A 144179-nucleotide genomic window follows, 5' to 3' on the forward strand; every position below is an offset into this window, starting at 1 on the left:
AATAGAGCAGTAGCTGGCAGCATAGGTATTTCAGTGTCAGAGATTGGCACCTGTTTGCTGCAAGGGCAAAGACCACAGCACAGAAATTTCTAAATCTCTTGGCTTTGTCTTTCCCCTAGTCCTTGTGGTTTGGACAAAAATGTTCCTACTGGGAAACAGCGTAGACACATTTACCTGCAGAGGGATGGGGTAATTTTCAACCTCTGATTATACCAAGGAACTGCTTATTTACCAGGGTAAAAGCTTTTGAAAATCATTCTTCCCATTTATTCTCCCAACAGTGATAAGCCCATGAATACAGTCGAGATCAGATTTAGATGCTGCTTGCCCTCAATCTTGCTTCTAAGGTGCTTGTCTTCTAGGGATGTGGTATTACACGTGAGTTGCCTATAAATCTGATTGTTATTTTCTGTAGTACTTTCTTTGAAAACAAACGTTATCTACTAGTATGAACTGTCAAAATAATTGTGACCCACTGAGTGAAATGTATGAAATGCAGGGTTACAAATAACACAGATAAAGGCTATAAAAGATTCGAAGGGCAACTTTTATTTTTGAAAGCTTTGTGTATTGTGGGGTCAGTAGTATGGCACTAGTTGATTTTTTTCTTTTTTACAACTTTGTGTTTCAAGTTCTAGAGTCTAAAAACTGCAGGTACCTAAAGAGGAACATGTGATTTCTGGGGTTAATTACTTGTTTTATCTATAAATAGGTCTCATTTTAAAAAACTTTCTAACTTGTTTACCGCAGAGAATTGTAATGTGAGTTTAAAAAATAGATTAGATAAAAATAAAAGTCGCCTTTTAATGATTTTGACAGGAATAGGGGTTCAAATGATTACATGCAATTGGAAAAATCATGATAGGATTAATTTCAATTTTTGGTGGGCAACTGTGTGTACAACATATAAATATGAAAAGATAATGGCAGAACGTTTAGGTACGAGCAAGTCCTTTAATGAGGTATGGGCTTCATTGACTAATTTTATTACGTTATAATTATGATTTTTTTTTTTTTTCCCTTGTTAGATTCCTTTACACATCCAGGGAGGGTGAGAGGGTTGGGTGTGGAATATTTATTTGGAAGAGTAAAATTAATTTTTATTATATTGATAGTATAATATATAATATTATTGTTTAGAATTAAGATAAGAAGGGGTAAAAAAAATTGTTCAATATAATAATGTGATGATAACAATGTATTTTCATACAGTTTTTTCTAATAAAGTTTGAAATATCAATGAAGATTTACAAAAAAAAAAAATAGTTTTAATAACTAATTCATATATTGACTTCAGCGGTGACACTTAGGGCCGGATTCTGTAACCAGCGCCCAAGCCAGTGGCCACCTTAAAAGTGGCCGAAAATCGCCTCTCAATCATTTGAGGGTATCGGTTACAGAATCGTGCCTATTCAGTCAAGATAGGTGGCTGAAATGTAGGCCCAGAAATCCCTGGCCTACATTTCAGCCACTTATCTTTGTCCCTAGACCGCAGCAGGCAATCTCAGCAGGGGAATTCTTCCCCCCCCCCCCCACCCCCGGTACTCCCAAAAGCTGTGATTCTGTAACCGGCACCCAAGTCAGATTGCCTGTCAATCATTCTAGGGTGCTGGTTACAGAATCACGGCTTTGGGAAGTCCCTGCCGTTCAGCTGATGGGGAGGGTGGATTCCCCTGCCATGATTGGTTGAGCAGCTGCTGCAGGGAACCCCCCTGAACCCCACCGCAAGTTGGCCAGCAGGAGGGCCAACAGGAGTCTTAGACCTCATTCCCAGTGCATTCTGGAATGCACTGTGAGTGGCCTAAGACTCCAATTGGCCAGATCTCTAAAGCCATTCTAAACTTCACGTGGGATGGGTTCCCTGCTGTGGCTGCTAAATTGATTGCGGCAGGGAGATTTCCTTGCCACAATCAGCTCAACAGCATCGTCTATTTGAAATGTAGACCAGCATTTTCAGGCGCATATTGTGGCCCTAGGGAGACACCTAGGGCCACCTAAGCTCACCTAAGGCCACTTCCGGGTGAAACCACGTCCACACCTAGCCTTGGGTGAGCTTAAGTGGCCCCACACATCTCCCTAGGCTTGCAAAAATGCCAACGGTGTAGGCAACCTGCCTCAGGGTGTTTGTTTTTAAACATGCATCCCGATTAGCTGGTTAGACAGCGGTAAGATGCCTACTGACACCTACAATCTGGACGCCATTTATAGAATTTGGCCCTGTCACCACTGAAGCCAATAGATGAATTAGCTATTAAAACTGTTTTTGAAACTCACATTACAATTCCCTGTGGTAAACAAGTTGGGAAAGTTTATTGGAATTTCTGCAGGGTAAAAGACATACACCGAAGTGTTTGAATTTATTTACTCAGCTTTCTATATCATTCTCCCCAGGGAGCTCAGAATGATTTACATTAATTTATTCAGGTACTCAAGCATTTTTTAATCTCATTTTTTAAAGACATACTCAGCCCATACCTGAGGCTGACATTTTACTGGATTATGCAGTTGCCATCCCTCTATCCTGTGGTATAAATAGGTCACACATCCAAGTTTTGGTACCTATTCACTCCACAGGCAGGGCCAGCAATAGTGAGGGGGGGGGGGGAACAGGGCAGATGCCCTTGGCCCCAAGGCTCTGGGGGGCCCCCCAAAGGCCAACATGTCCTCCCCCTTCTAAAGAAGCCGGTCCAATGTCACCTTCACGCATTGAACTTCTCTTCCATTTTTGTTGCAGGGAACTAACGGCTGCAGCAGTGACCCTGAAATGCAGCCTGCGGCCTCCCTCCATGCTTTCCTTCTGCCGTGGTCTACCCCCAATGATGCAACTTCCTTTTTCCTCCTGGGCGGACCACGACAAAAGGAAAGAACAGAGGGAGGTTGCAGGCTGCAGCTGCAGTCACCAGTTTCGTGCAACTCACCAGCTTTTCTTGATAAATATCTTATCCCTTATGTTTCCACTCGAGCACTACGATCTAACACTCAGAACTTATTAACTATTCCATCTATTAGGGAGTTATTTTACGATACTATCCTCAATACTATATTCTCAGTCAGAGCTCCCACCCTATGGAATGCTCTCCCATTGGATATCTGGCTGTAAGAATCATTCAGCAAATTTAAGACCAAACTAAAAATTTTCTTATTTAGAGACACATTTCTATCCTAAGAATGGGTGATTCTTCTAACCTACTTTCTCCCCTCACAGTAATGAATATCAACCGCTTTTAAGAAGCGCCATCCCCGTTTCTACGTTTTTTCCATCCCTTCCTACTGATCACGGAAAATGGAACACGCTGGTAAGATGGTAATCTTACCAGCGTGTTCCATTTTCCGTGATCAGTAGGTCCCCGCATGTGCGCTTAGCTGTGGCAGTGGTCGATTGACAGAGGCAGCAAACACGCTGTGACTTCCCTCTCCCTCACCCACCGCCAGAGAAACATCGCTATGGCTTGCCGCATTGGATCGCGAGGAGGTCGTTGGGAGTGCTAGCAGTAGTCGCGTGCACAGAATTGGCACACAGGGGCAAGGAAAATGGGAGACGGGCCTTATTTGCACTCTTATACCTTGTGGCTGCCAGACAAATTGGAAACCGCTGGCCTCCCTGCTCTCCACCTCGCGCAGAGCTCCATCCAGGAAAAACAGCACTAACAGCCAAAGTTTATTTTTAAGATTAAAGGTGCTGCAGCAGATCCTCTCACGAGCTGTACCTGCATCAGAGAAGGCTTCCGACGCAGGTGGCGATCGTGAGAGGAGCGGCCGCGGCACCTTTAAACTTAACAGTTTTGTTGAAGCAGCCAATTTGACATCAGTGTGTCTATTCTGGAGGAGTGAGATCTCCTTGACCACAGTGAGTGCGATGGTAGGCCAGACCGCGGGAAGCGGGGGGTGGGGGGTGGGGGGGTCTGGGGGAAATGCTGCTGCTCACAGGGACCTGGAGGGGAAGGGAAATACTGCTGCTGCTGCTGCTGCTCAGAGAAGTGGAGGGGGAGAAAAATACTGCTGCTATTGCTGAACAGGGAAGTGGGGTGGGGGAAGGAAAATGCTGCTGCTGCACAGAAAAATGGGGTGGGGGAAAATGCTGCTGCATAGGGAAATGGAGGGGGAGGGAAAGCTACATAGGGGGCAGGGAGAGAGACAGATAGAAAGACAGACAGACAATGGGAATGAGTGAGACAGAAGAAAGGAAGAAAGACACAGGGGCAGGAAGAGGGACAGAAAGACAGACAGAGAAAGGGGTCCTGGGAGAAAGAAATACAACAGGAGGTAGAGAGACAGAAAGAAAGACTTAAAGATGGGCTTAAAGACTAGTGGATAAATAAAACATCCAGACAACAAGGTAGAAAAAAGTTTTTATTTTGAATTTACCGTACTAATGGACTATGTTAGATTTGGGATATGAACTAACAAAAACAAAAAAAGGAACAAAAAACAAAATGAAAATGCCTTTAAACCTCGAAGGTGCTCAGAACCAATATATGGTAAGAAAGTAACCAAACTAGGGCAATAACCCCTGTAAGGGCTTTCAAAAAGTCTATCATTGCACCATCCTCAAACGGTAGAAAGGTATTTAAATTTTGGTGAGTATCCTATTATATTATTTTTCTTATTTTTTCTATTAAATGTCCATTTAAAATATCTAATGCTTAAGTGAAAACTATGATCCTCAAGATAAGCAAAACTTAGCTGTGAAAGTTTAGGAAGCCAGGAAATGCAATCGGTTCAGAAGTGAAGATTCAGGAAGTTGTTGAACTTGATATTCCATCCAACATGGGGGTTCTCTGATGCGTTAGGACCCACCTGTACCTGCTTTGGGATATGTACATCACAAATATAATTGTACTTATTCAGTGACATAGCCACATGGCTAATGGAAGGGGGGCGGGCTGGAGTCCAAAATGGGTGCATGGGCAACAAATTTTCTTCCCACTTCAATGCAAAATATAAATACTTGAGCTGGTGGGGATCCTCCAAGCCCTGCCAACTGAAGACCTCCTCCTCTGGTCCAGCAACCAGAAATCTCCAAGCTTTGCAGCTAGTAGACGTATCCTCAAGCTGGCATTACTTTCATGCATGCATGAAAGCCAAGGGGGTGGAGAGGCAGCAGCAGCAGCTCTGAAATACTGTTGCAAGCTGCAAAACTTGTAAAGTTCTGGTCACTAGACCTGAGGAAGGGGAGGAGATAGTCATCAGCTGGTGAGGCTTAGGGATCCTCACCAGCTACAGCAAGGGATATGCTCAAAGTGGGAAGCCCAGCCCCTTCTCACAGTTATGTCACTGATTAGTTTAATGTTTTGGGGTTTGCAGTTCAGTTTTGCTATTCATATTTCTATTTCTAATTTGTGATCCATTGTTCTGTATTTGGTGAAGGTCTGTCTGTGTTTTGTGTGTGAAGAAGTCATTTAAAATTGTTTTATATGTATAAGGTAGTAATGGGGCATGGGAAAATTGGGAGAAGGGCAGGTAGAACAGGGGTCCCCTCCTTAATTTCTACTCTGGGCCCCAGTATGTCTAAAACTGGCCCTGTCCACAGGTCACATATATACTTTTAAGCCCTCTTTTACTAAGGTGTGCTAACAAATTGGCGCACACTAATCGATTTAGCATGCATGCTAGTCTATGGACATGTTAGCGTTTAATTTGCGCTAGTTTGATTAGCGTGCGCTGATTGGTTAGCGTGCCTTAGTAAAAGAGGGGGGGGGGTTAATGTTTTTAGAAAGCCTCTAGTAAAGTTTATCTTTAGAAAGTTCCATGGAGCTATAAAAAATAATGATTTGCAAGTGGATTTTCTAGAGCCAGAATAACACCATTTTATTCCTTAAGAACAACCCCTCCCCCCCCAAAAAAAAATCCTGTTTTCAAGATATCTGCTATGAATATTAAACAAACATCTCTACATATATTTGGCATAACAAAAAACTAATTAATTTGCATAGATTAACCTGAAATCTAGGTCTGTGTGAAGTCTTTAGGGATCTGAATTATATATCATAGTTGATACTAGGAGGATACGTTCAGATATGCTCAGAAAAGTTGTCCAGAGTAGAGGTCTTCACGGGAATGGGGATCGCGGGAATCCCCCCTAACCCACGGGACTCCCACGGGAACCCCCCTCTGGCCCATGGGACTCCCACGGGGATCCTCCTCTAGCCAACGGGACTCCCACGAGGATGGAAGGCTTTGGAAGCAGGGTTCGTCCATATAATATAATGGACACGTCAGCCTTAGTAAAAGAGGGGAGGGGGGGTTTATAAGTTAATTACCTGAACAGAAAACAAAAAAAGGGTTCCACCAAAGAGATTCCACAAGGAAAACAGCAGCGCAAACACAAAAGAAACTGTGGAATTGATGATCCTGTCAGAAGTAATTGCTGCTTTTTATGGGGACGGGCGGGGATGGAGATAATTCCTTGCGGGGATGGGTGGGGACGGAGAGGATCCTGATGGGGATGGGTGGGAACAGAGAGGATCCTGGCGGGGACGGGTGGGGACGGAGAGGATCCTGGCGGGGATGGGTAGGGATGGAGAGGATCCTGACGGGGACGGGTGGGGACTGAGAGGATCCTGGCGGGGACGGGTGGGGACGGAGAGGATCCTGATGGGGATGGGTGGGGACGGAGAGGATCCTGGCGGGGATGGGTAGGGATGGAGAGGATCCTGACGGGGACGGGTGTGGATGGAGAGGATCCTGGCGGGGACGGGTGGGGACGGAGAGGATCCTGATGGGGATGGGTGGGGACGGAGAGGATCCTGGCGGGGACAGGTGGGGATGGAGAGGATACTGACGGGGACGGGTGGGGACGGAGAGGATCTTGGCGGGGATGGGTGGGGACGGAGAGGATCCTGGCGGGGACGGGTGGGGACGGAGAGGATCCTGACGGGGACGGGTGGGGACGGAGAGGATCCTGACGGGGAAAGGTGGGGATGGAGAGGATCCTTGCAGGGATGGGTAGGAACGGAGAGGATCCTGGCAGGGACGGGTGGGGACGGAGAGGATCCTGGCGGGGACGGGTGGGGACGGAGAGGATCCTGACGGGGACGGGTGGGGACGGAGAGGATCCTGGTGGGGACGGGTGGGGATGGGTGGGATTTCTGTCCCCGCGCAACTCTCTAGTTCAGAGTTTTCTGGGCTCTAGAGAGCAGGTTTGCGTTAGCGCAGTCAAACAACTGACATCACCTATATGTGGCTGCCTTATCCTGCTTCTATACAAAGAGCAAAAAAAAAACTTTAGAGAAACTGGAGTATAGCAATGAAAGCAATTTTGTTTCTTGTGTTTCATTTTGCTTTTGCTTACATAAAAGGAAAAAAAGTTTTGATAGTTGTCACTCATATAAAACGCCAGTGTTGGCTCAACACAAGAGGAATGTGATCAAATTTGATCATGTTTTGACGATTATTGCCTCTTGGTGAAAATTTATTGAAACCGTGCAATCTTTTTTTTAAAAGCTTTGCAAAATTCTTATAAACCCAGCAGTCAACAGGCTTCCCTGGCTCAGAAATATAATAAAGTATTCATGAAGGAAGAGTAATTCGGTAAGATAACACAAGTTTGATGAAACTCCTTTCCTCCAAAGTTAAATTGATTTTAATTATCACACGCAATTGAGCTTCCCTAGGACAAGAAACGTTGCTGTCCAGCTAGAGTAGCAGAACCAATAAAATCCGGCAGTGCTTAGAGATTTAAACCTTTCTTTTGCAACAATATTTGACATTTGTAAACATATGGAGCCCCGTTTTAGGTAGAAATCGGAATTGATACGTCCAGGTCAGAATGTGTACAATTCTTGGAGTGTTTCGGAAAAGGGTCTGTTCACGTGAAAGGCAGTTCTATAGCTAGCTACACATGGCTATGTGCAACTGCTGCTACTACTACTACACTTATAGAGCGCTGAAAGGTGCACGCAGCGCTGTAGAAACATAGAAACATAGAAATAGGCGGCAGATAAGGGCCACGGCCCATCTAGTCTGCCCACCTTAATGTCCCTCCCCTACCTTTGCCCTGTGAATAGATCCCATGTGCCGATCCCATTTGGCCTTAAAATCAGGCACGCTGCTGGCCTCAATCACCTGTAGTGGAAGACTATTCCAGTGATCAACCACTCTTTCAGTGAAAAAGAATTTCCTGGTGTCACCTCGTAATTTCCCGCCCCTGATTTTCCACAGATGCCCTCTTGTTGTCGTGGGACCCCTGAAAAAGAAGATATCTTCCTCCGCCTCGATGCGGCCCGTAAGATACTTGAACGTCTCGATCATGTCTCCCCTCTCTCTGTGCTCCTCGAGCGAGTATAGCTGTAATTTGTCAAGCCGTTCTTCGTATGGAAGATCCTTGAGTCCCGAGACCATCCGGGTGGCCATTCTCTGCACCGACTCCAGTCTCAGCACATCCTTGCGATAATGCGGCCTCCAGAATTGCACACAGTATTCCAGGTGGGGCCTCTCCATGGATCTATACAATGGCATAATGACTTCCGCCTTACGACTGACGAAACCCCTTCGTATGCAGCCCATGATTTGTAGATTTTGACATTTATAGACAGTCCCTGCTCAGAAGAGCTTACAACCTAACTTGGACAGACATGACATATAGGGTTGGGGGATGCAGAACCCAAGGTGAAAGGAATTAGGAGTTGAAAGTACTCTCAAAGAGGTGGGCTTTTAACTTTGCCTTAAACACCGCCAGAGACGGAGCACACATAAGCACCCCAACCCTGATTCTATAGATGGTGCCTAAAGCATAGGCGCTGAGGAATATGACGCTTAGCACATGTCGATCCTAACCCCCTGTTTTACTAAGGTGTGATTAGCGTTTTAGAATGCGTTTAGCGTGCACTAAATCTACGCACGCACTAAACGCTAACGCGTCCATAGACTAACATGCATGCATTAATGTTTAGCGTGTGGTTAGCGTGCGCTAATATTTAGCGTGCAATAAAATGCTTAGTTTGCACCTTAGTAAAAGGAGCCCTAAGTTAGGCATGGCTTATAGAAATGTACATAATTGCGCCTACAGTGGACTTAGACACCGGTAATAAAACCCTAATTGTGCCAGGGGGGTTTAGGTCTAAATACCGGGGCCTAAGTTCACTGTAGGCGCCACTATGTACATTTCTATAAACCGTGCCTAACTTAGGGCTCCTTTTACTAAGGTGCACTAAGCATTTTATTATGCGCTAAATATTAGCATGCTCTAAATGCTAATGCATGCATGTTAGTCTATGGATGCGTTAGTGTTTAGCACGCATATAGATTAAGTGCGCGCTAAACGCGTGATAAAACGCTTAGTGTACTTTAGTGAAACAGGGGGTTAAGATCAACATGTGCTAAGCGTCATATTCCTCAGCGCCTATGCTTTAGGTACCATCTATAGAATCAGAGTCAGGGTGCTTATGTGTGCTCCGTCTTTGGCGGTGTTTAAGGCAAAGTTAAAAGCCCACTTCTTTGAGAGTGCTTTCAACTCCTAATTCCTTTCACAGGGGTTCTGCATCCCAAACCCTATATGCCATATCTGTCTGTCCAAGTTAGATTGTAAGCTCTTCTGAGCAGGGACTGTCTAGGTGGCCACTAACAACGGTGCCCTCTTAGAATCTGGCCCTTAGTGTTAAGTGTTTTAGCCTATAACTTTTGATGATCTTTCTAGAATTGTATCATAGGTACACATTTTGACTTATCATTTTTATAGCATGTATATTCTACTGAGGCATACTTTTAGCGTGTTTGGTAAAATATTCAGTGTACCACAGTGTATCCATATTAAGTGATGTTTTAATTTACATGTAAAATATTTAACACTGTCTTGTCCACTTAAAACAGCCAATTAAACACAAATTTTAGTACACAGGCCCCTGAATGGTTGTATAATTTAATTATACTTCATGGTGTGCCTATAGATATTAGAAACAGCAAATACAAATCTCCAAAAATGTTTTATATATGCATGATATGGGTCTGACATGCAATTCCTTTTTGGAAGCATATAAATCTCTAATCATGAAGGAAAGTCAGAATTTGCAATATTGCATTGGAACCAAAGAAGCTTCCGGTTTGACAGCCGACTTGCAAAGCCTATTTCTGCAGTAATTGAGTTTCTGTGCTTTTTTTCTTTTAATTTTGGTACCTGATGATACCTGAGAGCAGTAGACTTTATTTCAGAATCCCATTAGGTGCCATTATGAGATCCTATTTCCTAGGGTTTAAAATCTAATTGTCAGTCAACGTGCTACAGTAAGCCTAGCTTTCTTTTGACTCTCGTGGCTATACACTGTGGGAAAAAAACAAAAGAAGTATGCTCCATCATCCTGTCAAGGAGGTTTCTTAACAAATTACCTTTCCCCTCAAAAGAAAACACAGAGAGACTTTTCTGTAGTTTCAACAATTCTCACAGTTCCTATTTTCTTTTTTCATCTATTTAAAGGGAACCAAAAACACCCCTGTGCCGCACAGAGATACTGACATTGATTTCCATAAGATTTATGAAGAAATTTAAGTATTTAATAACAGCAAGTCATAATTCTTGAAGTTCTCTATTTAAACTCCTCATATAAAAAAATGTAGGTTGCAGGAGATTTATCATTTTAATTATATTCAAAACAGAGATTCCTTTAGTCTGCTTCACAGATTATTTTTAGTAGCAAAATAAAAGGGAGGTGCTATGGTCTAGTGAGATGTTTCTTACCCCCTTGCCAGGCAGGTTTTCAGGATATCCACAATGAATATGCATGAAATAAATTTGCATATAACGGAGGCAGTGCATTCAAATCAAGTTTATGCATATTCATTGTGGATTAGAGAAACTGGGCCTCTTCTCCCTCGAACAGAGGAGACTGAGAGGGGACATGATCGAAACATTCAAGGTACTGCAGAGGATAGACTTAGTAGATAAAGACAGGCAGTGGCATACCTAGCATATGTGACACCCGGGGCCCATCATTTTTTGACACCCCCCATCTATATAAAAAAATATGATTTTTAGTAACAATCCACATATCGCACAACAAGAGTGTACCTAGGAAAAGGCAGCATTTTAAACACTGCAGTGAGCACTAGAACACCAACACATACATTGTAAAACTAAACAAGCCAGATCCCGCAATCAATTGATCCTGCAGTCAATGCCAACTGAAAACTATGTCAATGCCAACTGAAAACTATGTCCTTTTCATACACACAGAACAGAGATACACCCTCGCCCAATATGGAATAATCACAAACTAAAAATAGAAATATGTAGACAAAAGTTAAACTGATCCGCCAAGAAACCAGACTCTGCATACAATGCAACACCACAACACCACAAAAACAGTGACACATGAACCCTAATACTGTGCAAAATATAAAGACAGTAGATGTAAATTTGAAAAAACTGATACATAACAATCACCACTTTACAAATTAACAAATAAAAATAAAACAAATAATGAGAAATAAGAAAATACAATTTTATTGGACTAATCCATTTTTCAATTAGCTTTCAGAGGCCAAATCTTTCTTCAGAACAGTACAGTATACTACTGTTATGTTATTCTGTCCTTAAGAAAGGGGTGTAGTCCAAAAAATTGCCTTATTTCCATTTCCTATTTATAAACTTTTATCAATACAGTTACAATACTACTTGATTCTAAGTAAAGCAACAACAAAAAAATCTTTCTACCTTTTGTCGTTTCTGCTTTAATCATCTTCTCTTTGCTCTCTTCTTTCTATACAGTGCTTGTCCTCTCTCCCTTCCATGCAACATCTGCCCTCTCTTTGCCCCTTCCACCAGCTTCTGCCCTCCCTCTCTACGCCTTCCATCTACTGCCCACCCTCTCTCTCTTCCATATGGCATCTTCCCTCTTTCTATGTCCCTTCAATAAACTGTATATCCAGGGTCCCTTCTCTCCTTTGCACATGATTCATTTTCTCCATGTTTCGGTCTCCACCCCCTCCCCCATGCCATGGCATCTCTTCCTCCCCCTCCATGGTCTGGTATCTCCTTTCCTTTCCATCCCTCCCATGGACTTGGCATCTCTGGTTCCTCTCCCTTGTCTTCCTTCTCCTTTCTTCCCTCTCTCTCTACAATTGGGTGCAGCAGCAGCAGCATTTCTCTCACCCTCTAACCCTGTGCAGCAGTAACATTTCTCCCCCTTCCCTGTGCAGCAGCAGCATTTCTCCCCCCTTCCCTGTGCAGCAGCAGCATTTATCCCCCCTTGCCTGTGCAGCATTTCTTTCCCCCCCCCCCCTTCCCTGTGCAGCAGGAACATCTTTTCCCTGCCCAGCATGTCTGGCCAGTTCCCCTGCTCAAAGCAGCTGGCGTCTACACCTCACACGATCCGCAACTGTGTTGGAAGCCTTTTCTCTGACATCGTGACATCAGAGGGAATGCTTCCGATGCAGCCGCGGATTGCGTGAGGAGCTGACATCCGCGGCTTTGAGCAGGGGAGCCGGCCAGAAGTGAAGCAAACACCGGAGGGAACACAAGCTGGGACAGACACTATTGTTTACAGAAGGGATGCCCACACTTTTTGAGCTTGCAAGCTACTTTTAAAATGACCAAGTCAAAATGATCTACCAACAATAAAATTAAAATAAAATACAAAGCACACTGTACGCAGAGAAAAATGTTAATTATCATTTATATTCGGGGGGGGGGGGGTTCAAAGAGGTCAAGGCAGATGACTCTATGCAATGTCACCTCAGTAACAACTATACAAAAATAGACAAATACCCCTGCCCTTTTTACTAAACCGCGATAGTGGTTTTTAGTGTAGTGAGCTGTGCTGAATGCCCCGCGCTGCTCTCGACGCTCATAGGCTCCCTGTGCTAAAAACCGCTATTTCGGTTTAGTAAAAGGGGGCCATAGTGCAAAATATAGACAGAAGATATAAATTCTCAAAATGGACACATTTTGATCGTTAAATTGAAAATAAAATAATTTTTCCTACCTTTTGTCTGGTGATTTCATGAGTCTCTGGTCCTTCTTTCTTCCCCTGGCCTCCCTCTTTATTTCTGCCTGTCTTTCTCTCTCCCCCTGGACCCCCTCTTTATTTCTCTCTCCCCCTGGCCCTTCTCTTTCTTTCTGCCTTTCTTTCTCTCTCCCCCTGACCCCCTCTTTATTTCTGCCTTTTTTTCTCTCTCCCCCTAGCCCCCACAAAGCCATCATGCCGATTTCTCCACTTCCACGATTCTTTTCCTACCCTCATCCCCAAGCCAGCAGCCGATTTCTCCTTGTTCCTTCCCCGAGCCAGGCCCGGCACATACAAGCGTCGGGCCCACAAAAGTCTTCACTTCCAGCGTTCTAATCTGTTATTCATTTTTATTATGTACGTTTTTTTATTGTAACTTGCACAGAAAGTTGGATATTTGTGAGTAATAAATTTTTATATAAATAAGGTGTCACCAGTTGGTTTTGTTTTGTTTTTAATTTAGGGAAAGATTTGCCGCCAATATTCAAAAAGGTTTAACTGGGCAATGGAAGCTGAGTGACCCAGCACATGACATTCAGTGGCACTAACTAGTTGAATATTGCTGGCAACTGGTCATCTCTTAACTAGTTATGTTATGGGCAGGCAGAGAGCAACGTGTGGATCACTTAGCCAGGTAGCGACGATTTTTCATTCCACTTACTAAGTAACCACATAAAGTTAAGACAACAAAAATGAGGTCCTATCTTTATGTGCTAAAGTTAACTTGGCATCGGCCTGAACATTAGTCAAATCCCGATATTCAATGCCAGGAGCCATGTACACCTTAGCATTGAATGTCCAGGGTTAATTTAGCCTGTGTCTGTGAGTGTCTCGGACACCACTTACTGCCACAGGCTGAATATCGGACAGTAGATCACAAGGTAGATGACAAGGTAAGTTTGGAAGGCCTTAAATCCTATTCTGTTCAGGCCAGGCCATAAATTAATCCACAGAGAAATTAAGTAAAGAAAATTAAAATAAGAAAATTAAATTTTACATTGCATAATATTCCACAAGTTGTGGTGGTGTGGAGGGGCAAAAACCAGAAAGTCAAGAGAAGCTGACAAAGAAATAAGAAAAGAGAGCTAAGTATGAAAGGAGCCTGTACTCTATTTCAATTGTTAGGTCTAACCCCCTCTTTTGCAAAGGTGCGCTAAGCTTTTTAGCGCATGCTAAATATTAGCGCGTGCTAAACATGCGCTAAATGCTAACGTGTGCATGTTATCCTATGGATGCATTAGCGGTTAGCGCACATATTGATTTAGGCTCCTTTTATCAAGGCACGCTATGGGGGTTAGCGCGTAGGACATTTCATCACGCGCTAACCCCCGCGGCAGCCTAAAATCCTAACACTTCGTCAATGGAGGCGTTAGGTACTAGCACGGCAGGTGGTTTAATGTGCAGTATTCCACACGTTAAACCACTACCGCGCCTTTGTAAAAGGACCCCCTAGTGCACGCTAAATCCATGCTAAAACGCTTAGCGCACCTTTGTAAAAGAGGGCCTAAATTTCTTATATGTATATGTTTTATCTTTATGAATTCTGAGATAACAGGGGATAGTGAGATGTTAACTTTAAAATGGAAGACAATGGGATTTGCCTTTCTCTGAGATGGTTGACAGGCCTACGTGGAAGCCTAGTTCTTTGTTTCTTAGAATTGCATTCTACTTTGTCTTGGAACCCTATTCAGTGCATGTTCAAGAAGCATCAAAGCTGGCCAACGTGAACTACATGTTGCAGAGTGACATGACATTGGCCCCGTCCCTTACAACCTGGTATCTTAAGGTTATGAAGCTCATGGTGTCCCAGTTAAGCTAATAAATTCTGGGAAAGGGTTGATGGCCTGTTTGAGCTGGACCAATAAGGTACCCGAAGAATATGGGGATTGCAGGGGTAGATCTAGCCTAAGCCAATGAGAAAGGGCCAGGTGTATGAGTTTCCTCCCCTCAGGAAGACTGCATCATCAGCCGGCCTTAGGACACATAACATGAAATTTGGGAGACTTTTCATTCAAATAACTATCTTAAAAAGACTCTGTTAAGGGATGGGGCGCTTTTTCCTTCCTCTTTGAGCAGGCTTCCGTGAAGCTTGGGTGCCAATCTGAGAGAGACACATGGGTAATACATTTTCTTTTTACTTAATTAACTTTACAGATTAAAGTTAAAGATATTGTAACCGGAGCCAGTGTTATTTCTAAAATACCTGACAAAATAGAATTTTTAAGTTTAGCTAGGAGAAGGTAGCATTGATTTTTGTGTGAGCTGAATCACTTTGTCAGTTTATCAATAATATTTACTATTTGTGATCCAGATATATAGCAATCAGTAGCTTGAATAAATTGCACCATGAATCTATTAATCACTTCGTAATTATTATTTTTAAATAAGCCATTTAAAAATTCCCAGCTAGTGCTTCTGTGTGTTTGTCATTCTCAGACCTCCGAGTTAAGCATAGTTCAGGATAAAAGTTCACTTTTAGCTAAACTGCCCCATACAGTCCTGTTGCAATTGGAATGATCATTATGGAGGAACTCTAAGGGCTCCTTTTACGAAGGTGCGTTAACCTTTTTAGTGCACGCTAAGCCTGCGCTACACACTAACACCTCCATAGAGCTTGTATTAGTATTTTCCGTGTGCTCGGGCCGCTGCTATTCAATATATTCATAAATGATCTAGAAACAGGGACGAAGTGTGAGATAATAAAATTTGCGGACGACACCAAACTATTTAGTGGAGCTCGGACTAAAGAGGACTGCAAAGAATTGCAAAGGGACTTGAACAAACTAGGGGAATGGGCGACGAGATGGCAGATGAAGTTCAACGTTGAGAAATGTAAAGTATTACATGTGGGAAGCAGAAACCCGAGGTACAACTACACGATGGGAGGGATATTATTGAATGAGAGTACCCAAGAAAGGGAATTGGGGGTAATGGTGGACATGACAATGGAGCCGACGGCGCAGTGCGCAGCGGCCTCTAAGTGAGCTAATAGAATGTTAGGTATAATCAAGAAGGGTATTACAACCAAAACAAAAGAAGTTATCCTGCCATTGTATCGGGCGATGGTGCGTCCGCATCTGGAGTACTGCGTCCAATATTGGTCGCCGTACCTTAAGAAGGATATGGCGTTACTTGAGAGGGTTCAGAGGAGAGCGACACGGCTGATAAAAGGGATGGAAAACCTTTCATAAGCTGAGAGATTGGAGAAACTGGGACTCTTTTCCCTGGAGAAGAGGAGACTTAGAGGGGTTATGATAGAGACTTACAAAATCATGAAGGGCATAGAGAGAGTAGAGAAGGAAAGGTTCTTCAAACTATCAAATAATAAAAGAACAAGAGGGCATCCGGAAAAGTTGAAAGGGGACAGATTCAAAACGAATGCTAGGAAGTTCTTTACCCAACGTGTGGTGGACACCTGGAATGCGCTTCCAGAGGACGTAATAGGGCAGAGCACGGTACTGGGGTTCAAGAAAGGATTGGACAATTTCCTGCTGGAAAAGGGGATAGAGGGGTATAGATAGAGGATTACTTCACAGGTCCTGGATCTGTTGGGCCACCGCGTGAGCGGACTGCTGGGCACGATGGACCTCAGGTCTGACCCAGTGGAGGCATTGCTTATGTTCTTATGTTAGTGCACGCTTATCTTCAGCGCACACTAAAAACGCTAGCGCACCTTCGTAAAAGGAGCCCTAAGAAAACACATAAGCTGGCTAGGCTCAAATAAATGATATGGCACATTATTTATTTTAAGTACATATTTGCAATGGAAACTGAGATAGAAAGTCACTCCCAACACAAATGCTTTTTGCTGCATTGTCAAAAAAATTCATATTTTGATCCTTGGTGTGACATGAAAAATCTGAGAATATTTTGAATCTCTCATCCTTAAAAGTGGGATCAGACATTCTCAAGTACACAGTAAAGCTTCTTTGTCTTGTAAGAAAATGAAAGTCATCTGCAATGCAGTCCTATGTGAAACTTCCCTTTGTGAACTCTTCAGTATTGCTGAAACACTTTGTAAATCTTCTGTCTGAGTTGCTTGAACCAAAGATATATCAGATGCAACTTGGATCTAGTAACTGGTAGATAATACATTTTCTGTAAAGGAGGCAATCCTCCCTTAGGACAGTGAAAAAGCTTTTCTCAGAAGCTTATAAAATCTTACACGGAGGGAGAATATGAGTGCATGGAAAATGAAGTCATCTCAAGTTTAAATTTGCTGTAAAATTACCCATTAAAAGACGTCTGTTTTGAGTCATTTGAAACTGGAACACCTTAATCTGGGTGACTAAAGTTTCCAAAACATTCACCCTTGTTCCAATATCTCCCATGGCCCATGTCAGGTCATCTAATAAAGAGACCTCTATTATCCCATTCTGCAAGGCTCTTGGTGTTTTTCTTGCTTCACTATTTAGGGCTCCTTTACTAAGCTGCGATAGCGATTTTAGCGCACGCAGGATTTTAGCGCATGCTAAATCCGCGCTAAGCGGCTAGAACTCCAGCTCAATGCTGGCATGAGGTCTAGCGCACGCAGCAATTCAGCACGCACTAAGCGCACGCTAAAACCACTATCGTAGCTTCGTAAAAGGAGCCCTTAGTGAGCACTTTGCTTCCTTCTTCTTTCTGCCTTTGATGAGACTGAGAAAAAAAGAGAGGTAACTTGCCTTAGTAAGGAAAAGAAAAGGCAATCACAATGTCCAAACCGTCACTAATTTTATTGTGTAAGAATATGTCCCAACAAGGATTCTAGTTTCAGCATATAAGAATACCTTCCTCAGGGGACACTTGAATCAGTACAACTGAATATGTACAAGAACGTCCACAACTATGTAACATGAATGTTTCTCAGATTAAAACTTCAAACTGTCTTTGAGGTCCCTGGCAGAAAGTCACAGAAGCTGCACGTGTGCGTGTTTTAATCTGAAAAACAGTCAATTTACATAGTTGTGGACATTCTTTTGCATATTGAGGTCCACTGATTCAACTGTCCCCCGAGGAAGGCATTCTTATATGCTGAAACTATGATCCTTGTTGGGACTTATTTTTACTTACACAATAAAATTAGTGATACTGGTTTGGATATCATGCTTGCCTTTGTTGAGATTGAGCCATTTACCAATAGTGTCCTTAGAACTTTCCATGGGTGTGGACTGAATGCCTTGTTCTAAGATCATTCCTGTGTTGCCACTGTTGAAGTTAGTGGGATGGTCCCCTCAGGACTCTTTTGCACAGTGTCCTCCATATATCCTGCATACCAGGAAAGGCCATAAGACTCCCCAGACTGCATTTCTTCCCTACCTTGGTCAACGCAGAATCACCCAGTAGACTGAACAAATGCTGAAATTGGAACCTACTCCAACTTTGAGGTCTAGGGCTTCAATCAATGAGAACCTCTAACCTTAATTTTATATTTAGGCATCTCTAAAAAAGGAAACCAGAACAAAAGACAAAAATATAGGGCCTGATTCTGTATAGGACACAGCGATAAACACAGGAGAACCAAATCCACAAACTCAAAGTCGCAAGGCCAAGAGTGGAAAAGTCCTAATAAGACTGGTGAACTCAATTTGTTTCATAAAAGTCCTTATATCCATCAAACAACTTGGTAGTTCAAACTCAATGACTCGACATGTACATGTTTCGGACAAGACTGGCCTGCCTCAAGAGTCTTATAGGGGATAAAAATGCCCACAAACTCCTGAACTTTCTGGTGGAAGATATTTAGCGAAACTTCAGAAATGGATGCACGCTGAAAATGAAACCTCCTTTAGCGTGTAGTGTACATGTCCTATGGACGGCGTTAGCATTTTGGGGTCCTTTTGCTAAGGCATGCTAGTGCGTCTTAGTGCATGCTAACACATTCTAACACGTCCATTATATCCTATGGACGCGTTGCCATGGGTTAGCATTTAGCATGCGCTAATATTTAGCACGCGTTAAGACGGACTAGCGCATCTTAGTAAAAGGACCCCTAAATGCAAGCAAATTATATTTTATGATGGCTGTACCCTAGTGGGATTGGTAGGTTGAGAGGTATGAAAATTTGTTTTGTTCTAATATTTTTACTTGCTGTACACCGCCTAGATGCCTGAATAGGCAGTATATCAAATTTTTAATAAATTTGGAAACTTAGGTATAACAAATTGAATGAGAACAATTAAACTGAAGTTAAATACTTCAAAGACAGAGGTTAGAGCATCAAGATCAGACATGGGTTTTGGGATTTACAATAGACACAGGTTTAATAATCAATTTTCACAATACAGTAGGGCCCCTATATCAGCTGATATTTTATCCATGGTAGGCCCCCCCAAAAAAAAAATAAAATAAAAAAATTGCTCAGTGAGGTGCCCAAAGCAATAGCATCCAGCATCATTGTGCCGAGTGTTCCCACTTCACTCTTCCCCGCTGCACCTGTGTCCCCCCCCCAAACATACACACAGACACTCTACCCTGCCGTGCCTGTGCCATAGATAAGGAGGCACTACTGTATAGCTTTTGCATAATCTTTTATCTTCCAGTTCTACATTGAAATCTTTATTTATATTGAAAAAAAAAAAAAGGCTTGACCTTATTTATTCATAATTTATTAATCAGTAGATTAGACTACTTAAACTCCCTTTTGGAGGAACTTACAAACAAGTCAAGCACCTTTGCAGAAAGAATCAGATTCTGCATCTCGACTGGTATCAAGTCTCCGTCTTTGGAATTTTGTCCCTTCCACTTTGAAATCTCTGTGTCGAATGCTAGTAGCCTTCTGAGGTAAATGTAAAATCTTATCAATGGTCTTCAGACTGCTGAACAATAAAGGCCCTTTATATTCAAAGGAGTGATAGGAATCACATTCCTGGTGATGTGCCTACACTCCTTAGGGATACAATATCTTTTGATCTCCTTTCTGAGAGATATTAAATTGGTAGGAATGAGACATAGGTCTCTTTTTTTGCATTTCCCTGAATCTATGTCCTTTTTTCTATTCAATCCTGTTTGAACGGCAGTAGATTATGTTTCTTTTAGAAAAGTGACCATGAGTTCTCTTTTTAACATTGCTTTCTGTTTAAGGATTGCCTGGCACTCAATGATAATACCATATTTTTTTTATTTTATTAGGAATCTAATTAATGCTTTCTGGAGAATGAGGACTAAGGGCTCCTTTTAAGAAGGTGCGCTACGGGTTTTACCGCACGTACCGGATTAGCGCGCGCTAGCCAAAAATCTACCACCTGCTCAAAAGGAGGCGGTAGTGGCTAGCGCACATGGCATTTTAGCGCACTCTATTCCACGCGTTAAGGCCCTAGTGCGCCTTTGTAAAAAGAGCCCTAAGTTTAGTCACATAGAGAGGTGTCCTGCTATATAGAAGTTGTCTGGATTGTTTTGTTATATGGAGGCAGATTTTAGATAAAACCCCCCTGGCAGCATAATCCATTCCAAATGCACCACCATGGCACACACACCCAGCAAAAATAATCAACCCTCAAGGCTTCCCCTTATAGCACCCCCCCCCCCCTCTCAAGCCCCTCCAGGAGTTCATCTGCATCTGCTCTGCTCGGGAGGCCACTTCACATAAAAATCCAAGCCCAACATGTAGAAACCTCTCCTCAGCTAACCCCCTTTTAGATGCCCAAATCCATCAAAAATCATGTTCAGCCCAGGGAGTTCCCCAACCCCCAACCCCCCAATACTCCCTAGGTTTGCTGGGGTTCTCTAGTCTCTAGTGAGGCAAGGGCAAAGCCTACTCATTCATACCTCATGTCTCAGCCTAGTATAAAATGGCTGCTAATGACTACCAATAATATCAAGGTGTCAGAGCCAAACATCAGGCTTCTCTACTGGTAATAACTGCAACATTACTACTGGAGGTATGAGTGGATATTTTACATTGGGCCCATGATACAAGGTGGGATTAAGTGGACATCACCCTTATCCCTTAGAGAGCAGGACCCCCTGTTAGGCTCAGGGAGTGCTTTGGAGGTAAGTATGGGAGGCTGTGGGCCAAGGATTATTTTTTAGGAACCTGGGCTCTGAGATGTTAGTGCAAGTGAACCTGCCACATGTCAGGTTCAGGCCCACATGTGGGAAGCCTTTCTAGAGCTGTCTCACTTTCCCTTCTTTTTGTTACTTAGTAACAACTCTGCAGTTATTATAGCTGGCCTTTGTAGTCTTCCCTTTTGTTTCTCAACTTTTGTGGTTAGGACATGAGGTTAGGACATGTCTGCTTGTATAATTGTAATGTTTCATTCTGTGCACTTATTGTTAGCTGTCTTGATGTGTAGGTTATAAACCTTGAAAATAAATAAATATCTAGATGGCAAGGGGTCATTGGGAGACTGAGATGAAGTAGTGGTCTTGACCAGTGGTTCCCAACCCTTTTCCTGGAGGACCTCCAGGCCCATCGGGTTTTCAGGACAACCCTAATGGAGCAGATTTGCATGCCTGGCACCTCCATTATATGCAGATCTCTCTCATGCATATTCAATAGGGCTATCCTGAAAACCTGACTATCCTGGGGGTCCTCCAGGACAGGGATGGGAACCACTGGTCTAGACTACAAAACAAGTATGCATTCCCTATTCCACATAGAGAATCCACATCTGCTTTGGAAAATCTAGACATTGGAATTTACATCTGCTTTTTGGTGTTGTAAATCCTGATGTCTGGGGTGCTATCCATGCCAATACCTCCTCGTCTCAATGCCAGATCCCATCAAATGCTTTTGATATCATAGACCCCTGATCAGATTACCCTCCCTGTAACCCTTGTGGCAGCATAACCCATCCTACCAGGAGAAACCTCTCAGGCAGCATAATCCACTCATGAGACCCCCCCTTCCTCAAAGAACATCCTCCAGCAGTGCAAACTACTACCATGCCCCCCCCCACTCCCCTGTATTTGATGATAGAAGATATGATGGGAGTTTGTTCCACAGGGATAGAGCCAAATAGCCAAAAGCTGTTGAACGTGAATATTCCAAACAGAATTGTTTTAAAAAGGGCATGACCAAACTGTGTGAGTTGGAAGAACATAAGGACCTAAGGGACATAAGGGACCTAAGGGATGATAGATAAGATGTACCGTATTTTCACATAGAAAACGCGCACCCGTGTAAAATGCGCACACGGGTATAGCGCGCGAAAACCACAACTTTATGTACAGAAATATTTAAATACCGTGCACACACATATAACGCGCATGCCGCCCCGACTCCCCCGTCACCGCCCGATTCATCACCTGGAAGGAGCGCTCGCACTCCCACCCTGAAGGACCGCTCGCACCCCCACAGCCTCCCCCCCCTCCCCCATGGAGAAGCTGTCTACCTTGTTTCCGGATGCCAGCGAGCCCAGCTGTTTCCTCTGCCGGCGGTCCCGCCCCTTCTCTGAGCCCTGCTGTGCTGCTTCCTCATCCGGCGGTCCCGCCCTTTCTCTGATGTCAGAGAAAGGGCGGGACCGCCTGAAGAGGAAGCAGCGCAGCACAGGGCTCTGAGAAGGGACAGGTCCGCCGGCAGAGGAAGCAGCTGGGCTGGCATCCAGAAACAAGGTAGACAGCTTCTCCATGGGGGGGGGGAGGCTGTGGGGGTGCGAGCGGTCCTTCGGGGTGGGAGTGCGAAAGCTCCTTCCGGGTGATGAATCGGGCGTCGGGGGGGGAAACTATGTAAAAAAAATTTTGTACAACGCGCAAGGGTATGCGCGGTACGTAAAAACCACGTATAACGCGCGCGTTATATGCGAAAAAATACAGTAATCCCTAAGTAGTAATGCTTTGTGGGTAGGAATCAGCATCTTGAATATTGGCATGGTAGGAAAGAGGGGACCAATATTGCTAGACTAGAAAGGGAAATAACCTGGTCAAACTTGCATGCATTGCAAATGACCTTGACCACAGTATTCTGGAAAGCTGAAGATGCCATATGGAATATTGAGAAACCCCAGCCAGGAGTGAATTACAGTAGTCTAAATTACTTGACACTAAAGAATGAACTAAGGTTTTCAGCACAGAATGATCTAGAAAAGGGTGAAAAAAGTGTATTTGTCACAAGGCTAGAAAAGACCTTTGAACCACATGAGATATGTGAGAGGCAAAGGAAAAGGAAGCACTGAAGCAGAGCCTAAAAGAAAGAATGGTATTCTTTACTGGAATCTGCATAGTTACCAGTGGTTGAAAAACCAGTGGAATATGAGCTACATGACCTCAAGTGTCAGTGGATATATATTTGATTTATGATTGGTAAGCCAGGAACAAATTTTAGTAAGATCAGTACTGAGCACAGAGACTCCCAGACCTTGTAACTAATCAGGAGATGAATGTCATTGGCGTAGATGCAATTCTTACGACTACTATTTATTATTTCTAAAGCGCTGAAAGGTGTACGCAGCGCTGTACACTTTAACATATAATACACGGTCCCTGCTGAGAAGAGCTTACAATCTAATTTAGACAGGTCATTTTGGTGTTGGGGAGATTATGGTAGAGGAAATGATACAATGGGTATAGGCATCTGACAGCAGTGAATAGGAGTTAGGAGTTGAAAACAGATTCAAAAAAGTAGGCTTTTAGCTTGGATTTGAATGCTGCTAGGGAGGGAACATGGCGTATTGATTCAGGCAGCCTGTTCCAGGCATACGGCACCGCAAGAAAGAAGGGACAGAGTCTGGAGTTGGCAGTGGAAGAGAAGGGTACAGATAAGAGGGGCTTGCCCAATGATTAGAGATCACGGGGAGGAGCATAGGGGAGTGATAAGTGAAGAAAGATATTGGGAGGCTTCAGAGCGAATGCACTTGTAAGTCAGCAAGAGACGTTTAAATTGTATTTGGAGATGGGCAGGGAGCCAATGAAGTGAGTTGAGGAGAGGGGCAATGTGAGAATAGCGGCTCTCACGGAATATGAATCGTGCAGCAGAATTTTGAATGGATTGAAGAGGCGAGAGGTGGGCACACAGGAGGCCTGACAGAAGTATGTTGCAGTAGTCTAAGCACGAGGTGATGAGAGCGTGGACATGGGTTTTGCTCGTGCGTTCAGAAAGAAAAGAATGGATTTTGGTGATATTATAGAGGAGGAAAGCGACAGGATTTGGTGGTTTGTTGGATCTGAGAAGAGAAGGAAAGAGAGGAGTCAAAGATCACCCCAAGGTTGCGAGCTGACGAGACAGGGAGGAGGATAGTGCTATCCACCGAAATAGAGAACGGTGGGAGGGGGGAGGCGAGTTTAGGCAGAAAGATAAGGAGTTCAGTTTTAGCAATGTCAGACAGGCAGGCTGAAATTTGGGCCTGAACTCCCATAGAGCTATCCGGCATGGAGAGGTAGATCTGGGACTCATTAGCACAGAGGTGATATTGAAAACCATGAGAGGAGATCTGCAAGCCAAGAGAGCGGGTATATATGAAAAAGAGGAGAGGGCCCAGGACAAGAGCCTTGGGGTACGCCGATAGACAGCGGGATGGCATCGGAGGAGGATCCACCGTAACATATGCTACAGGTACAATAAGAGAGATAGGAAGAAAACCAGAAGAGAGCAGAGCCCTGGAATCCCAGCAAGGACAACACGTCAAGGAGGAGGCGGTGATGAACAGTGTCGAAGGCAGCAAACAGATCGAGAAGAATGAGAATAGAATATAGTTCATTGGATTTGGCCAGGAGCAGGTTGTTAGAGACTTTAGCAAGGGCAGTTTCAGTAGAGTGAAGAGGGTGAAAGTCCAATTGAAGCAGGTCAAGAATATTATGAGAGGAAAGGAAGTCCAGGCAAGGGCGGTGAACAGCGTGTTCGAATAGTTTGAACTTAGAGGTGAATATATGGGATAACTTGTAAGTTTCACGGCTCCATGCCATTCCCTTCTTGGTTGGGCTGAGAACTTTACATCACCCTCTTGTATTAGATAGCAATCTTTCTTTTGAGAAACAGATGATGTCACTTATTAAGAAAGTTTTTCTATATTTACGATGGATATGGATTCAGCATTGTTTTGAGGATGTTCAAATTATGTTGATAGTGCAAACCTTAATATTAAGTCAATTGGATTATTGTAACCTGCTCAATGTTGGATGTACATATATAATATTGGAAAAAATTCAGACCCTCCAGAACATGGCAGTCAAAGAGGGGGATCGAGTTCCTATGAGCGTCAGGAGCAGCACAGAGCATTCAGCGTGCTTGCCTGTGCTAAAAACCGCTATCAAAGTTTTGTAAAAGGGGGGGGTTAGTAAATGATGGCAAATAAAGACCTGCATGGTCCATCCATTCTGCCTAACAGTCACATTCATTATCAAGGCAATGTTCAATCCGCAACTTGCTAAGTTCCACTATACTGTAAGTCTTAAGATGTCTTACCCTCCCTCCTGAGAGAGGCAAGACCTGCACTCGGATGATATGAGTGTGCTATAAAATACCCATACCAGCTCCTTATCCATCTTAGAATGTACAGGAACAGACTGTAGAAGTCCACCCATTATCGGCTACACTGCTGGAGTTATCATCGAAGCTAACTCCAGTCAATCCTGATCTGTCTTACCATATATTAGATAAAGACCATAGAGCAGGTATGCATGGGCGTTGCATCGGTCCCATTTCCTCTACTACCGTACTAACATAGGACTCCACATTAGGCTTTCTTTTCCTGCATTAGGCTAACATGAGCGTACCTAAGTTTATTACAAGTTACATATAGAAAAGGAAACCGTAAGCAGATGGGTGACCTAGTGGTAGGGAAGCAGCCTGAGCATCCTGAGGTTGCAGGATCAAACCCCAGCGTTGCTCCTTATGACCCCTAGGCAAGTCACCAACACTCCATTGCCCCAGGTACATTAGTCTGATTGTGAGCCCACCAGGAAAGATAGAGAGAAATGAGAACCAGAACAATAATAATAATAACAGCTTATATACCGCAGGACCGTGAAGTTCTATGCGGTTTACAAAGATTAAAGATGGTACAAACTGAATGAATTTAACAGAGGTGACAGATAGAGGTTAACAATTCAATATTAGGCTATAAGTTGTCTTTAAATATTAAAATAAACAATGGGGCTCATTTTTAGAGCACATAGGCCCTCTTTTAATAAGGTGCCCTAATCGCTAACGTGTACATGTTAGTCTATGGACACATTAGCGTTTAGTGTGTGCTAATTCAATTAGCACACACTAATCGATTAGGGGTTAGATTTACAAAATTCCACAGGTTACTATGTAGATTTGTAAGCCTACAGTAAGTGCTTTGAAAATACGTATAAAACTAAAGAAAGTTTATATTAAAGTCCTCTTCCTTTCTTACCATCCATCCCTTAGGCTGTTTGGAAAATGTTAATAGATCAACATTATATTATTTTCTATTTTCTTTTTTATTTGTGAGGGGCAGTGTTCATTTTGTTTTATTTAAGAATTTACTCTCTGGATTTTATTTTTTTTTTCACTTTTTTCATATGATCAAAAACTAGACATAAATATATCATGTACTGCAAAAATGACATAAACCTGGCAGGCTTCCCTTCAAATGTTTTGCAAACAAAGGCATTTTCCTTTTTGTTTCTGAATCAATCTAATACTTTCTTGACTAGATAAGTCTATTTATAAAACACTTGAGCATTTGTACTGCTGAAAGCTGAACCTAATGTGACCTTCGTAGTTATTTAGGACTTTGTTCAGCTGATACTGCTGAATCAAATCAGATTCAGAAAAACTGAATGACAGTATAGTGGTATAGAATAAAATTTTATACACGTGGAGGGCCATAACCAAAAGAAATGTCTAAGTCCAATTTGGATGTAGGTTGCTAGTCGCCCAAAGTTGGCACCGGTAAAATGTCCATGTTCGAAAAGTACGACTAAACTATTCTGTTTTTTGAAAATTATCTATCAGTACATCCAGGTGTTTGATCATCCAGACCACCACTATGTCTATCTTTATACCACATTTTTGACCAAAACTTTCTCCAAGTCCCAAATACCCAGAACAAGACCTTTTGAACGTGGGAGGGGCCAGTATTGTCATGGACTGACCACCCAGACATGGCAAAGAGCAGTGGGGCCCCTTACAGGGGAATGCCTCTCCAAATTGGTGGCCCTTCCCCTCCCCAGTGTATCCTGGTTGCATCCAGGGAGGGGCCTAAGGCTCTGATTGGTCCAGATGCATAATGCCACACCCATAGGAGGGGCTTTAAACAACCTGGACCAATCATAGCCTCAAGCCCCTCCATGGTGCATCCCAGGATGCACTGGGGAGGGGAAGGCCCACCATTTTGGAGAGGCAGGCCTGCTGGCTGCAGGGAATAGGTATTCCTCTGGCCAGTCATCTAAAAATAAGGTAAGGGGGAGAGTGGGGGATCATTGGAGGCACTGGGGGGGGGGTACGTGGCATCAGGAGAGCATGGGCAACTCTCCCACTGCCAAGGGGAATTTGGGGCAGTGTTGGTTGGCAGTGGGAGACATAGGGTATCTCTCCCACTGCCTGGGGGTGTGTCAAGCAGCAGGCTGGAGAAGCTGCTCTTGCTTGGCAAAGATTTAAAGAGGTACAGGAATGGGAAGGGAGGGCACAAGTGTGGCATGGGAGCGCAGAAGGGGTGGTGGAGAGGCACCACTGCTCCAGGTGCCTCCTACCCTTGTTACGCCACTGCACTTAGGTCCCATTTATCAATCCGCGTTAGGGGTTTTTATCACCGGCCACTGTGGTAAAAGCTCCAATACTCATAGAATCCCTATGAGTGTTGGAGTTTTTACCGTTGCGATCAGCGATTAATAAAACCATAATGTGGCTTGATAAAAGGAGGGGGGTGTTAAATAGAGGGTTAAATATATGCTTATAAAATTGTGCAGAGTATACAGTACATTACATAAAACGAGGTATTCAGATAACTCAGCTGTTAACTTCGACTCAGTGACGAACTGGGCATCTTCAGTGGCATTTACAGTGAAAATGCTAGCACCAAAGTGTGGTGGCTGCCACTGAACTATTTTGGTGGGCCATTCAAGGAAGGCCTGAGCCAAGAATGAGTGGACTTTTGACCACCTAGCTACGCCACATTTAGAGGAGGAATGGACATTTATGCAATTGCTAATGTTCCTTTTGTTTCCAAGATTGCGGAGCGCTTGCTCTTTGAGAACCGGATGATTACTTGACCAAAATCGATAAACTGCACCCAAACCAGAATGGTTTCAGACAATCTCACAACAATAAACAGCTTTCATTGGCCTTACCTTCACCAGTACAACTTTGATCAGAATATTACAGTAGTCCTTATATCCTTGGATCTCTCGGCCACATTTGAGCTTGTAGGACACACACTCCTTCTCCATAGGCTGCACAACATTGGTCTTACCTATAATGTCCTCAACTGGTTAAATTTCTATCCACTAAGCTATATAAACAGTCAGAACCCTGTGTTCTGTCTAAGATATGATGTTCTTCAGAGCTGTATATCATTCTTCATTCTTTTTAACATCTTTGACCCCCCCCTTACTAGATGTAAACCCAAAAGGAGAAAGGAATGAGGTGTGAATGAGGCCAAGCAAGCCAGATGTATCAAAAGGACTCTTTATTGAAGCAACTCGACATGGCCATGTTTCAGCATTGACATCTACATCAGGAGTCAACGTGCCTGAGTCTGACCTCGATATGGATGGTAAAATGTAAACAGGTTAGAGTCCATTATGATTAAGACTATCTGCAAAAGAGGTGCTCCTTAGACCCAGGCACATTGAGCCCTGAAGCAGGTATAAACACCGAAACATGGTCGTGTTGAATCATTTTGAGTATTTTTTATACATCTGGCTTGCTTGGCCTCATTCACTCCTTTTCTGTTTTTTATTGTACTACCCGTGAGGTTTGACTGCTTCTTTTATTCTCACCCCTTACTAGCTGTAGCACAGAAAGGCATAAGAACATAAGAATAGCGTTACTAGGTCAGACCAGTGGTCCATCAAGCCCAGTAGCCAGTTCTCACAGTGGCCAATCCAGGTCCCTAGTACTTGGCCAAAAACTCAAGGAGTAGCAACATTCCATGCTGCCGATCCAGGGCAAGCAGTGGCTTCCCCCATGTCTTTCTCAATAACAGACTATGGACTTTTCCTCCAGGAAAATAGCCAAACCTTTCTTAAAACCAGCTACTCTATCCTCTCTTACCACAACCTCTGGCAATGCCTTACAGAGCTTAACTATTCTCTGAGTGGAAAAAAAAAAAATCCTTCTATGAGACCTATGAGGAGGAGGTTGCATTAGTCGAATGAAAGGAGATAAGAAAATAGAGAAAACCCTTGGTACTGTGCACAGAAAAAAAAGGGGGGATAGCATTTAAAGAAATGGGATTGGCAAAACATATTAGTTGAGTATTAGGCTTGATAAGTCGAGGTCAGGTAAAAGTTATTTCTTTTAATTTGGGATTTATATTATACTTTTAAAATGAACAGGACAAAACATTTTTTGCACTCGGTGAATAACTAAGCACTTAAATTCATTACCAGAGGATGCAGCAACAGCAATTAGAGCACCTGGGTTTAAAGAAAGGTTTGGACAAATTCCTGGAGGAAAAGTTCATAGCCTGCTATTGAGACAGTAATGTGGAAAGCCACTGCTGTGCCTGGGATTGGTAGCATGGGATGTTGTTACTATTTGGGATTCTGTCAGGTACTTATGACCTGGATTGGCCACTTTTGGAAACTGGATACTGGGCTAGATGGACCATTGATCTGCCCCAGTATGGCTATTCTTATATTATGTTCTTTTTCCAGAGACCAAGAACAAGTTCAATATAAATTACAATGCACCAATTACACAGTATACTAACACAAACAAATAGCAATGCATACAGTATAAAACTAAATAATAAAATCGTCATTCTAATAAAGCATACTGGTTTATGAGTTAAAAAAATAAAAATTGAGGATTCCATGTAGTCTATCTTAATAGACAAGGCATAATTATATCGTAAAATGTGGAGGGTTTGTTATTTTTTTATATACTAGTCTTTAAGCATTAATGGGTGCTAGAATAGATGTGTCTGTCTGTCTTTCTTTCTTTCTGTCTCTTTCTCTCCTTGGCTGCTTTCTGTCTGTCTGTCTTTCTTTCTGTCTCTCTCTCTCCTTGACCGCTGTCTGTCTGTCTTTTTTTCTTTGTCTCTTTCTCTCCTTGTCCGCTGTCTATTTTTTTTTTTTTTCTTTCTATCTCTCTCCCTGGTCCCCTGTCCTTCTGTGTGTGTCTTTCACTCCCACCTACCTGTCTTTCAGTGTGTGTGTCTCTGTTTCTGTCTGTCTGTTAATGTCCCTGCCCACTGCCTGTCTGTTTATCGTGCCCCTTCTCCCACCTACCTTTTTTTTTTAAAAAAAATTACGCGTTGTGCTGTATACAGTGGAAAGGGCAACCGGCACACAGTAACCGCTGTTGGTTATAGTAAACCATCATGTGCGCACGTGCCGAACACGCATGCGCCGCACACTTTATCATTTCTCTGCCGCAGGCCACTGAGCTATGGATCACGGAGGCAGGGATCACACAGGTAGGAGTGCGCATGCGCGCTTAGGATTTTATTATTAGTGATAGTAAAACAAAAATGCATTTATATCTTTTTTTCCTAGCTTAAAAATATCAAAAGATAGGCTACATTTTTACTAATTACAAGTGCCTTCTGAAAAGCATAGCATTATAATTGGTTTAAAATGCAAATTGACATTATGTTCCAATTTTATGGATTTCTTTCTTCAGCAGGTGTTCATCATGTATTTCCTGTTATGTAAATTCAATTTTTCTTTACCTTTGCTGGTCTTCATGCCTCTCCAGAGAACTGAAAGGATGTAGTTAGCGCTGAGAAGAAATAGTGTAATGAACCTCAAGGTTCTTAAATATTTACAGATTTCATGAATGTATAATTTTGTAGCTCTGCTTTTATATTGCTTTCCATATTGTCTGACACTCCTTCATGCACAGCTGTATGTTTATTAGACATTTACACAAAATTCTCTTTAGCATCATCAATATAACAATAATATGTTCCTCTTATGTGAGGGTAGCGGCACAGTAGAATAGGAATGAGGTCGTTTTTCCATTAGAAAACCAGATTTCCAGAGATTAGTATTCCAGCTGTGTTAAATCACATTATACTAGAACTTGGCATAATGTCTACCCAGGTGACTCCGAACTCGTTGAAACAAGCAAAAGTATTTCTTTTGTGTGAAAGTTTAGGGATATATGGAAAGCACAGTTGCTCTCAAACCAGTCCAAGGGGATCACCCAGTCAGTTGGGTTCCCACAATGTCCACAAGGAATATGTACGAGATAGATTTGCATGCACTTCAGGGGAAATTCTAAAACTGGTGCCTACGTTAATTGAAGAATGTCGTTAGAAATGGAAAAAAAAATGGCGGGGTTGAAGTGCCTACTGGTGCCTAAATAAAAGGCACTGGGATCACGCCTACATAGACACTTTAGGCCACTGAACGCCAAAGTAAGCGTAGCCAAATCCAAAAGTGGCATTAGGCAGCCTAAAGCGCCTACGTAGGCATGATTCACGCAAAGAAAGGCACCGGGAATGTAGGCCTAGAAAACCCTGGCCTACATTTCTGGCCTCTGACTTTCCCATAGGCATGATTCTGATACCAGCACCGATGCATGATTGACACTGATCGGAGGCCATTTTTAAGGTGGCTGCCAATATTAGTGCTGGTTACAGAATCCAGCCCTTCCTCTTTTGTTTGAAAATCTATCTCATGCATATTCATTGCAGATATCCTGGAAACCTGACTAGCTGGATGTATCCTGAGAAATGGGTCAAGAGCTATTGACCTAAAGCTGGGTTCCTAACCCAGTCCTCGGGACACACCAATTCAATCTGAATTCCAAGATATCCACAATGAATGTGCATGGAATAGATTTGCATAAAAAAGAGGTAGTGCATGCAAATGAAACTCATGCCTATTCATTGTGGGTATCCTGAAAATCTGACTGGCTAAGGCCCTCTTTTACAAAGGCGCGCTAAGCGTTTTAGCGTGGATTTAGTACACGTTAAATCAATGAATGTGCTAACTGCTAATGCGTCCATAGGATAACATGCACACATTAGCGTTTAGCGTGTGTTTAGCTCGCATTAAAAAAACTTAGCTCACCTTTGTAAAAGAGGGGGTAAGTGTGTTACAAGGATTGAGTTGAAAACCCCTGACCTAAAGCAATGTAGGAACACAATTGATTCAAATCACCCTGTAGAAAACAAATAGCGGGCATATAAATAAAATAAATACAACATAACATTTGTGTTTATTTATTATTTAGTTAATTTGTTTTCTATTCTGCTTTTTCCGAAGAGCTCAGAACGGGTTACAGGTTAAACATGCATAATATGCAGTTAACAGGTTACAATTTGCCAAAGTTACAGTGCAAGGTTTATCAATATAAGTTTTCATCCTAACGCGACACATACTGGGATCTAGTACCAATATAAATTTCATTATAATCCATCGGTCATGGGCATGGAAGTTAGCTGAAGAGGTATGTTTTTTTATTGCTTTCCTAAAGTTGAGGAGTCCTTTAAAGGATCTGATCTGCGGGGGCAGTCAATTTTAGTAGTTCGGTATGAAGTGGGAGTAGGAATGTCATTTGAAGGTTTGCAGTTGAAAGGCACAACCAGGGGACATTTTGAGGCCCCCCTGGTTGTGGAGGGGACCTTTTCGGCACATACAGAGGGAACTTAGTCATCATGTTGCCCGGAGCCATGTCGTGCAAGGATTTGAACACTCGCATCAAGCTCTTAAAGGCACAATGTTTGGCTACGGGGACAGTGAGCCAACAATAGAGTCTGGGAGACAGGGTCATGCCCATGGAAATGTTTTAGGAGTCTGATTGCTGTGTTTTGTACACACAGGAGATGTTGTACATTCTTCGTCGTGAGACCATTGAATAGTACATTGCAGTAATCCATGTGGGAGAGTACTAAGGCATTGAGTAATTGGGTAAAGTCAGACAGAAAAGTAGTTTCTTATTTTTTAAGAGTTGTCACAGGTAGTAAAATGAGGAAGATATGGAAAGCAATAAGTTGGAGTCAAGGAGTATTCCTAGGTTGCATGCTTGGTCTTTTGCAGCTATGGTAGTCGAGTCCCAGCACAGTGAGAGATTGATGTAGTTGCAGTGTTCTTTGTGGATCCAAATGAGTTCTATTTTGGAGGTGTTTAGCTGTAATTTGTTGACAGACAGCTAGGTTTTGATTTCCGAGAGACAGTTTAGGAGTTTTGCGATCTGGGCATCATAGATTCTCCTAGTGGTAGGTATAGTTGGATGTCATCTGTGAAGGAGTGAATCTGTATTTGGTATTTATGGGCTATGTCTAGGAGAGTTCTAATATAGAGATTGAATAATAGAGGGGATAGCTGAGTCCCCTGCGGAACACCGTATTTGATTGGTTTCGGTTTTGATTGTGTATCGTTGAGCAGTACGCTTTGTGAATTATTATTCAGGAAGGAGGCAAACCATTGTAACAGTGTCTTGGATTCCCCGCAATACCTTTCAGATTTATGCGGTTTAACAAATAAAAGAAACTGAAACATTTAAAGTGAAATACAAAGTTAATTTAAAAAAAAATTTTTCAAATAAAGTTTTTAACAAATTCCTGAAATTCAAATATGAGGTAGAGGTAAAATGTAGCTTATGAAATTCAGTATCCCAAGTGGCTGCCTGAAATGACGTTAGTTGATTATGATATCTTTTGTGAAGGCAGCCCATGACTGATGGAAAGTCAAAAAGTGCTAGTATTCGTGAAGAACGCCTGTTATTAGGAAATTTAAAATGATCAATTAAATAACCCGGAGCCAGGCCAAATAAAACCTTTTAACATATACAACCAAACTTAGAAAAACAATTGTAAAACTTTCCAAACTGTGGGTCAGGACCCCAAATGGGGTCGCATATGGGGGTCAACAACCTGGGTGGGTTCTTCCTAGGGTCATTATTATTCTGCATTTCTGGTGGAGGGGGGGTCACACCATTTTATTTGATCACTGTCCTTGTAGTTACAACCACAAAATGATTAATAAGTACTACACTATTGATGCTAGGATTTTGGAGAGTTTTATTAATAATAATAATAATAATAACTATTTTTATACCGCAGCACCTCTCAGTTCTATGAGGTTTACAATAAAAAAAACTATACAAAATAGGTATAATACATCAAGAATATTAAGATCATATTAATCAATAAAACATTAGACAAATTTACCAAGATGTTTATAAATTTTTCCTAAAATCTTGGTAGGAGTGAGAAACCACAATTAAACCACTTAAGTTCTTACTCCATTTACCTGCTTGATAGGACAAAGTTCTTTTGAAAAATCTCTTATACAAACATCCCTTTAAAGATGGAAATGAAAATAAAGAGCTACTATGAGTGCGACGATCAGCTTCAGAGAGTCTAAAATGCTTCAGTAGGTAACATGGAACATAACCAAATAGTGTTTTATAACAAAAACATGCAAACTTGAAGAGCATTCTTGCTTCTATTGGAAGCCAATACAATTTTTGTAATACGTTGTTACGTGTTCTGACTTTTTCAAGTTAAAGATTAATCGCACTGCAGTGTTTTGGATAACTCTTATCCTCCTAATAGTTTTCTTATAGGAACCAAGTGGGAGATAAAATTACAGTAGTCCAATATATTTAGAACCAAAGACTGCACCAGCAATCTGAACGACATAAAATCAAAATATGATTTTATAGAATAAAGTTTCCATAGAACAAAAAACTTTTTTTTAACCAAAGCATCTGAGTTTCAAAAGTTAGTGCTCGTTGAGCACTAACTTTTGAAACTCAGACCGCTTGATCTAAGAAAACTCCTGATATTTTTATAGTAGGATTAATATTCCATTTAAATTAAAAGAAGTATGTTTAATTTTATCTGTTGGACTTCCCAATAAAATTTTTGTTTTTTTAGCATTTAATTTTAGTCTAAATTCTCTAGTCTACTATTCTACCATTTCTAATATGGATGAGATAAAGCATTGAGTTTCTGATCATAGAGAAAAAATAGGAACTACTATAGTTATATCATCAGTATAACTACTTAATCGCAAATCTAACTTAGACAATATAGCATCAAGAGAAGCCATGTAGATGTTAAAAAGAATGGGAGAAAGTGGAGAACCCCATCGATCTTAATAACATAGAGGATGTTGTTTCCATCAACCACAAACTAGAAAAAATCAAATTGTGGTTAGATTCAAATAGATTGTCCCTCAACATCAATAAATCAAAACTAATGTTCTTTCCCTTTTTAAGATGGAATAACTCTTCAGGCTCCCTTAAAATTTGAATCTCTCCCAATTAAAGTCGTACCCACTTTAAAGCTGCTAGGAGTCACTCTTGACTGTAAATTTTCTTATCACAATCATATTAGTACGGTGGTACAGAAATGCTTCCACTGCCTTAGAATGAAACGTTCCCTTTCCAAACTACTAGATCCAGCTTCTTTGAATATACTGATCCATTCTTGGTAATTTCTTGTATAGATTATTGTAATGCCCTTTATAAGGGCATTACAAAAAAGGAAATTAGACGCCTTCAGATAGTGCAGAATACTGCTATTAAGATCATTTATGGCGCAAAGAAATATGATCATGTTTCTCCTCTCCTGTTCAACGCACATTGGCTATCCATTGAACATAGAATTAGCTACAAAATCTTATTATTAACTTTTACAACTTGCTCAATCAACCAAAGTTTATTGATAAACTCCTAATTCCCTATAATCCCACTAAATCTCTTCAATCTATGTCAAAGAATCTCCTTGTCGTTCCATCATTAAAATTAATTAGCACGTTGAGATCTAACAATTTCGCTGTCACTGCACCTTCTCTCTGGAATTCATTGCCTAATCATTTACGGATCAAATCCATGCTAAAGCAATTTAAAGCAAAACTAAAAACATTCTTATTCCAAGATGCTTTTGGATTACAACTGTCCTTTTAAGGACTAAAACAAAGTATAGCTTTTACCCCCACCTATTGTTTTCTCTCCTAAGTGTGCTTTTTTCTCAAAGATTGTAGTTCTATCCTTCTTTCCTAACTGTGTGTAGTTAATATATATGTATTTGTATGTGTCTTCTAACCCAACCTGGTTCTGTTTAGTATTTTAATTCTAACTTGTTTTGTTTCTTCTTTAAGACTTGTTTTATTTCTGTACCTCGCCTAGAAATTTGATTAAGCGGTATAAAATTTTTTTAATAATCTTGAAACTTGATTATTGCACTCCTGAGAGTAAACGCCTTTACTGTAGACCTGATATGTTTGTTTTTAAAAAAACGTAAAAACATAAGAATTGCCGCTGCTGGGTCAGACCAGTGGTCCATCCTGCCCAGCAGTCTGCTCACGCGGCAGCCCCTAGGTCAAGACCAGTGCTCCAAATGAGTCCAGTCTCACCAGTTTAGCATGAACTTGTCCAACTTTGTCTTGAAACCCTGGAGGGTGTTTTCCCCTACAACAGACTCTGGAAGAGCGTTCCAATTTTCTACCACTCTCTGGGTGAAGAAGAACTTCCTTATGTTTGTACGGAATCTATCCCCTTTCAACTTTAGAGAGTGCCCTCTCGTTCTCCCTACCTTGGAGAAGGTGAACAGTTTGCCTTTCTCTACTAAGTCTATTCCCTTCAGTATTTTGAATGTTTCAATCATTTCCTCTTGCAGTTTCCTCTTTTCAAAGGAGAAGAGGTCCAGATTCTCCAATCTCTCACTGTACGTCAACTCTTCCATCCCCTTAACCATTTTGGTCACTCTTCTCTGGACCCTTTCGAGTAGTACCGTGTCCTTCTTCATGTACGGCGACCAGTGCTGGATGCAGTACTCCAGTTGAGGGCACACCATGGCCCAGTACAGCGGCATGATAATCTTCTCTGATCTGTTTGTGATCCCCTTCAAATCACTTTAATACATGACCTGAACTAACTATAGCATCAAGATATTTGAGCATAATAACATGATTTACTAAATTGAATGCACTACTTCGGTCAAATTGTAAAATTAGAGTACTTTTTCTTAGACTAACCCCCTCTTTTACTAACGCACCTTAGTAAAAGAGGGCCTAAATAAATGTTTCTGTGCTGTGATACGGATGAAAGCTGGATTGGGATTCATGTAAAATAGAGAACTTATACAAATATTTCATTAATTAGACATTTACCAAACCTTCCATCAGTTTCACAAAGAATGGTATATTTGCAATAGGTCTAAAGTTGGTAACAAGAGTCAAAGATTCTTTCTGATCTTTTGTTATAGGATTAATAAGGATTTGACCTATGTTTTTTAGAAATTCACCATTCTGTAGTAGGTTAGAGATTCATTCAAAAATCTGTACTTTAAACGTGATAGAGGCTGATTTCATAAGGACAGGGAGACAATTGTTCAGGCGACGATAGGACTTTGCATGTTTTCTAAACAGTTTAAGGAACAAATGCCAATCTGGTGTTTCAGAATATTTTGCTGTCAATATTCAAAGAGTCTCTGCTGTCTGCTTAAATTTCCTGTTGCTGACTAATCCCTGATATTCAGTGGCACTTAAAAAGGCAGTGCCACTGAATATTACCTCTGACGATCACAAAAAAAGGGCAAGTCAGGAATATTACAGGGTGAGACATTAGGGAGGATCCTGGGGTTATGCAGGTGTTGGTGATATTCAGTGCTGGCACCTGCAGAAATAAATGGCCAAATTTAGGATAACTCAAATGCTGTCCTAAATTAGGAGACATAGCTATGTTTTAGAATGCTGTGTGCAATTCTGGTTGCCACATCTTAATCAACATTTGGAGGCTCAGTTTCAAAGCACTGAAACATACAAACCTATGGTACTTTGTGTGTCTAAGTGCTTTGAAAATGAGCCCCATAACAGAATTAGAAGAGGTACAGAGATGGGCAATGAAAATGATAAAAGAAATGGGACAACTTCCCTATGAGGAAAGGCTAGGGCTCCTCAGCCTAGAGATGAGATGGCTCAGGGGAGATAGATGCTGCTACTACTATTTCTCATTTCTATAGCGGTAAAAGGTGTACCCAGTGCTGTACATTTAACAAGATAGAGGTCTATAAAATATTGAGTAGAGCGGAGTGGATAGATGTCAGCCGCTTGTTTACTCTTTCCAAAAATACAAGGACTAGGGTCATTTGATGAAACTACTAAAGAGTAGATTTAAAACAAACAATAGAAAATATTTCTTCATTTAAACTCTGGAATTCATTGCCAGAAAATGTAATGAAAGCATTTAGTATAGCAGGGTTTAAAAAGGTTTGGGATAATTTCCTAAAATAGAAGTCCATAAACCATTATTAAGATGGACTTGAAGAAATGCACTGCTTATTCTAGGATAAGCAGGATAAAATCTGTTTTTCTCCTTGGGATCTTGCCAGGATCTTGTGTCCTGGGCTGGCCACTGATGGAAACAGGATACTGGACTTTATGGGCCTCTGGTCTGTCTCAGTATAGTAATTCTTATGTTCTTATAAAGAGGGATTATGTGATTTTTCTGAAATATGAAAGATGTTTTAGTTACATTTTTATTTTAAATCTAGGATATGGGTGGTCTTATTCAAGGACTATCCATTTGGTTGAAATAGCTCTAAATTCAGAATTTGCATGAATGGAGCTCTTGGATTATATTTTGAGCTTTTCATAAAACAAGAAAAATGTAAATATTTAAATACACAATTTCACATTACTAATACCACTGATGTTAAACACGTGTCCCTGTTTTACACAATATATTCTTCTGCACTGCCCTATTGCTCCAGTTGTCTAAGAGCACATATGGTTACCTTCTCGTATTGTTTTTATAAACAAATCAGCAAAATATTAGGATACCTATAGCATTGACCCTATAACTAAAGCCACAAATCTCAACCTAACCAATGAAGAAAATTTCAGGCCAGTAGCAGGGATTCCATGGCCTGCCAAACTACTAGAATTCTGTGTAAGTACGCAACTAGCTAAATTCATAGACCAAACAGATGGATTCCACAGATCACAACATGGCTTCAGACCAAGGCATAGCACCGAATCCCTATTACTTGAACTAACATCTAAAATATCAACTCAGCAAAGGCAAACAATCTATACTGCTACAATTTGACATCTCTGCAGCGTTTGATGCAGTGGAGTGGACCACTCGCTCTTACTTCTCAAATTAAATGAACTTGAAATACAGGGTGTGGTACTACAATGGTTTTCACAGTTCTTAAAAAATAGAACATACGTAGTTTGGAAGCATGACAAGAGATCCCAGCAATGGAAGGCCAACTGCGAGGTTCCACAAGGCTCAATACTTTCACCTGTGCTATTTAGCATCTATTTAAGAGCACTGTGAAATAATCTGCCCTTGACCCAGGATCAAGTTTCAAGTTTTATTAAAATTTGATATTCCACATCAAGCTTCTAAGCGGTACACATTAAAAATATAAAATTGGGTGTACATAAACTATGACACATTGATATACTAGTACGAAAGGGAAAAGGGGGAAGAACTACATTTCAAAAAAGGACAGGCAGCCAATAAAGGATAGTACAATAGAAATAACCCATCTGTAAGAGAGATTCAGAGGATGATTTGATTAGAGATTGAAGGCATCTCTAATTAGGAATGTTTTTAATTTGTTTTAAATTGATTTAATATTGCTTCTTCACACATTTCTATGAGCATTGAATTCCAGAGCATGAGGACGGTGACTGAGAATATAGTTGAGCGGGTCATACTAATGAGGCACATTGATGGGATAGATAGAAGATGTTGGATATTTGATTTCATTGTTCTTGAAGGAACCTGTAGGATTAGGAGTCTATCTAGAAATTCTGGAGAGTTTGTGGTGCAGGAATTTATATGTGATTCTATAGGATACTGGGAGCCAATGGGCCTTGAAATTTTCTTGCATTTTCATTCAGCTTTATTGCTGTGGTTTGGAGATAATGAGAGGATGAACCAGGATGTTTAATGAGTTGGATTCGAGAATGTTTGAAAGGGAATGTATCATTCATAGTCTATAGAAGCTCTTTTGTATGATGGCGCTAATTTGTTGCTACTATGTTAACTTGCTGTCCAATATGATGCCCAAGTGTCTCATGTTATGATTTGAAACGAGGAAGAGTTGAAAATGGAATTTTTTTAATGGATTCCGTCTTTACTCTGAAATAGCATTGTTGTGGATTTTGTGATATTCATTGCCAATGTGTTGTTGATTAGCCATTTGACTATTTTTCTACTTTTTGATTGATGCTGTTAATCTTGTTTGGGTTGTTGGGGGTTTAATGGGTGAAGCAGCTAGATGTCATCGGCATACATGTGTAGTGTAAAGTCAAAGTGTTAGAAGTCGGGCCAGGAAGATGTTGAATAAAAGTGGGGATAAGATGGATCCTTGTGGTATTCTAAATTTATTGGTGTACCTTCATTTTCTGTATAGCCAAAGAATCATTCAATAGTACCCTAAAACACCTGAAAAATACTAATGACGACCTAAGTGCATGGATGATGAGAAACTTCCTCAAACTAAAACAAATCAAAACCAAAGAACTAGAACTGTGCACAGCTAAGAGAATAAAAATAGAAAACTCCTCCAAAGTATTAGGAGTTACGCTAGACTCAAACTTAACCTTCAACAGACAAATCACTTCTCTAGTGAAAAAAAATATTCTTTAAGATGAGACAACTGAGGACAATTAGACCAGTCCTAAACTGAGACTAGTTTCAAGACAGTAGCACAATCTGTCCTAATACTGCATATGGACTATTACAACTCATTATATTGTGTCATTACAGAAAAAGAACACAAGAGACTACAAATACTACAAAACACGACCACAAGAATAATTCTCAAAAGGAATCAATACAAGAGGGCAAGTCCACTATCAGAACAACTACAGTGCCTGCCAATGAAAAAATGAATCAAGTTCAAGATAGTATGCATGGTTCACAATGATCTATGGAGAAAACTCAGATGGACTAACTTCAGATATTAAAGTCCCAGACTCCTTCTTCAATTCACATCTATTGCAACACTTCAAACCACCCTTCCCACCTCAACAAGTATGGTGGAAGAAGATGTTTGAGGTGGCCTTTGAATACCAAGGGCCTCTCGTTTGGAAGAAACTGCCAACATACCTAAAACAACTCACCACCTACCTTGAATTCTAGAAGAATATCTCTTCTCTCTATAGCCACTCTCATATCCTTCACCTCCCCCTTCTAACAATCGCCTCTTCCTTCAAACAATGCAACTTTAAGAACTTGATCTAAATCTTATTGCAAACTGCATAGATTCCTTGAAAAGAGGAGACTGAGAGGGGACATGATCGAAACATTCAAAATACTGAAGGGAATAGATTTAGTAGATAAAGACAGATTGTTCACCCTCTCCAAGGTAGGGAGAACGAGAGGGCACTCTCTAAAGTTAAAAGGGGATAGATTCCATACAAACGTAAGGAAGTCCTTCTTCACCCAGAGAGTGGTAGAAAACTGGAACGCTCTTTCGGAGTCTGTTATAAGGAAAAACACCCTCCAGTGATTCAAGACAAAGTTGGACAAGTTCCTGCTAAACTGGAATATACGCAGGTGAGGCTGGACTCATTTAGAGCACTGGTCTTTGACCTGGGGGCCATCGCGTGAACGGACTGCTAGGCACAATGGACCACTGGTCTGACCCAGCAGTGGCAATTCTTATGTTCTAAAATTGTGGTATATGAGACACTGTATTGTATTGTATTATATTGTATAGAGAAGAAACAGTTAAAAGCTAACTGATGCTTAAAATTGCAGAATTTGGGGACAACTATGATCTCTTCTTTAGGTTTTATATATATATATATATATATTGGCAAGTGAACATAAAACAGATGATTGTAAGTAAAGTCTTGTAATCCTCTTTTTGAAGAAGTGAAAAAATAGACAGTGCCGAGAACTACAGATTTGCCATCCATACTGCATTCACAGAGATAAGCCCGTCAAGAATTGGATTTTCATTTGACTCTTATCCAGTTCAGTGAATGGATTTAGTTAGGATATAGGGAAACTCAGATGTGATTTAAGGTGTTTCACAACTTATTTGCTCATCCTAAACATAGTTATTATTTAAAAAAAAAAAAAAAAACCTTATACACAGAATAGAAAACCTAGGGCTTTATTCACTAATCTGCCCTGCAATGGCAAAAAAAAAGTGCTTCAATAAAGCTAGACCCTTGCTTCTTTTTATCATTGCAGAGCACTAATATGGATTAACTAGTTAATATTCATTAATGCACACTAATTCATATTAATTCAAGTACACATAGCCTCATTTTATACACGTTGTAGAAACAGGAATTGAGACATGCAGATCAGTGTGTCTTAAGTTTCACAAATGTTTTAGAACAAAATCTGCCAATGTAGAACCTACATACAGCATAAACACCTGCTCAAACTCAGAGGAGGGAAATTTAATGGTGACACCAGGAAGTATTTCTTCACAGAAAGAGTAGTAGATCACTGGAACAAGCTTCCAGTACAGGTGATCAAGGCCACCAGCGTGCTTGACTTTAAGAATAAATGGGACATCCACGTGGGATCCTTACGAGGGTCGAGATAAGGAACTAGGACATTAGCACCCAGACTTAATGGGGGGGGGTCAGTAGAGTGGGCAGATTTGATGGGCTATAGCCCTTTTCTGCCATCATCTTTCTAGGTTTCTAACATCCATTTTAGAAAAATAAACATATAAAAACTTGACATGGTCAAAGCTTGCTGTTGGCTGGTTAGATAGAAACATAGAAACATGATAGCAAATAAAAGCCAAATGGCCCATCCAATCTGCCCATTCACAGTAACCATCATCTCTTTCTCTCTCTGAGAGATCCCACATGCCTATCCCAGGCTTTCTTGAATTCAGACACAGTCTCTGTCTCCACCACCTCTTCCAGTAGACTGTTCCACGCATCTACCATCCTTTCTGCAAAAAGAGTATTTCCTTAGATTTTTCCAGAGCCTATTACCTCTTAACTTCATCCTATGCCCTCTCATTGCAGAGCTTCCTTTCAAATGAAAGAGACTCGACTCATGCACATTTACGCCACATAGATATTTAAACATCTCTATCAAATCTCCCCTCTCCCGCCTTTCCTCCAAAGTATACAGATTGAGTTCTTTAAGTCTGTCCCCATACACCTTATGACAAAGACCATGCACCATTTTAGTAGCCTTAGCATTGCTAATTGTCTTTTGAGGGACATGCACTGCTTTGTACAAAACTTTTTTGCTCACATCAAAATTATCATCAGTATTTTCAGCTTCCACATCGATAACACTGGCCTATGTTTTTATATTACTGACAATCTTTGGTGAATTTTTTTCATTCAAATCAGTGGAATTCAGCACGTGAGATTTTTTTTTTAGCAGTTTCTTGATGGTTTAATGTGGTATGGATGGGCTACTCGCAAATGCTTTCATAATTTATTGGCCCAGAAGCCAGAATTAGAGGTCCATTTTTGAGCAATTATCAAATTCCCTTTCACTTCTATGTCCAAGCCTGTAGATTTAATATGCTCATTAGTGTAAACTCGGCATAACACATGTGTACATTCTATGCCCAGTATGACAGATGGCATGTAATATCAATGGCATATCCATCTTCTGAGCTGATTGATGCCTTTATATTTGATATGCATCACTTCTTTCTATACTTTTTGATAGCTTCACTGAAATTGTTATCTGTATCACTGACTAACATTTGTAAGTACTGTATGATCACATTTCAGCAGTTACTATCAATTGGCTCTAAGTCTCATAATACTGTTTTACCTAATCAAGTTTTTCTTAATGGGTGACATATTGTAACTGCTTCTATGCCACTGTGCCCTCTTGTCTGCTAACATTTATATGGCTCTTTTTGCACATTCATAAGTTAGTTAAATGGCCTCAATAAATGAAAGGACTTTTTTTCCATAACTATATGGATAATAGCTGAATATTGTCACTATCCATATATTCATAGTGTGTGGGTCACACATTTGATATTATGCCTTTCTGTGTTACAACCAAAGTGATTTACATATTATATTCAGGTACTTTCTCTATCCCTAATGGACTCACAGTCTAAGGGGCCCATGCACTAAGGCCATGGGTAAATGTCACTTTTTTTTTTTTATTTTTTTTTTAATAGCCCTATGTGAATTTTCCTCTTTACACTTGTCCAAGCCCCTACCAGCACCTATTTTGTAGAAGATAAGGGCTAATGCACTAATCACATGCTGAGTGCTCTTGATATGTGCTCCAGAGTGAGAGATTGGGTCAGGAACTGGCTGAGTGGAAGGCAACAGATGGAAGTGGTCAATGGAGAATGCTCTGATGAAAAGGATGTTACCAGTGGTGTGCCACAAGGTTCAGTTCTTGGACCTGCTCTTTTTAACATTTTTTAAAAGTGATATTGCTGAAGGGTTGTCTGGTAAGATTTGCCTCCTTGCGAATGATAACAAAAACTGCAATAGAGTAGACACCCCTGATGGTATGGATAACATGAGAAAGGACCTAGCGAAGTTTGAGGAATGATCTGGAATTTGTCAGCTAAGATTTAATGCTAAGAAATGCAAGGTCATGCATTTGGGCTGCAAAGACCCGAGACAATGGTACAGTTTAGGAAGTAAAGAACTTAGGTGCACAACAGAAGTGCGGGACTTGGGTGCTATTAGAGTGTAATTTTATAAATCATTTTAGTGCATAAAACGCTGCCACTATCTCAAGGCCTAGTGCATTAACTAACAGTGGGAGTGTGCAGTGTACAGCCTTGGCATTCTGCGGTTTTGGGTTCAAATCCCGCACTACTCCTTGTGATCCTGGGCAAGTCACTTAATCCTCATTGCCCCAGGTACATTAGATAGAGTGGGAGCTAGGGAATAATGCTTGAGTACCTGAATAGTTTGTAATCCATATAGAATTGTAGGTTATGCAGAATATAAATGATTAAAAAAAACAAAAAACATAGCCTGCCAAGAGGTGAGTGAGTGAAGCACTGGCTCAGAGCACCTGCCTCATTGGATCTGCCCTTTGCAGTAGTGGGATCTAGTGCTTTTGTCCCTGTTACACTTCTCTTTTTCACTCACCTGTCACTACTGCAGAAAAACTTAAAACACAAAGAACTGGCACTTCCTGTTTCTCCTCACGACTTTTACAAAAGATGGTACTCTGAATGTTTTTTTTTTTTTTTTTCAACTATGTTCTGTCCATTCGTGCAACAAATTGGCATGTCCATTTTGATTAAGCAGGGGAAAGTACTTCAGAATTTTCCTGATGATTATTTCATGAGCATAGAAACTTGTTTTTTGGTGTAGGTTTTTTTTTTTTCACTGTAGATTCTTCAGTGCCTCAGAAATCTATTAGGTTGGTTTTTCCCCCTTTGAAACCCTGCTTGATTGAGGTCACAAAGAAGGTTATTGAAAGAACCAATATAGACACATTCATGACTTTCCAGTTCAAATAACTTTTCAACTTCTAAAATTATTAACACCATGTAAGTATGCCTTGCTCTTCCATACTTAGTTAACCTCCTTTTCACGGGAAAAAGCACTGGTAGTAGCCTTATAGTGATTCCAATTGACAAAGCAGGAACAAATTGCCCTTGACTGTCATATCCCTGCATGCCTAGGTCCTTTTTTCCTGTTAAGCATACAATAGATCAGTTCACTCTGCTGAAATCAATATTTCACTTAAAAACATAAATCTATACCTAGAAAATTAAGCTTCATTAATTCAGGCAACAGCATGATTCTAAGTTGTTTCTGCTGCCTCCTTTTTTTAATCAGGTTAGCAAAGTAAAACTCAATCCAACAACAGCATTATTCTAAACAAGCGCTAGTCATGAATAAGCCACTGTTTTGTAATAGTTCAGCCAGAAATATGCTGCAACTATGGGAATCTTAGCTCATAAGTGCAATAGCTTTCCAAACCTGCATGGAAACCATTATATGAAAGGTATTGGAATCTATAAACAGCTGCATCTGGTTTTTTTTTTTGTTTTTTTTTTTTCATTCTATGCTACAAACACGACAAGGAGATTATGCAGGTCTGGAGGATCAAGATTAGACACACGAACAATATGGATCAAGCACACCTGTGGAATAATTAAACCTCCCTTTTATGAAACCGCATTAGGCTTTTTTATTGCTGGCCATGGCGACATTAGCCCTGATGCTCAAAGAATTCCTATGAGCGTCTGAGGTAATACCGCTGCAGCTAGCAATAATTTTTTTTAAAAAGCCTAACATGGCTTTGTAAAAAGAAGGTGGGGGGGGGGTGTAAGAAAGGAACATGTTTTATTTTTTTTTAATGGAAAAAAAAATTAGCTCCCCTTTTATGAACCCACATTAACATTTTTTTTAATCACCGGCTGTGGCGGTAAATGCTCTGACATTCATAGAATTCCTATGAGCACTGGAACATTTACCACCATGGCCGACGATGAAAAATGCTAATGTTACTTCATAAAATGGGCGGGGGGGGGAGGGCGGTTAATGTGAACAATTTAATATTGTTAGTAATTTTTTAGCATATGTATTTATTGCAGTGTTAAGATCGAAATGCACATTCTTATCTGGCAGAAGTGGCTTTATTAAGGGCCTTTTTTATCAAGCTGTAGTAGTGAGTGCTATGTGGCAAATGCACCATAGTTCAGTCAGTTCCTATAGGCTATGGAGCTTTTATTGCATCAGCCTACAGTATTCATCTTGATAAAAGAGGCCCCAAGATAAGTAATTGCAGTTTCACGCTAAGAAAAGCTTGCGACACGAAAGGGACAACTGTGCCTGAAAATGCATTGCTGCTTATATTATAGAATTTCAATTCTGATGCCTTTATTTGCTTTTGTTTCCCTCAGTAGTGAGTACTATGACTATCTGTCAAATTAGTTGTTCAATTAACCCCCTCCCCCCTTGTACAAAGCCTCGTTAGGCTTTGTTATTGCTGGACATGGCGTCAAAGCTAATACCACCATGGCCAGCGATAAAAAAGCTTAGTAAAAGGAGCCCTAAATGAACAAAACGTGCTTTCAGTGTGCACTCCCACAAATATAGCAAAATACATTGGGATGATTCAAGCAGCTCCATCTTGAAGTAGTCATAACCTCTACGGTGTTCCATCTACAAAAATGAAATGATAATGAGTGGGAATATACACACACCTCCTATATGATCATAACTATTATACCTTTTACAATCCAATGATTTGGATGTAAAATTACAGTTGGAAATATGTAAACACCCTCGCTATATCTGCTAACTTCTATGCAAAAAACACAAACTAGGTAATGTAGTGTGATATTATCTGCAAAATACTACTTTGAGCACACTCCGCATACAAAATGGTTTCTCTTTATACTATACACCACACTCCGTACACAAAATGGTCTCTGTTTATACTATATGGCACACTCCATACACAAATTGGTCTCTCTTTTCCCTTCCCCCCTTTTTCTTCCTTTCTTTCAAGATTTGATAAGTATTTTGTATATAGTTTATTATAGTAATTGCATCTGTAGTAGAATGTGTGCTTTTATTCCCAATTATTATATTTAGTTGTTGGATGTATATTATTCAAGTTTGTTTGAAATGACTTAAAGTAAAGTTTTGAGCCCTGCCCCCAGCCATCTTATCCAGGTGCTGTGCTAAAGGCACCTATTACAAAAGAATGACTGGGTGTACCAGTAAAAGGACTGAGCCATTTTAAAGGACAAAGAAATGGCCACACTCAGCAGCTCCAGCTAATGTACAAAATCATGGATGTACCAGTACCCCTGCTCCCTCCAGTCTGCAAGAAAATCTAATCAGATGACATCAATGACAAGACTGCCGTGCTCTGTGTTGCACTGCTCTATGACTGAATGTAATGCTAGAGAATGCCCCTGAGTTTTGATGCATATTGGGGAACACCCCTCCCCCACACACACACACACATCTATAAAGCCTGGACACGCTGGGCCTTCTGTCTGTTTCTTCTTCCATCGGATCCCAACCTGGCTGGATCACCATGCAGCATCACTCTCCCACTGCAAACATGTGCCCGGGCCTACAGGGCAGCCTTATAAGGACTTTTTAACCAGCATTTATAACTTTTTGAATCCATATAAATTGATCCTTCTGCTTTAACAACAATTGTCTTATGTAATACTATTAATTCTTTGCTTAATGATCCTACTGCTTCTGCCGGCTTGGTTTAAATAAATTTTCAGTTTGCTTATAAATGTTCTGAGTCTTAGGGCTCCTTTTACTAAGCTGCGATAGTGGTTTTAGCGCATGCTAGATGCTAACACCAGCATTGAGCTGGCATTAGTTCTAGCCACATAGCATGGGTTTAGCACACACTAAAATTATGCGTGTGCTAAAAACGCTATCGTAGCTTAGTAAAAGGAGCCCTTAGTTCTTGAATAAATATTCACATATATTATATATTTAATTATGGTTACAGAGCTAAGTTTTAATCAAATGAGCTAACTTTCCCCAAATTAATAGTTCTTTATAAGTTATATTCCTCTCTTTAAGAGGGATATATATATTATTGGTGGAGTTCCGTCTATTTAATAATAATTTTATAACAGTAACAGAAGACAAAATTGAATCTAAATCTAGGTTGAGAAACCTTTGAAATTCAAATTTATGTAGTCTAAAGAAACCATGTTTACCATCTAAATTTTTTGCACAAAATTATGTAATATAACAGAACAAAGATGATCTTATCATGTGAGATTTACATTTTTATGCCAATGTGCATTATAGGAAAGGAAGTAGATGAATAGTTGTGAAACAAAGATCATTATATACTCCCCATGGGAGTGGTCTAAGGGATCTCACCAATCAGAATCTTAGGCCATTCCCAGTGTATCCCAGAATGCACTATGAGAGGGGCCTAATATTCCAGTTGGCCAAGGTGCCTAAGGCCATTCCTACAGGAGGGGCCTTAAGTTCTTGGGCCAATAAGGGCCTAAGGCCCCTCCCCAGTGCATCCAATGAAAGGGGCAGGCCTGCCATTTGAGTGAAGGTGGGCCAGCTGGCTGGAATCAAGAAGGATGCCTTCAGCTGGCCCTCAGCATAAAATAGGGAGGTTCCAAGTAGGCTGGGGGGCCTGGGGTGGGCTGGAGGGTCAAGGTAGTGGGTGAGGAGAGGGACTGGCAGGGGTGGAGAAGGAGGGTACAGGGGGGCTACTTTATGGGGTGGGGAGGAGTCCAGCAAGAGGGACTGGGCATCCCTCCTGCCAGTGATGTTTGTGGGGGAGATAGAGGAGTTCCAGCAGGAGGGATTGGGCATCCCTCAGGCCAGAGATCTTTGCAGTGATGTTCAGGGGGTTCCTGCAGGAGGGATTGGGTATACCTCCTGCCAGCAATCTTTGCAGCAATGTTTGGGGGGGTTCTGGGAGGAGGGATGGGCATCCATCCTGCTGGCTTTCTTTGAAGTGATGTTCGGGGGGATGTCTGTGGTTCTGGGAGGAGGGACTGGGCATACCTCCTGCCAATGATGTTTGGGGGGTCTGGCAGGAAGGATTGAGCATCCCTCCTGTTGGTACTCTTCATGGGGGGATGCCACGGCCGCTAAACTTATTGTGGCAGGGAGATCCCTTGCTGCGATAAGCTCAGCAGCCTTGTCTGCTTGAAATATAGGCCAGCATTTTGTTGGCCTACATCTCAGGTGCCTATCAAGGGCCTAGGGAGGTGTGTTAGGTCACCTAGGCCTGCCTAAGGTCACTTAAGGACACTTTTGGGCAAAGCCATGTCCACATCTAGCCTTAAGCGAGCTTAGACGGGCCTATGCACCTCCCTAGGCTCCCGGTGGTGCCTACAATGTAGGCGGCCTGCCTCTGTTGGTTTTTTTTGTTTAAATGTGCATCCCAATTGGCTGGTTAGGCAGCAGTAAGCCGCCTACAATCGGGATGCCGTTTATAGAATTTGCCCCTAAATGTACTAGTCCACTCCCTTATCAGCCGCCTAGACTACTTTAACTCCCTCTATAAAAGCATTTGGGTAAAGGATCATAAATATCTCCGACTCATCCAAAATATGGCTATTAAGCTCATTACCAGTCACCGTGTATTTGACCATGTTACTCCTCTACTACAATCCGCACACTGTCTCCACAACTCACATCGCATCACCTACCAAATATTACTCCTCATTTTCAAGATCCGTCCTACCGAAACAAGCACCTTACTGTCCCCCCTGAACTCTCAGATCTGACAATCAGAACCACTTGATAGTCCCCTTGTTCCATGAAATTATTTCAGACACCACCCACCGCACAGTCTTTTCTGTTCAGGCCCCTGAGCTCTGGAATCTTCTTCCATCTCACCTCAGGTTACAGACATCTTAGACAAATTCAAAACAGACCTGAAATCATTCCATTTCTCTGACGTATACGCCTAATTTATCTTCCTCTTGTGCCTTCTTTGGCAATTTCCCCTCCCCTCTCCTTTTTTACAGCTCTGAGCAAGATTGTTTGGAGACTGAGCTCATCCCTTTCGTTTTACCCCACCCTACAATCCTCTCAAACATTGTAGTTCCTCCCCCCATGTCATGCCTGACATATTCCTTTTCCCCCAGACCTAAATTTTAAGCCGCTTAGACATTTTAATTAATGAAAATGAGCAGGAACCCCTCCCCCCACACTTTTTTGTGTTGGTTTTTTGTTTTGTTTTTTTCATTTGTCAATAATAATACACACTCGTTCAAAAAAGTGCATTCTATTTTGAAAGTAGGCATGCTCTTTTCCTGACTGCATCCATTCAGACTCGCTGTGCGCACACGAACCATCATGCATGTACGACCACTGCATGCACTACTAGGAAGAGTGCACACTTTTTTCAAAAGAGCACATATTTATCAACTGTGCTCCTATTTTGATAAAATAGCCAAAAGAAAACCAAACAAAATGATCATCGCCGGAAACAACAAGGGAGAGAAAAGAAAACATAAATTTTCTGGCTGCCCAAACTACTATCCAGTTATTTCCACCGAGTGGTCCACCGGCCGGAATTTATCTGGTTAGCAGCACCTGCAAACCTTAGCAGGGCCTTTGAATATTGGCCAGGTTGTGTGTGTGTATATTTCATAAATCAAGTAACATTAATTATTGAAAAAAGCAAGTAAGCTTATATTGAATTATTATACCTTACTATATTTCCTATCAAAATCTGTCAGGATTAAAAAATATACTTCAAAATAAGTATCCAATGTACCTGTTTATTTTATTGGAAATTAATTAATGTACTAGATACTTTTTTATTATTATTTTTTTATGGGTGACAATATGCACTTTAAAAACATTTTAGATCAGGCTCTTAAATCTTAACTCTACTGAGCCTGTGGGAAAATGTGGCTGCTTTGAAGATATCAGTAACTTAAACAATAAACAGAGAAAATGTTGATATGAGGTATAAATCTTTAGTGTGCATATAATGTGAGAAAATATACTTGACCCAGCCTCAGACATAAGGGTTGGAAATTCAGCACTGGATTATCAAATTCTCCTGTTGCTAGGGGTCTTTAGCAAACTCACTGTCTTTTTGTCCGTATGCATTCACCTCGAAGGCTGAAACCCACTGGAATAATACCAAGTAGGGTACTAGTCATCCTATTGTCAGTTTTAACTGACATATTAATCCAGTTCTCCCTTGGCTGTGCTAAGGGTAAATCATCTGCTTTGGATTAATCAGATGGGCTGTGGTGTATGGAATTGGATATTACTTTCTCGGAGCAAATGAGTGTGGGAAAATGTGTGCTTTTTGTTTTTACTTAAAGTCAAACTTGTCTAATGAGTGTTCTGTTTTCAAGCTGCAGTTGACAGTGTCTGTGAATAATGTTGGGAGCTTCAACACAGATTTATATTGTTTTCACAATATACATAGAACATTGGAAGACAAATATTTACAGAGTAGTAGTTATTCAAAAGACTTATTACGCGGCTTGTGATGAAGAGAGATGAGAATGGGAAGAGAGAAATACAGGGACCAATCGGTAATATTTCTTCTTTTTTTTTTTCCTACTTGCTATTGCTATTGAAATTTTGGTCCAGGAGTTTCCTCCCACTCCTTTGGGTTTCAGCTTAAATCAGATCTGGGACTGAGATTGACAACAAGAAACTTAGGGCTCCTTTAACAAAGGCGCGCTAAGCGTTTTAGCGCACATGCTAAACGCCAATGCTTCCATAGAGCTTGCATTAGTATTTTTTGTTTAGCGTGTGGTTTGCGCATGCTAAAAACGCTAGTGCACCTTAGTGAAAGGAGCCCTTAATTCATTACTATCAGAGGTATTCTCCTAACTTTATTATTCCATATCCCCCCATCAAATCCTTGCCAACCTAACTCCTTGCTCCTCCCATGCTTTGTTATCATCTTACCACTTGCCCTTCTCTGACCATTCATACTGAAAGGGGCTCATTTTCAAAGAAAAAAGACATTCAAAAAGTGATATAAAGGGGCAGACATACGTTTTTCTTGCCATAAACTTCCAATTTGCTGTTTTTGAAAGCCATGCGCAGTTCGTCTAAATCTCAAGGGTGCGTGTTACTTATGACCTGAATGTTTTTCTTGAACTCCAATATATAAGGGGTTATAAACCTTATATATATAAGCCTAATTCATTCAAAACTTTCTAAGGTCATACGATCCTCAGCGAGGCCACCTCCCCACTCAATATATGTTTTTCTGCCATAAACGAAAGAGCAGTGGCGGCAGTCGTACAAACTTTGCAGAGTGTGGGCTGGACTGTAAACTTTCGAAAGAGCCAGTTAGTCCCCACTCAGTCTTTGGAATAACTGGAAGTTCCTTTCAATATGGTGGAAGGCCGAGTTTTTCTACCAGAGGCACGCAGACAGAAGCTTTGGGGGGTCAATTATGAACATCCCTGTTGCAGCCAGCGCCTACAGAGTGGCATTGCCTACAGATTCTGTGTTTGATGGCGGCTACCATAGAAATAGTGCCGGCCACGGCGATATTAGCGCTGACGCTCATAGGAATTCTACGAGCGTCTGAGGTAATACCTCTTTGGCAGGCAATAAAAAAGCCTAACGTTGCCTCGTAAAAGGGAGGGAGGGTTAAAATATAAAGCCAGAGATTCAGGAGAGGGGAAAATTTCTTGAGAACTTTGTTTATAGCAAGTAACATCAGTTAGTTTAGTAACAATTTTAAACAGTTCCTTTGCGTCTGTAATTTTTTTACCAATTAAATCTGATTAATATATCCTATGTTTTTATTATATTTTATTCTTATATTCTCATACCCTCTCTCTCCAAAGTTCCTCCACATCCCTACAATTATTTTTACGCCATGCTTTTTCCAATTCTCTTACGGATCGTTTTCATTCAAGAAGTTCAGCATCAGACCACTTGTCTGATATCCACACATGCTTTACACATGGGCATCAAGGGGCTAATTTGTCGAGAATGTTTTTACCTATATCAGGGGTGTCCATATCATGCGGCCCCGTGAAGTATTTTGTGCGGCCCCAGTCGAGGGCGATGCTGTGTTTCCTCTGCTGCCCCCGGTTTACCTGCTGTCCTCTGTTTACCGTCTTGCCAGCTCCCTCCCCTGTCTTGCTGCAGCGTTTGCACAGCCCCAGAAACATTATTTTTCAGCCAATGCGGTCCAGGGAAGCCGAAAGGTTGGACACCCCTGACCTATATCCTCTTAATATGATTTTAAATCAACTTCTGTTGATAAAGCACAGTTAGTCATACCATGCCCCCAAAAAACAGTCCCATCTATAGCACCCCTCTTAAATAACTGAACTGCTGGCAAAGATTTCACAGTGAGGTGAACAAAACTTCTTTGACTTCTGATTGAATTCAGTTCTAGATGTTCAAACTCAGATGGCCTCCTGTGCTTCAGTCTTTAAAGTCCCCCCCCCCCCCCCCGTCACACACACACACTGTTCCGTCTTAGGATACTGGCTGCCAGAGTTATGTTTAGCAGCTAGCCTGATTTATGTGCGTTCAATAAGGACCGAATCACTGCTAAGTAAGGGCATGCAGTAATTACCCAAGAGCACAATACAAACCAGGTAATTCATTGCGTAAAAGAAACCTCTAGTTTAAGTATAATTTATACTAGCACACTAAGGACATTTTATGGTGTTTTTGTGGTATAAGCTACCTCAGCACAGCAATTAAATCACCTACCCTGTAAAATATGAAAAAAATGTTTGCAAAAAAAAAAAATTGTAGCTCAAACTAAATGGTAGTTCCCATTATATTATTAAAATCAAACCATATCCTGGCTAATTTTCTAGCCCTTCTGCATATTATGTGGGCATCTAGTTAAATCTAGGCTACTTTATTATTCCATTAATTATTTACAGACGAATATTGTAATGGTAACCTTCCTGCGACATGTAACTAAAATTTCTATAAAAAGATGGATTTTTGCAAGTAAATTGACAAAGAGATGCTAACCTTATAGCTGAATCAGCTATGTGTTGCCAGGAAAGAAAATGAGCAGGTACAGTATATGGCCCCCGAAATATTTTCTCTTTTCGTTCTGTCAGCTCCTGTGAATGCTTCTGTCCTCAGTGTTTCTGTAACACGATATCATTTTCAACTGATTAGCAGACACTTTTGACTTGATGTTGTCAAATTAAACCACTGCAGCCGTTAAACCATTCGGAGGCCTGTTATTCACACTACACAATTTTATGGCACTTTACATCCATACAAAGTTTTAATATGGAAATACTTGAACTTAAAAAAAAAAAAAAAAGTACCCCTTTGATAAAAAAAATAAAATAAATAAAAGCATCTCTCCTGCTGCATTCAGATAGACATAGGCTTAGGCCTAGAATATGCAGGTAGCAAGACCTAGAGCAGAACTGGAACAGAGACTGGGTAAACAGAGGCACAGACCTGGAGCTTGCAGATAGTAGCAGTGGAAGCAGAACTGGAATCAGCCCTTGCAGTAAAGCTCATTATAAAACCGAAGCAGTCTATAAACAAATAACCCAATACTATATTTTTATATAAATCAATTTTTAGTAGATCCTCAGCTCTCGTAATCAGATCTATTTTTAATGTAAACAGTGCTTAATGTGCATTCCTTACAGTAATAATTTAATTTTAATAGATAATTCTGATAAGTGCAAAAATTAATACTCTGGGAGCGGATCCACCATGTCCATGTTTCATATCTCTTCCTCAGGGTCGAGGCTCCCACTATAAATATCTTATTCAGATTCTTAGATATTATAGTGCTCCACAGTACTACGTATTGCCATCACTTAGGGCCTGTTTTACAAAGCCGCACGGCAACAGCCCCAAAGCCCTTTAAATCTCTATGGGCTTCGGGGCTGTTACCGCAGCGGCCCGCGCTAAACGACTTCGTAAAAAGAGGCTCTTAATGAAGTACTGTAGAGCTCAACTACAATATCTAAGAATCTGAATAAGATATTTATAGTCGGAACCTCAACCTTGAGGAAGAAATATGAAACATGGACATATTGGTAGAGGCCCTCCTAGAGTATTAATTCTTTTTTTTTTTTTTTTTGGCCACAGCTTTATTAACTATTCACATCATTCATATATTCTTCTTTTTTTTTTTTTTAGTTCAATAAGTTTTATTTTGAAAATATGAATAACAAACAGATCATAGCAGATTACCTTATATGGAACCAACATTGTCCCATACAATAATAATTACATTAAATAGAGAAATAAAACCATTAATACAGATAATCAACACACAGATTAAGGTAGTATAACTACCAATAATTAATAACAATAATCAATGCAAAACTAACAGCATTAATTCTAACAAAATAAGTGCAAAAATGATCTATTAAAATTAAATTATTACTATAAGGAATGCACATTAACCACTGTTTACATTAAAAATGGATCTGATGACGAGAGTGGCTCATGTGATGTTCGCATGAACAATGTATAAGGAAGAAAGAGCCTGTTGAGGATCTACAAAAAATTGATTTTTATAAAAATATAGCTCTGGGTTATTTGTTTATAGACTGCTTTATGTTAATTACCCAGTTGAACCTAACCATTATAAAACTGAAGCAGGACCTGGAAATGAACAGGACAGGAAGCCGGGACTAGAATCAACAAAGCAGGACACAAAGCCGGAGCAATGAGCAGAAGTACACAGCGACTGGAGACTTAGCAGCAAGTGCTTGGCATAATAGCAAATGGGCTCATTAACTTTCAGGTAACTGTAAACAATTGCCTTTTGGGGTAAGAACATAAGAATTGCTGCTGCTGGGTCAGACCAGTGGTCCATCGTGCCCAGCAGTCCACTCAAGAGGCAGCCCTTAGGTCAAAGACCAGTGCTCTATTTGATTCTAGCCTTACCTGCGTATGTTCTGGTCCAGCAGGAACTTATCTAACATTTTCTTGAATCCCTGAAGGGAGTTTTCCCCTATAACAGCCTCCAGAAGAGCATTCCAGTTTTCTGCCACTCTCTGGGTGAAGAAGAACTTACTTACGTTTGTACGGAATCTATCCCCTTTTAACTTTAGAGAGTGCCCTCTCGTTCTCTCTACCTTGGAGAGTGTGAACAACCTGTCTTTATCTACTAAGTCTATTCCCTTCATTATCTTGAATGTTTCAATCATGTCCCCTCTCAGTCTCCTCTTTTCAAGGGAGAAGGGGCCCAGTCCGGGGCGTTGCCCCCCCCCCCCCTTCCCTTCCTCTTTAATTTTCCAGGTGATAGCAACAGCACAAACACGCTGCCTGTGCCGTGTCGGCTATTCCTATGACATCACTTCCTAGATGCAGGGCCTGGAAGTAACGTCAGAGAGAGGCAAGCTGTAGTAAAAATTGACCTTTGCATACTCAAAGGTGAGGAGTGGCCTAGTGGTAGAGCTGCTGTTTCAGCACCCTGAGGTTGTGGGATCAAATCCCTGCATTGCTCCTTGTGACCCTGGGCAAGTCACTTAAAGGCAAATTCTATAAGACGCTCCCAAAAGTTAGGCATTAGGCACTGTTCAGCACGATTCAAGTAAAATTGGGTGCTGTTTAATGAATCACGCTGAGCAGAACCTGTTTTGGAGGCGCCCAAGAAATAGGCCAGCTCTAGGCACAACTAAAAGTTAGGCGCCTAGCTGAGCGCTTAAGTACAATTAAGAGCAATGACTCTGCAACAAGGCGCCTAACATGCAAAGCGCCTATTTGTTTTTTAAGACCGCCTAAATTTTTAGAGACGCCTTGTTACAGAATCACGCTTTCTTGATAGGTGCCTATGTTTCAATCAGTGCTGATTAAAAAGCTTAATTGAATTTGTTATTCAAATTAGATAGGCACCTATCTAGTTGGGCGTCTCCGAAATAGGGGCCTAATTTTAAGCGCTGGTTACAGAATTTGGGCCTTAATCCTCCATGACCCTAGGTACAGCATAAGTACCTATAAACTCTTTTAAATGTGTAACCACAAAAAAGCAGTACACAAGTCCCTTTCTCATAGGCAGGTCATTACTGTGCACTAAGGGCTCCTTTTACGAAGGTGCGCTAGCGTTTTCAGCGCACGCACAAGATTAGCACGCGCTAGCTGAAAAACTACCGCCTGCTTAAAAGGAGGCAGTAGCGGATAGCACGCGCGCGCTAAAACCACTAGCGCACCTTTGTATAAGGAGCCCTAAATCCATTTTTTAGTGCAGCTGGAAAATAACAATATACCATGCACTAATGTTGCCACTGGCATGTGGCCTTTAAAAGAAAAAGATTAGCACTTGAACCTTTACTTTGTAGGTGGTAAGGGCTCATTCACTAATCACATGCTAGTTTGTTAGCATGCAGGAATGCAGACATGCTAACTGATTAGAATAGAAACACACACTCTCTGCCCCCCTCCCCACCCCCCCCCCCCTCCCGACATGCCTTCTCAATAATAAAAGTATTTTAGCAAGCAGTTTGCGTGTACACATTGCAAAATTACTGTGGGATACCTCAGCACATCCTGCAATATTCTCCAGTAAGTACACACTGGTGCTTAATGAAGTTTTCTAAAATGAGTCTATATGAAAACAGTTGTAAATCCTGCTGTCAATTTATTTGGACAAAATTATGTATTCTTCTCCTGAAACAGAGAATACACATATATCATCTGTGCCTTTGTTCCACCCAAAACCAGTGGCATGATTACAGGTAGATCTGGGTGGTCCCAGTCTCACTAATACGTATACTCTCAGGAAAAGGGTCAGTTAAACTCCAATTATATTACCTCTAAATCAGAACCCCATATGGACAACAAACCTCCCCTCTGCAACACTAACAGGCTTTTAGTGTTGCAGAGGGGAGGTTTGTTGTCCATATGGGGTTCTGATTTAGAAGTAATATAATTGGTCCCAGTCTCACCCATTCTTGACTCAGGCCCACCCAAGACAATTCTGCAGTGGCTACCTTTCTTCTCTCTCTTCCATGCTTGGATCTGGCATTTGCCCCATTCACCAGCCCACAGCCTAGTAACTCCCCCCCCCCTTCTAAATTTCTCACTTCTTAAATCTAATCAATTTTGCAGGCAGGAGCAGTGATGTGTATTTGCTTCTATCGCTAACCCTCTGTCATCCCTCTGCCATACCCCACCCTTGCTGATGTCACTTCCTGTTTTCTCTTTGGTGGGAAAAGGCAGAGGTAAGTCTGTGGAGCTGGCACAAGTATTGGATGCACATTGCAGCTGCCGTCCAGGAACTGAGGTAAATCAGTAGGGAGTTGCTAAGCCACGAGTGGAGAAGGGTGGTGGCAAATGCCAGATCCAAGGGCAGAAGGGGGAGGGGGAAATTATGTAGTTGCAGGGGAAGGCCCACCCAACATAACTGTGGGTCCACCCAAAATAACAGATCTGGTTACGCTACTGCCCAAAACATACTCAGTTCACACCCTTTGCAGATGCATATTTTCAAGTTTTACCTATGCATGCTCTGGCTTTCTAAAATCAGGATTTAGGAACATATGGCAGTTTATGCATCTCCAAAACACAAATAATGCTTCTAGCTTAAGTGCCTTGATGCATATTATTGGGCAAAATATTAGCAACTATTCCTCTAAATAACTCAAAATATAAGTTCAACATTTATTTTCAGTGCAACCATCAAAAGCTTGAAACATTATTATGGTTTCAAACATTATATAATTCGACTGCTACAAACAGTTGGAGAGGTGGGTAGTTTGGGCATATAAATTCAAATGAGCAGTAAATATTTAACAAACTCCTTTGTATTCAATTGAATTAAAAATTAAATGGAGCATTGCCTGAGAAGGTTTCGTTTGAATCACAGCCATTAATACAACATTCACTGTTGTTTGTGCAGAGTATAATTCATTTTGACTTTCCCTTCCATTTGCCTTGAGGACAAGCAAGTTTAAAACTGTCCGGCACACTACACCATGCAGAAAGGGTAATCTGTCTAATTAAGGCCAGAGAGGATGTTCAAAGTAAAATATTGAAGAGCTTCCATAACCTCTCGTTCACCCTCCCTATGTACAACAGCTTCTGAGACTCTGAGATACCCCAGCCATTAACTCAAGGATTTACACTCTAAGATCAGATTCTACTTTATTAGAATAGTTCAATTCACATTTTATGTCTTTCTCTCTCTCTCTTTTACAGGCAGAAAGTTATTTATCAATTTTTTATTATATGTTTTCAGCTTGTTCAGATATTGGATGATACAACGTATGCTCGCAGGTTCAAAATGTGAAAGCATACAGGGATTTTGTCACGGGAGCAAATAAGATTTATATTGACATTTTACTTATTTATTTATTTTGCACATGTTCCCTTCAGAAAACTTCAATTAATTATTAATTATCACCAACAATAAAATACCATTTTGCTCCGATGCACACCAAGAATAAAGATGCGGTAGAGAAATGTAACTGACAGCTCAAAGCAAGGATTATCAAGGCCCACACTTACATTTCCCAATGGCATGGCTTCCCTGCTCTTCCTATCTTCCCTACGGCCTGCTCTTGCTATCAAAAGCTAAGCAAGATTTGACCTGGCTAGTACCTGGATGGGAGATCACCTGGGAATGCCAGGTGCTGTAGGCTGAGGGGCCCTCTGTTGGGTAGCAGCAACATAGTAGAGCCATACATTACACAGGAGAAGGAAATGGCAAATAATTTGTACTCTGCCATGAAACATTCCAGGGTGGATTCCTCCCTGTGTATGTTGCCATGGCTCAGTGGCATAATCCATCTCTTTGATGACATGTGCCTGTTTATCCCATGAAACAGTCTAACTTCGTTGCAACCAATGGGCAATCAAGATTATACATACAGTTGCTCTAAGTCAGAAGTTCTCAATCCAAGTAATTTTTTTTTAATTAGTTTAGGGTCCGTTGGCATCCTATGTTACTTTGTTATAACAGGTCTTGTATGAATCAATTTTTGTTTATTTTCATATACATCCAGGGAAGTGTGAGAGGGAGGGGGGATTTCTCTGTCCTTACACTCGGGGTGATTAGGAGGATGGGAGGATTTATTAAATTGTTTAGGGTAAGATTATTGGGGAACTCTATGTTGTAATGTTTTATGGTATAATTATTGAATGGGTAGTGGGGGGTTGGGTAGGAGAAAATGAATCCCTCAGGACACACATTACCCCTCTCCTCACTTCATTGGCTCCCTTTCTGTTTCCGCATTCAGTTCAAACTCCTCTTACTGACCTACAAGTATCTCTCCTCTCTCCCCACACTCCCTCCTGGATACTCCGCTTATTGGATAAGTCTCTCTTATCTATACCCTTCTCCTCTGCAGCTAACTCCAGACTCTGTCCCTTCTACCTTTCTGCACCATATGCCTGGAACAAACTGCCTGAGTCGATACGTCAGGCTCTGGCTCTAACAGTATTCAAATCCAGACTCAAAGCTCACTTCTTTGAAGATGGGTTCAATTCCAAACTCTAACCCACCTTCTAAGCACCAATATCTGTCTTGTCATTCCCTCTATAATTCCCCTACCTGAGCATAGTGCATTGATGAACCTTCTTGTCCAGTGTAAGCTCTTTTGAGCAGGGACTATCTCTTCTGTGTTTTGGTGTACAGAGCTCCATATGTCTAGTAGTGCTATAGAAATGATTAATAGTAGTAGTTGTATTAGCTCAAGCCATTTTAATAATGGCTTACAGACGTCTCTTTTAGGAAATTATCCAAACCCTTTTTAAACCCTAAGCTAACTGCTTTCATCACATTCTCCAGCAACAAATTCCAGAATTTAATTACACGTTGAGTGAAAAAAATATGTTCTCTGGTCTGTTTTAAATCTATTACTTAGCTTCATCACATGGCTCCTAGTCCTAGTAGTTTTTAGACAGAGTAAACAAGTGGTTCCCATCTAGCCATTTCAAACCACTCCACTCAGTATTTTATAGACCTCTGTCATCTCTTCTTCAGGCTGAAGAGCCCTAGCTGCTTTAGCCTTTCCTCATAGGGAAATCATCCCAGCCCTTTTACCATTTTCAGCATCCCTACCTGAAAAATACAACCACTGAACTGTACAAGTAGGCTGCTACGCAAAGCTTGTCTTGATAATGAGAAGGGCCCTCCCCAGATCTCTGGGATCCTGGGCCTGGGCTCAGAAGGCCTGTTTGGGGCTCTGTACCCTGCACCCAGCAAGTCAAGTTTACATGAAACCCACTACGAATAAGCATTCATTAGATCTGCATGCAAATTTATCTCATACATATTCATTGTGGATATCTTAAAAAAACAGACTGATTTGGTGTGTGTCCAGAGGACTGCATTGAGAACCCTTGCTCTAAGCCAGGGGTGTCCAACCTGCGGCCCCGTGAAGTATTTTGTGTGACGCCGGTCAAGGGCGATGCAGTGTTTTCCTCTGCCTCCCCCGGGTGTTTACCGTCTTGCCAGCTCCCTCCTCTGTCTTGCTGCAGCTTTTGTGCATTTGTGCAGCCCCAGAAACATTTTTTTTTCGGCCAATGCGGCCCAGGGAAGCCAAAAGGCTGGACACCCCTGCTTAAGCAAATTTCTTTATAGATCTGGATAACAGTACTCAATTTTTGCTACTACTTTCTATTTTCATGGATGGACATTGAAGATAGACAAGAGTGACAGGATACCACATAAAAGGGTCCTTTTACCAAACTGCAGTAAGCGCTAGTGAGTGCTTACTATAAACAGGCGTAACATAGAGCACACTCAGACATCCTGTGATAAGTTCTGGGTTAGCACACACAAACACACCATATGCTAAAAATGTATTTTTATTTTTACAGTGGAGGGGCATGTCTGGGGGCAGAGAGTGGGTGTTTCTGCAATAATTGGTTAGCACAGCTACATTGCTGCATGCTAACTGATTAGCACGCGATCCCCTACCACTTATAGATAGGTAACGGTATGGGCTCTGAGGAGGGGGTGAGGAAAGTCCTGTAAGCTCAGGTGAAGACCCCCGAGAATCTCCCTGTCACAGCAGTAGCAGGCCAAAGTAAGGCCAGTACAGCTAAGACTTAAAATGGCTGCTGAAAAAGCAAATGGACTTTCTGACTCTCTGACTAGAAATTGTCAACTCTGAAAGGGGCTGTGAACTCTGAAAGACACTTCTGCTTTTTCCTAGAAACAAAGAGTGTGGTTATAGAGAAAACCAGTTCTGATGACAAATATAAGCAGGATGATAACTTTATGAAAGTTTTACCAGAAGAAAGATGAACCACGGACAGAAGTGTACAAAAAGGCCAACCACAGAGCCTAAAAACCGTTAGGCTCAAAAGAGGAACTTAGTATATTAATGGACCTTTATGGGGAAATGAGGGAGAAGCTTATGAGGAAAGGCGTGGCACAGAATCACTCAATTTATGTTAACCAATCCATAGCTTAATATATGAGATAATGAATATGATTGACCAATGAAAGTGCAAAATGTAACATGCACCAATGTGGGTCAGAGCTGTCAGAATCATATAAAAGAAAGCTCCCTGAACCATGGTTTCAGAACTCATCGGAGGTTCTCCATCAGCCTGGCCAGCCTGATGTATGCTCTATCACTCTGTATGTTGTGTGATTTGTTCATGTCAGCTATTACTATTTGATTATTAAACTCATATTATTTGTATCAACATAAAGAGAGTTGAGTGGTCTATCTGTGAAGGCCTAGGGTCTTCAGCTCACATGCTGATGGCAACATTAATGTGTGATTTTTTTTTTGCCAGTGACGTGAACAGGAGCAAGTAAGTTATTCACAATTAAAACCCAAATTGGGTAAAAAGCTCCATTTTTGTACCCCGCAAGCAATATATAGCTACAGATTCAGTGAGGAAGTATTTTTAAAGTAAGGTAAATAAAAAATGAAGAAGTAGATAAAGAATTTAAGGGCCATAGAACATTGTGATTTAATAGCAGTGGGGGATATAGATTTGTATTGTGTTGATGGAACATTAATGTCTGGCCGTTAACAAACAAAAATAAAAAATCAGCCATTTTCTTGCCATGCTAAAAGTAGCCTTGCTGTGCAAGAAAGACCCATGTAAGGATGTGCTAAGACCACCTTTTAGCACTGCATTGTAAAAGGGCGCCAAAGAAGGAGTCAAAATCAAACTGACATCAAAACAGTACATTTAGTACCTAATGAATTAAGGATGTTGCATAATCAAAGAGAATTTAGGAGAGGCTTAAAAACGTTTTTGTATAGACAGGCGTATGAAGCTATATGATTTTAAAAGTTCAAGGGTATTGTAAGCATTGAATTATTGAGGGCCCTTAGATTCTATAAACGGCACTGGAATTGGCAGCCTCCCACAAAAGTGGTGCCGATCGCATGTCAAGTCACACAATGGTGCTGATTATAGAATCACTGCCATGTCACAGATAGGCACTGGAAATGTAGGCCAGGATTTTCAAGGCCTACATTTTCTGGTTCCTATCTGTAATGTGAATCATGACTATCAAAGTACCTACCGACACCTAAGGGTACTTCCGGCATTAATAATGCCTATTTTACCCTTAGACACCGGTAGGCGCCTCTGTAGTCATAGTGAAGACCACCTGTTATTAGGCCTTCACCCATGACCTCACGACAACTCAATGTGCTGGTATAAGTAATATATATTTTATTAATAATCAATAACAGCTTATAGAACATATCACTGTATTGCTGGAAAATTGAATAACCAATTGAACTCACAAACTACAACACTCAATAATATCGAAACCCCCAAAAGAACAGCCTGAACCACCCAAAAAATGTGGAGAAAAAGACCTCACCCAAAAAGGCTCAAATCTCTTGTCCACTTAAATGAAGACCAAAAAGGACAGATATACTAAGGACCAAAATGTCTACATAGGTCATTTTCAAAAATTAAAGATAAAAGTCTGACTGTTTTGAAAAAGGACATTTTCTCTATTGGATTTATGGATGTTTTTTTCTAAAACTTCCAAATTAGACTTAGACGTCCTATTGAAAATGCCCCTCCACATCTTCAACCTTTATACACATACACTTGAGTAAACTATATTCACCCTATATATACCTCATCTTACACATTTAAACTATAATACACTCATCCTGAGAGAGGTTAAAGAAATTCAGAGAAAGTTAATGCTACCGTCATTCAGAATAAAACTATACTTCATAAGATTGAGCAGATAGTGAATCAGTATGAACATTAAATCTGAGCTTTCTAGATTTCCCTAATCCCTCATGAGCTACTCCTAGAGATACCCTTAAACAGTAGTTTTGTGATATACTTGGTATAAAGCCAGAAGTTGTGCCACCAGTTAAAAAGATTTATTACTTACTAGAAGCAAGACCTGTGAACGCAAAAACAGCCCAAGGGGAGAATATGACTAATTTTCCCAATGCATTGAATTTGACAGCTTATTTGGAGAATACTGGACACGAAGAACCTGCAAACTCTACCTTGTTGATCTTTCTTGTCTTTGAGCAGGACCTGAATCATGTTGTGCATCTATAATTTTTTAGAATCTCAAGAACAGTTTATGAGTAGAGGACTTAGATTTTTTTTTTTCAGATTTTTTACTATGTGTCAGAGAGCACCTGATTTGGGTACTTCCTTTATGCTTCGTTATCCTTATAAATGCTTGAAAAGATTTAAAGGTATTAGATGTCCTTCACCCAGAACAGATTTTTTTTTTTTTTACTAATTCTAGGAATATTACCTCTATTAATATTTGCTCTGGAGAAGTATGTGTTCAGTGAATTAGGCATAGGTGTTTTGCCAGTACCGTATTTTCATGCATATAACGCGCGCGTTATACGTGTTTTTACAAACCGTGCATAACGCGTGAGCACGTTGTACAAAATTTTTTTTACATATTCCCCCCCCCCGACGTCCGAATCACCTTCCCCCCGCAGGACCCGCTCGCACCCCCACTCCAAAGGACCGCTCGCACGCACCCACCCCCCCACCCCGAAGGACCGCTCGCACGCGCTCCCACCCGCACCCACATCCCCACCCTGAAGGACCGCTCGCATGCACTCCCACCCGCACCCGTACCCCCACTCTGAAGGACCGCTCGCACGCACTCCCACCCTCTTGCCCCAGCCAACCGCGGCACCCCCGACACGATTGGGGCAAGAGGGAGCTCAAGCCCTCTTGCCCAGCCAACCGCGGCACCCCCAACACGATCGGGGCAAGAAGGAGCTCAAGCCCTCTTGCCCTCCCCCGACACGATCGGGGCAAAAGGGAGCCCAAGCCCTCTTGCCCCGCCGACTCCCCAACTCCCCGACAATATCGGGCCAGGAGGGAGCCCAAACCCTCCTAGCCACAGCAACCCCTACCCCCACCCCACACTACATTACGGGCAGGAGGGATCCCAGGCCCTCCTGCCCTCGACGCAAACCCCCTCTCCCCCAATGACCGCCCCCCCAAGAACCTCCGACCGCCCCCCCCAGCCGACCCGCGACCCCCCCTGACCGACCCCCACGACACCCCACCCCCCTTCCCCTTACATTTGGCCGGACAGACGGGAGCCAAACCCGCCTGTCCGGCAGGCAGCCAACAACGGAATGAGGCCGGATTGGCCCATCCGTCCCAAAGCTCCGCCTACTGGTGGGGCCTAAGGCACCTGGGCCAATCAGAATAGGCCCGGGAGCCTTAGGTCCCTCCTGGGGGCGGGACCTTGGGCACATGGTCGGGTTGGGCATGCTAAATGCTAAGGTGCCCACGGAATATAATGAATGCCTTAGCATTTAGTGCTTGCTAATCTTTGGCGTGCACTAAATTGGTTAGTGCGCCTTAACAAAAGGACCCCAATGGTATTTGCATTTCCTGGATTATTGTGTCTTTTATATCTCCTTAGTATAGTTCTCCATACCTTTGATCTAATGTAAATTGAAATCAGAAGAAAACTTAGGACCCCTTTTTTTAAGTTGCGCTAGTGGTTTTTAGCTTAAGCTCGTGTGGTAAATGCTCCAATACTCAAAGAATTCCTCTAAGCGTCATCGAAGCACTTACCTTGCTGGCCTGCGCTTAAAACCTCTAGCACAGCCTGATAAAAGTATGTGTGTGTGGGGGAGGGGGGACTATTTCCCTGCTAATATGATTAGGTTTTTAATGTTATACATTTTAGCGGGCTTTACAAAGGCGCTCATAGAATTCTTATGAGTGTCAGCGGCCAATGATTTTAAAAAAAAAAACCCTAACGTGGCTTTATAAATGGGGAGCCTAACCCCCTCTTTTACTAAGGTGCGCTAACCGATTAGTGAGCGCTAATTGAATTAGCGCATGCTAAACACCAACATGTCCATAGACTAACACGCATGCGTTATCGTTTAGCGCACACTAATTCGATTAGCGCGCACTAATCAGTTAGCACATCTTAGAGCAGTGGTTCCCAACCCTGTCCAGGCCAATTGGGTTTTCAGGCTAGCCCTAATGAATATGCATGAAGCAAATTTGCATGCCTATCACTTCCATCATATGCAAATCTCTCTCATGCATATTCATTAGGGCTAGCCTGAAAACCCGATTGGCCTGGTGTTCCTCCAGGACAGGGTTGGGAATCACTGCCTTAGAGGGCCTAAGTGTCAATCAACCTATTGGTATAGTTTGAGCAGTCTGACATTTAGCGTGAGCTGCTCAGCAGCACACCTTTATAAAAGGGCCCATTTATGTTTTATGAGTTTTAATTTTTATTTTATATGTTTTATTCTTGTTCCCTGGCTGGGATGATTGGATGGTGTGGCTAAATAAATATTTAAATAAAACGATTAAAAATATGTGAGGTCTGAGCTACAGTTTTTATGTTTCTGTTATTAATTGCCCTTTGTTGGCAATGCTGATGAACTGTTCACGATCATCCTTATCATGGTTTTAGTTTTTAATAATGTTTTAACATGATTTTGTTAGGATCTTTTGTATGTCATGGTGATTCTGTTTTTAAATTATGTATGTAACTTTGTGAACCGTTTAGTTCTAAACACTATAGAAATTTTTTAAATAAATAAATAAATAAAATAAAATAATTTCTTGTGGTGTACAATTTATCCCTCCCCCCACATACCCCTTTTACAAAACTGTGCAAGAGGCTTTTAGCGCCGCCTGGCACGCTGAATGCTCTGCGCTGCCCTGACGCTCATAGGAACTCGGTGACTGTTGGAGCATCGCAGAAAATTCAACGCGCCGGCCGGAGCTAAAAACCTCTTCTGCAGTTTTATATAAGGGGCAGTTAAAGATGCATAAAGTGGAAAATGCCTGGGTTTTTTTGTAACTAGGTGGACTATTTAAAATGACCACCCTGAGACCATGAGAGAAAGGTTTGAAGAAGTAGTCTAATGGTTAGTGTAGTGTAGAGAATGACACGGTGACAAAATTCATCACCGTTCCCGTCCCCGCGGATAACTGCGGGAAATAATCCCATGTCATTTTCTAGTGTCCATTTCAACCTCAGTCCTTCTACACCAGCATTTTTCAAAGCAAAGCTTGCGGGTCAGTGGTTGAGGCCATTCATACTCTGATTCTTATGTGAGCCAAGGATAATGAAGCCATTGTGACATCACTGATGTGATTGGCTCTTAGGCACTGGTGGAATGAGACATTATGACATCACAATATCTGCTCTGGATACCAGAAACTGTCATTCTTTAGTGTCTGTTTCAACCTCAGTCCTTCTACACCAGCATTCTTCAAAGCAAAGCTTGCGGGTCAGTGGTTGTGGCCTTTCATACTTTGATTCTTCCCTCTCTCCTTAAAGAATGACATGAAGATGGTTTCCCGCGGTTATCCGCGGGGACAGGAACGCTGATGAATTTTGTCACCGTGTCATTCTCTAGTGTAGTGGACTTTGAGTCTAACCTAGAGCAGTGTTTTTCAGCTTGGTCCTGGAGCACCCCCTTGCCAGCCAGGGTTTCAGGTTTTCCACAATGAGTATGCATAAACTTGATTTGCTTACACTGCCTCCATTATATGCACATTTCTTTCATGCATATTCACGTCAACTCAACTTGTGCTTCACTAATATTTTGTAAACCGCATAGAACTTAACGGTACTGCGGTATATAAACTGTTATTATTATTATTATGGAAATCCTGAAAACCTGACATGGCAAGGGGATGCTCCAGGACTGAGTTGAGAAACACTGACATAGAGGATTCAAGTCCCATTACAGCAGGGGTCTCAAAGTCCCTCCTTGAGGGCCACAATCCAGTCAGGTTTTCAGGATTTCCCCAATGAATATGCATGAGATCTATGTGCATGCACTGCTTTCAATGCCTATTCATTGGGGAAATCCTGAAAACCCGACTGGATTGCGGCTCTCAAGGAGGGACTTTGAGATCCCTGCACTACAGCAACTTGTAACCTTGGGTAAGTCACTTAAATCTCCATTGCCCCAGGATTTTAACAAAGGTTATGTTTTAATTGATTTATATATTCTCATATATTTGTTCTTACATATGTCCTTTAATACATCAATGTATTGTTTTTTATATATAGGTTATGTTTTAATTGATTTACTTGTTATGAAATGGATTTATTTGTTATGAAATTGATTTACTTGTTATGAAATTATTCATGTGTATGTTTGTATTGGTTAATGTGGAGGGTTTTTTTAATGTAATTGTATATTCCTTACATGTTTCATTCTAGACTCCTGAGGCAGGCCTTCTCAGGTCGAAACATGATTGTATCGAGTCTGTTATAAAATAAATAAAGATTGAGCACCATCTGGTCTCCGTCATTGTTGTTTTTACATTGTTTATAGAATAGCATTTAGTGCTGATATCCATGCCCAGCTTTGCACGTGAGAATTTATACTGACTCTGGTGTAAATCCTTGTGCATATGTTAAGTGAGGATCTCCCAGATTCCATAACACTACAGGGATCTATAGTGAATGCCCCTGACCCACCCATACCCCTCTCATGGCTAATCCCCCTTTTCAATTGCATGTTAAAAGATTTATGGGCACATCTTAATTGAATAGAGCTTAACGAGATGGTTGCGTAAATCCAAATTGGAGGTAATTAATTGCAATAATTGGTTGTAAGCATCCAATTAGTGTTAGATATTGGCTTATATTTCTCAATTAAATTGCATGCAAAATTGGGTTGGCACATTTGGATTGGCAAATTTGTGCACACAATTTTTGGGTATGTTTATGTTTGTTCCCCAGTCATGGTACATGGGCTTGTCATGCCATTACGGCATGCACGCATCTGTGAAGCTGAAAGCTATGCTGTCGGTAGTTTCACTATCAGCAGGGCCTCCCAAGGTGGACAGGTTTCAGCAGAGATGTCAGACTAATGATGTAGCACCCATCTGGGCACCAGCAGAGGCGGAGGATCACGTTTGATGCAACAAGGGCACAAACATTTAATTTATACTGCGCAGAAGAAAGGCCCGGCAATCTACCATGAAAACATGATGATTTGCATCAAGTCACTAGGACTCTAACATGAGTTGATGGCACCTAACATACATTATGTTTGTTAAGTTTTTTACAGACTGCCCTTTGAGCATACATCAAAGCAGTTTACAATATTCACAGCAGGAAAGGAATTACCAGGACAGAACCTAACCACACCAAATTCCAGAAGAAACTGAAAACTCATCTATTTGGCACCTAATTACTTGTATCCTCTTCTCCTCCTGTATCTCCCTGCCCTTCTTTGTCCTCCCTACCCTCTTCTAACCCTTCCTCTGTAATGTTGACAAGAGCTTGTATAGGTATGTGCGACATACAAATGAAATAAATAAATAAATTACATCAATGATAGAAAAACATTGAAGGGAGAGAGAAAAAATATAGACCAATCCAACACCAGGTCACACGGCAGCAAACTCAACCACCAAACTCAACCACCCTTAATGGCGAGATCCTAACAAGAACTGAAGCAGAACGAGACTTAGGGGTGATCGTCAGTGAGAACATGAAGACTGCCAATCAAGTGGAGCAAGCTTCATCCAAGGCAAGGCAAATCATAGGTTGCATACGTAGGAGTTTCGTCAGCCATAAGCCTGAAGTCATTGTGCCATTGTATAGATCCATGGTGAGGCCCCACCTGGAATACTGTGTGCAATTCTGGAGGCTGCATTACCGTAAGGATGTGCTGAGACTGGAGTCGGTCCAGAGAATGGCCACCCGGATGGTCTCGGGACTCATGGATCTCCCATACGAGGAACGGCTGGATAAGTTGCAGCTGTACTCACTCGAGGAACGCAAAGAGAGGGGTGACATGATCGAGACATTCAAGTATCTCACGGGCCGCATCGAGGTGGAAGAAGATATCTTATTTTTCAAGGGTCCCGCGGCAACAAGAGGGCATCCGTGGAAAATCAGGGGCGGGAAACTGCACGGGGACACCAGGAAATTCTTTTTCACTGAAAGGTGATTGATCGCTGGAATAGTCTTCCACTTCAAGTTATTGAGGCCAGCAGCGTGCCTGATTTTAAGGCCAAATGGGATAGACACATGGGATCTATTCACAGAGAAAGGTAGGGGATGGTCATTGGGGTGGGCAGACTAGATGGGCCGTGGCCCTTATTTCTATGTTTCTATAGCCTGTATAAAAAGTTGAGTCTTAAAGAGTGCACAAAATTTCATGTAGGATAGCTCAGAATGACGATCCAACAGGAAGGAATTCCACAGTGACGGTACCAGTACGAAGAAGGCAGGATGACAAGTAGAAGTAAACCTGATCATATGCACACATGGTGTAGTCAGTTGATACACTTTTGTAGAGTGGAGAGAGTATATAGTTTGTGGGGAATGGAAAAGAAGCTAGATAGAAAAGAGGTCCTGAGTGTAATGTCTTAAAAGCTAAGGTCAGTAAATTGTGTTCAATACGATATTTAATCGGGAGTCAATGCAGTTGCTTCAGAAGGGCCATTATATGGTCAAAATGATGGGCATGCATCATTATCCTAATGGAATTGTGCTACATTGATTGAAGTTTCTTGATGGACACCGATGGGAGCCCTGCGTATTTAGAATCCAGGGGAAAGAGTATTTGCCTGTGAACACTGTTGTGAAAGAGTGCACAATCCTTGCAAAATGTTTATACTCTTTTGCGGGCTTCTTCTCCCTTGAAAGGAAGAGACTGAGAGGGGACATGATGAAAACATTCAAAATAATGAAGGGAATAGACTTAGTAGATAAAGACAGGTTGTTCACCCTCTCCAAGGCAGAGATAACGAGAGGGCACTCTCTAAAGTTAAAAGGGGATAGATTCCGTACAAACGTAAGGAAGTTCTTCTTCACCTAGAGAGTGGTAGAAAATTGGAACGCTCTTCCGGAGGCTGTTATAGGGGAAAACACCCTCCAGGGATTCAAGACAAAGTTAGACAAGTTCCTGCTGAACCAGAACGTATGCAGGTAAGGCTAGACTCAGGGCACTGGTCTTTGACCTAAGGGCCGCCGCGTGAGCGGACTGCTGGGTACGATGGACCACTGATCTGACCCAGCAGTGGCAATTCTTATGTGAGAGAATATTCTGTTTCTAAATTGCGCTCTTGTAAAAAAGCAATGCTAAGGTGCACACCCCTCAATAAAATGAACATTTTTATAAATGCCACAGGAAACATCATATTCACATACACAATAGTTCTAATGCATTGTGCTGAAACCTTCTCAATTGATAGAGCCCAATGTATACCACTATCCATATAGTGGCTATAAATATAAGAGATTTTTGTATGAACCTTCAGAATGTAACCAGGCATTTTATACTCCAGGCTACTAAGGTCTCCATCAGTCCAATATTTTATTGAAACTTAACTATTTTGATTTTTATTCATACTTATAACTTTTCTAAATTTTTCTTGAAACTTTTTTTGTGTGAATGAAATTGCTACTTAGCTCATAGAAGATTCTCAGTTATCATCTACATCACCACCTCTCCCGACATGCATGTTTCAAATGAAACTTTCTTCTGGGTCGAGGGGAACTAAAAAAATCAATAATAATAAAATGCTAGAGACGCATGCGCTCTTGAAAATTTGTGAGCGCTGGCGCCCTGAGGTGTGCTTCTGTGGCAACATTCTAAACCTCAGGGCGCATGCAGGGGCTTGAGGCGCGCGACTGTGGAGCTTTCTCAGCGGTCATCTTTGGCGCATTTGGCGGTTTGCAATCTATCGCTGATTCGGAGGGGGAGGGGGGGCACAGGCGCACCTGCCAGGATCTTCTCACCCTCCTACCCACCCACCGCGGCTCCTCTCTCGAACCGCACCAGGCGGGAATCGAGAGAGGAGCTGCGGCGCGGGCGGCCAGCCCGCAGACAGGAGGCTGCCGAAGCCGGAAATGAAGCTTCCCGGGGGGGGGAGGGGACGGATGGACGGCGAGGAAGGAGTGGGAGCAGGCTGCAGAGGCTGTCGCGGCGGCTTTAGGCAGATGTCGGTGGAGGTAAGGGTTGCTGCTGGACATGGGAAGAGGTGCTGATGGATGGGGGGGAAAAGGAAGGGAGGCCTACTGCTGGACAGGGGGAACAGAAAAGAGGTACTGCTGGACAGGGGAAGAGGTGCTGATGGATGGGGGGAAAGGAAGGGAGGCCTACTGCTGGACAGGGGGAACAGAAAAGAGGTACTGCTGGACAAGGGAAGAGGTGCTGATGGACGGGGGGAAAGGAAGGGAGGCCTACTGCTGGACAGGGGGAACAGAAAAGAGGTACTGCTGGACAGGGGAAGAGGTGCTGATGGACGGGGGGGGAAGGAAGGGAGGCCTACTACTGGACAGGGGGAACAGAAAAGAGGTACTGCTGGATAGGGGAAGAGGTGCTGATGGACGGGGGGAAAGGAAGGGAGGCATACTGCTGGACAGGGGGAACAGAAAAGAGGTACTGCTGGACAGGGGAAGAGGTGCTGATGGACGGGGGGGGGGAAAAGGAAGGGAGGCGTACTGCTGGACAGGGGGAGCAAGAAAGAGGTGCTGCTGGACAGGGGGGGAGTTAAAACAAAGGGAGAAGGGTTGCTGCTGGATAAGGGGACCAGTGAAGGGGTGGTGGTGGACACAGGGGAAGAAAATGGAAGGGAGAATATATAGGGGGAGCAGGCAAGGGGTGGTGGTGGACCGCCGAGGAAAAAGAAAGACAGAAAGAAAGAAATACAGAAACAGGCTAAGGAGAGAGAGAGAGAAAGAAAGAAATACACACACACATACATATTTTAGCACCCGTTAATGTAACGGGCTTAAAGACTAGTAATAAATAAAATATCAGTCTTTCCATATCTCTTATTTTCCAGGAGTTTCTAAACTTCATACAAAAATCAAAATAGGACTCAGAGGTAGAGAGAATCGTTAAAATGTTCCTAAACCCATTGTCACGGGCTTTGTGTGTAAAGAAAAATCAATTATAAAGCATGGAGAATATATTAGATGTGAAACCATACTCGATATAGCAAAAACGGTAAAGAAAAATAGACGCTTACCAAATCAGAGAGCTGAAATCCGTGGAAACATCATGGCATGAAATTGTTCAAGTTGCACACCCCTTGTAAATAGTGTTGAAACTATTCCTTTACATGTTTTGTCTATGACATTCTTTTAACAGCGAACCATTCTTTAAGTATTTCCAGGATGGTACATTGAAGCTGATAACTTCCATAAGCTCATAACTCCCATTTCCATAGAGTATTAAGGAGAGAGGCAATTATGAAAGGAATTTTGGCAGAGCCTTTGAAACTTTTTTTTTTTTTTTAATCTATGCAGGAAAAAAATGTGAAAAGTGATGACAAGGTTAGAGTAGGCCTCATACAGCAGGGAATTTCATTTTGAAAATTCCTTGCATTCTTTACCCTGCCTACATTGCAATGACACTGTAGGCATTTTTTTACAAATGGGAAGCTTCTCTTTGAAAACTAGATTGCAGATTTGTGGGTTTAAAGTTTCAAAATTGCCCTTGTGGTATATCTCAGACGTATCTGCTTTCAAAATAATTTTACGATAGGCACAAATTAGAAGAAACTGTTAGCATGGGATAATTCCTGGGTTATAAAATGTCATGTTATAGCAAGGAATAGGTGTGGATGGGTGATGACCGTCTTACGGTTAAGACAGTCAAGACAAGTAGGGACAAATAAGATGCTTCTACCTGGGATCTTTATTCAAACGTGATATAATTATACTGACTCAAGACTGGCATTGCTCCAGTGCCAAAGGGTACCTTCTTCAGGATTCAAGACCGACTTATAGACCCCCAAAAATCTTCAAACTGGTCATCTGTTTTCTAAAAAAACTATATAAACTGTATCACAGTAGTACCTCTCTCTATATGCACCTTCTCTTATGTAGGCACGATTCTGGTGTGGTTGTTTTAGGTGCTTTAAAAAGCACTTAGGCACTGGTAGGGCTTCATAAAAGAAGCCCTTAGTGCATCGGGTCCTGAATGAAGTTGATGTAAAATGTTATAAATATTTTCCCACTGCACCACAACACTACCCTGTGAAAATGAATTGTGAACTGAGTATATCTTGCAGAAAAATGTAAAGTCAACAAGTAATGTTTCAGTTAAGCAGATATTCAAAGCACACTCCCTTTGCATGAAGACACACCCTCCGCCTTGGCTGCTACCAAGTTCTTTATCAGAATTTAATCTTCTGCAGTGAAAACCATTTTGATCCAGAGTCTGTTTACAAACTATCATGTGCTTCTGTGCATATCCCAGAGCAACAATTCATTTGCTCAAGGTAGTGTTGTGGTGTGGTGGGAAATATTTACATTTTACATCATCTTCATTTAGGACACAACACACTAACCCCCTCTTTTACAAAGGTGCGCTAAGCTTTTTGGCGCATGCTAAATGCTAATGTACGCATGTTATCCTATGGACACGTTAGCGGTTAGATGTACATGTTGATTTAGTGCACGCTAAAATTCTTAGTGCGCCTTTGTAAAAGAGGACATAAATTTTATAAAAATTAGCTGAGTTCTGTTGAAAATATGCCCCAAAAACTTTTTTGGGGGTGTTCCACAATGTAGACATAGCAGCCCTTTCAAAAATTCTTTGAATATCCCCACACTTAACAAAAAGAATTTGCCTAGGTATATCAGTTCATTCTCAAATTGTTAAAAAAAAAAAATTATAAACATAGGCCTGGATTCTCTAACTGGCGCCATTGTCAGTGGCCTCCTTAAAAGTAGCCTCCAATTATGCGTCAATCTCGTGATGGCGCCAGTTAGAGAATCGCACCTCCATAGGCACTATATGACACCTAATGCCACTTCCGGCAGTATATAACTTCCACAAGTGATAAAGAACCAGTGTTATAGTGAGCTTAACTATGCATATGCCAATGCTCAGGTATCCAGGGATTTTCAGACAGCCACCCGAGTAACATAACTCATGGTGGTAAAATCCTCATTAATCCCAACCTAGCATTTAGGACGTTTTGACGAATTTTTTCTTTTTTACTTATTTCATCTGTGAGCTTGGGCACCTACTAGCACCTAAAAAAAACAGAACGATTTAGAGAATCTGGGTCATATAGTATTAAACAATTTTTAGTGGCAAGAGTCAATTGTTATGATTGACAAGAAATGTGCAAGCTTAATGCTCATAAAAAAAAATGAGCACTAATGGATTTTGACAAACTGATCGTACTTTTACTAGTATCAAGCATGTCAAATTCTTTTTCACAGTGCTTAGGCTCTGGGGAATCACCAACCTACGATCTAAGCAGAAAACTTCTGACCCTCTCACACTCAAATGTATGTCAACTGATGACTGGTAAGTCCAATGTGTATGCTTCCCAATCTACTGCTCTTTATTCAGAAAAAAAATTATTGATTTCCAGGCGAACTACTAGAGGATACTGATTTCCAGTTTTAAAGTTTCCTGTTTAATCTCATCAGCAGCTCTGTTTTTTGGTTGTTGTTTTTTTTTTCTGTTAGAACTATAAAGGCTTGTCTAAAATACAATCTGCTGCCTGCACAGACAACGTTTCTCTTTTTATTCATAACCCTGAAGTTTCATAACAAAGCCAATTCACAACAATCTCTACTTTTTAGATTTTGATCATTGAAGCAGAAAAAAAGCAGTGGATCTCCTATAAGTGTGTATTTTCATTTACTTCTGTGTACTGAATAAGTCATTATATTTATTTCAATCCGCTTCTTGACAATGTTATTGTAATTTACTGTTTTACAGTAGAAATACAGTGCCTTTTATTTTATCACTATGACAGGATATGAGATATTATCAGAAAGTGAAATTTCTTACAGGCTTTTTCACTGAGCTTACCACAGCAACAAATGGTATACTGCGGGGAGTGCTGAAACAAGCCATAGTACCGTATTTTCACGCATATAACACGCGCGTTATAAACCGAGTATAACCATGCGCGTTATATTTGTGAGCGCGTTGTACACATTTTTTATTACATAGTTCCCCCCCTGACATCCGATTCACCCCGCAGGACTGCTCGCACCCCCACCACGAAGGATCACTCGCACTCGCACCCGCACCCCCACCCCTAAGGACCGCTCGCACCCCCACACCCCCCATCATGGAGAAGCTGCCTACCGTTGTCCTGCTGCTTTCTCTGCCGGCGGTCCTGCCCCTTCTCTGACGTCATGGGCCATGTCTGGGGCAGAGAGTGTTCTGTGTTCTGTGTTCTGTGCTAATTGTTTGGTTTAGTTACATTGCCACACAGGAGAGTGTGCTGCAGTGGTTAAAACTACAGCCTTGGCACCCTGAGATTGTGGGTTCAAACCCACGCTGCTCCTTGTGACCATGCGTAAGTCACTTAGGCCCAAATTCTGTAACCAGTGCCAAAAGTTAGGCACCTATTTCGGAGGTGCCCAACTAGCCAGGCACCTGTCTAAATTGAAAACCAAGCTTTTTAATCGGCACTGATTGAAACATAGGCGCCTATCAAGAAAGTGCAATTCTGTAACAAGGCGCCTCTAAAAATTTAGGCGGCCTTCAGAAACATAGGCACCACGTACATTAGGTGTGGACGTGGCTACATGTTAGGCACCTTGTTGCAGAATCACTGCTCTTAAACGTGCTTAAGTGCTAAGCTAGGCGCCTTTTAGTTGTGCCTAGAGCTGGCCTATTTATTGGGCGTCTCCAAAATAGGTGCCCAACTAGGTGCCGCTCAATGCGATTCACTAAACAGCACCCAATTTTACTTGAATCGTGCTGAACAATGCCTAATTAGGTACCTAACTTATGGGCGCTTCTTATAGAATTTACCCTTTAATCCCCAAACTATCCAAACCAAAAAGACTTCAACAACTTGATCAGCGATTTTGGTCTTACCAAGTTTAATGTCAAGCAGTGGAATTTGTTGGATGAAAGTGTGCAAGTTAGAGATCAGAGGAAATATCACCAAGCTTTGTCCACCTTCACCCATCAAGAAGGGCTCTGCTTCTGCCACTAGCCTCATAAGGCTAAAAACCCTCCCCTCCCTTAATGTGTTTACCTTGAATGTTTCTTTGCTTTTAAAAATTGTAGTTCTTCCTCTTTTTTTCCTTATATTTCTTGTAAGTCAGTATTTTAACATTATTATTGTCTATATGTCTTCTTTGCAGATGTTATTTTTAATGTAAATCACTTAGAAATTATATAAGCGTTTAATCAAATTTTTAATAAAACTTGGAAACTTGGATGTATCCAGTCTCTTTGAGGCAATTGAAATGCCTGTAACTCCATAAAGTGGTGTTTCTTCATTGACAGCTCATCCAGGAACATCAAAGGTGTATTGCTCCATAATGGGAACAAGTACTTTCTCTTCCACTGGCTAACTCAGTGAACTTCAAAGAGGATTACAACGACATCAAGACCTTACTAGAAGTATGATGAGTGCAGCTGGGAGGTCATCGGAGACTTCAAAATGGTGGCATTCCTAATGGTCATCCAAGACATTTCCAATCATGGAAGCCACGCAGTGCCAAAACGCGCTCCTGCTCGGTACCACTCAGCGGCTGAAGCCAGAACTCATGGCAGCAAGCAAACAACTGGGTTAGCAGCGGGCCAGGAGCGTGGAAAGCTGGCTCCTGTCCGTTACACCTCTGGACCACCAGGGATTCCAGCGGCAGAGGAGATATGATGGACAGGGCAGGGAGGGAGGACAGGGTGCAGAGCCTGGTGGCTCGTCAGAGGTCTGCAATAAGTCTGGGTGGGGATTGGGTGGGCGCTGGCCCGAATATAAACTGGGACCCCCCATTTTTGGACCAATTTTTTTGCCCAAAAATCCCGGTTTATATTTGCGTATATATGGTCGGTAAATTGCAAAATTTGACTATCCTAGTCACAAAAGCAAAGTTTAATGGAAACAGTAGACATTTTTTATACTTTTTAAGCATGAGCAATTAGGAAATTATACTTACTGCCCAGAAACAAAAATTGTGTTAAGTAGTGTTGTTTTTTTAATTGCAATTTTCAATTAACGACACCGGTTAAGGCTTATTAAATAATTAAGGGCTCCTTTTGCTAAACTGCGTAAGAGCTTCTTACTATGGGCTGGCAAGGCAAATGTTGTACTGCTCATTCAGTTCCTATGAGTGTCGTAGCATTTACCTCACCGCCCCCCAGTAAGAAGCTCTTCCACGGTTTAGTAAAACCCAGCATAAGTTAGGCGCTGATCTAGGCACCTAACTTTAGGCACCTTTCATTGGATTGCGTTAAAGGCTTCTTTAAAAGGGCCCCTTAAATAGCTATCTTCTTCTAAAGCTTCTTAGAAACATTCATTTGCAACATCACTACTGAGCTGTCAGTGACATATAACACTTCACCATTTTTCTTTTCTTGTCTCAGGAGAGTCCACGCTCAAGAGAAATGACCTTCTAATGTGACAAATTGAGATCCAGCAACTAATTGCTAATTATTATTGCGAATCCTGACCTGCAGTGTAGTGCTGGAAATCAAATCTCAGTCTCTTAAGTGCAACGGGATACAACTGGATGTCACAGGCAGTTCCTGCCTCTGTGCAGAGAAACTTATTCTCAACTGAGAAGCTTTAAATGTGGTCAGAACAAATGATGTCCGCTCCGATTGATTGACTTTATTTCACGTTTAATATGTCATCTTATTAAAAGGTTTGGGGTATAACCAGTTTAGTGAAACTTTTTGAACGCTTTATGTTTTAAACGGTTAACAGTGAAAATGTCTTTAAACGTGAAGAAATTGACATTATTCATTAAAATATATGTTCTTGTTAGGTTGTTGGTTGGTTTGTTTTTTTTGCTCGTGGTCTCCATACTACCCCCAACCTATCTCCATACACAATAAACATAATAAAACCTTTTTCTAAATCAATATAAAAAAATAAAATAAGGTTTAAAGATAAAACAGTTCAGCAAAACTTGCTTGCTAGTGCGAAACAGATTATTAAACAGTAAAAGGTCATCTGCACAATGAATTGTGTCTATGGTAAACAGTGTTTACCATGCTGTCAAATGAGTTAGCCAGGGCTAGATGGACCACTGGTCTGACCCAGTAAGGCTATTCATATGTTATGCACTGATATCCCCTTGAATTATGGTATATCAAGTAAATTTACCCCCCCCCCCACACACACACACACGCACACACTTTTACAAAGTTGTGGTAGCGGCTGCAGCATGGCAAACACTCTGATGCCCATTAGATCCCTATGGGTGTCGGAACGATTGCTGCAACAGCAGTCACTACCGCGGTTCTGTAAAAGGAACCCAAAACTTGGAAACTTGAACTTAGTGGTTGGTGGCATGGTGGGGGGAAAGTTAATCAGAATGGAGGTACAAGGTAGCATTGTTTGGCCTTCACCTTCACCTCTCCCCCTGGACCCAGTTTATCAGGCACGAGCAAGGTTTAAAAATCCCTGCCGCTGGATTGGAACCAATTGAGGCTTCTACCTAGCAAAAGCTTTCCCTTTCCCACTCAAACTTGGCAAAACAAATGTGGCAATTTTTTGGGATGAAAGAATCAGCTAGTTCCTTTATACGAATTAGTTAGGTAAGAGTTTATTGAAAGGATATGTACATTTTCAGTTCATTTTACATTTTTTTCTGAATATCTTGGCATTTTTATTTTTTGTTTTATGCATTCATTTTAATTAAAAACAAGTTAATTCACATTTAGCGATGTGTGCTAATTTGTAGGTTAGCATGCTTTAACACCCATTAAGGCCCCCTTTTATCAAGCAGCGCCAGGGTTTTTTATCGCCAGCCACTGTGGTAAAAGCTCTAACACTCATAGGAATTCTATGAGGGTCGAAGCTTTTACCACAGCGGCTGGCAATAAAAAACCCTAGCGCGGCTTGATAAAAGGGAGCCTACATTTTTTAAGGCACACTAACATAAGAACATAAGCAGTGCCTCCGCCGGGTCAGACCATAGGTCCATCCCGCCCAGCAGTCCGCTCCCGCGGCGGCCCAAACAGGTCACGACCTGTCTGAATCACCAGAAGGGGCCCCCTTGCCACCTTGGTTTCCCATTGAGTCCTATCTTCCCATCTAAGTCCTAACCCTCCGGTCTTGCACATGCACGACCTGGTTGGGTTTCTATACTTATTACCTGGTTAGCTTTCTATACCTGTGTTACATCCCAGCACCTCTCTCAGTATCCCACGATCCCTTTATCCCTCAGGAATCCGTCCAATCCCTGTTTGAATCCCTGTACCGTACTCTGCCTGATCACTTCCTCCGGTAGCGCATTCCAGGTGTCCACGACCCTTAGGGTGAAAAAAAACTTCCTTGCATTTGTTTTGAACCTATCTCCCTTCAGTTTCTCCGAATGCCCCCTCGTACCTGTTGTCCCCTTCAGCCTGAAGAATCTGTCCCTATCCACCCTCTCTATGCCCCTCATGATCCTGAAGGTCTCTATCATATAACTAATAATAACTATAACTTTTATTCTTATATACCGCCAACAATCTTGCGACTTCTAGGCGGTTCACAACAAAGAGAAACTGTACAGACAGTGACTTACAGAGTATAGCTGAGAACATCAGATAGTAACAACAGTGATAATAATAGCAACAGTATCTCCCCTGAGCCTCCTTTTTTCCAGAGAGAAGAGCCCCAGCCTATCCAACCTCTCGGCGAATGGGCAGTGTTCCAGCCCTCTTACCAGTTTCGTTGCTCTCCTTTGGACTCTCTCAAGTACTGCCATGTCCTTCTTGAGGTACGGCGACCAATATTGAACGCAGTATTCCAGATGTGGACGCACCATCGCTCGATACAATGGCATGATGACTTCCCGCGTCCTGGTTGTTATGCCCCTCTTTATGATGCCCAGCATCCTGTTGGCTTTTTTCGAGGCTGCTGCGCACTGCGCAGATGGCTTCAGTGATGCATCCACCAGCACACCCAAGTCTCTCTCTAGACTGCTGTCTCCCAGCAATGCCCCCCCCCCCAATTTGTAGTTGAACAACGGGTTCTTTTCCCCTATATGCATGACCTTGCATTTTTCCACGTTAAAGCGCATTTGCCATTTGTTTGCCCAGTCTTCCAGCTTGTCCAGGTCCCTTTGCAGGTCCTCACACTCCTCCCTGGATCTAACTCTGCCGCACAGTTTGGTATCGTCTGCAAATTTTATAACCTCGCACTTTGCCTCCTTTTCCAGGTCATTGATAAATATGTTGAAGAGTAACGGCCCCAGCAGCGATCCCTGTGGCACACCGCTCGTAACTCCCCACCAGTCAGAATATTGTCCCTTTACTCCGACCCTCTGCAGTCTACCCGACAACCAGTGCTTGATCCATCTGTGCACATCCCCTCCCACCCCGTGGTTCCACAGCTTCCTAAGCAGCCTTTCATGTGGCACCTTGTCGAAAGCCTTTTGAAAATCGAGGTAAATGATGTCTATGGGTTCCCCATTGTCCACCCGACTGCTTATTCCCTCAAAGAAGTACAAAAGGTTCGTTAAGCATGACCTTCCCTTACAGAATCCGTGCTGGCTTCTTCTCAGTAGGCCATTTCTCTCGATGTGCTCGCAAATACCATCCTTGATCATAGCTTCCACCATCTTCCCTATAATTGAAGTCAGGCTCACCGGCCTGTAGTTCCCGGGGTCACCCCTCGATCCCTTCTTGAAGATAGGTGTGACATTCGCCAGTTTCCAGTCCTCTGGTACCTCTCCAGTTTTCAAGGATAGGTTGCAAACATGCTGGATTGTGCCCGCTATTTCTTGTCTTAGTTCCTTCAGAACCCTTGGGTGGATCCCTTCTGGGCCCGGCGATTTGCCGCATTTTAACCTGTCTATCTGTTTGAGGACATCCTCCTTACTTACCTCTATGTGTTCCAATTTTTCAGCCTGTTCCCCACTTATGAGCTCCTCTGAATCTGGTATGTTAGATGTGTCTTCTCTCGTGAAAACCGACGAGAAGAACGTGTTCAACCTCTCAGCTACCTCTTTATCCTCCTTAATCACTCCCTTCCTATCCCCATCGTCCAACGGCCCCACCTCCTCTCTCGCTGGTCGCTTCCCCTTTACGTAACTGAAGAATGCCTTGAAGTTCTTCGCCTCCCTGGCCAGCCCCTCTTCGTAGTTCCCTTTTGCTTTTCTAACCTCCCGGTGGCATTCCTTTTGGGATTTCCTGTGCGCCTGGTGATTTTCCTCCGTTGGGTCCTTTTTCCATCTCCGGAAGGATACTTTTTTGTCATTTATTGCCCTCTTTGCTTCTGTTGAGATCCAAACCGGGTCCTTTGATCGCTTGTTCTTGCCGCCTTTCCTGAAACTGGGGATGTACATTCTTTGTGCTTCCTGCAGGGTGTCCCTGAATAGGGTCCAGGCGCTTCCTACAGTCTCCATCCTAAGGATGTTTCTGAGCTTCCTCCCCACCATTTCCCTCATAGCAGCATAGTTCCCTTTCCTGAAGTTGAGCGCAGTTGTTGCGGTCCTCCTTACTGTCCTTTCTAATGTGAATCTCATCGCATTGTGGTCACTGTTGCCTAGTGGTCCTCCCACTTCTACCCCTCTTGCAGGCCCCCCTAATCCGTTTAGGATGAGGTCAAGAGTAGCACTCCCTCGCGTCGGTTCCCTGACTAGTTGCTCCATGAAGCAGTCCCTCACAGCTTCTACAAATCCTGTTTCCCTAGCGCAGTTGGAGTGACCCGTACTCCAGTCAATCCCCGGGTAGTTGAAGTCCCCCATCACTGTTACACTTCCAGTCCTGCATTCTTGTCTCAGTTCAGCTTCCAAGTCGTGTCCGACTCCTTCCGGCGTACCAGGTGGGCGATAGTACAGCCCCAGTTTTATGCCTGCACCCTTGTTTCCCGGCAATTTGACCCATAGTGATTCCAGCCCCTCTGCCTTCGTTGCCATATCCATCCCGACTGAGTAGATAGAGTCCTTTATATATAGTGCTATGCCTCCCCCCTTCTTGTGGGTCCTGTCCCTCCTGTAGAGCTTGTACCCCGGCAGCACCACATCCCATTGATTCTCCTCTGTCCACCATGTTTCTGTAATTCCAATTATATCCAGGTCCTCCCCCTTGGCCACGACCTCTAGTTCACCCATCTTGGCCATGAGGCTTCTTGCATTTGCGTATAAGCACCGCAGGTCCCGTCGTTTTTCCTCCACCTCTGTATTTACCTGGGCCGCCTCCCCTTGAATTTCGGGCAGTTCTCCTGTTCCCTGTGCTTCTGCTTTGCCCTCAGCCTTTACCCTCGTAGCTTTCCCCAGGTTTCCCCACATTCCCGCCACCCCACTTCCCCGCTTTTCCTCTGGGTTTTCTAGGCCTACCGGCCCCCTCCTGGGCTATCATCCCTTGAGCCTCCATTTGATCCCCCTCGCCTTGTGGCACCTCTATATTGCCCTCAGCTTTTGCCCTGGAATGCTTACTGGTAAATACGCATCTCTCTTATGTTGTAAGTAAAAGCAGAAGCAACTGCAGCTGACAAGAGTGCTTTATAATTTGACCTTGAAATTGTGGGCTTAAACAAACATTAAACACCGTAAAACGGTGTGGAGCAAAATTCAATTGTGCTCTGCAGTGTGTCAGCGCAATGTAACGTGATGAAAGGTCATTCTGTAAATGACTGTTGAGGGAAGGGAAATATCTCATGCCCAAAGTAGTTCAGTTTCTCCATTTAAGAAAACTTTATTTTTAAATAATTCCTTCCTTAAATGTCCAAGTGCTAACTTTGAAAACTGAGCTCAAATTCCAATATTTCTTTTCTTTCAAAAGTGAAGTTATACCGTAGAGACTGTAGGCTCAGGGCTCCTTTTATTAAGCCGCGCTAGCGGGGTTAACGAATGTGACTTTTCATAACGCGCTAATCCCCGCGCTGGCCTAAAAACTACCCCCTTCTCAAGAGGAGGCAGTAGCAGTTAGCACGGCTGGCAGTTTAGCGTGCAGTATTACGCGCATTAAACCGCTAGCACGCCTTTGTAAAAGGAGCCCTTAGTTTTTCCAAATGTTGCAGAATATTTAGAGATATTTTCACTGTTGCATTTTTATTTTTTTAAAAATAATCACATGATTTGAGTCAGTTTAGAGGATATTTGGCCCTACTTGGTCAGACAAAAGGTGTATCTAGTCCAGTACCCTGTTTTCATCAGTGGTCAGTGCAGATCAAAGGTATCTGTCAGAGTCCCAAAAACGCAGCAACATTCAAGGATAAGCAATGGTTTTCCCCAGTTTAAGGACTCTTCCTCCAAAAGTGTGTCCAAACTATTTTTTTTTTTAACCCAGCTGCATTGATGCTCATTCAGCTACTTGCTCCAGAACTTCCCTCACTCATCCTAAAACTTTTCTTATACATATTAGAGAATGACTCGGTGATTGTTACCCGCAGCTAGCCGCGAGTAGCCGCGGGTAACCCGCCGAAACGGGAATAGAAAATTAGTGGTCGCTGCGAGGACAGAGACAAGGCCATTCACCGCCCCGTGGAGCGGTGAATGGTCTCGTCTCTGCAGTGAAGCCAGCACGGATCGCGCGGTCCAACATCCCCACCCAATCGCCGCATCCCACGTCCTGCCATCTCCCTCCCTTCACCTTACCTTAGGTGCTTGCCGAATCTGAGTTTAATTCTTCTCCCAGCCAGCACGCTTTCAATAAGTCGCGCGTGCACAGCTGCTTGAATTGTTGAATCTCCTCTGACGCAACCGGAAACAGGAAGTAGTCTCAAAAAACCGGAAACAGGAAGTTGGCTCAAGCAGCCGTGCGCGTGGCTTATCGAAAGCGTGTGGCTGAGAGAAGAATTAAAGTCAGACTCGACAGACACCTAAAGTGAGGTGGAGGGAGGGAGATGCCAGGACGTGGCGATCAGGCGGGAGGGTTCTTCTGGACCACGCGATCCGTGATCGTGCATGTTTCTTCACATTAGGAAGGAGGGAGTGGACAGTAGTCGTGGGGACGGGGCGGGCACAGTTATCGCGGGGACGGGGCGGGGACAGTGGTTGCGGTGACGGTGATGGTGCGGTGAGTGGTCGCGGGGATGGGGCGGTGACAGGGATGGTGGTTGCAGGGACGGGGACAAATTTTTTCCCCGTGTCATTCTCTAATATCCTTTCAGGATCATCTTCTCCTTCATAATGCCCCCGTGAACTCTGTTCATCAGCTAAGTCCCTCCTATCGGAACCCTTCTCCTCCTCCACCAGTGCCAGACTCTGTCCCTTGTTTCTTGCTGTTCTTGAACAGGCTGCCAGAGTCAATACGTCATGCTCCATCTCCGGCAGTATTCAAATCCAAGTAAAAGCTCACTTTTTTGAAGTTGCTTTCGACTCTTAACTCGCTGTCAACGATACCATTGTATCGTTTCTTCTTCCAGAAACTCCACAACCCGAGATGACCTGTCTGTCTATCCAAATTAGATTGTAAGCTCTTCTGAGCAGCAACTGTCTACTGAATGTTAAAATATACAGTGCTACATACACCTTTCAGCGTAATAGAAATGATGAATAGTAGTAGTAGCAGTTAACACCTATGGGCTCCTTTTACTAAGGTACGCTAGCGGTTTTAGTGTGCGCTACAATGCCGCACGCGCTAGACGCTAATGCCTCCATAGAGCTTGTGTTAGTATTTTTTGTTTAGCGCGGGGTTTGCGCATGCTGAAAAAGCTATTGCACCTTAGTAAAAGGAGCGCTATGTCTTCATCTATGTAGAAAGTACCCAATTTCATTTCTGATAATTTTACCAATTGCCAGGGCCAGCTCAAGGGACTGTGACTCCCTGAGACAACTTTTCCAATGGTGCTTCCCCCCCCCCCCCCCCCCAACTGTGATCCGGTATCTCCCCGTCAAGTCTTTCCCTCCTGCTGGACCAGGCGAGGCACTGACTCAAAACACTGTTGATAAAGAGTGCCAAAATTTTAGTCCAGCATCTATCCTTCTAGAAGTTTGGTGGACTGGGATTTTGGTGTCTTTATCACCGGAACCCTGGGCCAGGACCTCACCAGGTTCATAGATTGAGCCAGTCGTGCCAATTGCAGTCCATTTCTCCACTCTAGTCATTTCCTACATTTCAGTGATACTTTTCCTCACTACAGCTTCATCCCCTTTACTTGTCTTTCTTTCTTCTTCCAATTATCTTTCCATTCCTTGATGGACAAATTAAACTTATAGTGCCCTCCCCCACTCCATTTCAGTCATACGGCAGCCTTTTAAAACATCCCTCCTATTATATTGTTTTATTTTTCATAAGAAAATGGGTTGTGAATGTCGATCTGTTCATTTGGGGACAAAATCTAATGAAATGATATGAAAACTTGGGGAAAACAGGTAAAAAGACACATGCAGTTAAAAAAAGAGAGGCCAGATCGGATCCACGGTCGAAGGGAAATAATGTTCTCTCATCAAAAATTGTCACAAACTTGGGGGTCCTTTTACCAACCATCATTAAAAATTGGCCAGCGTTATAGCCAGTGTGCTGAGGCCAATTTTACTGTGGCAGTGAAATAGCTCAATTTTCCCTACTAATGACCATATGCTAATTTCTCATTAGCACATGGTCATTAGTGTGTGAGATCTTACTGACACCTATTTTCTAGGTGGTAAGGACTCATGTTAATCATTTGGTGTGTAGCAATGGAGCTGTGCTAACCAATTAACACAGACTGTGCCCATTGTCTGCCCCACGTCCAAAGTTGAGAGGGATCCAAAGCACAAAGCAAACCAGAAGCACAAAAAAACGCATAAAGAGCCTTCAAGTTCCAGGTAATTCAGTTTATTGATGGGCCTGACAAGGGCCATGTTTCAACATACCTACCTGCCTGACACAGGATCTTGAAATGAGAAAAACTAATATGCTATGAAGTGAAGATTAAAATTGTAAGTCAAAATATAGGGTGCAGTCACGTCTCACAAAGAAACACTGTTGGTGATTCCAAAACGGAAATACATTAATGCACAGCACTTCCATTTCAGTTGCGCCCAGAACAATGTTTCTTTGTCAGACCCAACTGCACCCTGAATTTGGACTTACAATTTTGATATACATATTATTTTTCTAATTCCAAGACCCCCTGACGCAGGCGGGTGTGCCAAAACATAGGGCTCCTTTTACGAAGCCGCGTTAGTGGCTTTAGCGCATGCACCTTTTTAGCACACGCTAACCCCTGCGCTAGCTGAAAAATTACCGCCTGCTCAAGACGAGGCGGTAGTGGCAAGCGCGGCCGGCAAATTAGTGCGTGCTATTACGTGCGTTAAATCGCTAACGCGGCTTCGTATAAGGATCCCATAGTCTGTGTCGAGTTGATAAATAAACTGAAGTCCATTTACCTGGAACTTGAAGGCCCTTTGTGCTTTTTTTGTGCTTCTCATTCTCTGCCCCAGACACACTCCAGAGCTAAAAAATAAATTTTATTTTTTAGCATGTAGGTAACATGCACCAATACCCAAACTATGATGGGATGCCTCACGGTAATACTTTTTTAACTTGCGGTAAGCACACCTTAATGCATACTATAGGTTAGTGAAAGGACCCCTATGTTAAGCAAGTATTTCCAGAATAACACTTCAGAAAAATATTAGCATATAAATTCCATTGTTTTTTTTATATTTGGATGTATAATTGACATATAAATGTTAGCAGCTATGTTACAGAATTAACCCCTATGCATGCACATATGTATTTTATCGGTACGCCTAGCCAATCTTGGCGCCTAACTTAAGCATTTTAAAAGATTAATCAGGGACAATAATGCCATAATTGGCAAAAATTAAAATGAATTGGGTGGTTTTATGTCTTTCTGGCCCTCCTAGGCTATGCATTACCCCTCTATGATCGTGGTATACTTACTTCTCATCATTCCCATCATTTTATTATTACAGGAATTGTTTTTTTTTTTTTTATTATTTGACTATACTGTTCACTCCCCCTACACCATATCCCTCGAATTGCTGTATTGCATTTTTTTCTCTCTCCTTATATGAGCATTTCTTCCTCTTTATTATGTGATTTGATATACCAGACGAGTGTTGTTTTTCTCTCAGTGTATTTTATGCTTCTCGAAGCGTTTTCACACTGTATTATTTTGATATTTGTATTATGATATCATTATAAAATTCAATAAAGTTTTGAACTGAAAAAAAAAATGAATTGGGTGGTAGGAACCTAACTCAGTAGGTGCCTATGAATTTCAGATAGGCACCAAATCCAAGGCGATTACCAGAAGGGAGGCATGGTTAGGAGAAGATTTGGGGTGTGCTTTGTGTGTAGATGCCTAAATGGACTTAGATGCTGGTATTTAGGCCAAGAAAACCCTGGCATAACCAGGGGGAGCCTAATGGCTCCTTATATAAAGATGCGCTAGCGGTTTTAGCGCGCGCTAGCCGCTACTGCCTCCTTTTAAGCAGGTGGTAATTTTCGGTTAACGCGCGCTACAGCGTGCGCTAATCTTGTGCGTGTGCTAAAAACGCTAGCGCACCTTTGTAAAAGGAGCCCTAAGAGTTTGATGCCTACTGGTGCCTAAGTCCAATGTAGATGTTGATAGGTGAGATTCTATAAACAGCGCCTGTCGCATGATTGACATGTGCTATGCACCGTGTTTCTCAGCGCCTATGTTTTAGGTGCCGTTTATAGAATCAGGGTGGCAATATAAACCTCCCTTGGATACCTTCTATTAACTTGTTTTTCTTTTTCCTTTACAGCCCTCAGAGATGCAACCAAGGGTTCAATAAATGATCATGACCCTTGGCTTTATGCACCCAGTCGTCACCGGGTCGCTTCAATATTCAACATAATGAGTTCTTTGAAATATATAACTTAGATCTAATATAATAAATATTAGGTTCAACACTTAGCTTTGATTGAGGTGGTAATTAACAAGGGATGAATACGCCAACATGTTTCACCCTTAAGTGGAGTTTCCTCAGGGCTACTAACCCTTGGCTTAAATATTTCCTCACGACGCGACCACCCGATATAAGTTCTCAAGAGCGTCGTGAGGAAATATTTAAGCCAAGGGATAGTAGCCCTGAGGAAACTCCACTTAAGGGTGAAACATGTTGGCGTATTCATCCCTTGTTAATTACCACCTCAATCAAAGCTAAGTGTTGAACCTAATATTTATTATATTAGATCTAAGTTATATATTTCAAAGAACTCATTATGTTGAATATTGAAGTGACCCGGTGACGATAGGGTGCATAAAGCCAAGGGTCATGATCATTTATTGAACCCTTGGTTGCATCTCTGAGGGCTGTAAAGGAAAAAGAAAAACAAGTTAATAGAAAGTATCCAAGGGAGGTTTATATTGCCACCCTTACGTATAGTGTATTACATTATCCTTCTATTATTAGTCATCAAGTCTATTGCATAATTTATTGTTTATAGGATCAGGGCCATAGTGTAACTCTCCACTGGGCCACTCAAGCTATCACATAAAAATAGATGCCATCTTCGGTGTGCCTGCCTTTTTATGCATGTAATGGCCTTTTCCTATACATAAAAGACACTTTAGATCAGGGGTCTCAAAGTCCCTTCTTGAAGGCCGCAATCCAGTCGGGGTTTCAGGATTTCCCCAGTGAATATGCATGAGATCTATGTGCATGCGCTGCTTTCAATGCATATTCATTGGGGAAATCCTGAAAACCCAACTGGATTGTGGCTCTCAAGGAGGGACTTTGAGATCCCTGTTTTAGATGTAGAACATACATTATTAGATTGTTCTCAGAAGCAGCTGATGGGTAACCTGGGTCAGCAGTAGCTCAGTGGTTACTTCACTGTACCTCATTGATTGATTTAAAAGATGAAAGGATAGTACAGATGGATAACCTGGGTCTGAGCTTCGGAAGTTAGAAAAATGAGTTAGGATGTGAAGCAGAGCGATTCAAAAATATCATCTGTTTAAGGGAATAAAGATTTTGCTTGCTTTTTTTATATTAATGCTGGAATAGTTCAAAATAACTACTTGCGCCGGATGAAAAATGGAAAAGAAGTTGAGCCATGCTTCAGATTACACTATTACAGAACAGAGTGCTTTTTGAGCAGAAGGATAAGTGCATTCTCCTCTAGGTCTCAATAAAAACTCCAAAACAAAACAAAATAATATTTAAAAAAAATCAAGGACTTCTGCAAGTGGTTCAATTATGTAGTCACCGTCTGGTGACCTTCTGATATGACTAGCATATTGGTCTTCATTCTGGTGGAGCTCTTATCTATCATCATTTTTTAATCCTAAAGTTACTCATAAGAGCTTTCAAACCCCAGATACAGCAAAAGTTCCATAACATTTTAATGTGTCTTCAGTGTTTGTTGTCACTACTTTCCTTCTGCAATAGAAATGCAATATAAAAAATTTAACCTTTAAAGTAAATGTTTTCCATTGCAGCATTCTCGTATAAGACAGCTTTTCTGTTTCAATTGGAGTTTTACTGTGCCAGGAGCTATCAGACAATAACAAAGCAAGCATTATAAATAATCCTGTTTTGTAGATTTGTAGGGATAGATTTGAACTAATCAGCTATTATTTTTTTCTGTCTCACATAAAATGAAAAAAAATATGTATATACCTCTTCACCTAATCACTTGCCTACTAGGGCAAACTATTTGCAATGTAAACATGGCAAATTGTAATTCGCTGACTGTATATTATATGTTAACCATGACAAATAGTAAACCATTTGACTGCATATTATGTATGTTAACCTGTAACCCGTTCTGAGCTTGTTGGGGAGAATGGGCTAGAAAACTAATTAAATAAATAATTACATTTGTTCTTTGCTGAGAAGAAATTGAAGTACGTCACATAGGGGTCCATTTTACTAAAATGTGTTAAGCGCTTACTAGTGAATTCTGAAAATGGCACTTAAAGTTAAGCGCTAATTTTGCACCCAACTTAGAGCACGGAAACATATTCTAATGAATGCACAGCATCGAAATGAGGCTAAAACAGCAGATCGTCACAGAAATACAAGTACTCACCCAGTTATAGGATAGCGTTAAAGTTTATCCGTGCCCAAGGAGGGTTGCCATAGGAGGGGCATGGGCGGGGCAGGCCAATTGCACACAGTTTTATAGAATACTGTGGATGTGTGCTCAACTTGAGTGCCTGGATTTTATACCTGGCTTCGGTTGGTGTACGTCCTCGCTCCCAAAGTTGGGTGTGGAATTTGGCACCCAGCGCTATTCTTTAAAGAGTGCTCATCCAGGAGTGCCCTTTATAGATCAGTGCTAGGTGCTGATTTATTTGATGACCATATTCATTTATTTATGTATTTATTTTGATTTCTATCCCGTTGTCTCCAAAGAACTCAGAACGAGTTACAGGTTAAACATGCATAGTATATAAATTTGCAAAGAGACCAACAACGAAGCAACAAAATAGTCAAAGGTTCCGAGAGCGGTTGAAAGGAACGGAAGTCACCACAAACAATAACAAATATAATGATAATTAGACATATGAAAGAGTGAATAGGTACTCTCAGTGAATAGGTACCCTCAATGTGAGGGGTCAGCAACGGGAGCAATGCTCCAATGCTTCACACAACAAGGTAGAGACCAACAGGCCATCATCGGGTACCCAGGGTGTGCTTCAAATCAAAATAAATACTATCACCATAAAAACAGTGCACAATGAACACAGGAGAATTCAGTCGCAACAACCACTCAGGGAACCCCCCAGCCAACTCCCCCCAAAAATCAAAAGAAAAGTAACTTAGCTTCAATAAAACTTCATCCAGCATCCGGGGGAGGCGAGGACAGGGCAGATGGAATGCCACAGAACCAGGTTCAACTACTCTCGGAACCTTTGACCATTTTGTTGCCTCATTGTTGGTCTCTTTTGCAAGTTTCTGTGGCAATTATTTTTTGGAGTCTGTTGCGTAGTATATAGATTTGCCATAATTTCAGTACAAGTTTCAGATACAAGTTTTTTCCTAGCTAGACACATATTAAGAGTCTAATACTAATATATATATAATATACAGTTTACCGGTTACAATTTAAGCTGGTTATTCTTGAAGTGCAAGTTTTCCAGTACAGTACAAGTTTTATACTAATTGACACACAGACAGTTAAAGGTTGGATTTGCCATGATTATAATATAAAATTTTAACTTATAAGCTTTCCTTACGTGACACAAACCGGGTTCTGGTACCAATGTACATTTCTTTGTAGCACCATTTACTGAATCTAATGCACAGTTTACCACACACTAACTGGTAGTGCACAACCATGGGAAGGGCTTTTGCAGTATTCTAGCAGTTGCAGCATGGTGAGCCGCACAGTAAGGGCCAGATTCTATAAACGTCGCCTATGCATGCCTAGCAATGCTTAAGTCAACCACATCTATTCTCTGTACCTAACCATGCCTAAATTTCAAGTAGGCATTGGAAGGTGTCTCCATTAAGATGCCTATGTTGTGTACAACTGTTATATTTTGTTCTACCATATCTTTGAAAACTAATAAAAAAATTTCAACAACAACAAAAAAGATGTCACTAGGCATTCTAAGAGTTTGGTGCTCAACTCTTAATTGTAGTCTCCATTTCAGCCATTATCACAAATCCTTAAATTCAGTATTCAAAAACAGGGAAATGCAACTCATTCATCAATCATTCCCTATTACAGCATATAGCATATAGCCTATACCAAAGCTTCAACCTTCAAGTGGTTCGCATCCTCATTGATCCCGTTAAAGCTAGCGTAATAATTTTTTGTATATTTTGTGTTTTTTCATTAATAGCCTTTTTTACATTCTATTATCATAAGATATAACAATACTTAGCTTAGGTAAGTCTCAATCCCCATTGCCAATGTGTTTCGTTGAACTTTTTCAAGGCAGGACGATACTGTGAAAATGAAAATCTTAGATTAGAACCTACCCAGCAAAAACTATAACCCAGCAAATTACTCAATAATTTATAATTTAATTCCCTCAATAGTTAAAAGTTCTTACCATAACAAAGTTACTTACATAATATAGTAAAGCTATCGCAGCTAAGCCAAGATGGCCGTCTTTCCTGCAGTTTTTCAACTTTCTTTCCTAGAAAGTCTAGATCAGGGCTGCCCAAGTCCGGTCCTCGAGATCTACTCGTAGGCCATTTTTTCAGGATATCCACAATGAACATGCATGAGAGAGATTTGCATACCAAGAAGAAAATGCAGGAAAATCTCTCTCATACATATTCATTCTGGATATCCTGAAAACCTGGCCTGACAGTAGATCTCAAGGACTGGACTTGGGCAGCCCTGATCTAGATATTCATCAACATCCGGCCTTATCATATCCTTCTGCCCATTATATCCCTCAATCAAATACTTTACTGTCTCAAATAATTATTTCAGTCTATTAACCCCTTTCCGTATCTTCTCACTATAATATCTATCTCTCTCAAATTTACAATGTGTTCAATATTCCATATTCTTAACTGATGGCAAATTAATGCACAGTAATGGGAACATTAATGCAGGATCTAAATAGGAACATAAGAACATAAGAATTGCGACTGCTGGGTCAGACCAGTGTTCCATCGTGCCCATCATTCCACTCACGCGGCGGCCCCCAGGTCAAAGACCAGTGCTCTAAATGAGTCCAGCCTCACCTGCGTATATTCCAGCTTAGCAGGAACTTTTCCAACTTTGTCTGGAAAATCTGGAGGGTGTTTTCCCCTATTACAGACTCTGGAAGAGCATTCCAGTTTTCTACCACTCTCTGGGGTGCTCAAGTGGTGGGAAAGAGTGGGGGGTGCACAGCGCAGTGCTGCATGGTGCCACTGCCCCGGGCGCCGACCTCCCTCACTATGCCACTGCATAGGATGAACTAAAGAGGTGACAGGTTGAGGAGTAATCTAAGGAAATACTTTTTTTTTACGGAAAGGGTGGTGGATGTGTGAGAGGTGGTGGAGACAAAGACAGTGTCTGAATTCAAGAAAGTGTGCTAACCCATACAATGATGTGAAGACCCCATGTAACATTGTAACCCCTATGCTTGCACTGAATATAATAATGAACTCCTGTATATGGCCAGTCTCTTCTTTCTGTAAATTGCATAGAATTCCTAATGGGGAATATTAGCGATCTAGAAATACTAATGCAATTTAAATAGGTACTTATTTTGAACCTGGGGCAATGAAGTGTTAAGAGACCTCCAATGCAATGTGGGATCTCTTAGGAAGAAGAGGAGATAGTGTATGCTGCAGAAGGACACACTGGATGGACCATTCAGCCTTTATCTGTTATTACGTTTCTCCGTTTCGAAACTCAAAGCCTACTATTTTGGGGGCATTCTGGGGTGGAATCAACACTTGGCCAGTTAAGTGCCCATATTTAGCACCTAACCAATCAAAGTCACTGCATAAATAGGACCACATAAAAGTCAAGTCCTGTCTTTCTGCGGTGTCCCATAAGCCAGTGCTGAATTTCACACTTAACCAATTATGCTTTAGCCAGCTCTGCGACCTGGAAATTCAATGCCAAATCACTGACATAGTCTGGCGTTGAATTTCCAGGTATAACGCTGGCAGTCAACAAAACACTGAACACTACCAGATGAATATCAATCCCTATATGAACAAAATGTATCCATTAATTGCTGGGAAATCTTAAAAAAACAAAGCACTTATGTGGCCAACATCTAATGAGAACTACAAAAATGCTTTTGAATATTGACTAAAGAGTTTTGGGTACAAACCTATAAGTGTGTAGGTGTTTTATCCTTTTTCTGTTGAAATGTTAACTGCTTGGGAGAATATCAAGAACCCTTGGTAAAAATCCAAGTAGGATGAAGAGAGTCTGGCAGTGGAAAAGTGTTTTCGTTAGTATTTATTATACCTACTGTGACAGAATCTTGAATGACAGGTACATCAGCTGGAGGGTACAGGAAAACCTTTTCCCTGAAGCAGAACAAAATAAGGAGCTAGCAATTAAGAGAAGTAATATAGCCCTAGGGAAGGACAATTAACTAACAGACTGAGTGCTCTGAAAACCTGTGGTATTCTAAAGTGCTCCCTAGGGGGGCATTCTAGGTAGAGGGTAAGGCAGAATTCCACACCACCCAAATTCAGGTGGTTTCAATTATTGAAGTTCCTATTAAACAAAACAAACAAAAAAAAACAAACCCCAACAATTCAAGGTAAAACAAGCACTCTTTCTTTCTTTCTATTTCCCTCTTTCTGCATTTGAGATCAGCCAATTCTAAGGACGATTCTGGACAGACTTGTATGGTCTGTGTCCCACAATTAGCAAAAGACAGGCAACTCCAATGTTGTAGATCACTTTTAAAAAAATGATTTATTCATTTTGAAATCCAATAAGAAGTGCAACAGATTAACAAGCAAATAATATAACAGACAGCACTCCATACAATCAAAGGATATATAAGTACTTAACACCCCCCTACCCCTCCCACCCACCCAACCTGGATGTGGACAGCCCTCTTCTCATGAATCAAAGGGGAATAATAATAATACTTAATATGAATCAATGACACCATATAATAATAAAGTCTAATAATTAATTCTTACAAAAATTTGTTAATGGACCCCAAATCTCCTTAAATTTACTATGATGTCCCAATTGTAACAAATTCATATGCTCAAATTTATATATTTAGCACAAAGAAGAAAGACTTCTCAGAGTGAAGGTCACAATTGAGGGTTTGAATGAAGTTCAAATACTATAAAGTACACTTTAGCATACACTCAGATATGTGTAATCCGACCAAGAGCCATAGCTCCTATAGCCGAACCCACCGTCCCATCACTGTGTATGACTGTTAAGTGAAGAAATAAGGTAATCTTTTGAACTATATAACTGAATTTTTCGATGGCAATAGAGGATAAAAAAATCCTACTTAGCTTAAACGTGTGTTAATAGGTCCCAACATGGGCCATGTTTCGTGGTCTTTTTCAAGGAACCCACAAAAGAGAGGTGGTAAATTCAAATGCCAAAGAAAAGCAGGGTGATGTAGACAAAAGGATAATCCATAAATTGAAGAAACAACTTCGTGGCGTGATGCCGGAATTTCTATTACAATCTTGCTCATCACGCCTCAATTTATTAACTTTCATTTTCTTAATGTCTTGTTGAAAATCAGCCAATTTCAGCATTAGGGGCGATGCCCCCCATACTCTAAAAAAATTATACCCTCCCCCTCCCTGTCCCTGTTACTACATTGCCGTGCCTACCCTCTGCCGCTTGAGCTGCTGCGTCGCATCTGCTGCATCAGCTATTTGAACCTGGTCCCTGGGGTGATAAGAGCTGCGCTGCCGCGTCGGCTACAATGCATCCATGCCTGCCCTCTGCAGGTACCGTGAGCTTCCCTGTAATGCGACGATTCATTGTGGCTGTTTCATCGCAGCCGTGCTGAAACGCCCCACAGTGAAACAGCTACGATGGATCGTCCCATTCTACCCTGTACATACTCTCTAACTATTAGCTAACTATGCATATGAAGGAGGGCATTGGGATTTCAGCTCAGCCTGGTTCCCTCTTTTCAAAGCTCCTTCAAGCATCTGGGCAACCAGGGCCAAAGAAAACCGTGCAGAAATGAAAACACTTCCAGTTGCTTCTAAATTATGGTGCCACTCGTTGTAGATGCACAGAGAACATGATTTCTTCTGTCTGACTTCTGGCAGTGCACATACAAATGGATACTCAGAACGTGACCTGAAAATGTCTCACTTACGCATTTATTTTCAGACACATTACATCCAGTTACATTGGGTCACATCAGGGTACATGCTGTCAAGTTAAAGGTCACAGCGATATAACAGGAAGGAGGACTGCATTAAGAACTCTGAGTACAGTTGTCACTATAATCCAAGAAAGAAGCTTCTAGTATATGTGTTCAAATGCATTCTAGTTCATTGACGGGGTTATTAATAAAAAAAAGTTTGTTGGAAAAGCTAGCTGCACTTTTAACATAATTTATGGATTGAACTTTAGCACGTTTGCGCTGTATTTAAAGCCTGCCCTGTCCTTGGTTAAATGGCAATTGGATTGCTTTCTGTCACCATTTAGTATTTTATGATCCAGCCACTAGATGTAGGGCAGAGGTGTGGCAGCATGAAAAAAGGCCGAGAGACAGAAAAGTTGAGTAGCTACGTGGAGATTGGAGAAGTTTATGGCACAATGCTCCAGAGAAGGATGTTTGAGCCTTAAGATGACATCACGCTATCTATAAGTTGAGAATACTACAGTAGGTTAAATAAAACTAACCAAATAACAAAAAAAGAAAAAGAGAAACATTATCCAGGGTCCCCATGTACAAATTATGATGGGTTTTGTTTTTTTAAATAGAGTTTAGTGCATTGTGCACTAAGGGATAGATTCACTTTTACGAAGCCTCTTTAGCGGTTTTAGCGCACGCAGCTTTTTAGCGCACACTAAACCTGCGCTATGCGGCTAGAACTAACACCAGCTCAATGCTGGTGTTAGCGTCTAGCGCAGCTGGCATTTTAGCGTGCGCTATTACGCGCGTTAAACCGCTAACTCGGCTTCGTATAAGGAACCCTAAGCCCACCAATTAACTTCCGACCACTTAGCGACCCCCCTTTGCGACCCGATTCACTAACCTCTGTCCCGATCATCCTCCGATCCATTCATGCAAATGAGGGGGAACGGCATTCAAATGTAGGCAGGCAGCGATTCACTAAAAAAAACCAAAAAAAAACCCGAGAGACACTGACTGGACTGAACGATCAAAAATAAGTGACTGCTGAGGAGCAGTCGCTCAGGTCCTTTACGACTGTCCTGCCTTCTGCCACCCTGCTCTCTGCCCTGATCCTGCTCCTCTACAAGCCCCGATCCTGCTTCTCTGCAAGCCCTGAATCTCTCCTGCCCTTCCCCGCATTGCAAACCGTGGGTTTAAAACGGGTTAAAACCACGGGCTTTCTTTTTTTTTTTTTTTTTTTTTTGAATTCTTTATTTATAATTTTAATAATTGACAATAATTACAAGTCAATAAAAGAAAACATGCGGTGTAAATTGAAATTAAATCAAAATTCCAAACAGCTAAGGAATATCAAAATATACATTGCATTATTAGTTCACAATTTTGGAGACGAGGCTAATGAAAAAGACTGAAATAAGTCATCAAGGCAATTAGTATAAGGCAAAAAGATAGGCGTTTTGAGTGCTCTTGAACCAATATGTTGAGCTTAACAACAGAACAAGGCAGCTCATGAAGACTCTCTATCAAAAAAAAAAACCACGGGCTTTCAAAGAAAAAAAAAAAAAGCAGTGATCTGCCGGGCACGGAGAATAAAAACAAAAAGGTCGCTCTTTAAGCATGCGCAGACCATCTACAGATGGTCTGCGCATGCGTCGGAATCCCTATGGAGCGATCCGGGCGCTCAGTTGGGGGCGTGATTCTGATTGCCCTCATTTGCATGAGGGCAATTCGTAAATAAGCCCCCCCCCGGACATGGATCGGATCGGATCCCTCACGGATCAGATCCGATCCATGCCCTTAGTGAATCTAGCCCTAAGTGTAGCTAAAAGATTATAGAAAACATGGCTATGTTGAAAGGGCACTTGCAGCTGAGTGATGTTGTATCTGAGCTTCCTTGATCAACGTTTCTGCCTTTTTGCTGTGGCTTTCTTCAGGGTAATGATATAATAGCCCCTGGACTGGACCTGTGCTCTGAAAGAAGATACAGCAAGACGGCTGAAATGTGGGTCAAGCAAGCTCAGACATGACGTCACCTGGACAGTTGCAAGAAGTGTGACATAAGAACATAAGAAACGCCTTCGCCGGATCAGACCTAGGTCCATCTAGTCCGGCGATCCGCACATGCGGAGGCCCAGTTAAGTGCTCCTTATTGGAGACCCGGATTTCCCGTATCCCTCGCTGTGATTTGCAAGAAGGTGTGAATCCAACTTGCGCTTGAAACCCAGAACAGTAGTCTCTGCCACAACCTCCTCTGGGAGAGCATTCCAAGCACCCACCACTCGTTGTGTGAAACAGAACTTCCCGACATTTGTCCTGAACCTGCTGCCGCTCAGTTTCAGGCTATGACCTCTTGTCCGTGTCATATCTGAAAATGTCAGTAATGCTGTTTCCTGGTCAATTTTATCAAATCCTTTTAATATTTTAAAAGTCTCTAACAAATCTCCTCGCAGTCTTCTCTTTTCGAGGGTGAACAGTCCCAGTTTTCTGAGACGTTCTTTGTAGCTCAAATTCTCCATACCTCTGACATGTTTCGTGGCTCGCCTCTGCACATTCCCCAGCAGAGTTATATCCTTCTTATGGTATGGAGACCAGTGTTGGACACAGTATTCTAAGTGTGGTCTGACCATTGCTCTGTAAAGTGGCATTATGATTAGAGAATGACACGGTGGCGGTTTACCCGCGGCCACCGCATTTTAGCCGCGGGTCACCCGCCGAAAACGGGGAAGAAAACTAGCAGTCGCTGCGGCGACGGGGACAAGGCCATTCACCGCCCGCGGGGCAGTGAATGGGTCTTGTCCCCGCAGTGAGGCATGAAGGATCGCACGGTCCCCGCAGCTCACACCCGCCTGCCCAATCGATTCTAGTGTTTAGCCAGCTCTCTCCCTTCTCCTCACCTTAGTTTGTAGATTTTCTTTTTCGGCGACCCGCACACTATCAAAGAGCCGCTGCTGCTCAGTTTCGATCTTCTGCTCTGACGCAACCGGAAACAGGAAGTTGCAGCAGAGCAGAAGATTGAACACTGAGCAGCCGCGCATGTGCGGCTCTTTGTGAAAGCGTGCAGGTCGCTGAAAAAGAAAGCCTGCAAATTAAGGTGAGGAGAAGGGAGAGAGCTGGCTAAACACTAGGATCGATTGGGCAGGCGGGTGGGGGCTGCGAGGACCGTGCGATCACCCGTGTTCCCGGCTCAGACTGTAAGGAGGGAGTGAAAGGGAAAAGGATGCAGTGGGGACGGTGACGGGGCGGTGAATGGGATGGCAGTGGCGGTGACGGGGCGGTGAAAGGGATGGCGGTGACGGTGACAGGGCGGTGAAGGGAACGGCGGTGACGGGGCGGTGCAGAGGATGGTGGGCCGGTGACGGGGCGGTGACGGGGACAGATTTTTTTCCCCGTGTCATTCTCTAATTATGACGTCTTCCGATCTACTCGTGATCCCCTTCTTAATCATGCCCAACATCCTGTTTGATTTCCTCGCCGCCGCCGCCGCCACCGCTGCCGCGTGACATCTGCTGTGCATGCACAAAGGGCCACAGAAAGACAGGAGCAAGGCTCTAAGCGCGTTGTGCAAGTAAGTGCATGCTCAATCATTTTTGGCTGCATTTTGAATATTCCCTCCCTTGTCTGAATGAGAGAATGAGCAGCTAATGTGGGGTTTATAGTGTGGTAGACAGTAATACAACTTTGCAGTATTGCCTCCTGTGCTAAAAGACAGCCTTTGTAGTGGGGGGCGTGTGTGGCGCAGTGGTTAGAGCTACTGCCTCAGTTGTGGGTTGAGATCCCATGCTGCTCTTTGTAACACTGGGCAAGTCACTTAATCCCCCATCGCCCCAGGTACATTAGGTAGAGTGTGAGCCCTCCAGGATAGATAGGGAAAATGGTTGAGTATCTGAATATAAACCATTTAGGCTATAAGGGGACACTCAATGAAACTGCAGGGAAATTCTTTTAAAACTAATAGGAGGAAATATTTTTTCATTCAGAGAATAGTTAAGCTCTAGAACACGTTGCCAGAGGTTGTTGTAAAAGCGGATAACGTAGCTGGTTTTAAGAAACGTTTGGAACAAATTCCTGGAGGAAAAGTCCATAGGCTGTTATCAAGACATGGGGGAAGCCTCTGCGTGCCTTGGATCGGTAGAATGGAATGTTGCTACTTTTTGGGATTCTGTATGGAATGTTGCTACTCTTTGGGATTCTGGAATCTTGCTACTTTTTGGCGATTCTGCATAGAATGTTGTTACTATTTGGGGTTCCGGAATCTTGTTTACTCTGAGATAATGAAATGTTGCTACTCTTTGGGTTTTGGCTAGGTACTAGTGACCTGGATTGGCCACCGTGAGAATGGGCTACTGGGCTTGATGGACCATTGGTCTGACCCAGTAAGGCTATTCCTATGTTCTTAAATAATAAAATAAATAAACAACTTAGCTGAGAAGGGGAGGCAGAGGTATGGCCTCCCTGGTATACACATCAGTACCGTGGGCCAATAGCACAGCTAAGCTTACTGCCATTTCAAGAGAAGTTCAGCTACACTACTCGGCTGTCGGGTAACACAGCATGCTGATCCAGATAATTTATTTAGATTTATATCCGAATGGGTTACATTCACAGTGCTAAATCTACTTGACATGTATGGTGGCTACCCTCACTATTCCAAGCAGGCTCACAATCTAACTAAAATGCTTGCTTGCTGCTCTGCTAGGGCTACCATGACATCGGAAGCTGTCATAGAGGCAGGCATGTACTGTTTCATTCTCTAAGCTAAACTACAACTTAGATTTGTAGACCGGGTCATCACCAATAGGAGCTCGACTCGGTTGACAATACGAAAAATAATACAAAAGAAAAAAAAAAAAATAAACAAGCTAAATAAAAGAAAAAAAGGTTGACGACTAATTTCCAAAATGTTTGGCAAACAGGATTGTCTTTAAAGTTTTCCGAAATAATAGAAAGGGACATAAGGGCTCCTTTTACGGAGGTGCGCTAGCGTTTTTAGCGCACGCACAAGATTAGCGCACGCTGTAGCATGCGCTAGCCAAAAAAACCACCGCCTGCTTAAAAGGAGGCGGTAGCGGCTAGCGTGCGCGGTATTTTAGCACGCGCTAAAACTGCTAGCACACCTTTGTAAAAGGAGCCCTAAGCTTCTTAGCGAGAGCGGCAAGTTATTCCAAATCTCCGTCAATTTGAAAGAGAAAGAATGACTAAATTTTCTGAAAGATTTAAATTTACCCTTAAAAAGGAGGAAAAGAAAGTTTCAGTTTGTGAGAGCTTCTTGCAAGACGAGATCTGTCTACATTCCTATCTAAGGGAGCAAGAGTAGTGAGGGGTGGGAAGGGGTCAGTGACCCCTGGGAGAGTATGTGCGTGTGTGTTGGGGGGGGGGGGGGTCATGTTTATATCCCTCCAATGGTCTTCTGGTCAGTTTGGGTACCTTTTTTGGCACTTGTTATTAAAACAGATCTAGTCCCAGATGTCTAACTTGTGTTCTTAAATGTTTGATTATGACAGAAAAATGTCCAAGTCGTAAGCTCGCTCTAGTCCTGCACATGCCACACCTTAACATGCCCCTCCCCCCCCTGGAGATTTAAATGAACTACTGATCAAAAGCACAGATGTCTATCTAGAAAATAGGTTTTGAAACTAGCGAATTAGAAGGGTTTGGTAAGAAAAAGGTCCATCTGCCTCTTTATGCTACTTTTTGAACCTTTTTCTCTTCTGAAAATGAGCCTTATAGGCTCTGTCAAACAAGAAATTCAAAATAATTTGTGCTGTGATCTAAGCCACAGGGTAATCATCACCTCTATGATTAGACAGATGAAAAATACATATTCTAGTTTTATATGCCAAGTTCTGAAATATTTAGTTATTAAAGATTTTTAAAACAGATATATGAGCACATCTGAAATTCAACCTTCATAGAGACAATAGTATTATATAAACCAGTTGTAGAATTTATTTCAGCTAAATAAGTGAAAGGAATCAAGACATATTTCAAGAGGATTAAGGGGATTTCATTACTTTTTTTTTTCAGTTGGTTTAGAAAGTTATAGACACTGAAATGAAATATACTCTTAACAGGAGCTTTATGATGGATTTGTTTAGGAGTGATGGATTTGTAATTGTGTTTTACTGTATTGATTTTCTGTTGCGCACAGTAGTGGGTAGGTTTTGTATTTGGTAAGTTGGTATATAAATAATAAATGAAATGAAATCAGATATATTATGGTCTTGACGTTCAAAGGCACCTCTCCTATTCTGTGTCTATGGGGGAAAGACGTGGTAAGTCAAGCAGAACACTTTTATTTTAAGAAATGGTTATGGGTTTTACTGTTTTGAATTGATAATTTTATAAATCTAATGATCTTGTTAATGGATAGACTTTAATTATTTTGAGAGAAACCAATTTAAGAGAGTGCACAAGGTCAGTGGTAGGCAGTTCCGGTCCTCGAGAGCCGGAGTCAGGTCAAGTTTTCAGGATATCTACAATGAATATGTATGAGATGGATTTGCATGCCTGCCTCCTTGAGATGCAAATCTATCTCATGCATATTTATTGTGGATATCCTGAAAATCTGACCTGGCTACGGCTCTGGAGGACTGGAATTGCCTACCCCTGCATTAGGTATATGAGATTGAGAATTGAATAATAGTATTTATGTTTTGATCCAATATTCTGTGAAATTTTTGGGACCTTTTTTCTGTAAAAAAAAATGTTTCATAGGAGACATCTTTTAGCATTCCAAATAAAAAGATTAAAATAATAAATAGCATTTAAAAAGACAGTGTTACCATATTGTTAGGTAGTTAACAGTCACCAAAATAAATCAAAAATATCATCAGGGGTTTTCTGAACTATAAATATGACTCAGCAAAGGCTTGCTAATTATCTCCTCCTTTTACAAAGCTGCACTAGTGACTGCCACTGCAGTAACTATCCAAAAGCCCATAGAGATTTAAAGGACTTTGGGCTTTTGCCACGCGGCAGATGAAAGCATGGATTTATAAAAGGGGTGGTATGTACTGTTGGTGTTGTTTTCTAACCTTGGGATAATGGGGGATTTTAATGTTCATTTTGGGGATATTACCTATTTTATTGAATATTTCTAATGAGTCGGGATGAGTAACAAGTTCTACTCAATTGATGAATGGATCTAGCCTTCTGGTTGGAAATATATTGCATATGTTTTTGTCTTTTTTTGCAAGCATTCTTGATTTCATTGAAACTATTTTTGATTTAAGTTATATTTAGTCTAGTATTGGTTGAGGTGGCCCGTGTACAAATCACTCAGACATGCATGTTTAGAACAGTTGGTGAGGCTACAGATGATATGATGCAAATGGCTCTCCACAAGATCAATCATCGGGTAATGGGATTCGGGAACTAGTGTTAGCCTGGAAGTCTTAAATGTCTTCTGGTCTTGATCAGTTTGCTCCTTTGATATCAGTTGTGATATCTGCTAGGAAACATTATCAGAGGATTTCTATAACTCTCCCCTTTTACAAAACTGCAAAAGCAGTTTTTTAGCACAGGCCAGCTCGCTGAATGCTCTGCGCTGCTCCCAACGCTTATAGAATTCCTATGAGCATCGGGAGCAGAGCAGAGCATTTAGCGTGCCAGCCTGCGCTAAAAACCAATTCTGCAGTTTTGAAAAAGGGGGGGGGGGTAAATGGTACTTAAAATTGCACACAGAAATTTGGGCATGCAATTTGAGTAGCTGACAATTAATTATTGGCCCTAATTGGCACCAATTTTAATTTAATTTTATTTATTTTTTGGGTTTTATTAATCATCTTTATGAAGAGATTTACCTAAGGTGGTGTACAACAAGAATAATTCAACATAAAAATTACAATTTTGTTATCAGCATAACAGTAGTAAAAAGGCCAATATAAACATAAATTAGTGAATGAGGTAAAGTTAAAATCAGTAAATTGAAGCTTAATAACAGGAGTACCATGAAAGTTAAAAAAAAATAAAATAAAATATATATATATATATATATAATTTTATCTATCTATATAGATATATAAAATTATTTTTTTGTTTGTTTCATGTGCTTTGATTGAGAAACACAGAGGCCAAAGGAGAATTTTTGTAAAACAGCAGAGGACAAGTGTCGAAGGTACATGTTTGATATAGGGAGAGTGTGGCACAGTGGTTAAAACTACAGACTCAGCACCCTGAGGTTATGGGTTCAAACTCTTCATTGCCCCAGGTATACTAGATAAAAGTTTGAGCCCACCAGAAGGAAATATGATAAAGTAACCAAATGTAAATACCACTTAGGATAAAGTGGTATATAAACAAATTTTAATGTAAACAAATTTTAATGTAAAAAAACAGTATAAAATTGCCATTCTAATGATGTCATAATACTATAACACAATAACATTATAGACATTGTCAGGACATCTATGCGACACCTAAAAAGCGAGTCTACAGTCTAAAGGACACCTAACTATATAGACATGCTTAAATTCACTGGACGCCTCTGAGCGCAATTCTCTATTGTGTGTCTATGCAAAATAGAATTGCGCTGAGCGTTGTGCTCCCAGATGTCTTAACGACACCTAACTTTTAGGTGTCCTTTTTAGAATTTGCCCCTTTGTGTCCCATGTATGGTAATTCGGTGTAGGATGGGCTGGGAAGGGCATCAGTGGGAACTCCACTAACTTGGAACATGAGAATATTACTAGTCAGACTTTACAGGAGATATCCTGCAAACAACGGGATGGTTGGATAGGTTGCAGTGAGCTTAGATGACAATTAGAGAATGACACGGTGACAAAATTCATCACCGTTCCCGTCCCTGCGGATAACCGCGGGAAACCATCTTCATGTCATTCTTTAAGGAGAGAGGGAAGAATCAGAGTATGAATGGCCACAACCACTGACCCGCAAGCTTTGCTTTGAAGAATGCTGGTGTAGAAGGACCGAGGTTGAAACAGACACTACAGAATGACAGTCTCTGGTATCCAGAGCAGATATTATGATGTCATAATGCCTCATTCCACCAGTGTCTAAGAACCAATCACAATGGCTTCATTATCCTTGGCTCACATAAGAATCAGAGTATGAATGGCCACAACCACTGACCCACAAGCTTTGCTTTGAAGAATGCTGGTGTAGAAGGACCGAGGTTCAAATAGACACTAGAAAATGACATGGGATTATTTCCCGCGGTTATCAGCGGGGACGGGAACGGTGATGAATTTTGTCACCGTGTCATTCTCTAATGACAACTTCTGCAGTTGGAACCTAGGGACTTTAGTCTATGGCTCAGAAATATCAAAGAAGAAAGTTAATTTAATCATGTATTTTTAATGAGAATAACTAGTGGTCAGACTGGATGGACTGTTCAGGTCTTTATCTGTCGTCATTTACTATGGGCTCCTTTTACTAAGGGGTGCTAGTGTTTTTAGTGCGCACTGAAGATTAACGCGCGCTAATTACACGCTTAAATGAAAAAAAACTAACGCCAGCTCTATGGAGATGTTAGCATTTAGCATGTGTGGCATTGTAGCATGCGCTAAATGCGCGCTAAAACCGCTAGCATACCTTAGTAAAAGGAGCCCTATGTTACAATATCAGCCATGAAATAATGTTTGTCGAGAAAAAAAAAGTGTTAGGGGTTCTAATCCAGTTCTTAATTATGATCAAGCCACAGTTCAGAATGTTTTCAAATTATCATGCAGTTTAACGCAGAAACATCCCTTAAGGAAGTTATAAATGTTTCCTGCAAACAAAATGAAGAGAAGCATTAGTCAGTTTCAAGCCTCATTTATTCAATGATGGGAGGTAACAATACCATAAATCACTAGCTACCTTTTAAAGTATTTTAAGTCATGTGATCCTTTGTGCCACAGGCTTTTCAAATAATCTTTGCAATTTGCTAGCATGGGAACATTTGATAAATAAATATTTAGCAATTTAGAAGTATTTCTTAATGTATAACCTGTCTTGGTAAACAACATTGTAAATGATCTCAGTTCATTAGAGGCACTCAAAGACAAGATTTAATAGGAAAAATAAGACCATCTTTTATTCAAACTTGATATGAAGGATGTCTATTTAATAACTGCATGAAATGCTCAGTGTAATGACCTAAGGTAAAAATAAATATTTTCAAAATAAAGTATATTTGCTTGCTTGTTAAATAATGTGCATTTGTTGTATGAGTATTTAGGATCAGTAAGATGTCTATTAATAAAAGGAGTTTGAGAGCAAACTTTTATGTATGCTTAAGTCCTACATAAACATATTTAAGCTTCTAGGACATCAGAAGTCTTTAAACATAATGCACTATAAAACTAAAACAGATATTTTTGATGAATTAGGTATGCAGTTAAGAAGCAATAATTTGATTTTAACATTTTCTGTTTCCATTATTTCTTGTAGCTTAATAAAATTTAATATAATATTGTCATTTATAATCTGCTTAACCAATGTACTTCAAGGCTGGGAACCCAGATATAGCATACATCATATACAAATTATACATAAATAATATAACCACCCAATAAATAATTCCCAACATCTGTTACATCCTTCACTTATTTTTATTACTACCATTACTTTACAACATAATTGGTAATTTATAATACAGTACGGGGCTCATTTTCAAAAGAAAAATCATCCAAGAAGTGGCATAAAGGGGCAGACGGATGTATTTCTTGCGAAACCCTTCCAATTCACCATTTTTGAAATCTATTTTCTAGACAGTTATCTATTTTATCAATCTAAATCTCAGGGGGGCGTGTTAGAGATATGGTGTGGATGAGACTAGGGTGGACTTATGACTTTAATGTTTTTCTGGGAACAGAGAAAGGAGTGGGGAAGGGACATAGGCAATGTTCCCTCTAATTTTTCATAGGCTGTGTGCGCAAAAAATTTCATCTGTGCGCATTTTAAAGAAAAACTAAATTTGTGTGCGCTATAAAAATAATTGCCAGAGGGCCTGAAGTTCAGTTATGGGCATTTATGGGCAGGTCTTTGAGTTTAGTCTGAATTAACGAAAACACAATGTAATTTTAGTTACACTTTATGTTAGTTACACTTTATTTAACATAAAGTCTCATTTCAATAAACATAAATTATGTTTCTTTGAAATGTTTCATCTATAAATAAATGTATAAATAAATAAATAAATAAATGTTTCATCTATAAATAAAGTATCATTGTACTTTATACTTAAAATTTAGAAAATAACAGAAATTTAGTTTTCAAAGTTTTTCCCTGCAATCTTTCATATTTATCCAGTCCGAATAAATTCTGTCAAGATTTGTTGAGCCTCCATCTCGAAGGTGACTCTTAATACGCATCAGCATTTCTCACTTATTGTTTTACCACTTATTTTGTTTTATTTTATCATTCAAATTTAATTTAAATTTCCCCAGAATTCTATTGCTTCAACGGTTCTCCCTCTGCATCTATTCTTATCTCCCCTCTTTTTAACCTTTCAAATTCCTTTAGATCATTGTAATCTTATTAGTATGTTTATTTTCTTATTTTTCTCCTCTATCTCTACTTTTTTTCTTTATTACTCTTCTAATTGTCATTTTTCCTGGTACTTTAGTTAGATTGTAAGCCTTCGGGACAGTAAGGGAATTTCTAAGTACCTATCTTACTTATAATTTTAATGCACCAATATATTCATTGTAACCCGTTCTGGGCTCTTTTGGGAGGATGGGCTAAAAAAAATCAAATAAATAAATAAATGTAAACGATTCCTTTGTTTAGTCTTCAGATTGTTCATTAGACTAAAACCACGCTCACAATCCGAACTAGATGCTAAGAATGTGGCACCAATGTCCATCAATTTTGCTAAATCTGCAAATTGATCATTCTGAAATGCAAATTTCGTCATATCTGGAAAGCTGTTTATCAGATTGCTTTTGATTTTTTCTGCAACAAGGAATTTAAAGTCATTGTATTGCTGAATAATAACACTTTCCTCTGGAAGAAATTGTTTATACTTTAAACAAAGAGATCTGATATGTCCATTTCTGAAGTCAAAGTCTCATTGTGATATTTCTGTACAGTCAAAAGCAGACCATTCCTCAACTTCATTTTCAAGAAATCTTTCACACAGATGGAAACATAGGATGTTGATGAAGGTTAATATGGAATTAGTATCCACTGAAACTTTTTCTCCAGACCTCATCCTGTTGTCTAGAAGACTGTAGACTCCACTTAACCTTGTCTCCTAAGTATTGCATTTGAAGTTTGTTCAATTTACCCTGTGCAATCCAATTTACCCTAAGCTTCCAATGGTGTCAAACCACGTTTTTGAAATGCCATGGTTAAGGAAGCCAGTTCTGATAAGACATCATTCAAAACTTCAAGTGTAATATGAAATTGTTTACTGTTCAGCTTCTTATACCAGTACTTTGCAATAGGATCATTATCTTTGTCTTCTTCAAAATATTTTAACAGGGGATCATAATTTTGAATAATTGCTTTAAGTGCAAAGTGTCTTGATAACCAGCACACTTCATTCAGAGGTATGAAAGCAATTGATTCACATTCAGATGCATCTGTTATTTCTTGAAATTTGCATCGTTTAGTAGAAGACCGACAGAACACCATGTACACAGTTCTCATTACAGTTTATACTTCTTTCATCAATTTTACTTCTTTCCATGAATCAGAAAGTCCCAAATCTTCCCGATGTGCAACACAATGTTGCTGCACTAAATGTGGAATGTCTTTTCTCAGCTGTGCTGCAACACCATCTATTTTGCCCAACATAACAGAGGCACCATCAGAGGTGAACATAACCATTTTATTCAGGTCAAGTTCATGTTTCCTATAGAATTCCCTAATTGCTGTTACTATTGATGTAGCATCACATGCTTCCAACTGTAGCATCCCACCAAATGATGTCCTATACTCATTTGAATTGACTGGCCGATACTTAAAGTAGAGTATTAAGTACTTGTTCACAGAAAGGTCTGTGCTTTCATCAACAGTTGACATATGATACGTTGCTAATTTAATGTCTGCTATACGATAATCTTGCACGATGCCATTGATAATTCCAAGAAATTCAAATGCGTGGAGGGGCATAATCAAAAAAACCGTCTAAGTCCCCTTTTGGCCTAAGTCCTTAAACGTTCAAAGCAGAAGCAGGGAAAATGTCCATAATCAAAACAAACGTCCAAAAGGAGTTTTGTTTTGATTATGGCCTGCCTCTACTAAATGTCCAGATCACCACTACATCTAGAAGTACACCCCCACGATGTCTACACTTTTTGCCCATAATGAACCAAAAAAACGCCTAAGCCCCAAACGTCCAACACAAGGGCTTTTAGGTGAAGGAGGAGCCAGTCCTTCGCCTAAAAGCTGGATTCTGTAACCAGTGTCTGTCAAAAACAACATCGGTTACAGAATCCCTCACCACAATGATCCACGTTGAACCGCGAACCCCCCCCTCCCCCGACAACATCGTGGCAGGAGGGAGCCCAAGCCCTCTTGCCCCGTCAAACCATGACCCCCCCCCGATGACATCGGGACAAGAGGGAGCTCAAACCCTCTTGCCCCGGTGACCCCCCTCCGACACGAACGGGTCAGGAGAGAGCCCAAGCCCTCCTGGCCTCGGCGACCCCCCCTCCGACATGAACAGGTCAGGAGAGAGCTCAAGCCCTCTTGCCCCGGCGACCCCCCTCCGACATGAACAGGCCAGGAGAGAGCCCAAGCCCTCCTGGCCTTGGCGACCCCCCCCCCCTCCGACATGAACGAGCAAGGAGAGAGCGGGTCAAGAGGGCTTGGGTTCCCTCTTGCCCCAATGTTGTGTGTGTGTGTGTGTGTGTGTGGGGGTGATGTATCGCGGCAGGAGAGATGCCTCATCTCCCCTACCGCAATGCCATCACTCCTCTACCCGAACTACCGCGACCCACAGCAGGAGAGATAGGACATCTCTCCTGCCATGGGTCGTGGCAGTTCGGGTAGAGGAGTGACGGCATCGCGGTAGGGGAGATGATGCATCTCTCCTGCTGCGATGCTTGCGGTGGAGGGGTAGGCAGGTTGCTGGGGCCACTAAGCTGATTGCAGCAGCCACAATCTACTCAGCGGCCCCTTTTTCGGAACTTAGACCTGGTTTGACTTCGTCTAAGTCAAAAAGGTATAAGTGCCGACTAGGCAACCTGCCTACGGTTTTGGTTATACCTGTTGTACACCTAGGTGTAGGTCGGCCCACCTCCTGCCCACTGCCCGCCCTTTCCCCTCCTCTAAACACACCTCTTTTCTCTCTGTGCGTTTAGAGGCAGGGGGAAGGCCTAAGCTGTTTTTAGATACGTCTAAAAACTAGCTTTGGTTATGAGTACTTGGACGATCAGGCTTTTTGATCGTCCAAGTAGCCATTTAGGACACTTTTTAGATGTTTTTTTTATTTTTTATTATGAACCCCATAGTTTTTGCTTCTCCAGCTATCAGGTATACTAACATACTTCACCATGTGCTCATTGATATCTTGAACAGAGAGCACTGAAATATTCATCTTAATGACCTCGACACAACCCCCCTCCCCCAATGACCACCCCCCCCAGAACCCCCGATCGGACCCCCCCCCGCTGACTCATGACCTTTCCGGCCGACCCCATGACAACCCCACCCCCACCCCCACCCCTTCCCCATACCTGTAAGTTGGATAGACGGATGGGTGCCAAGCCCGCCCTTCTGTCAGGTCAGCCGGATCCAGAATGGGGCCGGATTGGCCCAGGCGGCAGAAACCCCGCCCACAGGTGGGGCCTGAGGTGCCTGGGCCAATCAGAATAGACTCAGGAGCCTTAGGCCCCTCCTGTGGGCCCATGTGCCTAAGGCCCCACCCACAGGAGGAGCCTAAGGCTCCAGGGCATATTATGATTGGCCCAGGCACCTCAGGCCCCACCTGTGGGCGGGGTTTCTGCCACCTGGGCCAATACGGCCCCATTATGGACCCAGCTGGACTGCCGGATGGGCGGGCTTGGCACCCATCTGTCTGGCCAACTTACAAGTACGGGGAAGGGTGGGGGTGGGGGTGGGGATGGGGGGATCGTGGGGTCGGCCTGGGGGGGTCACGGGTCAGTGGGGGGTCCAATAGAGGGTTCTGGGAGGGCAGTTGTTGGGGGGGTTGTGTCGAGGGCAGGAGGGCCTGGGATCCCTCCTGCCCATATTGTAGTGGGGGGTGGGGGGTAGGGGGTCACCGGGACCAGGGGGCTTGGGCTCCCTCCTGGCCCTTTGTATTGGAGAGGGGGTCGCTGGGGCCAGGAGAACTTGGGCTCTCTCCTGGCCCGTTGTGTTAGTCGGGGGGGGGGGGTCACCGTGGCCAGGAGGGTTTGGGCTCCCTCCTGGCCATATTGAGTCGGGGGGGGGCACGATCACCGGGGCAAGAGGGCTTGGGCTCCCTCTTGCCCCGATATCGTTGGGGGGGGGTGATGTATCGCGGCAGGAGAGATTGGCCATCTCCCCTGCCGTGATGCGATCACTCCTGTACTTGAACTGCCACAACCCGCAGCAGGAGAGATTGGACATTTCTCCTGCTGTCGGTCGCGGCAGTTCAGGTAGAGGGGTGATCGCATCGCGGTAGGGGAGATGAGGCATCTCTCCTGCCGCGATGGTTGCGGTGGGTAGTTTGCCAAGCCGCTGAACTGATCGCGCCAGCGGCCATCAGCTCAGCGGCTCTTTTTTCGGCACTTTTACCTGGTTTGACTTCGTCTAAGTCAAAAAGTCTAAGTGCCAACTAGGCAACCTGTCAAATGTTTTGGTTATACCTGTTGTACGCCTAGGTGTAGGTTGGCCCACCTCCCGCCCACCGCCCGCCCTTTCCCCTCCTCTAAACACACCTCTTTTCTCTCTGTGCGTTTAGAGGCAGGGGAAAGGCCTAAGCTGTTTTTAGATACGTCTAAAAACCAGCTTTAGTTATGGGTACTTGGACGATCAGGCTTTTTGATCATCCAAGTAGTCATTTAGGACACTTTTTAGACGTTTTTTTTATTTTTTATTATGAACCCCCTACTATACGCAAATATAACATGCTTTGAGCTACTACTGAAAAAAAAGGAACAAGTTAAATCTAAATGTTCATCCATTTACTAAATTTTAAAGGTCTCAAATGGGGTGTGAGGGGTCAGCTTTGCTTAAATCGCTAACTCTACTATTTTTCTGCTTATATTAAATATTAATTGTCTCTGATTTTCCCGTAGACCGTATAGCTTCTTGGATGTAAATCGCCTTCAACCCTGTTTGTATAGTGTAATTCATAAGTTGTATATTAAATTAGATTAGATATCCTCCTTGCTTTCATGCCATTTAATATTATGTTTTGTTTTTTTTCCAATGGTAAATTTATTGCTGGATCTGTTTAATATGTTTTCTCGATAAACCACAAGCCAGAATATCACACCATTAGTATCTTAATATAATTTAAGCAATGAAGTGATCTTGAAGATGAATACAGCAATGACTTTATTTCTTTGCTCACTATTAATTCATCACACTTTTCGCAGCAGGGTCTCAATTGAGACGACACTGTTTTGACCTTTAAATCCTGGCTAGGCTACATTTGATCCTGACTCCCACAGGTATAACTTCATCGAATGCAATCCATCTCATTGCCCTTTTTCCATAATTTGACTTTGATTTATCTTTTACCCGTCCGAAGTCAACATTAACACACACTGCCAAAGAACATTATCAATCGTGTAATCATATCTGTCTATTCAATGCTGCTCTATTAACTGTGAGGCAAAAATACAATCTGATTTTATTGATTTAACAACAGAGAAAATTTGGGCACTTAGTTATCTCCTGGTACTATTTCTCTCTCCTTTCCCCAAAGGATTTCTCTACTAAGGCATGTTTAAACACATACAATTTGTTGACTTAGTCCAACAGTATATGAGAACACAATGAGACATTTACAGTACAACAATCAGTTTTTGAAAAAAAAACAAACTTAATAATAATAATAATTTTATTCTTATATACCACGAAAGCCATGAAGTTCGAGGCGGTTTACAACAAGAAGCGCTGGACAATCAGCGAAGAGGTCACAATTCAGAGTCATAAACATGCTTATCAAAGAGCAAATTAGTAAGTGTTTCTTTTAAGCTAGTAACATATTTTGAAAAAATAAAATAAATGCAGCTAGTAATTTCTTCCCTGGGTCAATAGACCCCATGCCACTGTGCCAATAAGAGTATTTAAATAAATTGTGCATACTCTGTACTGCTATCTGGATAGGTAGTGCTGAATATTTATTATTTTATTTAAAAATGCATATACCGCCTAAGTCTAAGCAGTGCGCAAAGCAAACATACATAATATAAAACGAACCAACATAAAACACAGAGACATGTTCTTCTTATCCCCATCAACATGCTATATATTACACACCGCATGGTTTGCCTAGATGTTATATGAATGGCATTTCATAAAACTTCCGATCCTGCATCAAATTATCTACCTGCCACAAGTTACATGAAGGCGTCAACAAATAGATGAGTTTTTAAATAATTTCTTAAAAGTTCCATGGTCCTGGCATTGTCTTAAGTGCCCTGACAGAATATGCATGAACGGTGCTTGCTGTGGCCACAAATCCCCTCATTCCTCCACTGTAGCTTAATAAAGGAAAGAAAATTATTAAGTAAGGCATAATTCCTCCTCCATTAACATTGGCTGCTCAAGTCAAGTGCCATTTGCATATTAAAATTATAGAATGCCACCACTTATGCAGGTAACGTAACACATACGTACAATGTGTGCACTCATGGTCAGATACTGTATAAGACACCTATATAAAGCACTGCTAGGATACCTGGAGATGCCCAACTTTGGAATCTGTGTCCAACTGTTTTTTTTTTTTTTTTAATTGGCATGGTAATTCCCCATGCCAGTTTTCAGTCAATCAAGAAAAATTAAATCACCAATTAAGATTTTGGCACGCTGAACGCTTAGGAACCTAGCGATGCCTATGTCAAAGTGCCTTCCAATGCCTAACAATGCCTATCTGAAAAGTAGGTGTGGTTAGGGGTGGAGACTAACTGGCAATTTTTTGTTTCATTGTATTCTTGGAATATGACACAACAAATAAAAGGCAAGTAGTTCATCCTCACAGCAAAGAAAGCAATATCTGCATCTGTTTAATTCACTACATTTTACAATAAAACTGCTAAAGATGATATTCTTTGAAATACATACAGGACACAGAATCACTGTCAACTGATTCTTTGAAACTGGGCATACAAACATTTCTGAAAGTCACATATTTACCAGCCTCAGTCAATGAAAAGACTATGGGGCTCATAATCGAAAGAGAAAAACATCCAAAAACCGGCCTAAGTCGGCACTTGGACGATCATGAACGAAAGACGTCCAAGTGCCGATAATCAAACCAGGTTTTGGACATATTTCTAAATGACCTAGGCCTTCATAGTGCCGCTGAACGACCATAGTTAAACAGGTCATTTCAGGAGGAGTGTCGAGGGCGGGATTTGGGTGGGACGTGGGCAGGCTTAGACTTAGTCGTACTTCATGTATAAACGAAAGTTAGACAGCACAGGATCGACGGAACTTGGACGTTGTGACTTAGACCATTTAAAACATGGTCTAAGTCACAAAAACCCACCTAAAGTGACCAAAAAAGCACTGCAAATACATAATACAGACCCCCACACACTACCCCAGTGATCACCGACCCCCCAGCCTTATCCCCATAAAAATATTAATCACAACTTGAAAATTGTGCCTCCAGAACATCATCACCTGGCAGCCTGGCGTAGGAAAGCCTCTGTTGCACAGAGGCATCTTAAACCATCTTGGGGGTGGGTTAGGGACAGATAGAGAGATGGACCCATGCCCATAAGCCCCTGTAATCACTGCATTGATATTGAAACATGTGCACTCCCTTATACACCCCAAAACCCTTTTTTACTAACATATAAGTGACTTCTGCAGCCATAAGGGCTATTGGGGTGGTAGATAAGTGGGTCTAGGGGATTCTGGAGGTGGTTTGGGAGGCTCACCATGGCCTATAAGGGACCTGTAGTGAGGAGAAGCCATGGCACCCTTTTTGTGAAGTTCACAGCAGTGCCCTGTAAGGTACCCCACTATTTAGGTGCCATGTCTGGGTGTTCAGTCCATCACTTTGCAGACCCCTCCCGCGTCCAACAGGGCTTGTTCTAGGCGTTTTTGACTTGGACGAAAATTTGGAAGAAAATGTGGTATAAAGATGGACGATTTAGTGACTTGGACGATCAGATCGGCAGGACGTATAGTTAGACGATTTTCGAAACAAATTTTCTTTCTGTTTTCCTTATCAATACTCTGCATCTAACTTGCCAGGCTTATCTTGCTTCCTGTTTTCTTCATTCAGATCTCTTTTCCATTTTTTTGACAAATTCCTTTTCGGCTTCAGTTGTCTTTTTTACCTAACTTTTTAATCATTTTGGCTTGAAAAGCATTTTACTTTCATCATAGGTAAAATCTATTAGAAATTTCAAACCAATCTGAGACCACTTGGCTTTGTCAATCTAATACTACAGTAGTTAAAAATATTAAACTGTATTATAATGACAAGACATGGCACATAAAAAATGATCTTTTGCCAAAATAAATCTAATGATGACATTAACATGAGGCATTTCATCTGTGTTTGCATATTTTGGCTAGTACTTGCATATAAAAGCTGGAAATATATCTGAGAGATTTGTGAATTATATGATAAACATCATATAAAAGTTACAGAGTAAAGATAAATATTTTTTCCAAGAGTTTTAAACATTGAAATATAGAAATCCAGACAAACTTAGGAAGTCAAAAATGAAGACAGTTTATAAGAACATAATCCTCTCTTTTACAAAGATGCACTAAACATGTGTTAAACGCTAATGCGTGCATGTTATCCTATGGACACGTTAGCGGTTAGTGAACGCATTGATTTAGCACACACTAAATCTGCGCTAAAACGCTTAGCACGCCTTTGTAAAAGAGGGCCTAAGGGGTCCTTTTACAAAGGCACGGTAGTGGATTAATGCGCGGAATACCGCGCGTTAAACCGCCTGCTGCGCTAGTACCTAACGCCTCCATTGATGAGGCGTTAGGATTTTAGGCTGTCGCGGGGGTTAGCGCGTGATGAAATGTCCGACGCGCTAACCCCCATTGCGCGCCTTGATAAAAGGAGCCCTAAGTGTTGCCTTACTGGGACAGACCAAAGGTCCATCAAGCCCAGAATCCTGTTTTCGACAGGGGCCAACCCAGTCCCTGGCAAGGTACCAAAGATAAAACAGATTTTGTGCTGCTTATCCTAGGAATAAGCAGTGGATCTCCCAAAATCCATCTTAATAATGGTTTGTGGACTTTCAGTAAATTATCTAAATTTTTTTTTAAACCCTCCTAAGCTAACTGCTTTCACCACATTCTGTTGCAACAAATTCCAGAGTTTAATTGCACTACCTGTCTGTTTAAATCCACTATTTAGTAGCTTCATTGTGTACCACCTAGTCCTAGTATTTTGGGGGAAAGAGTCAACAAGCCCATTCCACTCAACTCAGTAATTTATAGACCTTTATCATATCTCCCCTGAGTTGTCTTCTCCAAGCTGAAGAGCACTAACTGCTTTAGACTTGTCTCATAGGGAAGCATTCCCATCCCCTTTTTGTCATTTTTGTCGCCCTTCTCTGCACTTTTTCTCATTGAAGTCTACAAAATCCTGAGTGAAGTAGAATGAGTACAAGTGGATTGATTTTTCACTTCGTCAAAAATTACAAAGACTAGGGGGGACACTCGATGAAATTGCAATAGGAGGAAATTTTTTTTTTCACTCAGATAATAGTTAAACTCTGGAACGCGTTGCCAGAGGATGTGGTAAGAGCGGATAGCGTAGCTGGTTTTAAGAAAGGTTTGGACAAGTTCCTGGAGGAAAAGTCCATAGTCTGTTATTGAGAAAAACATGGGGAAAGCCACTGCTTGCTCTGTATCGGTAGCATGGAATATTGCTACACCTTGGGTTTTAGTCAGGTACTAGTGACCTGGATTGGCCATCGTGAGAACGGGCTACTGGGCTTGATGGACCATTGGTCTGACCCAGTAAGGCTATTCTTATGTTCTTATTTCCATAAAGAAGGAACCTCACCTATAGATAAGCTTTCCGAGATCATAGAGAGTAAAAGGGGTTAAGATGGGAAATGGCACGTTTTAAAATAGAGGTTGATATGGCATCTTGAGGAGATGTACTGGGGTTCATTGATGTGATACCGTGTTTCCCCGAAAATAAGACAGTGTCCTATTAATATTGGGTCTAAAAAATACATTAGGGCTTATTTACAGGGATGTTTTTTTTTTTTTCATGTACAACAATCATCTCTCCCTTCCTCTCCTCTATCCCAATCCTTCCTCTTTCATTTATCCCCCCCCCCCATGTGCAGCATCATTCCTCCCCTTTCATCCATCCCCTTGTGTAGCAGAACCCCAACGACCCTTCCACCTTGCCCTGAGGCCTCCTAAAGTAGCAGGGGTGGGGGTTGCTGAATTGATGAGTCTGATTTTTACAGCAAATCAGGCAGCACTAGTGTCAGGGATGGAGTCGAGGGGCTTCGGGGGGGTTGATCTTAACCAGGGCTTATTTTTGGATAGGGCTTATATTAGGAGTATCTTTAAAAATCATGCTAGGGCTTATTTTCAGGAAAATGGTAGTTTTATGTATCACTTATAACGAGGGACTCAATTTCCCCATCCTATTTTGGCACGGTAATTTTTTTTTTTTTTTAAATCAGCTGTATTTCAAAAGAACATTTTTTTTTTGTTTATTATAGCTTCAATTGACTGTTTAAATCAGTGTTTTTCATCCTTTTTACACCTATGGACCGGCAGAAATAAAATAATTATTCTGTGGACCGGCATCGGTCCGTGGACCAGCGGTTGAAGAACACTAAGTTGTGGGCCAGACCCTGCCCATCTCTACCCAATCTCCACCCCAGACACTGCCCCCATAATAGTACTAATTGCACCTTGCACGTCCCGACCTCATCTGGAAGCCTTCCCTCTGACGTTGCAAGTCGGAGAGAAGGCTTCTGGTTCAGACGCAGGATGCCCATAGGAGCTACTGCCCGTGGCTTTGTGCATTGAATCAGGAAGAGGGAGCTGGCTCGAAGATAACGCCGCATCGATCGCACCATGGACCGGTGGTTGAAGAACACTGTTTTGGGCCTGATGCACGTGCTGGCCCTGTGGACCAGCAGGAAATTTCTGTGGACCGGCACCGGTCCATGGACCGGTGTTTGAAGAACACTGGTCTAAATTAATGATTACAGATACCACTCCTTGCATACTGCATTACAGCACCATGATGTTAACTTACCTCTGATAAATTCATATTTTTATGTATCAGATAGAAATATTGGACATTAAAGAATACAATATAACTAAAATAGCAGTGACTGTTAATATTTTAATACTCCAAGATTTGCTATCCTTGAAATAATGAGAAAAGTTCATATATTTTTGTCAACATATTAAATTACCCTAGTGTTTGTAGTACTGGGGGAAAGGCTTAATAATTAATGCAAGTTGCAATAAATGGAAGTATCACTTTCATGCTCTTTATCATGTAGATAAATTGTGTGGCAGATTATTTTAATATTTGGAAGTTTCCGAGCAAGGTCAACTATGGTACAAGCGATGAAAGACCACCTAGTGTAAACTAAGTGCTTGGGATGAAGTTGAGGCTCTTTCCATCCCTAGGTGGTCCACGTATTAGTGTAGACCTCCATGACTTGCCTTCATGGTACCATAAATTAAGTCAATGTAAGGTTCGTTTCTTGTTGACGCTTGCTTTATTTGGGCTCTCAATCAGAAATTGTATCTCTTATTCTGCTCTCTAAATACTGACATGCTGTTTACGTAACAAATAGCAAACATCGGGATCTTAGAAACTACAGTACTTACATTTTAAATCACTTTAAATCTTTCCTTTAAAAACACTGAAACAATTACTAAGCAAAACAGTCCTTTTAAAACTCTTTAGGGAACTGGTTTAAGTGATGGCATATGGTTTATTTTTAAGTGAAATCACTGGCATATAGTTCTTCCCTGTTGATTTTTAAGATTTTAGTTTGCCATAATTATTACGTTTGTTTTAACTCGTGTGAACCGTTTAGTTCTTAAGCAGTATAGAAAAAAAAATTTAAATAAATACTTGGATTCTTTACTCACGTCAACAAAAAAGGAAAATTATTAATTTTCTGTGTTAGATTTTTACATTTGATAAAGATGATAGTTTCCAAATAGAGAATGACACGGGGACAAAATTCATCACCGTTACCGTCCCCACGGATAACCGCGGGAAACCATCTTCATGTCATTCTTTAAGGAAAGAGGAAAGAATCAGAGTATGAATGGCCACAACCACTGACCCACAAGCTTTGCTTTAAAGAATGCTGGTGTAGAAGGACCGGGGTTGAAATAGACACTAGAAAATGACATGGGTTATTTCCCGCGGTTATCCGCAGGGACGGGAACGGTGATGAATTTTGTCACCGTGTCATTCTCTATTTCCAAACTAGTCTTGTCCCTCTGTTAGCCTGTTGCTTGCTATTTAGACAAGTGAAGAAGTCAGCCAAGGCCTGGCTCAGACACAATCTCTGACAAGAAAGTCTGCTCAGCTATCTGTTCGATTTATTGAGTTAAAATCCAACCTACCTAACACCAGAACCTGAAATTTGCTGGGTCTGGCTATAATTTTCTTGACTCACAGCAGCTTGACTTGTCATGAAAACTAGGGGCTCCTTTTACGAAAGCGCGTTAGGGCCTTAACGCGTGGAATAGCGCATGCTAAAATGCCGCCCACGCTAGCCGCTACCGCCTCCTCTTGAGCAGGCGGTAGTTTTTCGGCTAGCGTGTGCTAATCCGGTGCGTGCATTAAAAACGCTAGCGCACCTTCGTAAAAAAGGAGCCCTAGCGCAACATTCTTAAGCAAGCTGTTTTGGATTTTCTGTGCCACTAAATTCAAGTAGACTTAGGACTCCTTTTACGAAGCCGCGTTAGCGGTTTAATGCGTGCAATAGTGCGTGCTAATTTGCCGGCCGCGCTAGCCGCTACCGCCTCCTCTTGAGCAGGCAGTAGTTTTTCGGCTAGCAAGGGGGTTAGCGCACGCTAAAAATATGCATGAGATAAAGCAACTAAAGCGGCTTCATAAAAGGAGCCCTTAATCGTGATGTTGAAGGTGAATATGTTTATTTTATTGGCATTTGATAAACCACCCTTTCTTGGAGAAGTTCAGGGCAGTGACACTAATGTATTTTCCTTATCTGCACTGAAACTTTGAAAATTCTACAAATATTTTGAAGGCTTGTCAACAAGAGAGTAAATATTTGGCCAGCAGTGGCTAATATTTTTGTGGCCATTACTAGTATTAGGCCCAGATATTTAATGGCAGGCACTGGCATTGATTATCCATATTTGTGTAGCTGGCTATCCCTTATCTGGTTAACTACAATATTCAGTACTTAACCACTTAAGTGAAAACAGATAAAAGGCCCCTTGACAAAGCCACAGTAGAGATTCATGCATTGCAAATATGATGCATACCATTCAATTTCTATGGGCTGTGTTGCATTTTCCATGCCAGTACTCACTACCACGGTTTTGTAAAAGGGGCCCAAAGAGTGTGCTGAGTTTTATGTAGTCTGATTTGTATGGTTTACCTAGGTGGTTAGGAGCTGAATATCAGAATTTAACCACCTAAGTGCCAAATCCATCCCATACCACCTACAAAATCGACTGAATATCAGTGGCTTCCTCCATAAAAACAATCCAATCCCTTTGAATATCAACCCCTAATTTTTATTAAACCTGTTAGAGGAAATTCAAAGTGAATCTGAGAATTCTGCATCAAATTAAAAAAACAAAAAACATGGGAGTTAGATGCTGTGCAATATACTATAGAACGCATCCAGCTGCACATGCAAATTTTAATGAGTTCCAATTAACACCAATGATTGTTAGCATTCAGTTATTGAAGATTCAGAACTTAATTACCAATTTATTTGCATGCGTTTGGGTGCACATCACTGGATACCATATATAGGATTCAGGGGTATGTGTGTAAATGTTTAGAATGTTAGCATTAGAGAATGACACGGGGAAAAAAATCTGTTCCCGTCACTGCCCCATCACCGGACCACCATCCCCTTCACCGCCCCATCCCCGCCGTCCCCTTCACCGCCCCGTTCCCATCTCCACAGCATCTACCCTTCCCTCTCGCCACCTCACTGCCCTTCGGCACCCCTCACGCGGTTCGTGCATCTCCCTCCCCCTTACCTTCTCGGTGCGTTTTAAGGTTTCAGAGTACTTGTTGAAAGCCGCCGGAGCCTACGTGCATCGTGTGCGTGTGTGGGCAGAACTTCTCCTCTGACACAACTTCCGGTTGCGTCAGAGGAGAACCTTCCGCCCACACACGTAGGCTTGGCGGCTTTCAACAAGTACTCTGAAACCTTAAAACGCACCGCAAAGGTAGGGGAGGGAGGAAGGGAGATAGATTCGTAGGAAGGAGGGAGGGAGAAGCACGCAATCGGTGACCACGCGCGTTCCCTCCCTTAACTGCGGGGACAAGGCCATTCACTGCTCCACGGGGCAGTGGATGGCCTTGTCCCCACACCTGCCGTGAGCACCTTCCACCCTCCACCGTTTTGGCGGGTTACTTGCTGCTAGCCGCGGGTAACATCCACCGTGTCATTCTCTAGTTAGCATATGTGAGCATTTACATGTGTAAATGCTTGTATGGGACTTAATGCTAAAAATACCTGTTAAATTTATAACAGCACCGTTTTATTAGTGCCCTACTAATCAATCACTTACACTGGTTGAAGCATACACTTGTTATGTTAGGTTTGATCTCAATCAGTAATATAACACCACTAAATCAAGCCAGTTTCTTACTTATAAAACAGCTTTTCAAATTCAGTAGGGCTTTTCATCTATTACAGTCCATCACATTTCAAATGGAAAAAGGCAATCTTATGGTTTTAGAGCCTTCAGATGCGGCACTCCAAAGTACAACTCGTACTTAAAACTTATGAAGCTTATTCGCTGCTATGCTTCCTCATTGGCTCATTTATTTTGTATTTATATCTATTTTTTTATATTTTCTATATTTTAAAGAAATATAAAGACTTATCTGAATAACTGCATGTGGCATAAAGCCTAACAATACTAACTTAAAAAATACCGCATCCTGAAGCAGAGATTTGCATCGAAACATGCACGTCAGCGGCAGTGCCTTCTAATATTTATGAACATTGTTAGGCTTTATGCCACATGCAGTTATTCAGATAAGTCTTTATATTTCTTTAAAATACGTAAAATATTTAAAAATAGATATACAGTGGTACTTTGGTTTGCGAGCATAATTAGTTCCAGAAGCATGCTCGTTAACCAATGTGCTCATATATCAAAGCGAGTTTCCCCTTAGAAAGTAAGGGAAACTCGGATGATTCATTCCACATTCCAAAAAGACCTCCTCCCCCGAGGCCACTGGTGTGCTTCCACCCCACCTCATCCTATCCCCAGCTTTGCCCCCAACCCCCTGTGGCCTACCCCCAAACCCTTACCTCGAGCGGACCCTAGCATGCAGCACCAACACCAACCTAGATTCTCAGAGAATTTTATGAGAATCTCAGAGAGAGTGGGAGCCACAAGGCCTTGAGCATGCGTGTAGGGATGGAGGTCTGATAAGTTCTGATCCAGGGCATCAGAACACAGGTAAGGTCAGCACACAGGTGGTTCTGAACCAAGCTAGGTCGGCACACTGACCTAGGCCCTGTGTACAAATCTAGGCCCTGTATACGGATCTAGGCCTGTGTTTGGATCTGAGGCCCTGTTTTTCATTCTCTCTCCCTCCTGACACATATACATTCTAAGCAAGGACAAGGTTTGCAACTTGTGACAGAATGCTGAGGCATTCCCCCCTCCCCTTTGGTCACAAGACTCTTGCCACATATTAACCTGATACAGGTTTACCCTTATCTTTTCTCTTATCTTGTTTAAGCATCCCTTATATGGGCAACAATCAGACTTTGCCTGAGCAGGCCTTGACTTAAGGCTATAAGGTTAATCAAGAGAGCTTAAGAAGCATGCATTATAACCTTTGGACTGTCACATGCTATAGTAAGATTTGAGACATATCAGAAATGTACACATTGGGAATCACTTTATTGTAACTGTTATTATGTATTCATATGTCACGTGAGATAGTAGCTTTGAGAAACACACAAAATATGTAAACAATAAGTTACCTTGGTCTAATCCTCACTATAAATGCAATATGAAATTATAACCTTGTAGAGCATTAACTAAGTAATTAATGGAGCTATGATTCTCAATAAAAAGGGGGAGAGATCATTCATTTGGAGCGCCTCCTTCTCGACTCTAAGACTGCATGTGTGTGTTTCCTGTGGGGTATTCCTACCCATGCGCAGATGTTCAAGGCCCTGCAGCAGTCAAGCATAGATCAGCAGCAGGCGCAGCAGGCTCTTTCAGCATTAGCATGTGTATGTCCTGTGGGTTGGTGCTGCATGCCGGTGTCCACTAAAGGTAAGGGTTTGGGGGTGGGCCGCAGGGGGCACAGCTGGTTCCCGGGAGTGGGGTGGGGTGGAGTGGGGTTGGGGCTCACATATTGAGTCAACACTCGGCTTGCGAGTCAAAGTTTGTAGGAGTGTTTCGCTCGTCTTGCAAAACCCTCGCAAACTGACGTTTGACTGTAATTATAAAATACTAAAGAAAACCAAATAAATGAGCCAATGAGGAAGTGTAGCAGTGAATAAGCTCCATAAGTTTTAAGTACGAGTTGTACTTTGGAGTGCCGCTCCTGAAGGCTCTAAAACCATAAAATTGCCTTTTTCCATTTGAAATGTGATGGACTGTAATAGATGAAATTTGAAAAGCTTCTTTAAAAGTAAGAAACCAGTAAGTGCCCTACTGGCACCTAAGATAAGTGAAAAATGTCATTTAAATGAATTTTTAAACTGATTATCAAGGCGCCTATAAGTGCCTAAAAACCTAGCACCGGAATCAGCTGTAGGCACCGGTAGGCACCTCCAGAGGAGTGATTCACAGAAATGTAGGCCTTGAAAACCTTGGCCTACATTTCCATTACTTCCCAATCAATGGTAGAAACCTCAATGAAGTATGCTAAAGACAACAATACAGGTTTCAAACACAACTTGTGTATTTCAATGAATCTTATCGTAAGAGGAAAAGGTCTCAGATGCCTGCGCTAGACTAGAATAGAAATTCGGCCAGTAATAGCAGGTCAAGGTATCTTACATGGGCCAAAAAGCCTCTTACAGTCCATGAAAGATACCTTGACCTGCTATTACTGGCCGAATTTCTATTCTAGTCCAGCGAAGATATCTGAGACCTTTTCCTCTTACGATAAGATTCATTGAAATACACGAGTTGTGTTTGAAACCTGTATTGTTGTCTGTAGTATACTACATTTCTATTGCTTACCTTTGCCGGAGGCGCGATTCTCTAAACAGCACTTTCACATGATTAACGTGCGATCGGCAGCCACTATTAAGGCAGCCGCCGACTACGGTGCCGTTTAGAGAATCCGGGCCATAGTGTGTATTCACAAAGGAGGCCTACACAGGAGTGGAGCTAAAGTTATGGGATCAGGGGTATGTGTAAAGAGGGTGCCCTCTTCTTAAAGCGTATGCCCTCTTTCTCTATAGCGGGCATTTGTACACATTATGTATGATGGTTCATGCATGTGTGGTGGTTCGAACACGTCTTTCATGGTTATCAAACAAGTATAAACATCAGATATTGCACTGATGGGAACCTTTTTCTATTTGGCAATGATGAAATTATGAGGATCATCTGTCATGCGTTTTTGATAACTGTTTTAGCAGAGTAAGGGCAACTTTGGTTTTTCAATCAAGAAACAAACATCATATATCAGCTTTCATATGTTGGCTATGGACTAACTTGTACTACCAACATTTATCCTTATTTCACCAAGCATTAATAAAAAGATCACTTTCTTGGTCAGCACTTGATGGATTTTCACTATTGGTCTCTAAGGGCTCCTGCCCAGTTACATCATTTGGGGCCAGTTAATTATTGATATTCAGCAGCACTTCACTAGGGGGATGGGGGAGGGGTGCTGAATATCAGCACTGACTGTCCACCCTCACTATCCATGCAGAACTGGGATGGTCCAACAGTAGAGTTCAGGATGGAGCCAGTACTTATTAGAGCACCTGCAATATTCAGTGCCAGTCATGGATAGCCAACATTTCTTGATAAGCTTCTCATTTCCCAATGTTCCCCACGCACTCTAAGGTCAACTGATCAAAAGCTTCTCTTTATTCCCTCCATAAAAAACTTTTACTACACCCAGAAAATAAATTTTGCAGTAGCTGCCCCAACGTTATGGAATTCTCTGCCACAGCAACTCCGCGATGAACAACATCTAGACAAATTCAAGATAAGCCTAAAGACTTTTTTATTTTGTGACGCATTCGGCTGTGTTTAGACTTACCTTCTGTTTTCCTTTTCTAAAACAATTTTTTTTTTAACTTCCTTTTCTCTTTTAAGCAACCAACCGCTTTAACAAAGCGACCCTACCCATACGTTTTATCCCATTCCCACTTTCTCCTTTTCTTCTCAAATATGTAACTTTTCCCCTCCCTTCCCTTTTACCCTCACTTTCAAGTTTGTCTAGTTCAGTGATTCCCAACCCTGTCCTGGAGGAACACCAGGCCAATCGGGTTTTCAGGCTAGCCCTAATGAATATGCATGAGAGAGATTTGCATATGATGGAAGTGATAGGCATGCAAATTTGCTTCATGCATATTCATTAGGGCTAGCCTGAAAACCCAATTGGCCTGGTGTTCCTCCAGGACAGGGTTGGGAACCACTGGTCTAGTTGATGTTATCTATGTTCACTCTATTTATTTTTAAATGCCTATTATTTTATTTTTTTATCTTTCTTACCCTTTTTAAATTTTATTGTTAACCGGCCAGATATTTGTTGATGGTCGGTATATTAAACTAATAAACTTGAAACTTAAAAGCATTCCTTACCTGGGGAGGCAGGTTCTGGCTTATGTCATTTAATGACTTTGGTAGCAGACATATTAAGCTAGTCACAGTAGCAAAGAAAAGTAAGGTTTAAGGTTAAGTTTAACACCGATGGTATAGCAATTTCAGTTTAGTTTTGCCGGAGCTCTGTGATCAAGCAGCCATACCTCTCTGTGCCCTCTAGTGCCCCCCCCCCCCCCTATTAAAAGCATTCCTATTTTTGGCCAGTTAACTATCTGGGCACCAAAACTGAGTACTGGTGTGTATGTGTGGGAGGAGGGGAGGAGGGGAAGGGGTGGCTGTCACATGAGCTCTGGACTCAGGAGGCTAGGATTGCCAAGTTTGAATTTTTTTCAGGTTTCTACAGATTTATAAAGTAACTGTACTAAAGCCAGATGAATAGCTAAACTATCTGGATATTTTTCACAGTTTGAGCTCTAGTTAGGTATTCAAATATTTTTGCCTCTGCTGACCTAATCCCACTTCTAAATGCCTCCACAACAAGAGAGATTTTTTTTTTTTTTTTAGCCACATGGGAGATGGAAATTTTCTCAAAGTCTAGACTGCTTAAATATCTTTTGAAAGTTGTTCTGCAGATTTTTATACCTTACTTTTTGGAAAGAATACAGTACATGAGTCTGATACTCTATTGAAACCCAGTGTGAAAAAAAAACCAAACAAAAAACAAAACTGATGTGCTCCTGGATGAATGACATTTGCAGTTCCCCAATCGATTTAATAGAAGGAAAATTGAGCCTTCTTACAAGGCAGCTTGAATTTTATTATAGAACTCTTATTTTGTGATTATTTAACTTGACCCAATAAGGTCTTATGCTGACTTTATAACCCTTCTCCTCTCAAAAATGTATCATCACCTATGTGACCGTTTATTGTATTTTTTTATATCCTTATTCCCTGTCCTGGCAGTAGCCTGATATAATTGTTTTGACATTACCCTTATTCATACTTTTATGCACTTTATCCCTCTGTCTAATCTCTTATTGTTATTCCGCACCAGCCTCTCTCTGTGACTTCTGTACTCAGAACTCCTTTATCACCAAACTACAATGTTTTCTTCATGGTAAGAAGATCTTCTTCTGGGGGAGGGGAGGTCACATCACCTCTTCAAAGGTCTCAGTCTAAGGAATTAAAGACTGACAGTAGAAATGACAGAATGATGGGTCAACAATGCCTACTTTCAATTCACCCTAGTTGAAATAATCTTTCAGGATTTTGTTGCAATTTCATACACTCCTGCTAGTATCAGCTTCTTGCGCTCAGTAGAACTTTTAGGTATGTTTTGCTCAAGTGATAACACTTGTTGGGAATGTTCTGTTTGTCTGTCCATCCATAGACATGTGCATATACAAGTGCATGATATACACAGAGCATGTTTAGAAGCTGCATGATGCCAGAACTCACCACCTGCAGATTGAAGAAAGGGATGAGTGAGTTGCCAGCAAATGTCTTAGCCTGCCAGCAGATAATATGATGGAAGGACATTGTAGATGGCAGTCATGCTGCATTGCAATAACAGTCATGCTGGCGAGGTACACATTGGAGAATGACATGGGGGATGGGTACCTACAGGGCGGGGATAGGGACAGAACCTGCAGGGAAGGGACAGGGACAGTGCCCGTGGGGATGGGGCAGAGATGGGGACAGGGACAGGGACAAACTGTGTTCCTGTGTCATTTTCTAAAAACTTGAGACTAGTATCAATATTTAGAAATTGAACACATCTTAGATAATTAGCCACTGAATTCAATGATTAAAAAAATACAGAAGCTGCTTTTGGGATTTCAATGAACTACTTATAAATGACATCATTTGTGTCTTGTCTGCCATCTACAACGTCCTTCCATCGTGTGTCCAGCTGCTCAAGCATCTTACTGTTACTGCAACAGATTCATCCATTGTTGCTGACATCAAGGAAGGTTGGGAAGGTTGTACCAAAACCTGATAGAAATGATTTATAAACAGTTGAACATAATATTGTCCCTTTTAATACTTTAATAAAAAAAGATTTAAACATAAAATCTTAAATGTTTGAGGCTTGTACAAATGAGAACAGAGTCTGCGGGGACGGGGACCGATGTGGGGACAGGGTAGGGATGGAGACAAACTTTGTCCTATTTTTACTCTAAATTCAGAACCCTATACGGACAAAAACACCCGTCTGCAACACTAACAGGCCTTACTCCTACACACACAACAGCCACTCAAACAGCATGTAATAGCAGGGAGAGAAACGGAAAAAGAAAGAAAGGTGGAGAAAAGGCCTCAATTCAGCTTCATCTGGCAAAAAAACTCCACCTTTCCAACAAACCCTGCACTCCAAAATGTAGAAAAAATAGAAAAAAGGCACTATGGTAGCCTGCGGGGCGTCTGAGCACCAGTGTGGATTCGTGTAGAGAGGTATGTGAGCCTGAAGAGCGTGGAGGTCTGGAAGTTGCGTTTGAGAACCAGTGAACATTGAAACCCCCTGATGCAGCGACCATAGCGAAACGGAGGGTTCCCCGTCGGGTTCAGTGGCTGCGGGGCCCAGGAGGTGAAGGACTGAGAGTATCCTGGACGCCTAAGCAAGCTAAGTTGTGTTTTTTCTAGCTGTGTTTCACGCTTAATCCTGGACTGCATTGCTACAGTGCTTATTGACCTATCTTGTCACGATTGGGGGGCTGTGTGTCCCGGTGTGCTAAATAACATCATTTTGCAGGCTACCATAGTGCCTTTTTTTCTATTTTTTTTTTCTACATTTTGGAGTGCAGGGTTTGTTGAAAAGGTGGAGTTTTTTTTGCCAGATGAAGCTGAACTGAGGCCTTTTCGCCACCTTTCTTTCTTTTTCCGTTTCTCTCCCTGCTATTTCATGCTGTTTGAGTGGCTGTTGTGTGTGTAGGAGTAAGGCCTGTTAGTGTTGCAGACGGGTGTTTTTGTCCGTATAGGGTTCTGAATTTAGAGTAAAAATAGGAGTTTAACTGGCTCTTTTCCTGAGTGTGTGTGTATTAGTGGGACAAACTTTGTCCCCATGTCATTCACTAGTTCACATCCTTGCTGGCAGTAGCAAGTGAGGTGAGTGTGACAACTAGAGAATGACACGGTGGCGGTTTACCCGCGGCCACCGCATTTTAGCCGCGGGTCACCCGCCAAAAACGGGGAAGAAAACTAGCAGTCGCTGCGGCGACGGGGACAAGGCCATTCACTGCCCGCGGGGTGGTGAATGGGTCTTGTCCCCGCAGTGAGGCATGAAGGATCGCGCGGTCCCCGCAGCTCACACCCGCCTGCCCTATCGATTCTAGTGTTTAGCCAGCTCTCTCCCTTCTCCTCACCTTAGTTTGTAGATTTTCTTTTTCGGCGACCCGCACGCTATCAGAGAGCCGTGCACCCGCTGCTGCTCAGTTTCGATCTTCTGCTCTGACGCAACCGGAAACAGGAAGTTTCAGCAGAGCAGAAGATTGAACACTGAGCAGCCGCGCGTGCGCGGCTCTTTGGGAAAGCGTGCAGGTCGCCGAAAAAGAAAACCTATAAACTAAGGTGAGGAGAAGGGAGAGAGCTGGCTAAACACTAGGATCGATTGGGCAGGCAGGTAGTGGCTGCGGGGACCGTGCGATCGCTAGTGTTCCGGGCTCAAATTGTAAGGAGGGAGTGAAAGGGAAAATGATTCTGGGCCAAGGGGATGAAGTCGGAAAGGCTTATATGGATGCAGCGGGGACGGTGACGGGGCGGTGAATGGGATGGCAGTGGCGGTGACGGGGCGGTGAAAGGGATGGCGGTGACGGTGACGGGGCGGTGAAGGGAACGGCGGTGACGGGGCGGTGCAGAGGATGGTGGGCCGGTGACGGGCCGGTGACGGGGACAGATTTTTTCCCCGTGTCATTCTCTAGTGACAACATAAAGAAACAGTCACCCTACTGCCACAAGAGACAGGAGATCTGGAACAGTAGCAGTGGTGGTGAGATGAGAGGATAAGAAAGGTAAGAACAGGATACAACATTGGAGCCAGACCTGTGGGCGCTTTGGGGGGCTTGAGCATGCCCAATATTGAGCAAACTCATTGACTGTGTCCAGAGAGGAGTAAATTCCATTGGGTTTAGCACACCGATCATAGTGAAAAGTCGGTTCCTTTGGACACGGGAGGGAAAAAAAGGGAAGGAAAATGTGACGGTAGAATGGAAGAGGGAGAGGTGAAAGAAGGGCTGTTTCAATCCCTTCCAGTATGGACTTTAGGCGCCTTTTATAGAATTTGACCCTAAATATTAAGGGCTCCGTTTACGAAGGCGCGCTAGCGTTTTTTTAGCGCACGCACCGGATTAGCGCGCGCTATAGCATGCGCTAGCCGGAAAACTACCGCCTGCTCAAGAGGAGGCGGTAGCGGCTAGCACACGTGGCGTTTTAGCGCGTGCTATTCCGCACATTAAGGCCCTAACGCGCCTTCGTAAAAGGAGCCCTAAATTGCCCGTAGGAATATAATGGGCGTCTTAGCGCACACTGAATCGCTTAGCGCCCTTTGATGACCTTAATAATGCTCTACTATGCCAATCTTTTAAATAAACCACTACTGTAAAAAAGGCAGCTAAAAAAACCCAAAACTTGTGCATCAGTTGAAGAGTGTTATTTTAAAAAAATGAACTTCCTTCTAGTCCTGTTTGAAATTTATGTTTATGCCCTTGAAATTCTACCAATATACTACCAATATATAAGCAGACCAAAAAGTAAAACAATGGTCTTAAACAGAAAGGGAAAAGGGATATTCCTTACTGCAAACATTGTAAAAAAAAAGTATGGAGACAGATTACATCTGACTTCATTTATGAGTATGTGATGTTAAAAGCCTAGAATTTACCAATTTGAAATTCACCATAACTTTGATTAGTATTGATTATATGATATGAAAGGGTGGGAAGGGTGGGAGTTAAGAACATATCATTTGTACCATTGATGATTATTAAGTGACTAGTTGTTTAGCCCGTTACATTAACGGGTGCTAGCAGCCCTTCTCCCTTACTTTTACCTCCTCCCTGTCCAGCAGCACCCCCACCCATTCCCTGCTCCCCCTATATAGCAGTAGCCCTTCTCATTTTATCTCCCCCTGTTCAGCATCACCCCATTTCCAGCTCCCCATATCCAGCAGTAGTTCTTCTCCTTTGCAGGAGCCCTTCTCCCTTCCTTTTACCTCCCCCCTTCCCCCCTCCCCGTCTAGCAGCACCTCTTCCCTGCTTCCCCTATCCAGCAGTAGGCCTTCCTTCCTGTTACCTCCCCCCCTGTCCAGAATCACCTCTTCCCTGCTCCTCCTGTACTGCAGCACCCCCTTACCTGCTCTCCCTGTCCAGTCCGGTGATCTCCAGCCATCAGGCTGGCTCCTGCAGGGAGTCTAGTTCCTGTCCGGTCCCCGCCAGGCGTGCGAGCCTGCTCCGCCCCCTCCCGACCTGCCGGGAGTATTTGAATTAGAGCCGACGGTTCCTGTTGAGGGAAGCACTCCTCACCGGACTCAGCGGTGAACTCCAGCCATCGGGCCGACATCCGCCTTGTTTTTTTTGTTGTTTTTTTTTAGTTGAAAGACGCGGCGGTGGCTCCTTTCATGATCCCCACCTGCGTCGGAAGTCCGACGAAGGCGGGGATCGTGAGAGTAGCCACCGCCGTGTTTTTCAAAGAATCGTAAGCCGCGCATGCGCACTTCCTATGTGTCGCTACAGCTCACGGAAAAGCGGCACACAGTTAGGAAGTGCGCATGCGCGGCTTACCATTTTATTATATTAGATATAATTATTGCTAATTTGTTTGAATATATTGTTACACTTATTGTAAATTTGAAAATGAATAAAGAATTGAAAAAACAAAACAAAAAAAAACTTTAGTAAAAAGTTGAATAACACTACGAAACCCAGGTGTAGGCATGATTTTTTACGTCTTTATTCTTGTTTTAGAGTAGTTCAGCAGAGCCCTGTAAATGTGTTCCTGTGTAAAGGTGCCAGGATTTGAATACGAAAGTCAGTTAATCTGAGTACTAAAGAAATAATCCGGTAAGGAAATTTTTGCTTTTGTCTTGCCTCCGTTCTAATGTCTTCACTTTACTGTCTTTCTGCATATTTCCCTTCAGGACACTACGCCGTTCTCTTACCTGTTTTGACAAGAAAAGCAGATTGCAGTCACATGCCAGAGGCCATAGTTGTAAAGAAGTCACAGGTCAGTCAAGATCACTTACATTTTTTATGAGCTCTGTCTTTTTCATGTCTACAGCTTGAGGCCAGGCCACGGGAAATGATGGGCAAATATGGAGGGAGAGTTATGTCAAGTTCTTTTACGGTCTAAACATTTATTGGTGACTTTTCTAATCTTTTGCTGTCTTGTGTAGAAGCGAGAGCCACCTAGCGCCATTTTTTTCTTCCCCCCCCCCCCCCAAATGTTCAGTCATAGCATGATTCTTAGTCTAGAGAGTGACACGGGGGACAAAGATTCACCCCCGTCACCTCACCGTCCCCGCGGTTAAAGGCATTTTTTTTCATCTCTATCCCTTCACCATCCCTGCACCCTAGCATCCTTCTAGCTTTCGCCATCACCTTTTCAACCTGTTTGGCCCCCCCCCACCTTAAGATCATCACATACAATCACACCCAAGTCCCAGTCTTCTGTCATGCGCATGTTCTTCACCCCTAAACTGTACCGTTGCCTTGTGGCACACCCAAAATCTCTTCAGGTCATACCACTGTGCCATGGCACACAGTTTGAGAAACACTATATACATATATACATAATACCTGGCTGATAGTCAAAACTATTTAACTGGCCAGGAACAGCTTCTGTTAATCTCGCTGGAGAATTCATCAATGCATGCATCGCTGTCCCCAAGGCTGGTTAGCATGGGTTAATCTATCAGCAATTCAAGAAAGCGTGGGATAGGCACATGGGATCTCTTAGAAAGAGGAAGAGATAATGGTTACTGTGGATGGGCAGACTAGAGGGGCCATTTGGCCTTTATCTGCTATCATGTTTCTAAGTTACTTGCAAAACAATGATTTACACATTGTTCATGTGTTAGATGCATTTATATCTGTATCCATTTATATAAATGAATCTTCACATGTAAAAAAAAAATCATATTAAATTATTTATGCAAGTGACTGAACATTGAGAAGGCAACATTATTCCTTGCCCTAAAGACTTCTACAAATAGAAACATTTAGCCTTTCAATTAATTTTAATAATTTAATGTATTAATAGTATTGTAGAATATTTTGTAGATGTTAAGCATAGAGATGATTCAAATTAATATTTAATTCTTTTTCACCTTGCTATAAGGCAGATCATAAATTAAGTTTGTCTAACATGAAAAGTAGAATGAAAATTATTTTTGAGATACAAATGGGGGAAAACAGCAGACTGTTTATTTTATATACAAATTATGGGGCCCTTTTACTAAATAGTGGTAAAACATAGGGCTCCTTTTATCGAGCCGCGCTAGCGTTTTAACGCGTGTAATAGCACACGTTAAACCACCGGCCGCGCTAGCCGCTAACGCCTGCCTTGAGCAGGCAGTAGTTTTTTGGCCAGCGCGGGGATTAGCACGTGATTAAAAGTCGCATGCGCTAATCCCGCTAGCGCGGCTTGATAAAAGGAGCCCATAGTCTTATCATGCCCTTACATGGGTCTTTCCACACACAAAATACATTTTTACTATAGGGGTAAAATGACTGAATTTCCTATTTTTTTGTATTAATAGCTACATGCTAATTTTTCCATTAGCATGTGGCCATTAAAACAGATTAGTGCATGAACCTTTACCGCTACCTATCATGTAGGCAGTAAGGCCCCAATTCTATAAAGTCTGCCTAAAGTTAGGCACCTACATTGATGCCCCTAGCCAATGTAGGTACTTAACTTAATTGATTAATAGGCTAAATCGGCACTGATAATTGGCACTTAACACCTCATAATTGACTTTAATTGGACTTAATTGGATGTTAGGTATCTAACAGGGTATGTGCCTTGGTGGTCCAAAGTGCCTATCACAAAGTAGGATGGTTAGAGGGTGGATCACGGTTGTGTTTTTTTATGTAGGTGTCTGTTTTAGACTTTAGGGACTCCTAATTGAAACAGATATACTTCTAAAATCATGCCCAAATCAGCACTTGGACGACCTTAAAGACAGGTCGTCCAAGTGCCGATAATTGAAACAGGTTTTAGATATATTTAAAAACAACTTAGGCCTTTTCAGTGCTTCTGAACGCCGAGAGCTGATAGAGGCATTTTAGATGGAGTGGTGATGGCGGGATTTGGGCGCGATATGGGCTGATCTGGTTCATAGACAACCCCGTGAAAGACAAAGGCGCGCGCCGAAGAAAATTACAGTTTTTAGGAGCTCCGACAGGGGGGTTTTGTTGGGGAGCCCCCCCAGTTTACTTAATAGAGATCGTGCCGGCGTTATGGGGAGCTTGGGGGGGTTGTAACCCTCCACATTTTACTGTAAACTTAACTTTTTCCCTACAAACAGGGAAAAAGTGAAGTTTTCAATAAAATCTGGGGGGGTTACAACCCCCCAAACCCCCCACAACACCCCCAAAACTCAGCGCGATCTCTATTAAGTAAACTGGGGGGTTCCCCCCCATGCCCCCCTGTCGGAGCCCTAAAAACAGTAATTTTCTACGGCGCACACCTCCGCGCTGCGCTCAATTGTCTGCACACGCCTTTGTCCCGGCACGCTTTTGACCTTACACCGGCTGATCTAGACTTAGTCATACTACAAGTATAACTGAAAGTATAATGAGACTGCCTAGAAGGAACTTAAACGTAGTGACTTAGGCGACCTAAAAACAGGTCTAAATGCCCAGAAGGTATCTAAAGTGACCAGATAACCACTGCAGACACAAAGTACAGACCCCCACATACTCCCCCAGTGATCACTGATTCCTCCCCCCCCTACTGCCATAAAATTGGAATAAAAACATTCATACCTGCCTCCAGAACATCAGCACCTCCCATAGGAAAGCCTAGTAGAGCTGCACAGAGGTAGCTTAAGTAGTTTGGGGGGGGGGCTAGTGAAACATAGAGAGGAGGACCCAGGCCCATAAGCCAATTTAACTACTGTATTCATGGTGAAATGTGCACCCACCAAAACCCCCATAACCCTATTGTACTGCCATATAGGTGGCACCTGCAGCCATAATGGCTATTGGGGTGGTAGACAGATGGATCTAGTAGGTTTTGGGGGTGTTTTGGGGGGAGCTCACCATGACCTATAAGTGAGCTGTAGTGAGAAGTTTATGTGACACCCTTTTTGTGAAGTTCACAGCAGTGCCCTGTAAGGTGCCTCTCTACTCTGTTTCCATGTCTGGGTGGCCAGTCTATCACTTTGCTGGTCCCTCCCACGTCCAAAAGGTCTTGTTCTAGGTGTTTTTGACTTGGACTAATTTTTGGATGAGAATGGGGTATAAAGATAGATGACTTAGTGGTTTGGACGATCAAATGGCTGGCCGTACAAGTAGACAATTCTTGAAAAAAAATATTTTGGATGTTTTTTTCGAGAATGGATTTTAGACATGTCCAACTTTGGGTGACTAGTGACTTAGGCCCAAAATGGACAGACATATTTTTAAATTATGCCCCTCTTAGGCACCTAAAGTTAGGATGCCTAGTGATGCCTAAATATATTAGGCAGTGCTAAGCCTGATTCTATAAAGCGTTCCTATCTTTTATAGAATCACGCTTAGCGCCGTATTAGTTGACACCTAATTTTAAGGCACTTTATGTAGAATTGGGCCTTAAGGACACTCTCAAAGCACAAGCTAATTGGTTAGTGTGCAGCAATGTTGCTGTGCTAATCGGTTAGTGCAGAACATGCCTATTCTCTGCCCCAGGGCATACCCCCACTGCAAAAAGATTAATTTTATTTTTTAATACATGGGTGGTGCGATACAATCACAAAATTACTGTGGGATGCCTCAGTGTACCCTGCAGTATGTCATTATTTTGCTGTAATAAGCAAGTGGTAGTGCTTACCATCACTTTGTAAGAGGGTCCCCTATAACTCATATTCACTAAGGAGTCCTTTTGCTAAACTGCAGTGGAAAGTGGCCTTAGTGAACCAATATGTGGGTGTTTCCTGCACACTAAGGCCATGTTTATCACAATAGCTGAATTTTCTTTTCTTTTTTTCCATTAAAGGCCAGGAGCTAAAGCCACCATTATTACATGGTCATTAAAAAGGATTACGAGGAGGTATTGAAACATTCTCAGTCCAGAAGAGAATGACATGGATATGGTTTAATCAATGATTTGAAACAATGTCAAAAAACATAGAATTTTGTTTCTGCAAATTGGCATTTAGCAAAATAAGATAACACTCTTTTTAGCTACAGTAGCAAAATAACTCTCAAAATTTAGGAAGTTGGTTGGTTGGACTTAGAACTTTTCATCACCCCCTCACATGTAATAACAGTGAAACAAGTATAGGACAATCAAGCCCTTGTGACATCACTGATAAGGTTGGCTCTTATTGGAGGAATAAGGAATTATGACACACAATTCCAGCTCTGGAGCGCTGGTTACTACAGATTTAAACTCTTCACACTACCATCTAGGTGCATCTTGATGATGTCACAATGATGTCAAGATTGTGCATCAGACATTTCCACTTCCTCTGAACTACAGCCATTGTGTGAGTAGTGCATTTCTTTTTATGTTCTTAACCTTTTGGAAATGAGGTTTAGTATGCAATATATATATATATATTTTTTTTTTTTTTTCATGTGTTTTGCTTGAGTAATGCATTATTAAACACCATTTTCTATTATTATCAAATAGGAGTCCTCTTTAGCCCAAAAATAGATCTTTGTATGCAATATATATATTTTTTCATGTGCTTTGCTTAAGTAATGCATTATTAAACATATTTTGGTTTTTATATCAACCTGGAATCCTCTTTAAACCCCAAAATAAAGCCCCATTCACCTATATGTGGACGCCTCTGGAACATCTAACTGATGCTTAAGTCACATCCACCTTACTTGCATCTACCTAACACCTAGCTCAAGCTGTAAAATAGACCTGGTTTTGCAACATTTAGGCATTAGGTGGGCATTGAGCAGCATGCGATTCTGTAAATGGACGTCCAACTCACAGCCACTCCCATGTCATACCCACACTATGCCCATGCCTATTTATTTAGGCGCAGCTTTTTTTTCAATAGGCGTCCATGAAATTGTGGACATTTATTTTCAGAATTGCATCCAGCGTTTGGATGTCTATGTTCCAAGTAATGCTTGTTAAAGTCATTAATTGGACTTATTATCTACTTTATTTGGACATCTAAGTCGATGGATGCCTAAAGTCCATTGCCTTGATGCAGCAGCTATAATAGTGAAACGTCTGATAGCTCTCATCAGCAAGAAAAGGAATGGGCAGAGACAGCACAAAAAGACAAACGCACAGAACCTGATCCAGATAAGTTGTATTGCATACAGTTTTTTGAATTTAAATAATTGACATTAAGAAGAATTGAACTGATATCAAGAAGAACTGAAGCTCACTATAAGTAATTGGATCGGGACAGGAGGTTTTTGAGCCAGTGAGGTTTCTACCCTTTCTAGCATGTTTGCTTAAAACAAATATCAGAAGCATATGGGGTTCTGAGGCTGTTTTTCCTCCGTAGTGAAGCAGATTAATAGTACAGAAAATTATTTTCTGCTTCACAATTCAATAAACAGAAAAAATAGAATTAATTAATTATAGAGGGGTATTGATAGTGGTGGATTAAGTGATTTGTCCAGGGTCACAAGGAGCAGAGTGGGATTTGAATCCACAACCTCAGGGTGCTGAGGCTGTGGCTTTAACCACTGCACCACGCTCCCCCCATTAAGATTTTGCGAGGTTGGAAAAGGGTCAGTGACCACTGGGGGAATGTAGTGGAACCTAACTTAATCCCTCCATTGATCATCTAGTCAGTTTGGGTACCTTTTTGGCATGTAGATGCTTTTAAAACAGGTCTAGTTTTAGAACTTCTAAGTTTCATCCAGGATGTCTTGGGAAAGGTTAAATTATTATCGCAAGATGCCCAAGTCTAAGCACACCAAAAAGCCTGCCCAGAACACATCGCCACCCTTTAGTTTTGGATGCACAGGGGTTAGGATGCCTCATAAGATGTCCAGAAAGACAGTCTTGAGAACCAGCACTTGGACATCCTGGTGATTAGGACTTCTAAGTGCCAATTTATGGCATGGTTTGGACATCTTAGTGTTTGAAAATGTCCCTGTCTATGCATGTGATGGCCAGTGAAGTTGTGTTTTTTTCATAGTATTGAGGCTGAAATAAAAAAAATGGAGAATTAAGCATAATTACCACCTTAGTTTCTCATTTACAGACATTACATTACATTACATTTCTAGACCACAATACCTCGCGGATCGATGCGGTTCACAAAAATAGAAAACCTGGCCAAAACAAACAAGCAATTCTATGAAACCTATGCATGTTTTGCAGCTGGTGCAAAAGTCAATAGTTAGATTTGTTTAACTCACTTGGCAGCCTGACCTCCTACTGATAGTACATGAAACTACCACTAGGTAGCATTAGGCTGCAATTTTGACTTCAGGACTAGAGAATGACATGGGGGACAAATTTTTCCCATCCCCGTGGGAACTCATTTTCCCGTCCCCACAAGTTCTTTTCCTGTCTCTGCCCCATTCCTGCAAGCTCCATCCTTATCTGCACAAGCCTCAAACCGTTTAAAATCCTAAGTAGCAACATTCTAGAGCTCAGATTGTGATGTCATACTGCATCATTCCACCAATGCCTAAGCTCCGTCCTCATCTGCACAAGCCTCAAACACTTTAAAATCATAAGTGTTTGAGGCTTGTGCTGTTAAGGGAGAGCTTATAGGAATAGGGTAGGGATAGGGACAACAACAAAATTCATGGGGACGGGATGGAGAAATTAAGATCCGTGGGGACGGGGACAAATTTTCCCCTGTGTTATTCTCTATATAGGGGATTTTGAGATACAATCATGTAATTGTTTTATATAGCACTGGCCCAGGCCTCTAAAATATAGCAGACCCATCATAGGTCCCACTATCTTGTGTTGCAATAGCAAGAAATATTTAATATTCTCAGCTTAAGCAATACAAAAGTAAATTTTACCATTGGATTCACTGATGAAAGAGCAATATACTACATGAATGCACTGAAACAATGCTACACATCCATGGAAGGAAAGACGACCTCAAAGCAAATTTTTGGGTTTTTTTTTGCAAAAGTCTCAATAAAATATAGTTAAAACACTGTACAAGAGATGTAGAGGGGCATTTTCGAAATGCCTAAATCTGAGTTTAGATGTTTTGTGGAACACACAAAAATCCAGTAGCGAAAGTGACCATTTTCAATACAAGAAAACATCCTCTTTTTGTTTTGAAAATGGAATTTGTCAGATGTGTTTGTCCTTAGTTCACCTATCTTTTTAAACCATTAAAAAAAAAAAAAAAAAAAAATCCAAAACAAAATTGCATTGGAATATAGAAGAGGCCAGCATTTTAGTAGACTAACCACAGAGACATCCCAGTAGGGAGATGGGACACCCTAGGTGGCACTGCAGTGAACTTCATATAAAAATGTCCAGGTACCCCCTTATATTGTATGGTGAGCCCATCAATACTCACCCAAAATCTACTGGACCCAAATATATACCATCGTAATATATCTTATGCCTGTAGGCGTCACATATATGCAAGTACAGTGGGAATAGGGTGGGGCTTGGCATGCTCACATATTCTACCATAAGTACTGCAGTTAGAGTGGAGTATGTGTCTGAATCACCATCTCTATGGTTCACTACATCGCTACTATGCTACTCCAGGAATCTGCTTGCTGCTCTAATAGGACTGGCCATAGCATCTGAAGCCTGATTTCCAGCACCCTGCTGTAAACACTAAGCTGTTTCTCCAGTCCTAGGTAATGTGATGTTTGCATTGAAAGTGAAAAGTCAGCATTTCTACATATTTGCTTAAGCAGAGATAACGACAGAAGAGTGGTCAATTTAGAGACTGATAGACCAATTAAAAATACAGTAAAACTTAATATATGACATTCTTGACATTTACAGCGTGCATACATAGAATAACATGTGCTTCGTCCTTCCAGCAGCATATGTAAATTAATGACAGCTCTGAATGTGTTAGCATCAGTCTAATCCATCACACGGAGAATTTGTAGCAGTTTTCTAAGTCTTGGTTAGAAGCTATTTTAAAATTTTGTCCATACTCAGCATAAACCATGATGGAGGTTGTCCAATTTCAAAATTTAATAATAAAAATGTGCTGAGAATATGTCTGTGAACTTCCAGAGTTAAATTTAAGAAGTAAGCACTCCTATGAAATGAAAATAGGGCTAAATATAACATAGCACTTGTGTTCTGTGTTAGCCATACTTATAACTGGAGGGAGTGACAGAGCAGCCAAGGAAAAGATCAGAGGCAAATATTTAGGCCCAGATTCTCTAAAAGTGCGTCCCGATTTTAAGCAGCTGTAGGCGTCCTACAGCTGTCTAATCAGCCAATCGGGATGCACGTTTTTAAAAAAAAAATGCTCCCCAGGCAGTCCTGAAGGCGCCTCCGGGAGCCTAGGGAGCGTTGACTTATTCGCGGTTTTTTGCCAAATTCCTATTTTGTACTGTTTGAAAATGGCCATTTCTCCTCTTCCAAATTTGGGCGTTTTGTGGGAAACATCTAAATTCAGACGTAGACATCCTATTGAGAAAATGCCCTTCCATATCATAATTAGTGCATGTAACACTCGTCTTACTTCCTAAGATTCAATTCTACCATGCAACTTTACTCTTCTTATAACATGCTTCAATATGTAAACTTCATCATATATTTATAAATTATTCGGTATTTTTCAATTCTTCTTTCTTCACCAGACCTCAAGGCTACCCTTGAACTCTCTATTTCATGTAGAATTCAAGTTACTAGTAGCTAGCCTCCTCATTGGTCTATCTTAATTCTTAGTCATGCATCTTATAAGATCAATAAATATGCCTAAGGCACTTATCTTAATTAGCAGCGAGGGACTCCGACGTGAATTCGCGTTTCGCTACAAGCTGTTTCAAGGAAAGTCCCCATTTAAATCAGACCACCACACTCTCCGTGCTGTTCAACAGCCACCTTTGCCAAAGTTTAGTAAAAGGACCCCTGTATATCCTAATGCCAGTCTCATTACTAGGTCACCCAACAAAGTTGAAGTCATTCTTTCTCCCTTTTCAAAATGCACAAATCTTCTGAAAATAATGAAAACATCCTACATGCCCTACTCGCGTAAGCTTTAAAAGTATCGATGGTATCCAAAGAGCAACTAACGTCAGTCTGTGACATCTCTTCCAGAGTATCAGATAACTGCCAGATTTTCAGGTAGGCGAATGCCCTGGAGAAAACATTCAAATGAAAAATTCCCAACCTGGCAGATTTCTCCTAAGCTAACTCTTCTGAAACAACAGGAGGCAGATCACTAAGAATGCTCTGAATAAGAAAATGAATTACGCATGACAAAGGCAATATCTGCATGATTTCCACAAAATAATTGCTTACAACGAGAATAATCAGGTCTAAAAATCAGATTTACTGTGCGCTCAGCAATTTGCACGGGGGTTTGTGCCATCTGCTTGTAACAGATAGAATTTATAAAAATAGAAGCCTCCCCAGAGGTAACATCATCTACTTGACAGTTAAAATCCTCTAAAATCAATAGGTAACTAACCTCAACTATCACAGTGGATAAAATTCAAGCAGTTCACTCAACATTCTTGAAACATAAAGTTGAGGACATTATACTGCTGAAAGCCTACAAGCAATTTTTAAAGACTGTAACAACACAGACAGGCTTCCAGTTCTAGACTGATGCCTAAATGCTTAGGTTAGGTTAGGTTAGTGAACTACCAAAGATTCAGACTACAAACGTTGCATCTGGATCCTTGCTTAACTGTGTCTCTCTCAAACAGAGAATGCTCGTCTCTTTCAGCAAATACTACATTGACAATCAAAGAGTCCTTGCTATTCACAGATCTTTTATTTATGCTTATTAAAAACATTGGGCTCCTTTTACTAAGCTGCACTAGCGTTTTTAGTGCGCGCTACATTGCCGTGCACGCTAATCCCACGCTACGCACCAAAAACTAACGCCAGCTCAATGGAGGCATTAGAGTCTAGCGCACACAGCAATTTAGCGTGCGCTAAGTGCGTGTTAAAACCGCTAGCGCAGCTTAGTAAAAGGAGCCCTATATATACCGCATAATAGCCAAAAAAGGATTCAAGCAGTTTACAGTTTATATTTCAAAACAATTTAGAAAAGAACTCCATTCAAAAATAGAAAAAGAAAGGAATAAAAAAGAACTTTTTTTTTTTTAATATGAGAAAATACTATAACAATCAAATATCAATAATAAACATTAACTAATTAATGCAAATTGAAAATATTCATTAAAAAATCAATAAGTACATAAAACAGATTGCAATCCCAAACTCGTTTCTTCAATTTGAAAAGTAGTGAAACACTATCATAAACATAAAATGGAAGAAACCTCCTGTGATGAATACACAGACAAAACCAGGTTTGCTCCCAATAAAGATATTAATTAAATAAAAAAAAACAGGTTTCAATAACACAACTTGAGTGCTATGTGATGAGAGGAAAAGGTCTCAGACTCCTGCGCTTTTTAATGAATAATCATTCAAATAGCTTTCGCAGCTCAAATCATTCAAATAGCTTTTGCAGGTCAGGTTATCCTTCATAGACCAAAAACCTCTCCTATCGTGAACTGTCCTTGACAGTGACTCATTAAAAGTCTTCTTAAGTAACTTTAAATAAGTGTTAGATAAATATCAATATATATATGCACTTATCTTAGTGCTTTT

This window comes from Geotrypetes seraphini, chromosome 12 (assembly GCF_902459505.1).
Source record: "Geotrypetes seraphini chromosome 12, aGeoSer1.1, whole genome shotgun sequence".
In the NCBI taxonomy this organism is placed as follows: Eukaryota; Metazoa; Chordata; class Amphibia; order Gymnophiona; family Dermophiidae; genus Geotrypetes; species Geotrypetes seraphini.